Source organism: Mercurialis annua, linkage group LG2, assembly GCF_937616625.2.
Source record: "Mercurialis annua linkage group LG2, ddMerAnnu1.2, whole genome shotgun sequence".
Lineage (NCBI taxonomy): Eukaryota > Viridiplantae > Streptophyta > Magnoliopsida > Malpighiales > Euphorbiaceae > Mercurialis > Mercurialis annua.
In genome coordinates this window covers 2,265,593-2,380,391 of record NC_065571.1, presented here as the reverse complement: position 1 = coordinate 2,380,391, position 114,799 = coordinate 2,265,593, and the positions used below count along the sequence as shown (strand labels likewise).

The 114,799-nt window shown below is 33.0% G+C and overlaps 13 protein-coding genes, 1 long non-coding RNA gene and 1 other non-coding gene across 26 annotated transcripts in view; 7 read left to right on the top strand and 8 right to left on the bottom strand.

The window, feature by feature from the left end:
• LOC126669213 (transcriptional corepressor LEUNIG_HOMOLOG) overlaps positions 1 to 6,554 on the bottom strand; it is a 7,049-nt gene extending 495 nt beyond the window's left edge. Inside the window, exons 1-17 of one of the 3 annotated variants that reach the window (XM_050362622.1) lie at positions 6,362 to 6,554; positions 6,168 to 6,207; positions 5,968 to 6,065; positions 5,518 to 5,627; positions 5,150 to 5,427; positions 4,996 to 5,071; positions 4,800 to 4,911; positions 3,897 to 3,946; positions 3,553 to 3,822; positions 3,351 to 3,419; positions 2,927 to 3,151; positions 2,273 to 2,414; positions 2,071 to 2,180; positions 1,450 to 1,599; positions 1,108 to 1,263; positions 887 to 1,003; positions 577 to 774 (exon numbers count right to left, since the gene is read on the bottom strand). In XM_050362622.1, the coding sequence (XP_050218579.1) occupies positions 577 to 774; positions 887 to 1,003; positions 1,108 to 1,263; positions 1,450 to 1,599; positions 2,071 to 2,180; positions 2,273 to 2,414; positions 2,927 to 3,151; positions 3,351 to 3,419; positions 3,553 to 3,822; positions 3,897 to 3,946; positions 4,800 to 4,911; positions 4,996 to 5,071; positions 5,150 to 5,427; positions 5,518 to 5,627; positions 5,968 to 6,065; positions 6,168 to 6,199 (2,193 nt within the window). In that variant the 5' untranslated portion in view covers positions 6,200 to 6,207; positions 6,362 to 6,554. Of the gene's footprint in view, positions 1 to 576; positions 775 to 886; positions 1,004 to 1,107; positions 1,264 to 1,449; positions 1,600 to 2,070; positions 2,181 to 2,272; positions 2,415 to 2,926; positions 3,152 to 3,350; positions 3,420 to 3,552; positions 3,823 to 3,896; positions 3,947 to 4,799; positions 4,912 to 4,995; positions 5,072 to 5,149; positions 5,434 to 5,517; positions 5,628 to 5,967; positions 6,066 to 6,167; positions 6,208 to 6,361 lie in introns of all 3 variants that reach the window. The other 2 variants (XM_050362621.1, XM_050362623.1) reach the window with 2 other exon arrangements.
• An 8,564-nt stretch (positions 6,555 to 15,118) lies between these two features.
• LOC126667438 (uncharacterized) lies at positions 15,119 to 18,978 on the bottom strand. Its single transcript, XM_050360414.1, has 5 exons — positions 18,875 to 18,978; positions 18,710 to 18,756; positions 15,730 to 16,632; positions 15,344 to 15,418; positions 15,119 to 15,213 (listed from the first exon to the last, which is right to left on the bottom strand). The coding sequence occupies exons 1-5, from the start codon at positions 18,976 to 18,978 to the stop codon at positions 15,119 to 15,121; spliced, it is 1,224 nt and encodes a 407-aa protein (XP_050216371.1).
• A 473-nt stretch (positions 18,979 to 19,451) lies between these two features.
• On the top strand, positions 19,452 to 23,090 carry LOC126669778 (uncharacterized). Of its 10 annotated transcripts, none has more exons than XR_007638557.2 (12): positions 19,452 to 19,845; positions 20,077 to 20,422; positions 20,683 to 20,830; positions 21,064 to 21,094; positions 21,181 to 21,228; positions 21,467 to 21,515; positions 21,847 to 21,891; positions 22,026 to 22,150; positions 22,242 to 22,281; positions 22,358 to 22,411; positions 22,599 to 22,627; positions 22,770 to 23,090. It is a non-coding gene; the product is annotated as an uncharacterized LOC126669778 (long non-coding RNA). The 10 variants fall into 10 exon arrangements; XR_007638556.1 differs by lacking the exon at positions 21,064 to 21,094 and having other exon boundaries at positions 19,462 to 19,845; positions 20,077 to 20,177; positions 20,343 to 20,422; XR_007638553.2 differs by having other exon boundaries at positions 19,454 to 19,845; positions 21,064 to 21,228.
• Positions 23,091 to 36,168: 13,078 nt separating this feature from the next.
• Positions 36,169 to 40,291, top strand: LOC126669558 (uncharacterized). The gene is made up of 11 exons (XM_050363046.2): positions 36,169 to 36,373; positions 36,487 to 36,579; positions 36,667 to 36,756; positions 36,850 to 36,925; positions 37,254 to 37,343; positions 37,444 to 37,514; positions 37,627 to 37,734; positions 37,836 to 37,973; positions 38,228 to 38,330; positions 38,663 to 38,877; positions 39,772 to 40,291. Exons 1-11 carry the CDS (start codon positions 36,305 to 36,307, stop codon positions 39,838 to 39,840), a joined length of 1,122 nt encoding a protein of 373 aa, XP_050219003.1. The 5' UTR covers positions 36,169 to 36,304; the 3' UTR covers positions 39,841 to 40,291.
• Positions 40,292 to 41,455: 1,164 nt separating this feature from the next.
• LOC126669556 (protein disulfide isomerase pTAC5, chloroplastic) lies at positions 41,456 to 45,988 on the top strand. Its single transcript, XM_050363045.2, has 7 exons — positions 41,456 to 42,154; positions 42,839 to 42,934; positions 43,025 to 43,135; positions 43,735 to 43,981; positions 44,512 to 44,549; positions 44,645 to 44,740; positions 45,750 to 45,988. The coding sequence occupies exons 1-6, from the start codon at positions 41,549 to 41,551 to the stop codon at positions 44,738 to 44,740; spliced, it is 1,194 nt and encodes a 397-aa protein (XP_050219002.1). The 5' UTR covers positions 41,456 to 41,548; the 3' UTR covers positions 45,750 to 45,988.
• On the bottom strand, positions 45,393 to 54,926 carry LOC126669555 (glutathione reductase, cytosolic). The gene is made up of 17 exons (XM_050363044.2): positions 54,771 to 54,926; positions 54,353 to 54,505; positions 53,995 to 54,059; positions 53,706 to 53,775; positions 53,038 to 53,109; positions 51,392 to 51,595; positions 50,762 to 50,835; positions 50,588 to 50,671; positions 50,037 to 50,124; positions 49,795 to 49,876; positions 48,930 to 49,003; positions 48,176 to 48,283; positions 47,988 to 48,052; positions 46,843 to 46,956; positions 46,287 to 46,386; positions 45,929 to 45,982; positions 45,393 to 45,839 (listed from the first exon to the last, which is right to left on the bottom strand). The coding sequence occupies exons 2-17, from the start codon at positions 54,491 to 54,493 to the stop codon at positions 45,744 to 45,746; spliced, it is 1,491 nt and encodes a 496-aa protein (XP_050219001.1). The 5' UTR covers positions 54,494 to 54,505; positions 54,771 to 54,926; the 3' UTR covers positions 45,393 to 45,743.
• A 4,185-nt stretch (positions 54,927 to 59,111) lies between these two features.
• Positions 59,112 to 68,414, bottom strand: LOC126667660 (uncharacterized). Its single transcript, XM_050360690.2, has 18 exons — positions 67,835 to 68,414; positions 67,285 to 67,395; positions 67,085 to 67,141; positions 66,890 to 66,966; positions 66,702 to 66,801; positions 66,146 to 66,219; positions 65,884 to 65,984; positions 65,695 to 65,798; positions 65,212 to 65,265; positions 65,073 to 65,128; positions 64,950 to 64,988; positions 63,085 to 63,226; positions 62,479 to 62,663; positions 62,277 to 62,344; positions 62,023 to 62,095; positions 61,532 to 61,593; positions 60,093 to 61,344; positions 59,112 to 59,716 (listed from the first exon to the last, which is right to left on the bottom strand). The coding sequence occupies exons 1-18, from the start codon at positions 67,913 to 67,915 to the stop codon at positions 59,455 to 59,457; spliced, it is 2,898 nt and encodes a 965-aa protein (XP_050216647.1). The 5' UTR covers positions 67,916 to 68,414; the 3' UTR covers positions 59,112 to 59,454.
• Positions 68,415 to 78,242: 9,828 nt separating this feature from the next.
• LOC126667411 (E3 ubiquitin-protein ligase SINA-like 10) lies at positions 78,243 to 79,096 on the top strand. Its single transcript, XM_050360378.2, has 2 exons — positions 78,243 to 78,329; positions 78,416 to 79,096. The coding sequence occupies exons 1-2, from the start codon at positions 78,243 to 78,245 to the stop codon at positions 79,094 to 79,096; spliced, it is 768 nt and encodes a 255-aa protein (XP_050216335.1).
• A 415-nt stretch (positions 79,097 to 79,511) lies between these two features.
• On the bottom strand, positions 79,512 to 81,107 carry LOC126669848 (uncharacterized). Its single transcript, XM_056104567.1, has 2 exons — positions 80,462 to 81,107; positions 79,512 to 80,274 (listed from the first exon to the last, which is right to left on the bottom strand). Exons 1-2 carry the CDS (start codon positions 80,520 to 80,522, stop codon positions 79,694 to 79,696), a joined length of 642 nt encoding a protein of 213 aa, XP_055960542.1. The 5' UTR covers positions 80,523 to 81,107; the 3' UTR covers positions 79,512 to 79,693.
• Positions 81,108 to 83,226: 2,119 nt separating this feature from the next.
• Positions 83,227 to 83,311, top strand: TRNAM-CAU (transfer RNA methionine (anticodon CAU)). The gene is given in 2 exon segments: positions 83,227 to 83,264; positions 83,276 to 83,311. It is a non-coding gene; the product is annotated as a tRNA-Met (tRNA).
• A 678-nt stretch (positions 83,312 to 83,989) lies between these two features.
• On the bottom strand, positions 83,990 to 86,256 carry LOC126667006 (uncharacterized). The gene is made up of 5 exons (XM_050359950.2): positions 86,050 to 86,256; positions 85,800 to 85,920; positions 85,095 to 85,404; positions 84,416 to 84,535; positions 83,990 to 84,323 (listed from the first exon to the last, which is right to left on the bottom strand). Exons 1-5 carry the CDS (start codon positions 86,136 to 86,138, stop codon positions 84,202 to 84,204), a joined length of 762 nt encoding a protein of 253 aa, XP_050215907.1. The 5' UTR covers positions 86,139 to 86,256; the 3' UTR covers positions 83,990 to 84,201.
• A 1,479-nt stretch (positions 86,257 to 87,735) lies between these two features.
• LOC126667073 (cellulose synthase-like protein D1) lies at positions 87,736 to 92,793 on the top strand. Its single transcript, XM_050360039.2, has 6 exons — positions 87,736 to 88,450; positions 88,672 to 89,101; positions 89,460 to 89,840; positions 90,506 to 90,881; positions 91,098 to 91,494; positions 91,615 to 92,793. Exons 1-6 carry the CDS (start codon positions 87,816 to 87,818, stop codon positions 92,564 to 92,566), a joined length of 3,171 nt encoding a protein of 1,056 aa, XP_050215996.1. The 5' UTR covers positions 87,736 to 87,815; the 3' UTR covers positions 92,567 to 92,793.
• Positions 92,794 to 93,067: 274 nt separating this feature from the next.
• Positions 93,068 to 102,948, bottom strand: LOC126670137 (uncharacterized). Its single transcript, XM_050363805.2, has 23 exons — positions 102,295 to 102,948; positions 102,134 to 102,195; positions 101,332 to 101,469; positions 100,962 to 101,222; positions 100,195 to 100,281; positions 99,905 to 100,006; positions 99,760 to 99,825; positions 99,105 to 99,212; positions 98,939 to 99,000; positions 98,530 to 98,574; positions 98,339 to 98,412; positions 98,038 to 98,105; positions 97,769 to 97,837; positions 97,572 to 97,666; positions 97,412 to 97,493; positions 97,267 to 97,345; positions 97,078 to 97,165; positions 96,837 to 96,990; positions 96,175 to 96,366; positions 95,842 to 95,901; positions 94,753 to 95,057; positions 94,507 to 94,612; positions 93,068 to 93,438 (listed from the first exon to the last, which is right to left on the bottom strand). Exons 1-23 carry the CDS (start codon positions 102,812 to 102,814, stop codon positions 93,385 to 93,387), a joined length of 2,877 nt encoding a protein of 958 aa, XP_050219762.1. The 5' UTR covers positions 102,815 to 102,948; the 3' UTR covers positions 93,068 to 93,384.
• A 3,406-nt stretch (positions 102,949 to 106,354) lies between these two features.
• On the top strand, positions 106,355 to 108,833 carry LOC126669017 (vesicle-associated membrane protein 721). The gene is made up of 6 exons (XM_050362295.2): positions 106,355 to 106,459; positions 106,631 to 106,857; positions 107,674 to 107,815; positions 107,904 to 108,024; positions 108,200 to 108,262; positions 108,389 to 108,833. The coding sequence occupies exons 2-6, from the start codon at positions 106,668 to 106,670 to the stop codon at positions 108,530 to 108,532; spliced, it is 660 nt and encodes a 219-aa protein (XP_050218252.1). The 5' UTR covers positions 106,355 to 106,459; positions 106,631 to 106,667; the 3' UTR covers positions 108,533 to 108,833.
• Positions 108,834 to 109,409: 576 nt separating this feature from the next.
• LOC126669015 (protein SULFUR DEFICIENCY-INDUCED 2) lies at positions 109,410 to 112,177 on the bottom strand. The gene is made up of 4 exons (XM_050362292.2): positions 111,924 to 112,177; positions 110,698 to 110,910; positions 110,115 to 110,270; positions 109,410 to 109,949 (listed from the first exon to the last, which is right to left on the bottom strand). The coding sequence occupies exons 1-4, from the start codon at positions 112,020 to 112,022 to the stop codon at positions 109,542 to 109,544; spliced, it is 876 nt and encodes a 291-aa protein (XP_050218249.1). The 5' UTR covers positions 112,023 to 112,177; the 3' UTR covers positions 109,410 to 109,541.
• Positions 112,178 to 114,799: the final 2,622 nt, after the last annotated feature.

Below are 114,799 nucleotides of genomic sequence, written 5' to 3'. Positions count from 1 at the left end.
TCCTAACTAGGGTTGTGCATTCGGTTAATCAAAATTTTAAGGAACAATTTTTTTCAAACTAAACCCAGCCGGCTGGTTCAATCGGTTTTTTGGTTCGGTTTGTTTGGTTTGAGCTTAATTAAACTTTTAATGTCTAATATTGAATAAAAAACCAATTTTTTATAGGTTTGTTTCGATTTGGTTTTGGCACCCTAATCCTAACTTAGCTAATGTATTTATTACTGTAGCTAGGGGTGTGCAAAAACCAGACTAAACCGACAAATTCAGTTCGGTTCAGTTTGATATTATAAAAATGTTTCCATTCCCGGTTCATTTTATTTTGGACATAAAAAATAGTGCACGCCAAACTTAACTGACTAGGCTGATTTTCAGTTAAGTTTTAGTGCACACCAACCTGAAATAACCGAACTGAACCATAAAATCAATAGAACTGACTAGTTTGGTTCGGTTTGAAAAGTTTTAGTTCTTCGAAATTTTGGTTCAGTTCGGTTTTGAAAAAAGAAAATTGATTCAGTTTTGGTTCGGTTTCAACCAAATGTACCCTCTAACTATAGTCATGGAAAAGAAAATTATCACCTGGTAACCTCCAATGACCAACAGAGTGGAATAGCTTGGATGGAAAACACAGGAATGGAACTTGTTCCCGCTCGAGCTAAGTTCATGAATGCATTCTCCTGAGGCTAGTGACCACACACGAACAGACTCTTGACTGACCGATGCCAAGTAGTCTCCATTTGCATCCCAACAGACAGAGTGCACCTCGGTGGAGTGACCCTGAGAATAAAAAAGATTATCATCAGCTAGGACTCGTACAACCTCATGCTTTACAAAGTATTGAAAGCATAATTTTCTTGCTTCCTCATGCCTTTCGCAATTAAGACCATACCTGTAATGAGTGTGTCTGCCTGTCAGTCTCGACGTCAAAGATGGACACAACACTCTCTGCTGCTGCAGCTAGTAGATGTCCTATTCTCGGCTGAAATCTAACTTGTGCATTACCTCCCTGCTCCTCCAAGTGAATGGGTATTAGAAATTGAAAAGAAATCGAATTTCGGCATTCAAATTTCTAATAGTTAATGAAAGTTTGGAAAGAGTCTCGAGGGAAACCTTGGATATGCGAGTGCACGAATACTGATTGATGTTCCAGAACCGTATCTCGCTGTTTCCATCACAAGAGCAGAAAAGGTCATTCTTCTTGGGGTGGAAGTCAAGAGACATTACATGCGAGGTGTGCCCCGTATATGTCTGTAGCGAATATCTTGGCTGCAAAAATAAGCTGAATTTACTGCCTTTGTCATGTAGAGCAAAATAGTAAATTAATTTTGGTGCTTGAAAAGCACAAAATTATTTATGCCAGCTGCTGAGCATATTAACAACAATATGCCATCAAGACTTGAAACACAGATTGGAATTTATGTCAGGAGGAGAACATTAATGAAAGAGATTTACTTCTGCAGCATCCCATAATCGAACAGTTGTATCAAATGAAGATGTTGCCAACTGAGTGGTATTTGGTCTGAAACGAACATCAGTGATTATGTGGTTGTGTTCCTCAGGAATACTGTCTGCTTGCAGAGTGTCCATGTTCCAAAGAACAACCTACTGACATGAAAACACATGCATCCACAACATTATATACCAATCAGATCATAACTAACCATGACACGAAACAGTGAAATTGGACCATTGCTAAAGTACAATTACAAATTTGGGTGAATTTGTACCTACTTAAATGCATACATATGGTTGGCAGATGTAAATCAGATCAGATTTATTATCCATAACACAAAACAATGGGATTGGACCATTAATTATATTGTTCAATTACGCATCACTAGAAAGAGAGAGCGATCGAGGAGTGGTGGTTGAACATATGGCTGCCAATGAGTCACACATGCCATCAGCAAAGACGAGTATGGGCCTATGGGGTCAGGTTTTATTTTTTAATTTAACATAGCTTATTGATATGAACCACATAGTAGATGGTTCGATCAATATACAAGTCAGTTTTAAATTTACTATGATCTTCCGCACTTTTTATTAAATTAATTCTTTGTCAATGCATTGTACCTTTTTGTCATGCCCAGCACTAGCCAATAACTTCCCATCCGTAGAGAAATGACAACAAACAACTTTGCCGTTGCTTTTACATATAGAACCAACTTCACTGAAGGAAAAACCTAGCATGGAGAAAAATACGACATAACAATTTGAACAAGTATTATTAGGAGTTCAAAATAAATTATTAGAGAAAGATTGAAAACGTAATTACCCTTGGAAGTTTCTGCGGCATGTTCAGAAGGGTTCCTTTTCAATGTGCTAAACAAATCCCTTCCATCTCCATCATCATGTGAGAGAAAAGATTCAACATTATCATCCAAAGAGCCAACATCCCCAAAATGCTCAATGTCTTCCTGCAATAAAATATAAATTTGGATGCTCCCAGTAAAATTAGCTGATAAATGAGGTGATAATTCTGTGGGAATATTTTAATGCGGATAAAATGGTAGACACACATTGAGAATAGAAGCACTCCTACCAATCTGGGATGAAAGTCAAGTAACAATTAAGATTAAATACCAATCTGGGCTGAAAGTCAGGTGACAATTAAGATTAAATGGAGAATCAATGTTATTAGTGATTCCCATGTCACATAATATGATTGAAGGACCTCATCCCTTATAATGTGCCCTATTTACCTACACAGGCTGACTAAAAATTTAAAGCATGTCACACAGAATTTAATAGATAATTGTCCAGCTCCAATACTTAATAAAACCTATTGGTTCAGAAATCAGCAATATGATATCATCTCGCAGGCCCTCAAACTTCAAATATAAGCTGTATTCATAGACATAAGTCAACATTGTCAAGGGGTCTATGAACCTATAAGGATTTTACTAATAATATTATTAGGAGCCTGTACCAGTTGGTTTGTCGATGATGCAAGAGCTCCTGTTCCATCAGCACCATACATCATCATGCCTTTCGACATGTTACCGACGTGCTGCAAATTGCTAGCTGTAGAAATTCCCTCACCAGGAGTATGAGTTGAAGGAGTTGATGGTTGAGAATTAGGACCCACAGTATTTCCTGTACCAGTACTATTAGCAGGTCCAGAAGATGTGGCACCCTTCCTTTTCCGATTATTCTGTTACCGCAAAGAGGCAAGCATTATCCAACAATTTTCCAACATATCAAGAGATTCAAAAAGAGAGTTCATCTTGCTATTAATGTAGAACTTGATAGAACTTCTTATAACTATGCCTTTATGTAACTCGAAAGTTCTTTGAAGAGAAAAAATATAAGAAAAGAAATTTCATAAAATTTTATCAACTCAAGTACTCAACCTGCGGTTGCTGAAACTGCGAAGGATCTTGTTGTTGAGAGGATGACTGTTGATTCTGTGGCATATTCATCTGCTTAAGAAGAATGAGCAGAATGACCTTTGAAAGTTTAAACCCAATAATGAAACAACTAAAAATCTGAATCTGATAAAGGTATCATGACAGATTTATATTATGTTCAACAGTTTCAGGAAGGAAATATTACCTTTGATGATGTTGATTGCATTGGAGAACCAATAGAACCATCATTGGCATTTGGCTGGCCATCTCTGGCTTGCAAAGTGCCCCTAGGCAATCCTCTAAACTTTCGTGGATCCATATCTCCATAGATTGGTGAACTTCCAAGATTGCCTTGTGCTTGAATCTGTGCCAAAAGCTGTTGCTGTTGCTGTGGCAAAAGCTGAAATTGACTTGCACCGTGTAAAAGTGGCCTTTGAACTTGTGCACCCAAACTTGGTCGAATTTGATCAATCCCCTTATTAATAGAAAAATATGCTAGCTGTGAGCAGATGAGTCCCAGGAAGAAAATAAGATTCAGCATATACTTACTGATAAGGGCCATCCTTTTAATGGAAGACCGCCGACTCCAGAGTTCAATCCTGAAAATTTAAAATTAAACTGAATTAGGAAATGTTCAATGGAAAGATGCCGGGCATTAAAATTTTCAAGAAACCATCATAACTGCTCAAATATGTTTCGGAAAGAAACCAAGAGAAGAAAACTAGCTAGTACTACACTGTTCTCCAGCATAAAGATTAGAGCACCAGCACATAATCCGAAGAACGGTGAAATTGGAGACGTCATCTCTCATTTGGTTCTACCAATACAGTTGGAACTCAATAACATAAAGTTGAGAATGGATATTCTTAATTATTTAGAAGCCTTCGAATTTCAATTGATGAACTTAATTTTTTCTTTCTTGTGATTTAGGCAAACTAGTTCATTAATATCTTACTAGTTGAGATGCCAATTAGAACATGACAAAATTCAAACATTATGCATATGCATGTATAACATACTTGATGCTTTCTATCTTTTCCAAATCATCCTATATATGGTGTTTGAAACAATCATACCAGGAGCAAATTCACACGCAAGCATTCAATTTTCCCTTTCGCTTTATTAACTGGTATTCTCAATGTAAAGATAGAGGCCTTCTGAAATAACTAATTATCTAACATATATAGAGTTTTAGCTAGTTAAATAACAATTGATTGAGAGACAGTAAGGTAGAAGATAATATATGGTCTTGGAGTTTCAATCTTTTCTCTAATTTAAATTTAGAGAAACAATAAATTAGTTGAACGATTTTATTATTAGAAAAGATGCCAAAACACGATGAAATAGAAGAACAGCAATAAAAAGCAGAAATACTTTGTTGAAAGTTTTAAAGGCATGTTAGTACATTCTTGTCTAATATTCTCATTCTCCATTGGAAAACAAACAGAGTACCTGCATTCCCTATTCCAGGTTTTGATTGCATGATCCCTTGACCATATATTGAAGAAGGATCCATAGGCAACGATCTTTGAACAGCACCCAAATTCACTTCGCTTTTAATATCCTGCGAATACAAACCAATCATCACTCAAATAAACAGGACATGAGAGGTAGCACAAATGTCAGAACATCTTGTCCTAGTATTTACGGTAGCTTGTTGACTGCGTGCCTGAATTTGTTGCAGTGCCGCACTGATGCTACCAGAGTTCCCTTGAACTAATTGGCTGGGTCAAAAACAAAAAAGGTCAGCAAGCATGAAAGTATGAGAAAACTAATATAATTATGATAATGACTAAATTTACCCAGGATGATTTGTTGCCTGTTTTAATAGAGGCATCCTAGAGTCAAGGAGAGGTTGGGAAGTTTCTGGATCCAAGGAGTTAGAATGTTTCATCCGTTCTTCATACATTTTTGCAGCAATTGCACTAGCATTTGGTTGCCCAAGCATTCCTTCAGAACCAATACTATTTGCTGGACCACAAAGACTTGGATTATTAGGACCTCCACGTTGCAACTGGGCTTGACGCATCAGCTGCAACTGCTGTATTTGCATCTGCTGTTGCTCTTTAGCTTTGAATTGCTGTGCCTATGCATCAAGATCATAAATCAACACTTGATACATACTCCGCAATTTTTGAAAAAAAAAATACATCTAAAACTCAAAATCCACCTCTATATATGCTGCAGCAGCTTCCGAATGCTTCTCATTTGTCCTTGCAATAAAAATATCCCAGAAGACCGACCACCATTCGAAAAGGAACCCTCCAGGAGCATCAATTGCTGCACACAAAAAATTCACATATAACATACACGATCCACCTCAGAGATTCTAATTCATTCATGCACATTATCTTTAAGCAAGCAATTAAAAAGAAAAAACACCATTTTCACTTCTCATTTCACTCAAAGTTTCTTTCGTAACTCCCGGAAATTCTTCGTAGCTTCTTCGTTCCATGCCTCATTTCATAGGGAACCTCAAAGTGGCTCTATTTCATTATATTAGCAATTCTAGCCAAAGATAATTCTCAAGCATACAGCTCTACATTGCACAAGTAAAACGACTAAAATAAAATGGACTAAAAACCAAAAATTAAATTTACAGGTGCATAAAGATTTTTACCTACTGGATCTGGAGCTACTTTCCCTTCAGTCATAAAAGACTTTGCAGTAGCATGTAATTTTTTCTTCACTAAATAATCATATATGTATACGTCAAGCCTACACATACACCCAAAACAAAGAACCCGCAAAATTAACTTTAATTATTCAAATTTAATTAAACACCAAGTTAAAAAATCAAAAAAACAAAAGCACACTTACATTTTATCAGCTTCCCAATTACTCTGAGCCATGGTTTCACCTTCACAAAAGAAAAAAAAAAACAAAATCAAAGCTGATTCCAAATATAAAACAATAGAAGTCAAATTTTCAACTGAAACTCAAATTCCAACTGCCAATTCAATTTAATTACGAACTACATTCTTCAAATTAGGCAAAAAATTAAACAAACAGACCTTAGAGTATACTGTAATTCAAATGGATCAAAAATCCTGCATTACTTAAATCTTCGCAAAATAATAATTTTTTTTTCTGAAACTATCACCAAAAAACAGTTTAAACATTAGATGATCGTGAATTAATTAACGACGATCCATAACTATAAGCTCTGAATTTTTGTTTTTACTCACAATTTCTGTTTGTTTTCCGAGTAAAATTGAAAAACTGATAATTAAGCTACAAGAAAAAGTTTTTTTATTTAATAAAATGAAAAAAACATGAGAGTTTGGGCCGAGACCTGTACCTCAGGTTTGGATTATCCGAAGCTAAGGTTCGGAAATGGGAGCTGAAGGGTTTCTTACTTTCGAGTACTCTTAGCCGTTGGATTGTGGTAAATTAACGGAGTTGACGGCTTGCATGGGCTTGGTAACGTTAATGAAAATTAAAAATTAAATACGTGGGGATTTTGTGCCACGTCAGATGGGCTTACTGTGAATTGCAGGCACGCAAGTTAACCTGTGCGCAAATATTAAAAGTTTGCCATAAGTCCATTACTTCTGCTTTTGTTTTATTTTTTAAATGTTGAATTTGTATATTTTACTAGAAATTTAGGATATTTTGCAATAAAAGATGAAGTGTTAGAATTTTTCAAAATTGATTAACAAACAAGAATTGGAGAAGATAAAATATCAGTAGAATGAAAAGAATTGATTAGAGAATAGGAAACTTTATTATTAAATAAAAAAGAGAAAATAACAAAACTATACAAAAAGAGAAAGAAAATAACAACAATGCTAAATTTGCTGAAATATTACATGAGCACCTCAAAAAATTGAAACTTTACATTTAATACCTTCCCAATGAGAATGCAACACTTGTCACACACAAAACAAACAAAAAAAGGTCAAAAACGCGTCAGAATAGGTCAAAAACGCGTCTGACACGCGCGTCAGATGCGTGCGTCAGTCACGCGGCATTTTGTCGAACTATTCAAACATGTATCGTTTATGTATCTGTTATGTATCATATATGTATCAAGGACATATCTGATTATTATTTTTTCATATTTCTAAAATAAAAATAAATAAATAAATAAATTTATTATTAATATGTATTATTTATGTGTCTCTAAGGTGTATGTATAATATATTTTAAATTAAAAGATACATGTATCACGTGCTTTAATTAAAATTCACGCATCAAATAATATCAATAACATTTTGATATGTTACTATTCACAATAAATTGAAGCATACAAATAATAAGTTGTGATTTTTTTTAGCTCAACTTTTATCAAACTAAACATCCTCACTTGAATTACAAACACTTATCCACGATGTATTATAGATTTATCGATAATTTATCAGAGATATATCGATAATACTACATCTCAAAATACACACATAATACATATATTAAAATAAAAAATATACGTCGAAACTATTTCTGATATGTACAAAAAGTGTCAAATATGTATAGTATTTGTATTTGAGTTATATATTTAACGCATTAAATATATAACTTACGAGTAGTTAAAATTTATATGTAACATATATTAAAATAAAAAATATGTCAGATGCTCTGTAAATTGTATAAATTATTTGTCAATGATACGTATTAAAGATATATTTATCATGTTTTAATTGTATATGAAAGATGTATCTAAAAATACATCTAAACGACATATATATATATATATATGTATGTATATATATATATATATATATATATAGAATATATATTTAAATATTCTTTGAACTATTTCCGATATGTATTGATGATGTATTTGAGATGTATCGAAAATGTATATGAGATGTACCGAAAATGTATCTCGAAGGCATTGAGGTACCACCATTAACGAGAAAACGCATACCAAAGATATATTTATCATGTATAAATTATATATTACCAATTTGTCTAATAAATACATTTAAGAAACATGTCAAACACATTTGATGAATTAATATGTATTTCAAAATAAATGTAATTGAGATGTTTCTGACATGTATCTGAAATGTATAACATATGTATCTGATATGTATCTCGAAGATAGTCAAATAATATTAATGAAACGTATTGAAAAAATATATCTCAAATACATATATGAAACAAATCTAATACATAATCTTATAATTATTTAAAGAAGAAATATAAAAAATGATATACTCACATAAAAATATATAAATAATACATCTCAAATACATAAATCATACATATCAAATATAATTTTAATAATATATTTATTATGGGCAATTCAGACTGGAAATTTCCAAAATTATCCCCCTTTTGTTTGACTACAGCTCTTATAGTTCTCAATTAGCCTCTAATGCTATTAAATTAAGAACTCAAAATGAAGTCGATTCACCGACAAAATTTTGGGCTTTTTACAAAAATACTCAAGATGAAGTCGATTCAATTAAATGTTTACAAAAATACGTTCTAATTTTTTTTTTTGCAAAAAAAAAACGCATTTTGGTAGATTACTAATAGCTTATTAATAAAATGAGGTATTTTATAAAACTAATAATTAAAAAAGAGTATTTTTATAGCAGTTAAAGCGTATTCATATAAAAAAAAATTAAAAAGAAAGATGCATAGTGTAAGTTTTCTCAAAATTTTACCATAAAAAAAATCAAAAAAGGTCTTTTGGAAACTACATTTTTGTTGTTGATGGAAACAACTTATCGGAAGTTAATTAATCAACTTTATATTTCGGTGATAAATTAATATCTGATCTCAATTAGTAAAAAAAGGTATATATAACATAGAAATGTAAGCAAAAGCATTAGAGGGTCCAACACCTGTTAATAACCAATAGCAAATTCTATAATTAATAACAAAATTATGTGTTTGTTACAACAATATTAACACCACCACCTACTAATACTGCCATCCATCACCCTCTTTGGCTCATAACGTGCCTATGTTTACACACACACATCATTCCATCAAATTCTTTTATATAAACACCATTTCCGCAACTCTTTTTAATCACTCAATCTTCAATTCTCACCATTAAAACAACACAAAACTAAATTCTTTCAGGTTATTAGTCATGACAGGTGTTTATATAGAATAATAAAAAAATGAGGGTTTGATTTAAGGAATGAGGAATCAAAAAGAATAAAATAAATAAATAAATGGAGAACTAAAAAGAACAAAAAAAAATTGATGAAAAGGTTAACATGGCTGGAATAAATAAGAAAATATAAAGAGTAAAAAGAAAAAGGAAAAGAAAAGCAATATTTGTTGGTTTATGAAAAAAATGAACCAAAGATATAATAAGTGGAAGGCTAGGATTAACTATGTATGAAATGTAATAATTTACCGTGTTTAGCTCATAGATGTAAAGAAAAAGTTAGCATTGATTAAAGAATTTAAGAGGCTTAGCATTTTTATAATAAAAGCCCTTATTTAGTTCATATGTGTAATTTTCTCAATAAAAAAGGTTGGCAATCAGAATTGAATCCCACATTCTCTCATGAACTCAAGTTATTAGGATTTGGGGAGCTTTATCTTGGGCTATTGATTCAAAATAAACTGAAGCAATAAATAGTTATATTATCACTTCTATAAAGTGATTAAAGTCAATTCTATCAAAAAAAAAAGTGATTAAAGACTAGTATCATTCACAGCTAATTAAGGATAAGGCCCGGATGGTATCCGCGTTTAGAACATTCTGCTAAAATCGTGAATATAATATTTTCCGTAAATGCTCTCCCACTTTCAATAATTAAAAAAATAAGGCTACAAATACTTTTTGAATTTAAGGGGAGAATTATTCCAAATATCTTTACCATTATCACTTTAATGCACATGCCATTATTAATTTAAATTTGGAAAATTGATAAAAGAATATCTTATATAATCTGACTATTCTGTTTGAAAATCACTATCAATTTATTGAAAAATATATTTTGCTTTTGTTTTTATTTGCTAAATATTTAAATTTTATTTTTTTATATTGATTGTATTTTTTATTTCATAATTTTTAATGTTTAATGTTTAAATGTACTAAAATAAAATATTAATTTAAATCATATATGAGTACAAAAATATAAAAATTACATATGAAATAATCAAATCTATAGTGTTTGTGTAGTTACACTTTAATATTTCTGATATATAGGAAGGGGCCATCAGAATGAATATCAGCCGGCCCCTCATTGATGGCCCATTAATCCTGCTATGTTATTGGGCCCTGGCACACCCACCGAGTGTCCGTGCAGTATCTCTTGATAAGGGTTCGATTGATAATGAGAGACTGAAAGTTGTAGGCCAATTCAGAAGGCTAATTCAATTGATGGGTCACGCTGAATTCTATCCATAACACAATAGGCATAAATTTTCCTTTACAAATAATGATACCTTTAGATGGGTGCATTTTAATGTTAACTCAATGATTTTACACACAACTAAATAGATAATAATTAATCTATTATCAGTATTATTGGCTGAAATTTTTGTGAAAAACTCTCATCTCATGCTATTATTCTTAACAAATAGACTGAGTTTCAACAACTGATTACACTCTACAGATTATTACACCCAATTGGTACACTTGATTATGTGCTTGGATATTTGTTCGGCCCGTCCTTCTTGGGTCGGACTTTCTTAGTAAATTAATACTGGTACTGTTGTTATTAGAGAAAAATTGAGAAATACCTAATTTATACAACAATAATTAGACAATTACGGGGCTATCCTTCAAAATTGAAAATTATCATGTCCATCTTTTATTTTTCAAAATTAACTTTTCTAAATTAGCAAAATACGAAATTATTAAATAAGGTAAGTTTCACTTGATAATCAAATCTTCTCCTACAATCTCTACGAAAATCAAATTTTAAGATTACAATTAAAATCTTTCAAAAAGCTGAAGAATCCAGATTTTGCTGCCAAAGACGAATTTCTGCCGACGCACAAATCACCACCGGTTGAACAGATTTGTCTCCGTTTTTTGGAAGCCATCGTTGCCGCTGCCGCTGAGAGAAACACTATTAATGCTGAAGAAAAAAACCAGTGCCGCCATGAGTGAAATACAGAGCCGCCATTATTGGAGATCCTGATTTAATTTTATGTTGTCTGTATGGCTGCCAAAGATTTTAGATCTGAAGATGAATGAAACGATAGTGTTTTGGTAATGATTCTAATTTTCAAAGGCTCCATAATTGTCATGTACATCTTAAAAAGCATTCTTCCATAGAAAAATGAGTTACTGAGGTGTTTGAAGAAAGCATTGTCGATAGTGGTCTGATTTTGATATTGCACTCTTGGTGTTTGAAGAAATGCCTATGAGAATTTGTATTGTTTCTGGTGTTGGTCAACCAATGGTTAATATTGAGTAAACTGTTGGTTAACTTGTTGGTAAACTTGAATTGTGTATTGTGAATATATCGTTAGTAAATTGTTGGTAAACTTGAATTGTGTATTTAAAACAAATTGTACCTTTTAAAAAATTATTAATTTTACTTTTAATCACTAATAAATATATAGTCTATTAACTGGTTACCTAATGGTCGACCGAACGATGACCAATTATATACTGAATTAGTAGATTGTTAATAAACTTGAATTTTGTATTTTAAACATACCTTTTAAATAAATTATTAATTTTATTTTTTATTCCATTAATGAACTGTGAGTAAAACACTAATAAAATTATAGTCTACTAATTAGTTATCTAATGGTCAACCAATCGATGACCAACTATAAGCTGAATTAAACTAGTTCATTAGTGTTTTAAAAGTTAACCAAAAGCTGATCAAATGTTATACATGCTAACAAAACGATTTATTTATTGATTTACCAATATAATACCAATTGTACAATTAATAGTATATAAAATATTTAATTTAATAAAATATAATACAATAAAAAAACAAAATTCATCAACACTTTATTATACCAAACAATAACCAACTATGTGCTAAAATATTGTGAATTAATTAATTAACACACAATTTAACTAATTGAAATTTTCATTCTATCTATGATAAAGACGTATAGCTAATAAACCCATAATACATTACAATCTGAACTCAACACTATATTGCAAACTATGGTATAATGGTTAACTAGCAACAAAATAAATTCAGCATCAGTTTATAACGATTGTATTAATGATATATTCAAAATAAAATTTATTACAAGTTAACCAACAGTTTACCCAATGTTAACTATTAATTAAAGTTCTCATTTTATGCTAAAAATATATAGCTAACAAAATCAAAATATATTACAATCTGAAATCATACACTGTATTGCAATTATGGTATAATGGTTAACTAGTAACAAAAAAAAATTCAGCAACAGTTTACTAACCATTTTATTAATGATATACTTAAAATAAAATTTATTACAAGTTAACGAACGGTTTATCTAATATTAACCATTGGTTAACCAATATCTAATATATTGCAAACATAAATAGATATTCTCATAAACATTTCTTCAAACAGCAAAAGTGCAGGCTGTGCAACACGAAAAAATCGAACCACCACCACATCACCATCGTCGTTCACAAAAGAAAAATAGAAAATGACCGCAACACCAAAAAATGTATTACAAATTAACTAGTAGTTAACCTAATGTTAACCATTAGTTAACCAACACCTAAAAAATTACACATATATAACGTCCTATTCTCATAAGCATTTTTTTCATCTTGATTCAGTAAAAACTTTGCTGGTAATATACAAAGCACCTGCCCAAAAAATAATTATCTACATTAAATAAACACTAAATTTAACCTTGAAATCAGGACATACTGTTGCACAATAAGACAAAGATTAAGTTAGAGTTCAAAACTCAAGAACCCAACAAAACTCAAGACCACCATCAGAGAAAATTTAAATCGTTTTTTTCAAAAATTAAAATTATTGGTTAACCATTAGTAAACCATTGGTTAACCATTAGTAAACCATTGGTTAACCAACATCTCCCTTCGCATTGATTTCCAAGTACCAGGTCTTTCTCTTCCACTCGCAGCTACTTTTCCACCACTGCTGGAAATTCATCAGCTTCGGCGAAGCAATAGCCTACACAAAGCAAACAAATCAAACAATAAACATGCCATAATTTTCAACTAACTTGAAAATTAATATTTCAATACTTTAAAAGTAATGACACACACTATAAACTAGAGATGAAATGCATCAGATCTAGCATAATACAAATCAAAAACAGCAAACTACAAACCATAAGAACGGAGCTACGGAAAATCAAACAATAAGTAGGCATTAATATTAAAAATTAAAGATAAACTAAAAGAAAAATGATCGAACCTGAGCAATAAACAGAGAGAAGCCGCTGGATTATTGATGCAGGAAGACAAAGTGAGGCTCCGGCGAAGCAACGAAATATCGATTTCTTCATTTTTTGCAGGGGGATTTTAGGAGGCTGACCTAGTTGAAACCATTCTGAATTCAAATTATGAAAAACTACTGAAATGGGAAGTTTGAAAGAAATGGAAACTGGAATTTGAATGGAGAAAAGGAAGGTGAAAATCTCGCAAGAATCACGACATACAATCTCTCAGATTTTGGAACCGTATTTTTCTCATTTTGAAAGTATAAAAATTGAATTTAGAAAGGTTAAAAATCGATTAATAAGAGATGAAATGACAAATCTCAAATTTCAAACTTAGGGTGGTAATTATCTAATTAATTTGGGCTAATCCCGTAATCCCTCTAAAAAAGTCTTGTTATTATTTATAATAAAATATGGTAGTGTTGTAAATAAGTTATTTTTTCATGGTAAAAAAGTAAGTATTTAATTTTTTTTGGTATTTCTGTAAATTTTCCAAATATGTATTCAAGTGCGGTCCAAATTTAAATTGTAACAAATTGGTTGCTAATATACGTATTTAAACTTTTATTATGGTGTAATTTTTCATATAAATTTGAAAAGCCCTATCCGAGTTCGTATTAATATAATACACGGACAAACGTTTATATAAAATATGAGACTTTAAACGGACTCGGACATGACTTAAATTTCCACTAGAAATTGTCAAGTTCGATTAGACCCGGTCCGAGTAAAAAATTCATTTCTTGAATGACTATTATGCAAAATGGAAATTTATTAGCTAGCTAGCTATAGTAAAATTTATTTCTAAAAAAATATTGCTAAGTTTGATTTATATAGAAATTCATTCGATGACTCTACTTTTCAATTCTATATAATTAATAATTTATATGTTAAATGAATTACTTTCCATGTTTTCTTTATATAGTCAATTTTTAACAAAATACATATATTATCAAAAAAATCAAAATTGTATTAAAATGACAAATAACCTTAAATAGAATATTAAAAGTTTCATATTAATAAATACTATATCTACTCCGCTAATTGAACTAAAAAATAATGGATTTTTTTTAAAATTTGTAATAGACAATTGTTTTAAAATATATTTTTTGAAAGGACAATTAAAAATAGTGGAAGTATTAAATTAATTTATTTGCAAATAAAATTTGGAGTAAACCCAAAAAAGAATAGAATTATTAATATATTTTTCCCTCCCTCTTTCTTAAATGCTGTGCCTTACAACTCTCATGATATAATTGAAGATATACACGGTTTGAGAAAGGTGCAACAACATTCAATATTATTCAAATCATATTTTAATACTACCATCATAATTTCATTTCCCAAAACATATTGCTATATGTGGACTAACAATAACCTCAAGACAGATTGTGCAAGTTTATTATAAAAAATATCAAATTAATTATGCCTGCCATGCACGTATAGCTATCTCTAGCTATAGCTTAATTAGTTGATCCCATTAACAGTAATGGCAAAAGACGGGCACCATAAATGATACTCCCATTACTATTTAGCCTTTTTAGAGATTCAATCTCATCTGCAAAAATTAACCAACTCAGCTTAATTTTACATGCAAAGTTGACCCCATTTCTTGGATATATATAAAACAGTCAAAGAAAACCTAAAAAGTCAAAACCCTAATCTTATGCAATGAGCAATATTATTACATGTGATAGACAGAGCCATCATTTCGAAACTTGTATGTTGGACAAGGAGGACAGTTGGACCAATAAATTTCTTGTCTAGAGGTAGATGAAGATCATTTACTCATGCAAAATTTGACAGTTGAGTCTGTTATAAATATTTCTTATATACACTCTTGTTGCAACAGAAAAGTACAGTTCAATTAGCTTCTTGCTACAGGTGGCGATGGGTGTCAATGCCCGTTGTGCTGTGATTGCTGTGTTGTTATCTCATTTATTTTTGAGTGGTTTAGTATTTTGTGATGAGCATGCTAGTGTAGATGATAAAGATGATAAGCATTTGCTTTTTCATCGTCCTTTGTTGAGAGGAGGAGGGTTAGGTCATGGCATTTATAGGAAAGGGTTTAGACATGGCAGGTTTGGTGGTGGTGGTATAGGCGGAGGGGGAGGTGGGTTTGGTGGTGGCGGTGGTGCAGGTGGAGGTTTTGGAGGTGGAGCTGGTGGAGGTGGCGGTTTAGGCGGAGGTGGGGGTTTAGGAGGTGGTGCAGGTGGTGGCTTTGGTGGTGGAACTGGTGGTGGGTTAGGTGGAGGTGGTGGCCTTGGTGGTGGAGGAGGTGGAGGTCTAGGTGGCGGTGGTGGGCTTGGTGGTGGAGGGGGTGGAGGCCTAGGTGGCGGCGGTGGTTTAGGTGGTGGACATGGTGGGGGTTTAGGGGGTGGCATTGGACATGGAGGAGGCTTAGGAGGTGGTGGTGGTTTAGGTGGTGGGCATGGTGAAGGTCTAGGGGGTGGCATTGGACACGGTGGTGGTCTAGGTGGTGGCATTGGACATGGAGGAGGATTAGGAGGCGGTGGTGGTCTAGGTGGTGGACATGGTGGTGGTTTAGGGGGTGGTGGTGGATTAGGAGGAGGAGCTGGTGGAGGATTAGGAGGCGGACATGGTGGTGGATTAGGAGGAGGAGCTGGTGGAGGTTTAGGAGGCGGACATGGTGGAGGCCTAGGTGGCGGTGCAGGTGGTGGATTAGGTGGAGGAGGAGGACTTGGTGGAGGTGGTGGAGGAGGCTTAGGTGGGGGTGTAGGAGGCGGCTTTGGCGGTGGGGCAGGCGGTGGTGGAGGAGTAGGTGGTGGTGTTGGAGGCGGGGGAGGATTTGGAGGAGGCGGCGGTGCTGGAGGAGGCTTCGGAGCCGGTGGAGGTTTTGGCAAAGGTGGAGGTATTGGAGGTGGTGTTGGTGGTGGTGGAGGTGGTGGTGGTGGATTTGGAGGAGGTTTTGGTGGTGGTGGTGGTGCTGGGTTTGGTGCTGGCGGTGGTTTTGGAGCTGGGGGTGGTGGTGGTCACTAAAGTTAACAAGTGCATGAAGCTAGTTAGCTCTTGGCACCTAGCACCAGGAAATAAGGAAAAAAAAGAAGAAGATGGAGATAATATTTGCAATTACATATTTATGTGTATTTTAATGTTTCTTGTTAATTAGATTGTTGGCATCCGAAGCTTGTAATTGTTGTAAGATCCAATTATTAATGTTTGATCTTGTAGTTGTGTCTCAAAATGAGAACATTTTATACAACTTGGTGTATACATATGAATTAATGAATTTATCTTTGCTCTTGCTGTTGCTCGCTCGCTCGATCTCACGAGTGTAAATCTAATTTGTAGTTTATCAGTGATAAAATACTAGTATGATTTATATTAATTAAATTATTTTCTAAAATGTAACTTATTCTTAACAAACAAGCACTAAGATATTAAATATGTACGAAATTTTGAAGTCTTAATCTGATCATGGGTGAATAACTTTAATAGTACGTTATTTATTTCTTTATTGGCTTAAGGTCTGAAAAACTACCGACCTTTCAATTTTTTTTCAATAGCACCCTCACCTTGTAATTTTTTCAATAGCACCCTATTTTGTATTTTTGACTTTCAATAGCACTCTAAATTAAAAAAGTTAGATGATTTGATTATTATAAGGATGAAAATTTTCAAAAAAATTAAATTTAAAGGTGAAATCATACTTTTTTCTACTTGGACACTTTTAAACAAGTCCTTTAATTTAAAAAAATTCAAATAAGTTTTTGAAAAATGAGTTTAATTTGATGATTTAGGGTGCTATTGAAAGTCAAAAATACAAAATAGGGTAAAATTGATTGTTTTGCAAGGTCGGGGTGCTATTGAAAGTCAAAAATACGAAATAGGGTGTTATTGAAGAAATTACAAGGTGAGGGTGCAATTGAAAAAAAATTGAAAGGTCGGTAGTTTTTCAGACCTTAAGCCTTCTTTATTTGATCCTGGAGTTGAGGAAATTCAGAGGAGACAAGACTGTCCCGGAATGGAAGCTAAAATGGCTACAAAACATTGTCACATAAATATAAGCTCTCAGCAACTAATCTATCATCATCTATGGGAAAATTCTTGTAGTTTGTAGCGTTAGCCACTCATTGTGGCTTTAATAAAAAATTATATTTATAAAAAAAAATATATCACATTCATAGACAAGGGTTAGAGGGTATCGTCTCTTAACTATCGATTATTTTTAATAAATTTTTGTTCTTTAATTTTCTTATCTTATCTTTTATTTGGTCATTCATCTTTTCTAAATATACATTTCAGTCTTCACTTGATTTTATTCAAAAGTTTTGTCCAAGAAATAGTTAATACATTTACTTGATTTACTTATAGCTTCTAGAAAGAAGTTATATTTTATTTTTAATTCATTAGACGTTAAAAATAATAATATTTCTATTAACTATTTAAAATAATTAAATTATATACATAAATGTCCTTTGCATCCTTTAACTAAAGTAATTAATTATTTATAATTTTTTTGTCAAGAAGTCATTTTATATATTTAACCCTCAATTTTTCTATACATAGAATATAAAATAAACGAGATGAAAAATACATATCATTAATCAAATACTTTCTTAATACACAAATACATCACGAGTGATTCTGATTTCATACGTTGAAGACTCAACAATCCGTGTGAGTTATTTTATGAAGAATAGCTCATTTTATTTAAGATAAATGGATACGACGTAATGAAAATTCAAACTCGAAACTTTCATAATTTTCGCATTTACTCCCTTGTGTTCATGAATCATGAGTCAGCTTCTTTTAGTTGTTATCACGACATAATTTGGATTTTGGACTAATTATGCTATTTTCTTTTTTGGTTATGTGAATGAATTGTGATGGTGAGATAAAATTGAATAGATATATATGGTACGTCTATGCATTTAGATAGATGAGTGCGATTGAACAAAATGGGTGAGGCCCAATGATTGTCGTTTCTACTATTATGATTATCAAATCCTAATTTATGACTTTTTTGGTGTCAGCTTCCCTCGTGCTTTGTGTCTTTAACGACGCAAATGCAAACAATCTATTCAATATACTGCCATATACATAACACCAAATTGTACTATTCCCTTCTGTGTTCATCCTTTATGACACATCTAATTTCACATCAAATAAATATTCAATTCAATTTTTTTATTATTTTATTTTTATATATATTCTATGCATAAATAGTTATTAGTTTCAAAGTCTAAACAAGCAACCATTCATCTAGTCTCATGGCAAGATTAGGGGTTTGAACCCTAAACTCTGTGAGATTGAATTTCGATTTTCTAATATAGAGTTTGCATGCAGTTGTGCAATTCATTTTAATAATAAATTAATTTAAAATTTAAAATATACTATTGCTATATTAGATTCCAAGGACAATTTTATTACTACTATCTTTTAACACTCCATTCATATCCTTGGCTTTTTATGCTATCTATACTAAATCGACATCTCTCACAGTAGGCTCATTAATCAGCTCAAGCTACAGCGTGACTAGACTTTATTCTAAAATTCAAAATAAATAAAAAATATTTTTTAAAACACATTAATTGATTTGTTTGCTACTATTATGGACATATTTGTTGTAATTGGCATTCAAACACGATATCAACATCTCTAAAAATAAATGGTATCTACATCTCCAAAATCAAATTCAGTATTAATTAAATTATATTGTACTAACGAGTTATACTCAATGACATAAACATTAGGCAGCCTTGGATCGTAGGTTCAATTTTTTACACAAACGCTCTCTCACTACACCAAAATAGTGTTTTACCGGCAATTTCTTAAAGATGGTTTTAAATAGTGTCATTAAATTATAAAAGTAGAAGTTAACGACGTTATCTAGAGACGTGTTTTTATTTCGTAGGTATGTAACGGCGGTTTAAACCGTCTCTATGTATAATTAAAGGTGAAAAGGGAAATCTTTAAATCTTTTTCACGATGCTCTCACGTTCAGTTTATCATTTTCACAGCTTTCTCTTCCATGCTTTCTCTTTGATGCTTTCTCTTCATGGATGAAGAAGTTTAAATAGATTCATCGAGTAATTGATTCAACGATGCTTACTCTTAATGCACAATCTTCTTCCTTACTGATTTTTTCATCGATTCAGAAACTTATACAGAGTTATTCTTCATGGTGCTCAAAGTTCAGATTACTGCCTCGAGAATCGATTGTGAGGTTAGTAGCGAGATTAAAATTGATTTTGATTTCGTTTTAGGTATTAATCCATTAAGTTTGATTTTGTTTTAGGTTTTAATCCATTGAATTTGATTTTGTTTAGTTTTTTATCCGTTAATTTTTGATTTTGTTTTAGGTTTGAATCCATTGATTTTGATTATGTTTTAGGTTTTGGTCCATTAATTCTGATTCTGTTTACGTTTTAATCCATTGATTTTGATTTTGTTTTAGGTTTCTATCAGGGAGTGTTAGCTCACTTGCTAGTGCTTACTCTCCTCCTCCATTTGCAGATCTCATTTTCTTTCTTAGTCTTGAATCATTATTTCATTAAGGTATTATACTCTTTTTAGTTTATTTATTGTTAGTCTTCTGTGTTACAATGAGCTTGCTTTCAAAGGGAATGAACAAATTTAGAAAAGGGACTGTTATGTGGACTTTTTAGCTAGAATTTGTGCATTTTGTTTCCATCTACTTTATCATTTACCTGTAAGTGACAGATTGCTGTAATTTTCAACTCTCTAGAGGCCAATGGGAATTTACTGGTTACTTTGATATATTCTCACAAGTTGAACCAGTGGTAAGTTATTGAGTTCTGTTTGATGAATGTGCTAGTTAGGTGTCTATATGAAGGTGATATGTTTCTGGTTAGTCAATTGATAGAGGAAAATGATGAAAATAGATTCCCAGCCTGGTAATTTAGTACTTTATTTGATAGCACATGATCTATGTTACATGGAAACTTTTGCCTCTTTCCATCAAATTGTTTTGAAGCTATGCCATGTCATAGACTTAAAAGCCGTTTAAATATTTTAATATTCTGGCTGATTTTCTAATTAGGCAAGCATGAGGACAACACCTTGATCTGCATGATTCTCCTCTCTTAGCTCTAGCAGCTACTGAGTGTCAGTTACTCGAAGCAGAATATGAGGAATATGCAATTGCTAATAGTAGTAGTATCGCTTGTCTTCGATCGGTTGTCCTAATTGTAAGCAGCCATCTTGAAACATTTTTCTTAAGCTTATTACCACTCATTAATATAATTTTGTGCTTCATATTATCACTCATTAATATAATTTAGTGCAGCCGTTCTTATGCCATTGCTAATAGTAGTAATTTTATTTGGAGCGTAAAGTTTGAACATCACTTGCGCGACTGTTGGTTCTTATGATAATTTATCAATGTTTCACTCATCACTGCTGCTTTGTGTTTTGGTCGCAGGAAACCAAAAATATGCACAGGGTTTAGAAACGTACTATGAACGGATTATGTCTAGCCCTAATTTGGTGCTTCACATGGAGCTTCTCTGCTAATATCTATTGTATCCTACTTTTTCAGGACTGAAACTTGCGGCTGAGATTGGAACTCCAAATATTGCTAAATCAGGTACTTCGTTTTGGCGCGGAGAGTAGTAGTTTTACATTTGAAATGATATTGATGAGAGATACTTCTAACTCTAATTGGTTATTTGGATTTGTTTTGTGTTTGTTTTGGATATTTATTACTCTCATGGTCATGCTGAAATTTCATTTAACTCTGCTTTGATTTGCACAAAAAAAAGAATTGGATTTCTTGCTGAGTTTGAGCTATCAGTTTCATAAGGTATATCTATTTTCTTTTTCAGGGGATACAAAATAAACGTACAAATAAAAAAGCTTCATCGGTTTCAGAAGGTATATCTATTTTAATACGCCTTTTCTTGTTTCCTTCTTCTTTTCTTTGTTGTTTTCTCTCTTCTCGCTTCTCCTCCTCTGATCACTGACCACCACTCTTCGCCGTTAGTAACCTTTTCTTTCATTTGACTATTTTTGTTCTTTATCTAAATTCTACTTTGGTTGCAGTAATGCCACCCTTAACTTTTCAAGTAATCTGTTATTATTTTTCTTTTCTTTAGTTGTTCGGTTATTAATTTATAGATAAGAGATAAATATTTTCTTGTTAAATTAAAAAAATATAGGTGCGTTGACATTGTGCTGACCTGACTTTTCTTTTATATAATGTCAGGTCAAAAGAATGAGGGAAACATTATATTCTGCTCTTCTTCTCCAGGTTCTCTTTTTTGATAAATTATGCATTTACTTGAATTTTATGTCTTGAAATCAAGTAGTCTGTGATCCTATTATTTTTAAATGCATTACTGCTGGTATTATGTTGTTTACCTTCTGTTCATGTTTTTTTTCTAGGATTCTGCCATTTGTACCAGCTGATGAGAAAGTGATTATTTTTAAGTTGCTTGCCTCGTTAGGGAACAAAGGTGCTGTTTGGACTTGGCTTATCTAGCCATGGATGCTATCGGATTGTAATATAAGTATGGTTTCAAGTTAACTTTGCCCTTTTGTTCTTCTAGTTAATTATTTGTTAGTACCTTATTAATATATATTTCCTTGCATAAAATGCAGTTGTGAGACGCACTACTCCCATCAGCTAATTTATAGCATGGTAATAGCAATATTAGTTCCGTAAACTAGATGTGGATATTGTATTCATAGATTTAAATATTCTGTATTGATTTCAGGATGTCTTACCCAAGTGTTGATGCTATAAATGATCCCGTCATGGGAAAATCAAGGTAAATAAAACTCACTAAGTTGTTCATTTCATGTTCTGGATAGGCTCCAAGTGGTCTCATCTGTTTTGCATAATGGCTAAGTTAATATAACCATAGATTGAAAAGCTTGTATGCATATACCATGCAATTTTTATTAATGTGTTTGTTTGTTTCCTCATTTATTATTATCGTTGTTTTATTTTTGCAGTGCGAGGCTCAAGTTGTTAGTGCCAGAAGGTATGTTCTTAATATCCTAATCTATTGCCAAATAATTTTTATCATTTAATTTTCCTAGATTTGTATGATAATTTTGCAGCTTTGATGTAGTACTCTTTTGTTATGATTTTGGGATACTAATTTTAACATCTGATTTTGCCAGTGTTTTTATTCGCAGGAACCGCTGTCTGATAAAAAAATTCCATACATGGCTCACAAAAACAGAAGACTTGCCAAATCAAAGGAAGAAACATTAAGAGAGCAAGGGGAACAAAATAGTTTGGCAGGGGAAAGAATGCAAAAGATTCAGCTAATAAATATACAAGTGGGATTGCAAGATCATCTTTCAAAGACTTAATTTTTTCTTGAATTCAATATGAATTTTTTTTGTTGAAGTCACAAATTCAAAATGAATCAACAGAATCTAATGTATCAATTTTTGACCATAAACATTATTATTTATTAGTATTATAACTTCAGAAAACTGTATTTGGAATAATAATAATGTTGAAATTGAAAATTTTGTGAATTCAAAAGGTTCTAAAATTTAGTATCAAAACTAGCGGTAGAGACGGTTTTAAATGTCTCTAGAAGAAAAATTAAGATATCAAAGCCAATGGTAGAGACGGTTTAAAACGTCTCTAGAAAAAAATTGTGTTTCTAAAATATGCAATAGGGGCGGTTAAAACCGCCCCTACAATCCGCCGTACTTACCCCGGCGGTTGTTCTTACCGCCTCTATTTTGTAGCGACGGCTAAAAAGCCGGCGTATTTGAGATGGTTTGTTAAACCGTCGCTGAATCTTGTAGGGGCGGTTTTAACCGCCCCTACACCTGATAAAAACCGCCCCTATAGAGCAGATTTGTTGTAGTGTCTCTTTCCAATTATAAAAAAGAAAAATTAAATTATACCGTGTATATGACTTTTTCAATATATAGTTAATGCAACTTTGCAGCTAAAATCCTATTTATGCTAAAGCACTGCAAAAGTAAAAGGAAAAGTAAAAAAGAAAACTTATAGATATTGTAATTAACTTTAGTACTTTTTATCATAATTATATTAATATCGGCTGCATGTGTTATGTACAATAAAAACTTGGTCTTAATTTGAAAATGTGATGCACATAAATGGGCATCAAGATTCAAATAAACATACAGTATAATTTGGTATTCACATGCATGATATGATAGAGAGTAATGATATTTGTAATTAATTAATTAATTATCATGACATTGGCCAGAAAAATGGCTATGATAATGACAATTATAATAAGCTAAATAAACCCCTTGAATTTTCTTGCTTACTTGTTGGATTCAGGATTTGGACCGCTGGGTACTTCATGTGCAGCTGATTTAAACTCTTGTCCCGAACCAGAACCAGAAACCGTAGTGGTACTGCTAACCGAAACAGCTTCAGAATAAGAAGAAGAAGAGGTTTTAATCTGCTGTGGACGCAATTCTGCAGTGGAAGCCATGGTTTTCTTGGGGAAATCAAGAGGAACAACCAATAAGATTATCATAAGGCAAAACAACAGCAAAATAGCTTGTGATCTTGCTGATGATGATGATGCTGCCATGAAATCTGAACCGTTTATTTTCATAAACCACCCCCCCAGTTATCCAGAAGGGATCAAAATCCATGAACCGGTTCAAACACCAAATAATTTAACCAAATGGGGCTAGGCTAACTAGAAAGTTAAAGAAGAAATTAATTGCAAAGAAAATAAAGTAAAATCTAGCAGATATGGTACGACTTTACAAAGAAGTTTTAAAATTGAAGGCTTCTTCATTTATGCATTAAGATGTTATATAATAGGGTAAGAATTTGGAGAGTATACCATTCCTGCAATGTGAATGCATTGTTCAACCGTGGGATTGAAAATTGTATTTAAATCCAACGGCTGGAGAGTGTGTTTTGCACGACTTTTATTGTAGGAGCGTATTTTCTAAGGTTGGTACTTGGTAATTGACCAATTGGTATAATGTGCTGTCATTTTCTTTTGTGATTCCATTTTTGCCCCTTTTCAGCAAGTAAATTTCAAGGGAACTATACCTTAGATTCATTAATGAGAAAATTAGGATAAATACTCTATTTTTAAAAATAATTTGATTTTCTACCTCAACAAGGAAAAGATATAGAAAATACCTCACCATTTTAATATTTTTATTTTTTTACTCTAAAACATATTTATATTATAATTATACCTACTATTTATTAAGTTTTTACTCCAAGTATATTTTTCCTACTCCCATCATGTTACAATTGGCTTTTTTTTTATATTTGTCTTTCTTTTTCTCTCTCCTCGTCCTTTTTTTTTTCTTCTTCTTCTTCTTCTTCTTTTTATTCTCTGGTTCTTTTTTCTTCTTTTTTATTTCTTCTTTCTTTCTTTATTTTTTTCTTTGCTCTACCGCCGTCCTTCATCGCTCCGCCGCCGTTCCTTCATCGCTCCACCGCCGTTCCTTCATCGCTCCGCCGCCGTTCTTTCATTGCTCCGCCGTTTTTTATATTTAATTTTGGAAATTTTTTCTCAACTCGTGGTGATTAATACGATTTATTTTAATTTTCATATCTAAAAGAATTACTCTTGAATTTTCTCATTTTTAGATCTAAACATTTGCATTAAAAACGATTTTATACACAAAAATTGATTTTCTACAAAAAAAAAAAACAACTTCTGATTATCATATGAGTATCATCATTGCATTATTATGTAAGTATCATAACACTGCAGAAAAAATTAATTTTTTTTATTAAAAACAACCTCTGATTATCATGTTATTATCAATATATTATCATTTCGTTATCATAACACTGCAGGAAAAAACCTCTGGTTATCATGTTATTATCATAATATTATCATATAACACTGCAATATGATAACTAGATGATAATGAAATATGATAAGATTATGATAATTGGATGATAATGTACGTGAAATATAATTATAAAAAGATTCATGATACCAGTGATAACCAGATGATAATTAAATAATAAAATAATGATAATAGTATAATAATATGATACCTATATAGAAAACAATGCATAAAAATTATGATAACGAGATGATAATGTGAAGATAGAGTAGTATGATAATTGGATGATAATGTACGTGAAAATATAATTACAAAAAAATTCATGATACCAGTGATAACCAGATGATAATTAAATAATAAAGTTATGATAATAGTATGATAATATGATAATATAGTGATAATATAGTGATAATAACATGATTATCATGTTATTATCACTATATTATCATTTTGTTATCATAACACTGCATGAAAAAAACAACATCTGATTGTTATTATCATAATATTATCATATAACACTGCAGTATGATAACTAGATGATAATGAAATATGATAATTGGATGATAATATACGTGAAAATAAAATTACTAAAAGATTCATGATACCAGTGATAACCAGATGATAATTAAATAATAAAGTTATGATAATAGTATGATAATATGATACCTATATGGAAAACAATGCATATAAATTATGATAACGAGATGATAATGTGAAGATAGAGTAGTATGATAAGGTTCTTATTGATAATAAAATGATAATGGTATGATAATACGATACCTAACAAATAACAGAAAAATTATGATAACGAGATGATAGTAATCTGCTATATGCGATACTAATAATGACATGATAATAAAATAACAATGCAATATGATATATTGATAATTATATGATAAGGTGAACCTGTGATAATCATATGATAATGTAATATTGTGATAATCATATGATAATATGATTTTGTCTAATATTATCCAGCAGTATCATCACATTATCATATAATAATCTGTTACATACGATAGTGATAATAATATGATAATAAGATGACAATACAATAGGATACACTGATAATTACATGCTAAGATGAAACTGTGATAATCATATGATAAAGCGATACAGTGATAATCATATGATAATGTGATACTGTGAATTTTTATATAATTCAAATAATTTTTTAATATGCTATTAATATAATAAAATATTTAAATAGTAGTATATATTTATAAATCATAAAATATCTGATAATACTGAAATAAATGAAAAGAAAATATTTTATTTATTGGTAATTTATAATAGCAAATTTGTTAATTTAAAGTATGAAAAAATAAAAAATACCTAATTTAAAAAAGTTTCAAAAAAGTTTGAAACAAGAAAACAAGATAAAAGTTTGAAAAAAAGAAAGAAAGAGACGTCAGGTATGGAAAAAGAGAGAGAGAAAGAAAGAGAAAGAAAAAGAGAGAGAAAGAGAGAGAGAGTGTGTCAGAACAGCCTATTATATAGGCAGAGTAAAATTCTAATAAGTTAGACATGGAGAGTAAAAACATAAAAGTGGCCATATCATGGAGTATTTTTGTTGACTTTTCCGTGTTGAGGTAAAGATTCAAATTATTTTCTTTTTTTAGGTAAATTCATAATGTTCAAGAGAAAATTAGGATAAATACTCTATTTTTAAAAATAATTTGATTTTCTACCTCAACAAGGAAAAGATATAGAAAATACCTCACCATTTTAATATTTTTATTTTTTTACTCTAAAACATATTTATATTATAATTATACCTACTATTTATTAAGTTTTTACTCCAAGTATATTTTTCCTACTCCCATCATGTTACAATTGGCTTTTTTTTTATATTTGTCTTTCTTTTTCTCTCTCCTCGTCCTTTTTTTTCTTCTTCTTCTTCTTCTTCTTCTTTTTATTCTCTGGTTCTTTTTTCTTCTTTTTTATTTCTTCTTTCTTTCTTTATTTTTTTCTTTGCTCTACCGCCGTCCTTCATCGCTCCGCCGCCGTTCCTTCATCGCTCCACCGCCGTTCCTTCATCGCTCCGCCGCCGTTCTTTCATTGCTCCGCCGTTTTTTATATTTAATTTTGGAAATTTTTTCTCAACTCGTGGTGATTAATACGATTTATTTTAATTTTCATATCTAAAAGAATTACTCTTGAATTTTCTCATTTTTAGATCTAAACATTTGCATTAAAAACGATTTTATACACAAAAATTGATTTTCTACAAAAAAAAAAACAACTTCTGATTATCATATGAGTATCATCATTGCATTATTATGTAAGTATCATAACACTGCAGAAAAAATTAATTTTTTTTATTAAAAACAACCTCTGATTATCATGTTATTATCAATATATTATCATTTCGTTATCATAACACTGCAGGAAAAAACCTCTGGTTATCATGTTATTATCATAATATTATCATATAACACTGCAATATGATAACTAGATGATAATGAAATATGATAAGATTATGATAATTGGATGATAATGTACGTGAAATATAATTATAAAAAGATTCATGATACCAGTGATAACCAGATGATAATTAAATAATAAAATAATGATAATAGTATAATAATATGATACCTATATAGAAAACAATGCATAAAAATTATGATAACGAGATGATAATGTGAAGATAGAGTAGTATGATAATTGGATGATAATGTACGTGAAAATATAATTACAAAAAAATTCATGATACCAGTGATAACCAGATGATAATTAAATAATAAAGTTATGATAATAGTATGATAATATGATAATATAGTGATAATATAGTGATAATAACATGATTATCATGTTATTATCACTATATTATCATTTTGTTATCATAACACTGCATGAAAAAAACAACATCTGATTGTTATTATCATAATATTATCATATAACACTGCAGTATGATAACTAGATGATAATGAAATATGATAATTGGATGATAATATACGTGAAAATAAAATTACTAAAAGATTCATGATACCAGTGATAACCAGATGATAATTAAATAATAAAGTTATGATAATAGTATGATAATATGATACCTATATGGAAAACAATGCATATAAATTATGATAACGAGATGATAATGTGAAGATAGAGTAGTATGATAAGGTTCTTATTGATAATAAAATGATAATGGTATGATAATACGATACCTAACAAATAACAGAAAAATTATGATAACGAGATGATAGTAATCTGCTATATGCGATACTAATAATGACATGATAATAAAATAACAATGCAATATGATATATTGATAATTATATGATAAGGTGAACCTGTGATAATCATATGATAATGTAATATTGTGATAATCATATGATAATATGATTTTGTCTAATATTATCCAGCAGTATCATCACATTATCATATAATAATCTGTTACATACGATAGTGATAATAATATGATAATAAGATGACAATACAATAGGATACACTGATAATTACATGCTAAGATGAAACTGTGATAATCATATGATAAAGCGATACAGTGATAATCATATGATAATGTGATACTGTGAATTTTTATATAATTCAAATAATTTTTTAATATGCTATTAATATAATAAAATATTTAAATAGTAGTATATATTTATAAATCATAAAATATCTGATAATACTGAAATAAATGAAAAGAAAATATTTTATTTATTGGTAATTTATAATAGCAAATTTGTTAATTTAAAGTATGAAAAAATAAAAAATACCTAATTTAAAAAAGTTTCAAAAAAGTTTGAAACAAGAAAACAAGATAAAAGTTTGAAAAAAAGAAAGAAAGAGACGTCAGGTATGGAAAGAGAGAGAGAGAAAGAAAGAGAAAGAAAAAGAGAGAGAAAGAGAGAGAGAGTGTGTCAGAACAGCCTATTATATAGGCAGAGTAAAATTCTAATAAGTTAGACATGGAGAGTAAAAACATAAAAGTGGCCATATCATGGAGTATTTTTGTTGACTTTTCCGTGTTGAGGTAAAGATTCAAATTATTTTCTTTTTTTAGGTAAATTCATAAATCTCTCTTCATTAATTAGTCAATCATGGATAGGCCTATATAAAATAGAATTTATGTTAATTTTCATATTTTTAATCATTTAATAGCTCAACCTTTTAAAATCATTAATTTGCATTTTAATTATTAAAAAAATTAATTTTTATAAAAAAATCAAACCCTATCTATTTTTTGTGTATAACCAATATAATTTTGAGATTAGTTTGAAATTGACGTTTTTAAAAAATCAGTTATGAATAAAAATAGATATTTTTGAGTTATTCGGCCTACAATATGTTATAGATAATTGTCCACTATAAAATCTAAATGATATCATTAATTTAAAATTTGATAAATTACTCTTATTGAAAATATTAAAAGGAAAAAATATTATTACAACAAATAAGAATAAGCATACTTTTTTAATAAATTAATTAATTTAGATATTTTTATTGTTTTTAGACTATCAATCAAATTAGAATTAGAATGAAGGGAGTAATAACCAAGTAACTTCAAAAGGCTTATGGGTTCTAAAAATGCCATTTTTAGAACCATTAGATTATTCACATTTTTAGAACCATTAGATTATGAATATTAATTCTATTTATAGCTACGCCTAACTAAGAAAATAAGGAAACTGGTGGACAAATAAAAGATTTACTGCTTGAAATTGGATGAGTCAAAGGCAGCTTTATCAACTTTTTCTTACATTAATTAAAGAAGGCCATTACGTTCATAGTAAAGAAAAATAAAATTTGAATCTGTTAAATTGGGAATTGGGCTTAAAAAAATAAAGTAGTTAGGTTGCCTTTCCATTTTTGACTTGTAGGAACAATTAAAGAATTACAGGTGTGGTGATATGTCTATTTTGCTTTTTTATTAATCTTTTTCTCTCTTTTTTTAATTATCAAATTTCAAATAATTAATTACAATCATAAAGAAAAGCAAATTAAAGCATCACATCTTTACCACCAGTACTGCTTTTCTTGTGAAAAAATCCAGGGCTTGTCTCCATGATCTGATTCATGGGTCCCTTAAATTATTAAATAATTCATTTGTAACCTCAATTTAGGTTGTTTTTGGTTATTTAATCTAATTGTTTCCCCTTCTTTTGGCTACTAATTAGGCAGTTTATTTGTTTTGATATACGGGGAACATATTGGATTTGGATGGTATTGTAAAGAATGTGCACCATTTCCTCAAGTATCAAACTCAGTCTTATTAAAAGTTGGATAATTGAAAGAGAAATCATAAATTTAAAAGCGTTTACAATTTTAATAAAAAAAGCTTATTAATTCGCATAAAAATTCATGTATTATGTATTTTTTAATTTGCTGATCTCTATATCTTACTTGGCTAATCCTCTGAAAAACCCCCCACCTTTTACCCCCTTTTCATTTGCACCCTGACGTTGTAAAATCGCCAATTTTACCCAAATTCGCACCTTTCATTGTCAATTCCACCCTAACTTATTTGGGCACGCGTTTTTTGCCACTCTGGCATACACATCAGCGTTTTCTTGCAATTACCTTACTACCCTTATGCTGATTAGGACTAATTTTTACCACATTTTAACTGATGTAATTAAAAGAACCTAACCCTAGTTACTCATTACAGCTGAGAATAAACCTACGATTTTAATTTCAAAATCATCTTTTCTCGCTAGAAACCCTAAAATCACAGCGGTTTGTTGAAGTGAAGCAAAAAATGTCGACAATGACTGAGTCGTTTAGGGCCCTGCAAAATGTGACTGACGAGCTCTTCAATCTTCCTCCAACAAGGGAATGCGGTAGGTGCAACCATGGAAGGTTGCTTCTGTACACATCATGGACAAAAACGAACCCTGGGAGAAGATTCTGGAGATGCTCGAAGTCAAGGGTAAGTTTTTTAATTTACATTCAAAAAGGTAATCCTGTTCAATTTAAAAAGTAGGGTTTGTTCAGTTATTAAAAAAAATTCAATGTTAAAATTTCGTTTTTTTAAGCTAGATTAACAGAGGTTATATTGAATAGAAGTTTAAGCTACATTAAATGTCAATAGAAGTTTAAGCTTAACAGAGGTTATTGAAAGAGAATCAGGAACTGCAAATGAAAACAGACGGGTCACAAACTTGTTCCTGGTTTTGCAAGAAAGCTTTGATGGTGTTATTGTGCATTTATGTTTTGTTTTGTTATGTGATGTGATCGTGAAGGAGTAGGAATGTATTCTGTGTGGTTGTAGGTCTTGAAGAAATGGAGGTACTGGCAGCCGAAGTTAGGGTGATGGCAGCCGATGTTCTACTTCGACAATGTACTGATGTTGATTTTGTAATGCATCCGGTTACTGCTAATCTAGTTAGTATAGTATGAAATAGGTTTTTGAATGTAGCCGGTTGTTGTGTTAGGATGATGTACTAATATTATTAATCTATGTAATAGTGTATCAAAACTTCGTTCGTGTAATGTTATGGACAAGTAACTATGTATTGTTAGGTTTTTTGTAAGTATGTCGTTCCACCTTTAGGTGAATCTGTACTGACATTGCAAGTATAAGTGATTTGAAAGTGTACGTATGTTGGAGAAATTTGCAAGTACACGTAATTTTAACTTATTTGAATTTAACTTGCAAGTAGACGTAATTTGAAAGTACACGTTTGTTATTGTTCTGATTTCAAAATATAAGTAAAGTTAGCAAAACAGACATACTTTATCATTATACGTTTGTTATCGTTGCATTATTCAAATAAACGTTATATTATGTAATAGCAATGTTAGTATAAGCAAATACACGAAAATGACATTCAAAAGAGGCAAATAATATAAGCAAGGTTTTTGTACAAACACCTTTGCTATACCTATAGCTTTTCATCCAACAAAAGCTCAAAAATGCAAGGTTTATCACCTATGCTATACCCAAAGCTTTGTATCATACTAAAGCTCAAAAAAGCAAGGTTTTCAGTTTACCTATGCTATATATGATGTACTCTGACATCTATACCCAAAAACTTTACATCAACCAACTTCCAAAAAAGCAAGGTTTTTACTTCACCTATGCTATACACAATGACGTACACTGATTTGTATAAAAAAAAAATGAAACCAAAAAAAATGAAACCATTAACAAAAAAGCATAAAAAAAAAAACAAATCCAAACAAATCCTAACAAACTCAACATTAACAAATCCTTGCATTATTATACTGCAATCATAAACCGTAAACTACAAATCCTAACAAACTCAACATTAACACTAGACATAGACATATTTTAACAACACCCAGTAACAAACTCAGTTTAACAACTCAAGTCACTTGAACCTGCAATTACATAACCCTAAAATCCCTAATTTGTCGAAATAGGAATTGAACAAGACACAAACAAAATTTAACTATCTCAAAATTTGTTCACATTTAACCATGATACTCACTGCCAAACACAAATTAACAAACCCTAACAAACACAATACTAACAGCTATAGGACTGTTATTGTCTCCTTCACTTCTAATTTTGAAACCCCAAAACCATAATAATCAATAACGCTTGGTAAATAAAACTGAAACTTTAATTGAAAACCTTAAAACCCAACCCGAAACCCTTAAAATCACTGCAACTTGTTAACCAAAATCGAAACTTTTATTTAAAGCGTCAAAATCCAAAATTTAAACATGTAACTGCCATTAATAATCAATTTTTATAAGTACTAACATTAGCACCATATTAAGCTGGAAAAGATAGAGAAGATGAACTCTTACCTGTAGTTTTTCGGCCATCCTCCCTTATCGACTCCCCCCGATGCTGGTTCTTTTCCTTTTGATTTAACCATTATGATTTGCTCACTGTCTTCAACACGCAGAAAGATGGTGGACTGCTAGCATCATCTTCGAGGAGTAGTGAGTAGCTAACTGGACGAAGTAAAATGAACGAAGAAAATGGAAGGATGAAAAAACGAGGGAAATGAAAGGATGCAGAAAAGAGAGAAATGACGAAAGCGGCGGACTAAGAAAAAAGATGGTAAAAATTCAAAAAAATGGTAAAAGGGTTTAATTTTAGGGCAATTTTTAAAACTCACCGTTTTGCAATAATCAATACACCAACCATGGTTAGACGTAGCCACCAGTCCTAATCAGCAAGGGTACTAAGGTAATTGCAAGAAAAACGCTGATGTGTATGCCAGAGTGGCAAAAAACGCGTGCCCAAATAAGTTAGGGTGGAATTGACAATGAAAGGTGCGAATTTGGGTAAAATTGGCGATTTTACAACGTCAGGGTGCAAATGAAAAGGGGGTAAAAGGTGGGGGGTTTTCCAGAGGATTAGCCCATCTTACTTTTGCCACTTAGAATTCCTAAACTTACTAATTTCCTTTAGCGCTTCTTTTTTTAACAGATTCAAATGAACGTGTGATAAAATTATAAAACACGTTAAAATTCATAATTTTTAAGCAATAAAGTTATATTATAACCTAAGTTGAATTGTAGCTCAATGTGATTGCGATTGCCAAAATGCTCGATGATTTCTCCTTCATGGTGGCGGATTGTGACATAATAAGAAAAGCATATATATCTATTTTTATTGACTGTGATATACAATGACTGCCGACTTGCCACGATTACCTCCACTTTTGAATTGCATGGCCAAAAGCAGCAGATTTTTCACGTAAAGCATTCATATCATCAACAATATGGTTACATACCGTTTGCCTGACTTGTTAATTAGACCATTAAATTTTCATTAGCCCAAAAAAGGGCCAATTAAATTCTTAAATTTATAACAATATATATTTTAACTTTTTGACTAATTAATATAAATGTTTTATTTAAAAACTAATTAAATCGAATATTGATAACTGTTTTTTCTTATAAATTTAGCTTCAAGAAATATCAATTATTATATGTTTTCACAAAACTCAATATTTATCTTTTTTGGGATTTTTTGCTACCCAAAAAGAGATGAAAATAAATATAGAATAGTTTGCTTGATTAAGTATATATGATACGAAGTTTCTCAGAAAAGGACATATATAAAAATTAAGCATGTGAAAATGGTAGGGCAAAAAATGGGTCGATGCATCTGGAGGATCTTATAATGTTTTTCATACCCTTTTTGATATCTCTATGAGATGCATTTTTAACTTTCTTTTGTCCATATAATGCTTGTCAATTTATATTATTTGTCTATTTTGTGCACAAAATATGTGGTTCCTTAGCACTAATTGTATATGCATGACATCACATTAACTTTATTAAAGCCACTAATTGAATTCCCAATTATCATTATAAGACAAGTTACTTTAGAAAATGATTTTGGTTGATTAAACATATCTTGACGGGTTTAAATGTACAAAAAGTTAATATTTTTTTTTATATATTTTGAAATCAACCAAAATCATTTTGAAACTAATATTTTGAAATTTAATAATACTTTGATCTCTAAAAAGAAGTTTTATTGGTTTCAAATTCGGATTCAAATAAAAAGTACACTATGTTAATATTTATTGATGATCTATATCTAATGATTAAGAATTCGAGCTAACAAAGTTGTGATGATGAGTTATTTTAGGTCTAAACGAGTAAACGGTGTCAAAAAGTCAAACTTTTCAATTTTTAAAATATATTCAAACATTTCAAAAGTTATAATCCAAATTTTATAAATTCGTTGTAAATCTATCCATTTTATTAAAATTGATTTAATTATGTCTATAATAGCAATTGAATATGTAAAGTTTTTTCAAAATTGAACATAAAAGAATTGTCAATTATGAGGCCACATGATTCCGATAAATCAATTTTAAAAATTATCAAAATGATTGGATAGATTTTCAACGAATTATCTAAATTGGAATAGATTTACGAAAGGTTTTGATTATTAGACCATTATTTTATTAATATGTCGTTACAGGAAAACAATGAATTTATACAAGTAACATGACTATATATGTACGATACTTATAGGAGTAGATTTCATTTATGTTTTAGTGTGGTTTTATTATATATTTCTACTGTATTTATGGTTGATTGCAATTGTTATTATGCTAATGTGTATCAAATGTTTCAGGTACCGAGTGAGTGTGTTTTGAACTTTAATTATCTACTTTAAAGCACAAAGGTTCAGATTTGGAGAAAAATAAAAAGTCGTTAAAAATTATGAATTTTTATATTGGAAAGAGTGTTTTCGGTGTTACTCGAGACCCACTCGTTGAGTAGGGTCTCGAGTAGAGAAGCAATGCCTTAAGGCACATTTGCCGAGTAGACGCCTTACTCGGCAAGTAGAGTGGTTTTCCAACATAGTATAAATCAATTCGAGGTTTGATTTTGACGAGTCGGGTTCGCACCGATGACAAATTAATTTCGAAAAAACCGGCCTAAATCAGAAAGTACACATACAAACCTAGTCAATTATAAAAAAGAAACAAAAACATATATTAGGATAAACACTTTTAATGAAAAAAGGTTAAATTTTTGCAAAGTCTTTTTTACAATAAAAATATTACTCAGTGTTATCGAGAATATTTTAATACACATGAGTGTTTATTATTAAAATGCCTAAAAATAAGTGTCCAAATTCGTCCAAGACAGGCGGGCTTGGATGGGCCGGGCTGATATCCAGCCTATGATCACGTCTAATAGCAGCACAGTAGCACGACACCGTTTGAGATGAGGAGAAAACCGATACGGCGTCGGATTTACTCTCACAAAAAGATTGCAATTGAACCGGGTTGGTTGGATCATTGGGGTTGAAGTTTCTTGCATCAGATTCGATTAAGACTCGGTTGGGATGGGATGGATTTTTCTGAGTCGGGTCGGTTGAAAATTTGCAAATCTCTACTCAGGACTAACGAAACTTCGACCCGTCCCCTCCCCCTATCATCCCTGTCCAGAAAACAATAGATCTCCCTCTTCTGTATCTGTGGAGACAAATGGATTTCCAAATACGCAGCGTTTTCAATCTTCTCCTCATATCTTCTCTACTCTGTTCACTATCCGCGGTAAAAAAAATTAATATCTGTTAATTCAACTTCATAAATTTCTTTTGATCGTACAATAACTGTTATATGTTTATTTGATTTTGATTTCGATTTAACTTAATTACATTCCTCAGGCTAATGAAAGCACCGGATCAGTTCTCTTCATCGATGGCAGTTCTCACAAATATCTTCGTTCTCAATCAACGAACCACAACGACGTCGTTCCGGTTCGTTTGATTTGAATCGTTTTTGAGTGATTTTAGTGGCCTAATAATTAATTTTATGTTCTATTTTTCCTTTATTGTTAATTTCAGTCTATGAGTCCTTTGGAAGTTGGTGCTGCTGTGTCTGTCTTGCTCGGTTTCGCACCGCCTGCAACACTATCAGCTGCTGGTTCATCTAAGGTATAATTTATGTGTTGAATTGAAAAATGTTTTAGTTCTTTTAGGTTTTAGTTTGTGGAGAATTTTGATTTTTTGTGTATTGTGTTTTTGCAGTTAAATGAGGTTCTTATGCCCAATCCGTTTGATAGACCTCGCGCTGTTTTCTTGCTCGAAATCGCTGGAGTCAATGGTCATTGCTCTAAAGCTTTTTAAATGAATTGCAGTTTCTATTCTTTTGTGGTACTTTTGGTGCACTATAGTATTTGAAATTCAACATGATTCTCGATTTCTTTATGACTTTCGTGCATTTGGACATTTTGAATTTTATAGTACAAATAGTGTAATATATAAATTCTGAGAGTATTATCGAGTTTCATATTAATTATCCCCAAAACAGAATTCCTTGAATCTAGTAATCCGTATCCATTCCCATCTGCATTCTCATTTCTTTTTCGGTGTGCCAAATGCATCCTTTTTGTTTCGTGCACTTTGTATTTATGCATTTCTTTTTTATGCAGATCTGGGTTCTTCAGAAAATGCTATGTTCATTAATGCCATTAAACAAAAAAGAACTCTTGGTTCTGAGAAAGCTCAAATTGAACTTCAAGGTACCCGAACTTCTGCAGACTTGAGTCATAGTTCATTGGAAGCTTGTATACGAGTGTGATTTCTCAAAATGGTAATTTGTTCAAATAAATATTGTTATAGGTGAAGAAGTTTCCGTGGTTTCTTTGGATGAAAAAGTAGCAGATATTACTGACAAGGAGATTAGTGATTTGGTTAGTCTCACTAGTAATACCTTATGTTGTTATAGCTCATTTTGGCGGTCCTAGTTTCTTCTAAGTCATTTACCATCTTCTCCATTTGTGTGACTTTGCTATTTATGTATAGGCATCTTGGGTGGGTGGATCATACATTGTCAGCGGCTTGAAATCACTAAATGGAGAGTTGGTTGTCCCATTGGCTAGTGGTGCTGATTTGAAGCTTTATATGTCAAGGGTATTTCTTTTGTTATTAATCATTGTATATTTATATTTAACCCTTGGATTTTTAGCTGTGTGAATTTTATATTAGAAGAACCATATCTGTATTGTTTGCAGGAAGCAGACCGAGAATTTGTTGCAAGTCTCATTGCTTTGTTCCACAATAGTAGAAGAGCAATTGAAATGCATGAAGATCTTTCACAGGCTTCTAAAGGACCTGCAGAATTAATTAGGGGTCATTTTCATGGCATTAAGGTGATTATCTCCCTTCTTTCTATATTAAATGTTTTTGTCGGATCATATTGGATTTCAAGATGGAAAAACATTTCTATGATCTTTTTGTATAGCATGTTATAGCTCATATGTACAGTTTGATATTTTAGACCCGTGTCAGTAATGCTCTTTTGTTTTTTTAGTTTGGAAATGGAAACCTGTTACCTGGCCAACTTTAAATATATTATTCATTTGCCTAGCTTTAGTTTCTTTACCTACCATCTCTAGTACTACAGGCTTTGCAAGAGCAGTATGGACATGAAGTTGTGCAGCAAGGACTGGAGCTATTACTTTCTACACTGTCTAAAACGCTTGAGTCTTTCCAAGTGGCATACAAAGGTTGGTTATCTTGCTTTCAGGAACGACCAAAGGATTTGATTCTTAAATTCAAGATCTTAAACATCACTATACCCTAATTTCACTGATCAGTTTTTGTAGTTGTTAAATTCACGATAGACTCTTTCTCTCTTTCTGCTTGAAGTTATGAAGTCTTTGGTTGATGCATATGTATAAATATAACTAGCCTTGTGACGGCTGACCTATTGTGATATGTTTTCAGATTAATATTAATACTTATACGCAGACTGCAATTATTTGCAAGTAAGCATTGTTACTCATCTTACTTCCTGTGCTTAAATTTTTATTGCTGTTTGTCAACTCTCTATTGCCAGGTCAAATTGTTGGAGTTATTATCTCTAGTGAAATATCTTCTCCAGAATCAGAGAAAATGTTGGATGTGGTTTTGACTGCCCGTCCATCTGCACGCTGGTTGGCAGAGACAGAAGGATCAAGTGTAACTAATGCATCCCTTCTGGAAGTTGTGTTGGTGAGAACGATCCTTGCTTGGCTGACAGGAATTATTCTTATCATTGCTACTCTACTTGGGGTAAGATTATGTAATTTTAAATATGTGCTACACTTTTGCCTTCATTTCTCCACTTATTCCACTCCCCCAACACACCAAACCCCAACCCAAGAAAGAAGAAAATATTTACCTGTAGTTAGCTTGCAAAGATAGCATATACCAAAGGTTCTAATTCTATACATCTACTACTTGTGACCACACATGGGATGATTTATTTTTTTCTCCCAAGTGAATGATTAGTTGTTTCTTAAAGCAAATATGGATCTAGCTAGACTGATGTAATTTTCATGTCTAAAAATAACATGCTATGAAAGATGGACAAGAAATTGCTGGGAGGGAATAGGGAGGCAACCATGTAGCTATATGTAGCTTATTGCTTGTTAGAACGGTGTTACAAACTCTAGTCTACTCGATAGAGCAAATGATCTTGCTATACCAGTTTTATTTCCCCTTACAAATAGATATGTAGTTTCCAACAAAGTAGGCAATTAATTTTTTTTGTATCTTTATTGTTAACACCCTATGCTGTGTGATGAGGGAATATTCCGTTAATATAAGATCTGTATCACACTGCACCGCACTCATAATGCTTCTGGATGGAAAGTGCAGATTCCTGTCCTGTGATATTTTTATAAATTATACCTCTTCCTGGGTTAGATAAGGGAATTAGTGGAAGATAGGATTCATGTTAGCGATAGATTCAACATAAATCGCCAAATGATTTTAAATGTATTGCTTCTGGGAGCACATTTTATGTTGGTTAGATTTTTGAAATTATAGCACAGATCTATAATTTTCAAATCATATCTACTTTATAGTTTTCAAATTCCTCGTATCTGTTTTTTAGTCCCAGATGAATTCATAGTGCCCTGGAGAAATAATTACCATTACTTATTTTCTCCTACTCTCCTACAGATTTACTCGCTGCTCTACATGCCAATCACGAAGGACACCCTTCTCTACTCTAACGTGAAGCTTGATTAAAGCTGAGTCGATGAATCTTTCTGCTGCCAGAAGCAGTGGGGGGATGCCAGGGTTTTTGTGCATGGATTTTTTTTGTTTTTATAAAAAAAAAATAGTACCAATGGCAGTTTACGTTGTTGTGAAGCCTGTTCCTTGCTATTGTGTGATATTGAGTAGGTTGCTTCGGGTGCGCTCTATTTAAGCATAACCAAAGAGAAAATGAGAAAATTACTTATCGACATGGGGCAATCAAATGTGGAAGAAATGAGTTATTGTGCAAGAATTCCATGGTTGGCAGTTTAGTAGATTGTCAAAATGCGCATTTGTTAAATAATATACTCCATCTCATTATGTATTTGTACTTGCTATTCAAATTCTTGTTAATTAGTGTAGTTTGAATAAGGAACTTGCTGGAATTCCAGTGTTGAATTTTTAACTGATGTTTGAATGTATAATTATCAACTTTTTTGAACTTCAAGTGCAGACAGAGACGGCCTAGCTAGTTCTCGAATTGGCACTGAAATTGCCAGTTCTCTGAGTCTACATGATATGAGCCAAAGCATATTGAATAGCGATATCCTAATGACAATTCCATTACTATGTGTGTTTTTAAGTCTAAATCATATTTTGTAATTTTAGTTAAATTATCTTAATTATAATATTTTATTACAATTATATGCCATTGTTTAAAAAAATTTAAACTTATGTAACTATTGATCGAATTACGATATTATATTAGAGAAAATTAAATATAGTTATATATTATTTCTTTGACAAAAAGAATATGATTCACGCATAGCACTAAAATTATGTTTGGTTCATGGAATAGGTGCGGAATGAAATAACTTTTCCGTATAAAAGAACAATTCTTTATTTTGGTTTATGGAATTGCTATTGCATGATTTTGTGGAATAAGAACTCCTCTCCAAAACTAAAAAATGACTATTCCATTCCTTATAAAATAGCTATTCTATTGCATATTATTCCATTCCATGAAACAAACATGGCCTGATTTACGTAGGACTCTATATGATTAACAGCTAAAAAAAGAAATTGTGAAAAACATATCAAATCTATTATGAACAAAGGGTCAATCTGACCCTCGAGCTTATATCTCGAGATTAAATAAATCACTATTAACTTTTTCTAGTCAATTATATTTTCAAATTTGTGTTTCGGGATCAAATAAACCATTTTAGTTAATTATATCCTCATACTTGTGTCTCGGCGTCAAATAAATCACACGTTTGAGATACGCAAATTAGGGGTTAAATTTAGAAAAGTTTGGAATCTAGTTGACTAAAAGTGTTAAAAATTATTTAATTTAATCTGAATGATTTTAGAAAGTTAAAAATAATTTATTTGATCTTGAAATATTAGTTCAAAAGCTGAATTGATTCTTTGGTCAAATTGTTATCCTCGATTAAAGTTGAATACTAATCTGTTTTTTTTTTTTTGATAATTGGGGGAAGGGAGAGCGTTTGTGGGAGGAATTGAACTCACGACCTTGACAGTTTGCAATCTAGCGTTTATACCATTTGAGCTATAGCTCATTGGTTGAATACTAATCTGTTTATTTTTGAATTTGTATTGACATTTTCGCAGAAAAAAATATATTCCCGCGGTTTAATTAAATTTTTCTTAATTCAGCCAGAGAAAAAAAAAATATCTTCTCTATCCTTCTTCCTCTCCATTTCTCATAATTTCGTTTCTCTCAACTAAAATAAAAATGTTGTCGTCTTTATTTCCTCTCCGTTTAAATCCTCCTCCTCGACTCTCTATCCGCAAATCCAAACAACATTCTCTCTCTCCTAATTTACATTCCTCACTCTCTCTCTCTAACTCACATCTCTGCCGCTTCTCTTCCTCACTCCCAAACACTCCTCCAAACGCCGACGACGAGTTTCTCTGGCGTCGCGAAGAGCAGCGGTGGATCCGAGAGGAGCAGCGGTGGCTCCGAGAAGAGCAGCGCTGGTTACGCGAGCGCGAGGCTCTGATTAACGAGATTGAGTCGCTAAAGCTACAAAATCAAGCGTTAGAGCAACGGATTTCAGTTCAGGACGTCGAGTTAGTACCTGAGACGGTTTCGAAGAACGTTTTGGCTTTGTTGCAGGTTTTGAATGAGAAAAATATGATTGCGGATAGCGTATCGAGTCCGAATCAGAGTCCGAGTCCGAGTGCGAATCCGAATCCGACTCCGACTCCGACTCCGAGTTCGACAGTGTTAGAGGATGAGGTTGAGGATGTGAAGGAAGTGATTAATGTTTCAGAGAGAAAAAAGAATAGGACAACGTTGAGAATAGGAAGCGAAGGAGATGATGTGCGAGAGTTGCAGGTATTATATACTATAGCATATAATATTAATTTACATTACTTTTAAATATTTCCTGTTTCAATTTAATATGTGTAGAATTCATTTATAACAAACAGAAAATAATTATGAAAAGAATGAAATTATATATAAAATGATATGATCTTATGTTAAATCAATTGAATTGAATTATTACATGCGATTTATTTCAAACTGTGACTGAGGACTGTTGTAGGAGATTTGTTTATATATATACGATTAACAAAAAAAAGCTTGCATAAATGCCATAACTAATTCCTGAAGGTCATTTTATTTTCAACTGTCTTGAATAAAATTTATTTTGAATTTTCAGTTATGATAAGTATGAATATGTGCTTGGAGAGCCCAAAAATGTCACAAAAGTCTAATTAACTAATTTATGCAGAGCAATTTTAGTTGACAGAACGAAACCTTGACTGCGATTTTTGGATTTCGGCCAATGCAGCTTCTATTTCATTTTAAGACTTCTACAGCTTCTGCTCTAATTGTAGAGAAATTCTTAGGGAGACTATGGTCACCACATTATCTTTTTAATGATGTGATATAATATGATTGGCTCCTTGGACAGCTGACGTGGTGGACAAAGTCTGCCTAATTTTTTTTGCCTAAATCTGATGTTGTAATTGTCAACTATATTTGCACGTTTTGAAACATGTATGACTTTTCCAGGAAGCATTATTAAAATTGGGGTTTTACTCAGGCGAGGAAGACATGGAATTTTCCAGCTTCGCAGGCGGAACAGAGCGTGCTGTGAAGACGTGGCAAGTAAATGTCCTTAACATGGACATAATTTTTTAGATTATGTGCATTTGAACTTTGGTCAGACTTTTTTTATGGCTTTTGCTTTCTTGATAGGCGAGCATAGGTGCCTCAGAAGATGGGATAATGACTATACAACTCCTTAAGAGGTTATTTATGGAGCAGGAAACTGAGGATACCGGAACAAATTTTGGTATAGCAAAGATGGTAAGCACTGTTACTATTTTACAAAAGGTGTGCTCAATTTTTTTTTCTCCCCCATTGGAATACTCGTGTTGTAGATTATCTACATCATTGTAATCATCTGTGGTTATCAAATATTTTGAATAGAAAAGATTAAAGCACATCACAATCTACGCTCAGTTTTTTTTCTCCCATTGGAATACCCTTTTAGTGGATTGTATCAAACATCACCGTAATCATATGGGATCAGCAACCATTTTCAATCTGTGGATTCACAGCTTTATTTAACCAGATGTTGCATAACAATAAGAATCTGACAATGTTATATTAGACCCTCCAATGATCAGAATAGGAATTGTATCTTTGATTGACCAATTTAATCTCACTTTTCCATTGTCATGTTTCAAACTTGGCTAATTTTGCTATCTCGCGACAACATTGTAATAATCCTTTTCAAGTAATACTATGTTTTTTGCCTTTGGATGCAACACTTTTTTTCTTACTTTATTTTGTAGTTGGCATGTCTTAGAGGGGCAGATAAATTGTTGATAGTATGACCAGTCTAATATTTCAAATAAATTCATAAAATATTGTCTGTTTACCTTATATCTGCTGTTTCTTAGGAAGGTGCCAATGGAGCTGCAGTTGCTTCTGTGACAAATTTATCAGAGATACCACAGAAAATTGTGAGAAAAGAAGGTCTAACTGAATCTAAGGCATCTGAACACCGAGTATTTCTCCTAGGGGAGAATCGGTGGGAGGATCCCTCTAGACTCATTGGCAAAGACAAAAAGCTTGGTGCAAGTAAACAGAAGGATTTTGTGACAAGGTGCCTTTCTTGCAACGGGGCGGGCCGTCTAATGTGCACAGGTAGTTGTTACTAGCTAGTTTGGCAGTTCAAAAGTATAATGAGTGAATCCTGTTGAACTTGTTCTGAAAGTTTATGTTTTCATTAAGCTTCCATCCTGCACGACGAACCAAAGTGGAGTTCTATTGATTGTTTCTTTTCCATCATTGAGAATGATAAAATCTAATTCTCATTTTCATTACCTCATCTTGTGTTCAGAATTTGTATCAGCTCAGAAATATTAATTACTATTTTGAGTTACAAATTTTCTGGAGCCGCCAGAAATGATATAAAATGGATTCGCATCTGTAAGATAGTGATGCTATTGCCCTCAACCTAATAGTTAATACATACATGGTCTAGAGTCTCTATTATGATTGTTTTGAGGAGTTCGACTTTCGTAGATGCCAAATTTTGAAGTTTTCTCGTACTGGTTTCGAGATCCTTTAATGAATAATGATCATCTACCATGTTTGCATATCTGATTCGTATGAGCTATTGGCACTCGCCTCTAATAGTATGTAAATTGCTTATTATTTTTCATTTGTTGCAGAATGTGATGGCTCAGGCGAACCAAATGTTGAACCTCAGGTATGTGGACCTGCAGTTTCTATGTATGCATCCACTTTTACAGATGTAATATTCCAAATATTGACGTCACTCACAAGTGAGTTCTGTAATTGCAGTTTTTGGAATGGGTAGGTGAGGAAACAAAGTGTCCATACTGTGAAGGCCTTGGATACACAATTTGCGATCTATGTGAAGGGAAAACTGTCGTCTAGGTATGATGTAATTTATTATTTACACGTCATTTTTGTAAACAAAGTATCTTATACCCATGTCCATAGCATTTAGTATAATCTATAATTTCAAGAATCACTATAATAGAGTTTTTTCACAAATTTGAAAATAGAGTCCAGCTGGTTTCAACGAGAAAAAAAATGTGCGAACTGGTGAACCAACGAATTGGCTGAACCATAAAAATCAGTAGGTTTTCATAAATTTAATTATGATATTTGTTCAAAATTTATTAAATTCAGTACACAAGTTATAATCATGTTTGTTTTACCCATTTTTCAAAATTCTTACCCATTTTTTAATTTTTTTTGTATGTTACCCTTAATTAAAATTCATTAATGAGTTAAAATAAAATAAGAATATATTAGGAAAAATAGTGAAATAATTGTAAAAATTTATAACATTATGAAAAAGTGGACAACTCATTTGAGAACATATATATGTTAGTAAATGATAGTAAATATATTTGTTTTTTATAAAAGCAGTTTAATCGGCAATTAAACTGGCCACAACTGTACGACTTTTAAAACACTGGTCAAAATGTAAAATTTAAGAGAGAAAAAGGCAATCCACTCTATTGCCTAAATTTTTTCAGAGAAAGGAAACATCATCGGTCAGATTACATTACACAACCCAAAAAATCAATCCGAACTATATATTTATGATGCAACTCATGACAATTCATTTTAGCGATACAAGTATCCCCACGAGTTTAATTTTTCTTGAACATACAAGTCCACACTAGATAGCACAAATGCACAAGTGAAGAGAACTCTCAGAACCACAAACTGGTAGAGCTAACAGGCTGCCAATCCAATAATGTAATCATTAATTAAGAAACAAATCTGTCTGTTCATATCAGCATTCTAAATTCTGCCGATGAATAGAATATTAAGACGACCTTTTTATTCCAGGGAAAATGACTGCGCATCAGCTATCTTGAAATTCCGGCTTTCTTTTCTTCCGGTTGCAATTTTTTTTGGTATCTTACAGATTTGTCTTTGGTTTACTGGCGGCATTAACACGCCTCGTGAGTGACCGCATGGTCACAAATTCCTCAGCAGCAGAAGGATGAATACCCACCTGTTGCAAAAGAGAACACTTTTCATGTAATTCACGAGAGCTTTACTCATGCTTTGTTCATTACAGAGCTCTGTAGAAGAAATGCTTACTGTGTTGTCGAACTGAGCCTTTGTTGCTCCACATTTTAATGCAATAGCCATTCCCTGCAATGTATAGAAAAATCAGGTATCGAAACAGAATCGGAAAGCAGGAGACAAAATTAAGAGAAAAGGACAACTTAAAATAGAGGTTCTACTAGACCATTTTGACAAATCCAACAAGTTTTTGAGTTAACCAAGAAAATTTAAACAAGTTATTCGTCAAAATTGACAGACAAGGTTCACCCTCAGCTAGCTACTTCAACCAAAATGGAAAATGCCCAAAAGAAAGTTGCATACTAAATGCACAAGATAATATAATTTCTATCCGAAATAAGCATCCACATAAATTAAGAGAGTAAACAGTTACCTGTACAATTTCAGGAGCATCTGGTCCACACATGGAAATTCCAAGAACTTTATCCGTCTCAGCATCAACCATAAGCTTCATTACTGTCTTTTCTTGACGTCTACAGGCAAATACAGTACAACAAGAAATGGAGCCTCAAAATATCAAATTTTCTATATCAATCACAGCAGCTCGTCACAATATAGTCGTCAATTAAGAAACAAATTATAAGATGATTAAAAAAATGATTACCAGACCTATTTTTTTCACGCTTATCTGGTGTGCAACAGAGAAACTCTTAGATGAATCATTCCACCATATAGAATTATGAACCATCCATTTAAAATGCAACACGTGACATGGTTAAATTATAACTACCAATTAATGAAAGCTACATCATTCTAAATAGAACTTATTAATTAATGTGACTTTCATTAATTGATGTTGTAAATAATCACGCCACGTTTCACAATTCTACGTGGCAGACTTGATTCATCTAATCGTATGCAACATTATAAAGTTGCATATCAACAATTCCCGTTCCTTCGATATTATAAAATACTATTGCAGAACATACCCAGAGATAGTGTTCCTCATAGGATTAAAGGATGATGAATAGACCAAAACATCACCATTTGCTTGCTCTATTGCCTGCTCTTCACTGAGGCCTACTACGGACATAGGTGGAATGCTGTAATGCAACAAATTACAGGTCATCATTCCTGAGTAAATATATCAATAACCAACTGAAGCACTAATACTTGCTATGGTCTTCCAATTTCATATAAGAGTACGTTTAGTTGGAGGTAACAAATTAGTAGTAGCTATTAAATAACAGTGAATAAGGGGCTATAGAAAGTTCTCCAGATGACCCAAACACGGAAGCTCATAGTTAGCAAAAGACCACGTCATGCAACATACAATAACATATTCTGAAGCAATCAAATAGGCAGATTTTCTTCATCATGTGAATTATCCTCCTAGTAGTAGTCAGCACTGTAATCAAAATCGTACATTCACAATTTGAATTGGACGATTCTATGCGATTCACCCCAAAATAGATTCGGATCTGAAAGTGAATCGCAAATCAAACCGAATCGGAATTGGTGCCAAATCTATAGTGAATTCTAATGAATCGGTGAATCATGCAATTCACCTGATTCATGAAACAAAAAAAAATAAAAAACTAGGAAAGAATAAAAAATAACAGTTCAAAAATGTCTTTTCATATACCATAAATCAAAAGAGGAAAAAAAGAATTAATAGAAGAGAAAAAAAGAGCATAACAAAATAGAAAGAATTTGAAAGTGACTAATCTTCTTAATATTATTTTTAATTTAATAATTCTGCTTTAAGAATGTTATACACGAAACAATAGTTCGTTTATTTAGCATTTTTGCTAAAAAGTACTCTATTTTTATATGTTAAGACTTTTTTTTATGTTAAATAATTAAATAATTCACATTTTAAAAATATATTAAATTTTGCGTATAACTTATGCGGGTATGTATTTTTAAATAATATAAAAAATATAAATCGAATCCATGATTCGATTTGATTCCTGAGTCTCAATTCACTAATCAAGTATTTTGATTCTCAAATTGACAACTATGGTAGTCAGTCAATATAGCACTTAATCAGTTTCAAAATAAACCTTAGCCAATATAAGCTTCAAGAACAAAAATAGAAAATCGTCTGCTCAAAAAGAATAGAAAAAATTACCAAAATACAGCACACGGTACGTTGCTATAGTCTGGTTTGGAAGGTTGCCCACCAAAAACAGTATTCTGCAGGCAATAGAAAGTTAAATCAAACATCACACTAATTACTCTGGAGATGGCAGCATGGACAAAATAAACTCAATGGACATTTTTCAAGGAAATGAAACAAGTTTTTCAGGAAACACTTACGGCAAAGCATGTTCCCTCCATCAAAGCCACAGGGGTAAGGTTCATACGGTTTGTGACATCACCAATAGCCCATATACTAGGTACATTGGTGCATGAATACTCATCAACCTGAACAAGAAATCAAATAAGATAAAAAAAGTGATGCAACCTTAACAAATAAGCAGTGCAGCTGCAAGGCTTCGATGCCACAGTGGTACACAAAAAATTGACGTAGATGAAAGTTAAATTCCATAAAAACTAACAACAGTAATAAACAGTCATTGGCATATTAAGTGCTCATGGTCATTATGCAACTTGACAGCGTGATTTGTTTCACCACTACTGGTACTCAGAACTGAATGACTTTTCCTACAGCTGTTGAGACCAACACCTCAATCAATGGCATTGACGAAATTGTCCCCATATGAAGCCAAACTAACATCATTTATTGCCTATGGCATTAAGAGAACTTTTAAAATTTGCATCTTGTTTGCTTACACAATTATTAAGTTATAACAATAAAAAAAAATACAAAGAAGCGACAGCTAACGCAGAATTGAAATCTTACACTCTTATCAAGTGATATCAGAGGAAGTAGATTTTGATATTTGGAGGGATTTAATTAAACTAGAATAGATCTGATTTTCCAAGTTAAAATAGAGGTGGGCTAACACTAAATATTCTTATAGTTCATAGCTAAAATGATAATTTTAAATATTTTTTGGGGCCCCAGTTCCACCCCGAGCGACATATAACAGAAGAAAAAGCAATTGACCTTGATAGCACCTGCACGATCAAGCTCCACACCCACTGCTTCCAAATTTAACCTCTTTGTAACAGGTGCCCTACCTGCAACAATTTTGAAAACACTGCCATAAGAAAACAGTAATAAAATAATATGGATTAAAAAGTATGTTGACTATGTTTTGTAGTAAATCAACACATTACTCCATAAAATGTTTTCTCGGGAATTGAAATTTTGCAGGCCTGTAAAATTTTGGTTGCAATAACCATATTGAAAGAAAAATTACTGTCCAAAAAGACAAGAAGAGGGAGAAGGGTATGAGCTTGGCAGGGGGTAGGGTCACTTTGTATTCCTCTTTCTTGATCAACAGTGAGAAAGCCAACGTCATTATAAAGAGATCCAAGATATAAAAATGTAATGAGCAAAAAAGAGTAGAAGGAAAGACTCGTAAATCAAGAGTGAAGAAAAATTATTACAGAGACGCATAGAGGAGAATACAACAAGGTAAAGGGACAGTTAGAGAAAAGAAAATAACAATAAATGATGAGGTAAATCCTCAAAAGCTATTGCCATCAACAGATCTAACTAATGTTTTATCATTTAGTTTGCTTTTGTGTCCATTCCCTTGGTTATCTTTTTACTCTCTTTTAAATCCCTAAATATTTAAATCACTTGGCCCTCCAAAGCCATCATTACCTATTTGCCATGCTTTAAAGTTATAACTGTTAAACATGATTTCATAGCCACAACAGAAAATTTTGTCAACTTTGCAAGAAAAGCAAACTGTAAAACATGATTTCATAGCCACAACGGAAAATTTTGTCAACTTTGCAATAAACGCAAGTACTCATATTGACCTTGGATATCAATGGAATTGTATAGCAACTATAATTACCAGTGGCAAAGAGCACAACATCTGCCAAGAACTCTTCCCCATGATCCGTAAGAACTTTTATGCCATTCTCAGTTTTGGTCAACTGTATTAATAGAATAACAGGTACCATCATTAGCACAAAGGTTGATTAGAAACTAAAAGAAAGGATCAAACAATTCAAATAAATAACGTAGCAACATACAGCAAAAGGCATAACAATCAAAGAAAATGATGCCTAACAAACTCTAAAAAACTAAATTTACCTGTGTCAGAGTGGTCCCGGGATGCAAATTTATTCCCCTACCTTCCATATTTCTGGCAACCACTGCCCTCATTTCATCATCAAAACCTCTGCAGTTATAATTGGACATAGATTGACATAAGAAATCAAATCGAGTAGGATTTTGAAGTTAAAAAGCGCCAGAAAACATTCCTTTCAAGAAATGGCAAAATTAGATAAGCAACATATGCATGAGCACATAATATGACGGGGGAAAAAGGAAATTAAGGGATAAATCGACAGAAATGCATAATATATGTATCGTCAGTTGATGTTACAGACAGTATATTTGTGCGGGCTACTGTCCATGACAAAAATGCAGAGTATACCCACAGTTACCGAATGTCCATCATCTTTCACTATCCATTTCCCTTTCATTGTTAAAGTAAAAAAAAATCTCTAAAAAGAATTAACAAAGAGGATCCCTTTCTGTTTTATTAAAATTTGTAAGATTTAACAAAGAGGAGCCATTCTTTATCAAGCCCATGGGACACAGTAGCTATTAGCAAAACAACATCAAGTCACAATAATAACCTTAGAGGAAGCTCCTTTCTGAAAAATAAGTCCACAGTAGCACCCATGCCGCGCCATATTGAAGCAAACTCCACAGCGATATATCTGTACAAGAAGGTGGAAAATTACCCAATGTCTGACTATGCAACATGATCAAAACTTAGCATACATAACGACTGAAAACGAAGATCTTACCCTCCTCCAAGCACCACGACACGCTTGGGCATCTCTTCCAGACTCAATGCTTCATCAGAGGTTATAGCCAGCTCCTTCATTATAGAGCAAGTCAACAAGTCAAGTTAGAAAGAAAAATACTCCCTACGTCTGCAGATTATTTAAAAAAAATCAATAATTTTACTTTTATATCCTCATATTACATTAAATACATCACATGTGCCTAATATTATTTTCCAAAGACACTAATTGAAGAAGAATTTTTTTTTAAAAGTAAATAACATTCAATAAATGAAATTTGTTAATTAAAACAGGACATTCAAAAAAGAAATTTGCTCAATTAGAATGAGATGGAGAAGATAAATTAATAGAAACTAAAAAAATGTTGCATATGAGAGACAAATAGAATACAGCTTTAGTTTTGCACACACTTTAAAGGAAAGTATTAATTGCCATCCTTCAAATATTTTCTGAAGTTCAAGTCTCAAAAAATATTAACAATACCAGAAGATACTCCTTTAAATGATAAACTAGATCACAACAAAAAAACAGAGGCAAAACCTTTAGATGATAAACTAGTTGCAATATGCATGCATAAGACCTTATTATGCATCAAGTACAATCACACATAAAGAGAACCAGGATACCAACATGCCCAGGAATAGGAGGACGTTGAGCTCTACTTCCAGTGGCAATCAGTATGTGCTTTGCCGAGTAGCTCAATTTGGTACCATCCAGTTGTATCACCTCAACTTCATTAGGACCAATGATCCTTCCTTCTCCTTCAAAAAATTTAACGCCAGAGTTTGACAACAACCGCTTATAAATTCCATTTAATCTGGAAATTTCATCAGTCTGCATTTTAAATGAAAAGAATTGACAATCAGAATCCATCAAAATACTAGAACATTCAACTATTCATTATAGTTCACTGCCAGAACCTGGCTGAAAAAGAAACTACACGTGCCAAGCCCAACTCCTTAACAATTAGCAATTGATTTGGATTAAGAACATAACAGATTAAATGAAAAAAAAAAATACTTTTTGCTTCTAGTTTTTACGCAAGAATGAGGAATGAAGACAAACTTATTGGATGCTAAGGGAGCAAAATACCCTCCGCAGGAACTTGCGTCTTTCCCAGAAAGATAAGTAGACCATAATAATGCTAGAGAACAAACAAACTAAATTTTCTTTATCAAGATACTTATGCTATCTTCCTTTAAAACTAATTGAATCATGAAAAAGATGAGTGTGCACATAGATTTATTTTTTATTATAATTATGTTTTTGTGATCTATAAGTCCATTTCATTTGGATTTATATTCTAACTCTTGCTCATTGTTGCGATTGTGAATCTTGTGATATTGTGTTAATTATGATGTTTTCAGGTGGATTTCAGGGTTTTTGAGAACTTCAACATACTAAAGAATGAATTTGGAAGCTTTGAGGAACGAAGAGTAGACACAGCCGAGCATGAATCATGTGCATGCCCATGCTTGAATGCACCTGAAAGAGACTGAAAAAGGAGGACACAGGCACACCCATGTGCAACCCGGCACTTGCCCATGCTTGCCTTCTCCAGAAGCTGAATATCGTTTGCCACATGCATGTTTAAGGACAAGTACAGGCATGCACTGGAGAGTCAGAGACATTCCAGTCACTCATTATGTTACAAGCTTGTTAAAAAATGCTTTAAAAGCACCTAAAAACAATACAGACCTAACCCAACCCGTCTCTAAGCCTAAAAACTGAGAAGAAAAGGAGCTATTAAGAATTTTTTTAAAGAGCTTTCAAGTGGCATTTTGAAGAATTGGTAGAGCCTTGAAGATTCAAGAACATGAAGACCAATTCATAGAGGTTTGCTCTCTAACTTTTGTTATCTTTACTGTATTTATTCTTTCAATTATGAACTCTTTTGTGAATCTTTCTTTTAGTTGTTTCTTCGATACTATGAGAGGCTAGAATCATTCTCTAGAGTTGGATTTGAACATTCAATGTTGCAATTTTTAAATTGATTTCTCAATTTGTGAATGGATTGAAATTTTTGTTTGATAAATGATTCCATGTTTATTTACTTTTGAATGAATAGCTATCATTTGCTTGAATTTTATATGTGAAAGAGATGAAAGGAAAATTAAAGCTTAACATTGGATGATCAATCAATAATTTAGTTGTTGTATCTAGAAATAGAACCAAAGCTACAACAAAAATTTAAGAATTATCACAGAGCTTAATTGCTGATTGGGAATCAGCAATTATAAAGGGGTCACACAAAAGTATTTAAAAAGTTAACCCACCTTCTTCTGCATAAGTTTTTTCCAGTTAAAATCCACATTCTCATTAATTTCCCAACCAAAATTTCTGGCATCCTGCAAATGAACAACATATATCCATTAAACTATTCAACGTCACAGTCATTCTATCAAATTAAAATTAACAAAATAACATGAAATTAAATAGAGACAGAGTACAGAAAATAACAAATAAAAGCACAAAATAATATACGAGTAATTAACCAATCTACTAAAGAAGGAAAGGTTCCCAACCCGTATATGACTTTCAGTTATTCCCTAAAAACTGTTTATGCAAGGAGTATCTTATTTCATAGATGGCAGCAGCACAAGAAAGCTTTGAACAGGTCGACTGGTTAAATAATTTATTCTTAATCATGAAAATGTTTCCATAATCTGGGAGTAGTATAATCTAGCATTTGATAACGAATTTAACATTTATGCAATATCATTTGCAACCAGCTTAAATTTCAACCAGAATGCAAACTAATGACTATATATAGCTCTTTCGAGTGCAAACTGGGACCTAATACGCAATGACATCAAAACACATGTTAATGTCTGCAAGCACTCAGATAATGACAACAAACTCCCTCAAAAAGAAGGAAAAGATTAACGATCATGTGAGACCAACAAACTCAAACATGTGGGTGTACTAAACTTGGTATTCTTACATCTATTTCCCCTCCATAGGATGCTCCATACACTAAAATCTTCTTAGGAACACATCCACGAAGAACACATCTACAGAAACAAAAGGCAAAAAATCAATGATTAAGAGAAGATAACTCAATTACATTAAAGATTGAAATACTATATAGTTATGAACTAATAACCATGACTATTAGATATATAAGTAACAACATGATTAGCAAAGTAGCAAGCTGACTCGTTTCCTGCTCTAAGAAAACTGTAGTAGCAAATAAAATAAATAAAATCAAAGCACAAGTTCATTGAACTTACGTTCCACCAACTCCTCCTTCTGTATCTGAGCTGATTGGATTAAAAGGAAGTTCACAAATCGCAACCTTGAAGCAAAACATAATAGGAATTAGATGAGATAAGTATCCATCAAAATAGACACACAACACTAAAAACACAACATAAGCCAATATCACAAAGAGACCACACAGGCAACTGAGGCTCTACAATCACTTCCAAGAGTATCATTTTACAGTTTTACTTAACATCATTATACTTCAGCAAATGATTCAAAACTGTTCTTACCCTGCCAAAACAAGTACCTAAACTAAAACTACGGAAAATCTCCTTATTCCTTTAGTTCCGAACGCAGAGAAAAGTAATAAGATTAAAACAATACCTTAGCTCCATGATTAGCAGAAAACCTAGAAGCACGAACACCGCCACTTCCAGCTCCAATAACGAACAAATCAAAATCAAACTTCACCTCTTGTTCATTAGGCTGGTTCACATCTCCATCAATTAGCATCTTCCTCGCCATGATTCGAGTTTTCTGAAAAACAAAAAAAAACTCAGTCTCGTTCAAAACCGAAAAATCCAGAAACTGAAACAAAATAACCGCCACACACCTTAACAATATAAAAATGACTAATATCATCATTGAAATGGCAGCAAAATTAAATAAAAGCATTAGTGTAGCATTAATTTACAGATAAAACTCAAACAAACAAGCATTTCAGATTCATTTCCAAGAAAATCACAAATAAAAGAAACACAGACCGAAGCTGATTCTAAAGAGAGTTTGAATCGGATCGTACCTTAGGAGTAAATAATTTTTCTACTGACTTTAATCTGTGCTTGTTTGTGGATCAAATAGCTAGAGAGGATTTCTTGTACTATTGTGAGAGTAAAATAAGAAAATATTATAGTGGTAAGAAAGTAATAAGATTGTCGACTGAAGTGGGAATGGTCCGATTTGATTCTCAAATTGATATATCTTGACACGTGTACCGGTATTTTTAGAGCATGTGTTCCCACTCCCACATAATATTATAGAATGATCTAAAAATGAATTAGTAAAACGCTTTCTGACTTAAGTGAGATCGGTACTTATAGATGCAATTGTTTAAAATTTAAAGTAGAGTTCGTAAGGGATCTATATACGGTTTGAACGCAGATCAATTTGAATATTGATTTAAAAATGTTGTCTCATAGTTAAAATTTATTTAGGACACCTAATGTACTATTTTTTTATATTGTAACTCTTAAAATAAATGATAATCTAAAAATTAAGATGAAAATATTAAATATGATCATACAAGAATTTAAAAATATATTAAATGCGTTTTTTAACCATTTTTTATGGCTGTATATCTCTAAGTACAAAAGTATTTCATATTTATTTAAATTCCATTATTGTATGAAATAAAAAGAATAGCGTTTTGAGTGATATTTTTATCTATATTTAAAGTTACAAATCATTATCGGTAAATTTAAAATTTATTTTTGATCTTATTATTAGTTTTTTTTTAACAAAGGTTAAAACTTTCATTAATAATAACGAAAATCACATGAACGGTTTCTCAACATATTGAGTCAACTATTCTAAAAAGGATGATGAGAGCTGTAAAGATACAGTCATCGACTAGGGCTAAACTAACCACCAAGGGTTATCCAAATATGTAGACTAAAACTAGATCTAATAATAATAATAGAATGACTAAAACACTTGTTTGATACACTTATAAAAAAAAAAACTAAATTACTAATTTTTGAAAGATTAACGTTGATGTACTAAAATAACAGACTATTAAGAAGTTCTAACACTACTGGTGTAGTTTTTTTCAATCCTTCAACTATATTTTATACATATTAGTATATCTTTTAGTTTCAATTAGGCTAATCACCTCAAAAACTACCGACCTTTCATTCTTTTTTCAATAACACCCCGACCTTATAATTTCGTCAATTGTACTCTATTTTGTGTTTTTATGTTTCAATAACACCCTAAAATATTAAATTGAACTCTTTTCGTTTGGATAAAGTTCAAAACAAATTCTTCATATTTTTAAAAAACTCTAAATGTCAAATGATGTTTTAAATTATACATATAAACCCTCTTCTCTATAACAAAAAATATATAGATAAATAAATTAAATAAAAAATCACCGCCTCCCTTCGAACCCGCCGCCGCTTTCCGTCACCCCGTCCGTTTAAACTCTGTCACCGATCTTCCATGGAAGACGAGCACCGGTCATCCATGGAAGACCAGATCTGCTGGTCTTCCCATGGAAGACCAGCAACAGATTCGCTGGTCTTCCATGGGGAAGACCATCTCGTCTTCCCATGGAAGACGAGCAGATCTCGTCTTCCATGGGGAAGACCAGCCGTCTTCCCCATGGAAGACGAGATCTGCTCGTCTTAGATCTCGTCTTCCATGGGAAAGACGAGATCGTCTTCCTTCAGGAAGACGATCTGGTCTTCCCGGTCTTCCATGGAAGACCAGCAAATCTGGTGTCGTCTTCCATGGAAGACGACCAGCTCGTCTCCGGTAGAGACCGGAGAGCGGCGGGTGGCGGCCGGCGGGGATGGCGGATTTTGTTTTTAATATTTATTTAATTTTGAAGTAAATAATTAATTATATATGTATTTAATTAATTTTTTTATTTAGGATTTATTTGAAAGTTTTTTAAGTTAAGGAATTTATTAGAATTTGTCCAAGTAGAAAAAGGTATAAAATGACCCTTAAATTTGTTTGTTTTATAAAATTTAATCCTTATAATAGTAAAATCATCTATTTTTTTTAAATTAGGGTGCTATTGAAACGTAAAAATACGAAATAGGGTGCAATTGACGAAATTGCAAGGTCAGGGTGTTATTGAAAAAAAAAATGAAAGGTCGGTAGTTTTTAAGGTGATTAGCTTTTCAATTAAAAGATACACATGTTTATGAAGAAAAAAAATCATACAAGATCCAAAATTGTTAGTGTAAGTTCAATTAAATAATTTTTTTTGATAATAATTCAATTAAAGAATTACTATACTATAATAGGACTATATGTGATCTAAAAATTATAAATAACTGTGGCCATAAGACGATAATAATTTCAAATATTAACATTGAAGTAATGCAGAAAAAATGACAACTCAACGGCTCAATTAACTTAGATCTCATTTTCTTTTTAAATTTAGCATCACTTTTGTTCACACTGACAATAAGATAAAATAATGTTATCATGCAATTCAGATGTAACTCAGATTCAAGTCTTTAAATATTATTTGCCTTTTGCCAATATTGATTTAGGCATCCATCAAATAAAAAATTACTTCCTTCAAACGCTAGTGAGTTTATAAAGCGTTCTTATGACTTAAATGAGGTCACCGATTTCAATTATATTTATATTTGCAGCCTTTTAAAATTCGAAGTTATAGTTTTTTCGCAAAAGACCTATCCATCTTGAATAGAGATTTGTCTGAATATAAAAAATTTATAAATATCGTCTTATAATTGGAATCCGTTCCGGCAATTCATATATCATGTACCAATTTTTTTTTTTTTGAATGTCACCTTACAATAAGTGTAAAAAATGACTTCTATTAAATTATTCGGTCTACAAGTCTACTTAAAGTAATACTTCTTAAATAGACTCAATCTATCACGTCATCCGTGAACTAAACCAATCATATCATAACACCTCATTAAAATGAGGGTATTTTTATAATTTCGTTTGTTAGTTGCATACACTTTTAAATAATGATATTACAAGAATATCCTCATTTTAATGAGGTGTTATAATATGATTGGTTTAATTTACGAATGACGTGTTATACCGATTCTACCTAAAAAATTCTTGTTGTTTGGGTGGTCATAAATTAGAACACATTTAGCCGGAGTCTAGTTGTTATTTATGGGGCCTGGGACTCCATTTATGCACTTTTTTTCTTTCTACGATATTCTTATTCCGGTCTCTAAATAACATGTTGCTCAGCCTCAGCACAATATTTTCTAAATTTCTCACAAATATAACCGCTTTAGAGATCTAATAAAAATTTATTCCACCCTAAAAAAAGTACATTATTATAGCACTAATAGCTGCACTTATGAAAAATATTATTTTAATTTTTTTTCTTCCAAGAGTTACATAGTTGTGATAATTTTCTTTGATTATTCAAATAAATATACTCATATTAATTTTTTTATAATATACAACTTTTATTAATTATTCAAATAAATATAATCTTTAAAGTTAGACATTATTTCATATTAACATAGCTTTAGTTATTTTTTATTAAGTATAATTTATTTATAATATTACGAATATTAAAAAAAATTCTATCAATTAAAATTATTAAAGGGTTAATGTCATAAAAATTCACGAACTTTACACGTTTTCTCATTTTAATCACGTAGTTTAACTTTTCTCATTTTCATGCACGAACTATCACTTTTTCTTAAATTCATACACGGTGCTGAGGCGTCACGGCTCCATTAGTGTAATTCGCTGAGGTGGAGGTCATTTTACACCAATGAATGAGTGCCACCTCAACACCGTGTATGAATTTGAGAAAAAGTAGTAGTCCGTGCATGAAAATGAAAAAATTTAAACTGCGTGATTAAAATGAAAAAACATGTAAAGTTCGTGATTTTTTTTGACATTAACCCTTATTTAAAATATGAAGAACAGCTGTTAATCGATCTCGTCAAATACATACGATTATTTATCAAACAGAACCTATAATTTTTCAAGACCATTAACGGTCATCTTATTCACATAGATGCTATTTTCTTCCAATCATTTTCCATTACGTCGTCACCCTTTTTCACAACATGCCAATGGAAAAAGATAGAAAAGACAGCGATAAAGTGGGACATAAATGATATCTGAAAAATCCCATTTTGATACTTTTAAATAAAATAACCCAGAACAACTGATTCTAAATCATCTCCACTTTAGTTAATAGGCCCCCCAAATATATGATTAAAGCTAGGTGACCCACCTAATAATTAAGCTCCATTTAGATGCTGATCTTCTTTTATACTCACTTTACTCCTCAACTGTGGAAATGAATAATATCCTCTAAAAATAGTTATGCCAGCTGATGTTATAATAGGCTTCGACTGACCAAAAAAATCAAGAAAATCATCGAAAGGCACCATAATTAAAACAAATTTTCATGTTATTCGGTTGTGTCCACAACAAAATTTCATAAAGTACATAATTTACAAATGATCTCATTCTCTGACAAGGAATCCATGATTACGACTCTAATATTCGGTCTGTGGTGACAGGATGATCGTGCGGAGACGAAGAATCGTCCAACAAATAGCATTAAAGAACCAAAAAAAAACATCTACATCAAGTGACTAATTGACTACTAAGTTACAGCCTGGCGTTTATCGCCTGCCTCTAGAAAGAGACTTTTTCCAGCATTTTATTCTGGAAGAGTACTGGGAAAGCTATAAAAGATTTTGCTTTACAAAAGTGATGAAACTTACATTTGATCATGAGCATGAACAGTTGAACACAGAATCTCCAAAGCACTTGGTTTTGGTGGCAATCTTTCTGACTCCGGTTTCATGAAGAGCAAATCTTGTGCTAGGAGACAAGAGAAGTCTGTCCATGATATTGATTTTTGGAGCATCAAGAATAGCTTTAGGTAGCGATAACGCCCATTGCATGCCCCAAATTGCAAGCGGCCTCATATAAATAAGGGAGCGGAAATGCCCATCAGTCGTCCATCCTTCAGGCGTCTGGAACCAGTATCTGTAACAGCCAGAGAAGGATAATTAACTAGAGTCATTTGTTCAGAAATTAATGAAATTACCCTAAATTACAAGCAGATAAAAGATGTGTTCGAAAATACTGGGACATCCTCATTCCGAGAGGAGCAGAGGGCTACATATTTCAAGGACGTACTGTCCATTCAACAGTGTTATTTTCATGCTTCTGTTGCTCTTAATTGCAATCAGAAGAAAAGTGTAGGGTAACTACATAAGCCTCGGTAACTTTTACATCATAAAGATGAAACAAAATGAATGTCCAACGCAGAATTACTAAGCATATCAAAATATGATGTAACAATAATGATAGAATTTGTAGTATACTCTATAAGCTCTTGTGGAAGATTGGAAATACTTACCCATAGCCCTCTTCTGACCAGCCTGCGAGGAATATGCCTTCAGCAGTTGTGAATGCCTTGTCCTCCATTCCCGAAAGAATCATTGTAGCTGCCACACCATAGGTCACACCGGTCCATATTTCTCGTGACTGCATACAAGTTTCATCCACCTTTCCATTGGGATGCATACCATTTACAGCACCCATCCTACCTCCTCGAACTTTCATTACGTTGAAGTCGTATATTTTTTGCAATGTGCTCTTGATTTTGGACTCATCAAAAAGTGGAGGCAGGCCTGAAGATGCAACATACCATTGCCCAGCCAACTGATCTGCTTGTATAGATTTACTGTTATTACTTGATCCACTGTCATAATTGAAATATGAACCATTCCAAAGCTTCGCTTCAAATGCTGATTTTGCCTTGACAAATTTGCTTTTGCATAATTCAGCAAAATAATTATCGCCTAATTGAAGGGCCATTGCAGCAGCAGCTTCAAGCGCTGCAAGCCATAGGCAACCACAGTAAGCACTTACACCATGAACTGTCCAGGCATCATAAGTCTGATCTGGGAATCCATCATTTTCAATTAAAGCATCCCCGTCCCGATCAAATTGTTCCATATACTCCATAGCAGAGCGAACAGCAGGCCAGACATCAACTCCAAAAGACATGTCTTGTGTTGCAGCGAAGTCTCTATACACCTGGAGCACAAATTTTGGATTCAGATCCTTCCACTTGCTTGTATCATGTATATTGTATGCATTCATTTCATTCCATGGATCATGTGTCCCAAGATCATGTGGGATAGCTCCTCTGACCTTACGGATTCCGACATTACCCTCTGCTAGGAACTTCACTTTTCTTCCATCCTCGGATAGCAAAGCTTTAGCAAAATCTCTTTGAATATTGAGTTCGATTTTAGGAAACAATTCCAAAAGAGCAAATGAAGCATAGAAGTGAACATCATAGGTGCACCACATAATATATTCAACTCCTTCCAAGTAAAGAAACCGACCAACATCGTCGTTGTTATTTTGCCAGTCTAGCAAAGGCGAGGGTTTTGAAGAACGGTTGAAATTTCCTTTCTCCAGAGACACAGATAATTCATCTTCGCTTGAATAATTTCCATTTGACACTCCATTTTCCTCAAATGCAGCCGTAGCTTCAAATGCATGGCTCACTTGGACTGCAGTTGAGTTCAAATTCACAGTTTCCTTTTCTTTTGACCGATTATAACTCTTTATTGAATCTTCAGCCAGTAAAGAAGAGTCTGCAGAAAAAGAGCAAAGGAAGCAGAAATTTGTTAATGTCTAGTTTGTGCTCATGACTTGTACACTTGTATGATGACAGCATGAACTGTTATATAAAATCCGTGCTTGTATAAAGAATCCAGTTTTTATCGCCCCATTGTCTTATCAGTGTTAGGAGAAAACTTATAATGAGACAAGAATAAGTACCAATCCAGACAGTTCCACCAGCAACAAGAAAGTAGAGCTCATTAAACAATGTGAACTTGTACCTGCAAATATCAAGCCAGACAATCAGACAGACTACATCCCAATTGAAATTACGTTCCTCAAAATAAATAAAACTACATTGTTACTTAGTATTTAAGCAAAAGAAAATAAATAGCCATTTCAGCCATCCATGTGTTTTATATTGATAGAGTTTATATTTTCTATTTTGGCAAATGGCAAATTTGGTTCTCATCATTAAAAAACTAATGCGCATGTTAAAGTTATAATTGCAACTATATTTTGTTTGTACGCATAAAAGCCTTCTGTAGGATAATCTTTGAGCACTATAAAAGTTCTCTGAGATATACACAGCACTAAGGCATGAACAATTTTTTTATCTTATCCATAAAAAATTTACCATGCAGCACACCCATTTACAGTTGTAGGCAAAATGTTGGTTATGAATGGGCCATAATTGCCAAAAGAATTACCATTCTGGTAGCCTATCATCCGTCAGGATAGGAATTTGCCACTTCTCAATTTCTTCCTCCCACCACTTGTAATCTGAATAAGATCAGGTTTATCATTTAAAATAAGAACTGTGATAAACTAACCAAAACAATGGCAGCATATTAAGAATAACATTCAGTCAATGTTTTTTTTTTCAGAAATGATTTAATGCTCAATACAGTGCGGTATCTAAGTGTTCGCAAACAATATACAAACCAAAAACATAAAAACTTACTCTTTAGGGCATCATGGACCAAATTCTGAGACGCTCTTTCAGAAGTTCCATAAAATTTTGTGTACCGCCTGCATGTTAATATTTTTATATTCCAGAATTGCAACATCTTATCTGTTAATTTATCAATTTAAAATAAAAATGAAAATTGAAGTTTTCCGGCTAGTAAAATAAAAAGAGAATAAGCAGTTCTTCGTAGATTTACCTATGGTATGAGCTTCCCTTAGAAAATTTGATCTTTGGCGATGACCATGCAAGAGCAAATGCAACAGTACACTTCCCATGAGGTTCCACCCACGCAGAAGCAGAGACTGCAGCACAGAGCGTCTCTCCAGGTAATGAAGGCATTGTTGGTCCAGAATCAAAATTTTCACGATCAAATTGTCCATCCTTAAGATATGAGTAGTAAAAAGTCAAAAGAACCATCCTTGAGATGAAAGAAACAACTTATTCTGATTCTTTTACAGGTAGTAGTCCGTCCTTATGATGCTAACATACGTTAAAATCAAAAAGAACCATGCTTGAGATGGACTTTGAAAGAAACAGCATCTGAATTCTTTAAAGGCAGTAGCTAGTACCCATGGTGATGGAATTTAAAATTACAGTAGAATGCTGAAAAAAATAATACTATTGTAAACAAATTTCAGGTATTCCTAGATCATCACAGACATTTAAAAGAGTATAGATAAGAGAGGTTTGCGTTGTTTAAACTCTGCTTGGCATCTTTGACAACCAACTCGCACTCAACTCAATCTCGACTATTTAGAATAACAATTGTTATCTTTATCTATAAAATAGAAGATACAATTACCTGCACCATTTTTCCCCACATATCTTTAGCTGTGGTACTACTTTCCCCCGAGAGTCCAAAAGATGGCAAAACAGTCACGCTTACATTCTGAGTGTCACATGCAGCAATTGCAAAAGTAACTGGAGGGTGACCCTTTGCAGTCCTGAAATGTCATAGTAATTGTTAGAAATGCTTCAAATCTAGTTTCACAGTTAACATCCTGGAATTAGTGCTGCAATATCAATAATGGTGGATAACACATGCAAAGTAGAACTATGTGTTCAGTAGAGACAGAGAGGGAAAGGATAACTGTTTGCACACAGATCCGTTATCTATGCCAAATATGATGATTGAGTCAAAACTATCACGTAGGTTTAAGAAAAAGGACAACTACTAGAGCAATCATGCACCAAAACCTTTACGGCACATTTGAAGAGTGGGAGCTGGCAAATATAATATTTCATCAAGGCCAGGAACCATTGAAACCAACTATTATTTACCAACAAAATTACAATCCTTCAAGAACATTTCCAAGTTCCATACACATTATGATGAAGCGTAAAGAGGAAAGGTCAGAATTAGCTTCTGAAAAGGAGTAAGAATCCATAGGAAAACACATGTAAAACAGGCCAAGATCGCCCAGCTTCAGAAAATTATAAAGAAAATGTAGGACAAACGGGTTTAGCAAACTAAATGGACTGACTAATCTAATGGCATTTATTTTGATCATGATGGGTAACAATTCGTTTTCCTCAAGAGTGAAGTCAATACTGCAGTATTCACATGTAGAAGATGACCAATTCAAATATTTCACCTTGAGATCACCTATTCTCTAATGCACTTCTTTTATTGATTTCAGATAACAAGCCAAATTTCTTTTACAAAAATGAAAGGAAAGGACCTTGCATTTCAAGAATGTAAATAGTGAAGATGTCATGAGATGGTTGACAAATAATCTTACAGTCCAAAGATTTCACCTTGAGATCACCTATTCTCTAATGCACTTCTTTTATTGATTTGAGATAACACACCAAATTTCTTTTACAAAAATGAAAGAAAATGACCTTGCATTTCAAGAATGTAAATAGTGAAGATGTCATGAGATGGTTGACTAATTATCTTACATCCAAAAGTTAATATTGCATGTTAGGCATACTTGGTGAATGTAATAAGATGAGCAGTAAAAGAATCAGATATTCTGTACAAAACCATTTTAATATTTCTTATCAAACAATTACCCTAAACCAATCATGTCCGATAACATAGGCCCCCATAAATCTCACTTTTAGGTTAAGTGCCATTACCACACCGACTTAGCTTTCTAGAGATCTACTTTCTCCCTGATAACAGTATCGAAGTGCATCAAGTGGTTGCAGCATAAAGTCCTTTTCATGATATGAGATGTTATAGCTCCCATTCCCTAATACTATTATGCTCTCAATTATCAGTATGCAAAGTGTAAGCTTATTGGATAACGAATTTCACAAGAAACAACACCCAATATTTCCCACTCCCAAAAAATCCTAAAAACAGAAGAAAGAAATTTCATTTATCTCAATCTTATTCCAACCAAGAAAACAGATAAAATCACTTGAGGCTGTTTTCATTTTTAAGCATTTCTCTCGAAATCAACCCCCTTATTTCCTATGGAGTCAGATATTTAATTATTAATCTTATTCTCAATTTTCCTTCTAGTAACTGAAGTCACACTCTTAACTAGTTATTATGCCTTGCTTCCATATTTTCTTTTAAAATTCTCTTTAGCTTTGAAATATAAAATGGAGGAGAAGGACTTCACTTCAGGTTCACCCTCTAAAACATCGAACAACCAAGAGATATATGCAAACCAACCATCATTATAAAGCTATTAAGGTTTGATCACTTGCTTGTGATGTAGTAGTACCCCAGAGACTCCATCTTCGCCTCTGTTAAAGAGAATATAACTCCTCAAAATATGTTTGTGAATACACATAATATAAGAAAAAAAGAACAGGATGGAAAACACTAACATGAATGGTTCATTCACATGATCTCCTGACAAGTGTGAGACTCCCCCAATTGAATTCTACACAAACAGTAAAAATATCTGACACCTAAGATTTGAGAAAACAGATTAAACGTAATACAGTTAAATGAAAAAATTCTTACCACCCAAGTAAAGAGGAGGCTGACGTTCACTCTCTCCTTCCCAGTGTTTACCAACTATAAAAGAAAGAAAAAGGCCATGATGTGAAACAACCAAACCAAAACTGTACGATAAATTCATATGGTTCTTTCCTCAAAAAATAATAATTTCATATGGTTCTTAATATGATAAATCAACCACTATTATCTTAATTATATGATGCAACATGATGATATAGTTTAGCGCCCCACAATTGAATCTCTCAGTTGCACAGTGGAGAATCCTGACCAAAATTCTTAACAGGACAACAAAATCAAAATGGAATGCTTGATAGGTGAGCTGAGTGATCAATGTAAAATCTCTTCTAGGATGATTAAGTATTGAAGTGATACCGATTTACAGCACTTTAACATGACCGAAAAAGAATTCTAGTATCATAAGATAGTATTACGACTTATGTTCTAAGATAGTGTCAAAACATGATACCAGAAGTTAAATGAATATACCGTATAGACAAAAACAGCAGTAGGAAGACTGCTATCTCTATAATTATGGGGTATGAACGGTGAGATCTGTCTGCAAGAAATTTTCAGTTCAGGGTCTGGTTCACCTGAAAAGCAGGAGTACTGTCATTAAAACAAAGCTTCATGGAGAGATATTGTTCTAAGAACAGAAAATATAGACTGGAATGTTACCATCATATATCGTCCATGCCCTTGGGAATAAAGCATGATATGTAGAATGCTGACCGTTTAAGTTCCAGCCCCATGATGATATACCCTCATCGTCAGCTTTCCTGCAAAAACATCAAGCACAAATTGAGGTAAGAATCTTATATGCCCAATTCTACAGATTTCAATTTCAAAAAATATAATAGCACAAACATCCTGGAAGATTACAATTCTAATTCATGACTCTTCATAAAGACAGTTACAGAGCTTCGAATTTTTGTCTTACCCTAATCCTTCATGTTGGCCAGGAGCCAAAACTGATGCATACTTTTTAGTTCCTCCATCTCGAGAAATAAAAACCTACAGTGACGGAAAACCATGAATCAGATTATTATATGTTATTGCGTGTTTGGTGAAGACTGAATACTACACCAGCAGTAAAACATGGTAATCCTTCATAAGCAAGATATACTGAAATAACTGTGTAGTGAATAATTAAATAGGTATCACAAATTATGTATTAACAAAGATCCTATACTGTGAGAAATAACTATATTTTTCTGATAAAATTCTAGAAATTGTATAGTCACCAGTTATTTTCCACATGTAGGAAAAAGGGGCAAATAGATATTTTATTCGCCCTTGCTATGAAAACAAGGAATTTCACATAATTCATGCTAAAATGATTTAATATACACAAAGCAGTATAAACAACTTTAATAAGAACAATCAATTATTAATACAACACTCATAAATAAAGCTACAGGAGACACAGATATAATCATATCAATAAACAGAAAAGCATACAGCGATCAGATAGTAGGTTCAAGTGCACAGCTTACAGAGAACTGATTGGCCATCACAGGTGAAGCTTCGCATATGCTAGGTACAATTTGCCACTGCCTAAACTCGCCTCTGAAGCCTCTAGATATGCTTCCGCTTCTGTATTTCAAAGAAAGAATGACAACATCTGAGGCAGATAAATTAAATAAAGAGTAGAAAAACTTAAAGCATGACCCCCTATACATACCCCATTCCTCCAAGCGGAACACCTTGTGAAGCTGATGGCTTGCAACTTAACCTTGTGAAGGGATCTATTGGGGCTTTCTGCAGATCAAGGGAAAGCGAAATGGGCAAGTGAAGTTCTAATTGTGCATCAACTAGATACACCTTATAAGGATGGGAAAATAAACAATAGTCACAATAACAAAAATGATATAATTACCCTTCCATGAGACGCCTCCTCCCTGACATATGACCATAATCGTATGCCCAACCGAACCTACTCGTTCAAACCCAAAATTATAGTGTGAGTAAAAGCAAGGCAAGAAACAATTTAAAAGGAAAACTACACATAAGGAATCTCGAAAAACCAAACTCGTCTCTCAAACCAATTGAAACAGCATGCTGGCAAAACTCTCTCACCATTTTTATTGCTTCTGTAAATGTAACACTGAATTCTTTAAGAATATTGGCATGGCTGTTTAATCTTCTTCTCCATGCATGTTTAGGTGGAGCAGCACTATCAAAATCCAACTATAAGAGAAGACAATAGAAAAAATTAATTTAAACAAATAGAACTAAATGTCTTATGAAGCCAAGAAGCCACAAAATATAAATTGTTTATAAAGCCAAGAAGCCACAAAATATAAATTGTTTAGCTAACACTAAATCACAGTTTAACAGTTCAATAAGAAACTTACAAATGAGATACAATAAATTCTTAATTATCTTCCTATATTACTTTGATTACAATTGCAGTTCAAAACAAACACCTCAGCCTTTCATAAAATAATCTCCATAATCAATACAAGTAATCTACCATTAGCATTTGTGTTAAAAAACAAACAAATTAAAAGCATGTATAAATTATACTAGTAATTTTTTATAAACCTGATTTCCCCGCCAACACGCGCATACAAAAACCAACAATAAAAGAGAAATAATAATAATAAAATATGTAAATGAAGCTTACTAATTGCAAACTGTGCTTGCTGATGTACTCTTCAGGAGGCCACGAATTCTTTCTACAGTGAAACAAATTACTAGTAACCATTTTTCTCTGTTACTAATTTTTCTTTTCGTAAATTCTTCTTCAAATTCCAAAAACTAATCAATAATTATTAACAAAACCAAACACTTCACTAAATTGTGTGAACCAAAAGTCTAGTCCAAATCTAACTTTGCATCAAAGATTTATCTCTTTCTCAACACGATCAATCAATGGAGATATAGAGATAAAACGGCACCGAATCAACAGAATAGGATCCGAATTTTCGGAAATTGCATCATAAAAATTGTAATGAGGGAAAACAAAATCAGGATTTGGATTGGATGAGAAATTCAAATAAAATTGGGGGAGGAGATTGTGGTCGTGGCGAGCAGAGGATCAGCCGCCTGACCTTTGCTTGCCAGCAACACCGTCTCTGCAATTGACAGGTGGTGCTCAATATGAATGCTCAATTTCAGTTATTAAAAGAAGGAAAAAGAACTCTGGTTTAAAAAAACTAAAAATACATGAACAAAAACAAAATTGTAGTAATAGCGTTTCAGAAAGAAATGAGAGAGATGGGATAATACGGTTAATTGTAATTTAGTTGTCTTTTTTTAACGATGATGATGCTTTTTTTTTTTTAAAAAAAATAATAATTAATTGATATTATTTGATATAAATATGATTAATGTATACTTTTTAAAATCAATTTTAAAATAAATTAAATAAAAATGCCGAAGAAGGCATGTGGTGCATGCGCGTGGATTAGAATTCTCGCACTCTTAACAAGATCACAGTAAAGAATCGGTATATAATTTATAAATAAATTCATATAATTTTATAAAATTTATTGAAATCAAATACAATATTATTAATGTGTATTAGTTGTATAACATGTTTTATTATAATTTTAAATTTAAAAAAAAATTATATCAAATTTATTAAATGTTTTTTTTCAAATAAATTTATTAAATGATTGATATATAATAATTAAGTTGCATATTTAACAAAAAAAAATACGTTAAATATTCATATTTTAAAAAATAATCTATAATACTTGAATTTACTATTTTAATATTTAAATACATATATCTTTTAAATTAACATTTTAATTCGTTTAAAATTATTCAAAATAAGACTTTTAAATTATTTTTCGATCGGCGACTATTGGAAATATTGAATAAATTTATTTACATCAATTTGTATTTTATTCTTATTATCATTATTAAATAAGTATTATTTGTTTCTATTATCATATTTATTTTATCTATATGTATTAAAATTCAAGCAGACATAAATTATTTTAGTTTTTTTGGCACACTAACTGAATATTGATTTATATATTTTAAAAGTTTAAACATGAAATTAAAAAATTTGAACATTGAAAGAGTCTATATAATTATTTTTTGGTCTAATGGTGTTAAACAATTGACCTTTTTAACCTTTTGAAAATTTACTCAAATCTTACAAAAATTGTAAATTCATCAAAATTTTATTAATTCGATTGAAGTATATTTAATTTTTAAAATTTGATGTAAATATACTTACGTGGAAATTGAATGTGTAATTTAAATAAAAAAAGGGATAATAACCGATTGTAATGTCACATAGTCGGCTAAATCAATTTAAAAAAATTGAATAAATTTCTAGCGAATTTTTTAAATTTAGATATATTTAACCACTATTAAATCATATAGTTAAATATTTTTCTAAAAGGAAATTGATGTCTAGATATGAAAAGTCTTTTAATTATAAAAAAAACATTCTTTATATTTATTAAAATGGCTGTTATTGTTGTGGATGGTTCTATTTTGGTCGATTGACTTCATCTTTATTTTTGAGTTAAACAGATTGTCAAAAAAAACAGTTAAAAATTAAAATAGATTTTGATGAAGAGCATCTAAATTTAATACTTATATGCTTCATAATTGAGTATCAATATCCAACAAAAGAAAGCAATGTATCTCACAGAAGTATTAAGCAAGCATGGAATGATTTAGCTGCCGTGTAAAAAGAGTATCAAATCATTTATTAAGAATCAAAAAGCATCTACCACATTATTTTTGGGATGTCATCAATAAATGTAAAATTACCATCTTCATTATGATTAATTTGACCGTAAGATTAAACTACACCGTAGTAAGAATCAAGTGGCGTTAACGTATGGAGGGAAAGTTAAATGAATAAAAGGTCAATACGGCCCTTAAAGTTGTATTTCATTTTTTTGGGTCAAATAGGTCTCAAACTTGTTTTTTCGAGATCAGATATGTTATTTTCGAGATCAAATATGTCATTTTCAATTTTAGCGATCAATTAGATCTCCAAATTTACTTAGGTCAAGTAACCTCAAAATGTATACTTCAAATGTGGATTTATCTGGCTTCGAGACATAAATTTGTGGATATAATTGTTTGAAGTAATCTATTTCAATCTAAAAAATACAGGTTCCAGATTTAATTAACACACAAAAATTAAAATATATATATTTAATCACAAATTATAAATTTAAAAACTAAATCGATCTTTTTTATGATAATTGGAAAGGGGGGAGCGCTTGTAGAAAGAATCGAACTCACGACCTAACAGTTTGTTGTCTAGCGTTGTACCATTTGAAATACAACTCATTGATTCAACCACATTGATCTTTTGTTCAACGTTAAATCAGTAGTGTTTATAAATTTTAAACAAATACATTTACATTTGGTAAAATTGGATTATCCTGCTATTTGCTGCTATAAATTGAAAATGAACTGATTATACTACACAATCATGACAAAACAATAAAATAATTCATCTTTATTTTATTTAATGGTACTGTGAAGAAAAATAATGCATGGGATGAAAGGGTCAAAAGAAATAATATTGAATAAGAAGTTAGTTTAATTTTCACCGGGACCGGCCCACCGCCACCCAAGTTGGACTCTTCCTAACAGCCAACAGCGACTCAACGAAAGAGGAAGGTAAGAGTGCATAAGCTGTTTTCTTTTGTGGCCAAAAAGACATCAAGTACAGTGCGCAATATATAATACTGCTCTCTTTAGCAAAGCACTACAATCTTTGGATGGCTCCAAACTTTGGACCCAATTCTAAAAGCAAAGTTAGATTTTTGACCCTCAGCTCAGTTTTTAAATATGTATTTTAATAATTCTTGTATTTTTAAATGGTAGGCAATGTTGTTAAAAATGATCCAATATATCATTCTTTAAAGATTTTTTATTTTATTTTTACTTGTGCTAATGTGAAAATAGTAACAATTTTAGTTTTTTTTTATAATTGGGGAGGGGGGAGCGCTTGTGGGAGGAAATGAATCCACGACCTAGCAGTTTGCTGCCGAGCGCTTATACCACTTGAGCTATAGCTCATTGGTAGTAACAATTTTAGTTAATTGAACTAAAATTGCATATAAATAATTGATGCAACTTTATTACTATTATTTCATCTCTTTAATTTTATGCTAAGGTAGGATGGTTGTGAGTTGGATTATTTTAAATTCACGTGGACTTGAATCTACCACTATGAGGAATAATCAATGTCAAATTTTTTACGACCAATAGGAAACATAAAACTGCTTATGCTCCATGTCCATTAATTATCATGGAATTATCTATCAGATTAAGTGGGCTAATAATCACCCATGGCACCTCAACTTTGGGGGTGCGGGCGCTAAACCCCCCGAAGTAAAAAAACGGGCAGTAAACTCCCTGAACTTTGAGGCGGCGCTCACAAAACCCCCTAAGACCAAATATCGCCGTTTTTTTCGTTTTCTGTCGACGTGGCATCCAATTTCTCGTCCGGACACCAAATGGCGGCGCCTGTCCCCCCTGCATGCATGTCTGACACCTGCTGCTTGTGTAAGAATGCGTCAGTTGACTTTTTATTAAAAAAAAAAAAAAAAAAAAAAAACTGAAAAGTAACCGCGGTAATTTATTTTTTTCTCTCTCCTACTTTTCCTTTTCCCCACTCGCTCCCCTCTCTTCCGTTTCACTATTTTCGTTTCAAATATTTTCGCCACGCTTCGTCTTCTTCCCCTCGTTTTTTCGTTTCTTCGCTGACACTGACCTAGGGTTTGCTCCTTTCCCATTTTTCGTTCAATCTTTCTCATTTTCCTCGCATTCTTCCCCATTCTTCCTCCATTGTTCAACATTGTCTTTCATTTACCGAAAAACCTATCTAAAAGAGAGTGATTAAAAGAGAACATTACTTCTGCAACAAAGAACAAGAAAGTGATTAAAGGTTAGAAATTTAAAGTTACTCGTTATTTGATTTTTTGTGGGTTGGTTAGAAATGTTAACTCCACTATCATGTTGGCAGGTTTTTAGTTTGTGTGGCTGCAAAAATGAAGAGAAAAGGATTCAGTAGACGAAAACGAAAAGAAAAGAGTGATTACAGAAGCGGGCCTCCTGGAACTGCTGGGTATGGCTTGATGGATAATTCCAGCAGCGATGATGTTGTTGAAGGTATGCTTGTAGTCTATTTTATAGGACATTTTTCCTAAGAAATTGGCGGGGGTTGATGACTGTAAAAGTTGATAAATTTGTAGGACCACTTAATTACTAAACATGTCAAATTGTTTTTTTTAGAGATAAATTGGTTGATTGGTTTGGGACCATTTCTTTTTGGCTGTATATGCTTTTTCAATAATAGAATATGCTTGCTATGCTTGGTGATTGTGATAGTTGAGTTTTTAATATGTCTTTATGTGTTGGAACTGCTGTTTTAGACAATTAAGTATTATTGTTTGTGTACTTAATGATGGTTGGTTGGTTTGTTGGTTGAATTTAGTGTTGCTTTTTTTTTTTCTGTTTTTCAGTTTCCCCTGCAGAATTAAATTGTTTTACCATCAACTTACACATTGGTGGGGAACTTGGGGAGTGGGGATATCATAACGGGGAAGTGAAGAGTAGGGTATATAACCTTGATGTCATTACAATGGGTAAGTTTGATAAATGGGTGGCAAAACTGTTACCCAAGAAGCTTGTTGACTACCATTGGAAAGAGACAGCCGTAGAATATAACGTTGGGATAAAACCAATCAGCCATGAGGATGATTTTATGGAAATGGCTAGGGCTGGGTCAAAGGCGGGGAGTGTTGAGGTGTACGTTAGGGAGTACTCCGTTGGGGATGTTAGGAAATTACAGCCTAAGAGAAGTCCTAGTCCTCCCCCTCCATCAGCAGTTGTCTTAGAGGAAATTGAAGAACCGAAGGACAGTTTCAGTTATCCTAGTCTGGGCCTCGTGTTGAGTCAGGAAAATTGGGAGAAGCATGGGGATCGTGGCTTCAGAAAAAAGGCGCCAGGTGCCATCAGAATGGTGCAAAGTCAGGGGCCAGGGGTGAAAACGCAAGGGAGCCAGGGGCCATGGTTGAGAAGTAGGTCAGCAAGTCAAGGACCACTAATGATTGAAGGCCAATGGGAACCTGAACCCCCCCCTCCGTACACAGCCGTTGGTGAATCAGAGGTTCGCCAGTGGATGAAAAAAACTATGGAAGATCTGATGAGGGCGGGGCCTAGTGAGGGGCAAAATCTAGCTGAGAGGTTTGAGGAGGTGCAAAAGGAGGGGCTGAACGAGGGGCTAAATGAGGGAGAAAATCAAAATCTGAATGAGGGGCTAAAGGAGGGGCTAAATGAGGAGCTGAACGAGGGGCAGAAAGATGGGGTGAGTGAGGGCCAAATGGAGGGGCCAAACGACGACGAGCATGGGCAGATGGGAATAGATGAGGTTAGTGAGGGGCTTTATGATGGGTTACCTGCTAGTGATGGGATGTGGAACGAAGGGGACCTTGGCGAGGTCAATCAAGAAGCTAATCAGAGGGGCCCTGCTGCTGATCTGCAATGGGAACCTGAGAGGCCAAGTCAGGTTGAGGACCAGTGGCAAAAATGGGGGAACTTCGATGAGTTGTTAGATGGCCTTTCAGCTGAGCTTCGGGTGCTATTCGACATGCCCAGTGAAAGAGAGAAGGATGTTCCTGAGGGAGTTGTAAATGAAGAACAGAATGTGCAAGAGGAAGGGGGGCATGTGGATGCAGAGCAGAATGTGGAAGAGGAGGTGGGGCATGGGGATGCAGAGCAGAATGAGGAAGAGGAGGTGGGGCATGGGGATGCAGAGCAGAATGTGGAAGAGGAGGGAGGGCATGGGGATGAAGAGCATATTGATGATTACATAGTTGACCCCGACTACGATATATGGGATGATGACGACGATCTCTTGACAGAGCTGAGATCAACAGGCCAACTACACGGAGAGTCATCAGTTCCAGTTCAAGATGGGGATGAACACGATGTTCAATCAACACAGAGGTCTGGTGGCAGACCAAGGGGTAGTTCACAGCCAGAATTTGGGCCAGGTGGTGTAGAAAGAACCATAAATCCGGATTTGAATGAAGCTGAGTCGGACTATATTGCATCGGATGACAACAACACAGCCTCTGATTCTGATGGTCAAACGGGTGCGCGGTTTAACAGGTTCGATGAGGAGGCTGCGAGAGCCAATCCCTCGTTCACCGAAGGAATGTTGTTTGATAATAGGCACCAGTTCAAGAAGGCCTGCAGGGAGTGGGGAATAGTCAACAGGTATCAAGTTTGGTTCCCCACTAATGAGAAGACGCGGGTTAGGTGCAAGTGCTATGCCAAGTGTGGTTTTTTCGTCTTCGCTTCAAAACTAGATATGGCAAATCCGGAAGACGAGACATTCCAAGTGAAGACCTTTTTCTTGGAACACACTTGTCCTAAGAGGACAACCAACTTCCACGTCACAAGTTCGTATCTGGCAGATAGTTTTTTGGAGGAGTTCAGAAACAATCCCGACTATACCCCTGAGCAGTTTAAGGGCAAGATCCAAAGAGAGCTGAAACAGAACATCCCAATCCAGAAAGCAAGAAGAGCTAAGAGGAAGGCTTTGGATAAGTTGGAGGGGGATGAAGATGGACAGTATGAGAAGATGTATGACTACAGGAGGGAGGTCCTTAGAACAAATCCTGGCAGCACTGTCGAGTTTAAAGAGCCGAGAGGGAAATTTCAAGGCATGTATGTCTGTTTTGATGCGATGAAGCAGGCTTTCAGGAATGGCCTTAGGGAGATTGTGTGCCTTGACGGTTGTTGGCTCAAGGGAAAGTATGGGGGTCAGTTGCTTTCTGCAACCGGTATTGACCCGAATGATTGCATGTACCCCCTTGCAATGGCGTGGGTGAAGGTGGAGAACACAGATTCTTGGATGTGGTTTATGGAGCTGCTGAAGGCGGATCTGCACTTGGGCAACAGCACAGTTTTTATGTCTGATAAACAGAAGGTAATTTCTTTAATCCAGAAGCTTGTTTTGTTTCTTGCTCTCTTTGGTGTATAATGTGCAGTTGATGTTAGGATAAACTCTAGGGATATTTGTAGATGACATATTCATAGTTAAAGGTCCACACTGAATGAGTTTAAAATGTTTAGTGTCCACTGCTGATTTGAAATTTGTAATCCAGGGTCCATAGTTGATCATTCTGTTATGATGGTTCACATGCAGGGGTTGGTCAACGCCGTGAAGGAGCTGTTTCCCTATTCTGAGCATAGGTTCTGCTGGAGGCATCTATGGTCAAATTATAGGTCCACATTTCACCATCAACACTTGAAGCCTCTGATATGGAACATTGGGATAGCTTCTTACAAATCCAAATTTGTTGCGGCAATGAAGGTTTTGGAAGACAGCCATGCAGAGGCATACGCGTGGATTAGTGCTAGACCAAGAGAGCATTGGTCTAGGTACTATTTTGGTACAGAAGTGAAGTGTGACATTCTCCTCAACAATCTGGCCGAGGCGTTCAACAAGTACATCCTGGCTGCCAGAGTGAAACCAATTTTGACCATGTTCGAAATGATCAGAACCCAGCTCATGAAGCGGATATATGACAAGCAACTTTTGGGGAGTAAATTTCAGACTGATGTGTGCCCTAAAATTTTAAAGAAGCTTGACAAGATCATCGATGAGGGATGGAAGTACACCGCAACCCCTACCGGCGGCCCACAAGTTCAAGTTAGTGGTCCCGGGGGGCAGTTTGTGGTGAATTTGCCTGAAAGAACTTGCACCTGTAGAAGATGGGACCTGACTGGGATTCCATGCGTCCATGCCTGTGCTGCTATTCATGAGAACAATGAACACCCACGGCGGTACATTGATGACTGTTATAGCAAAGCGGTGTACGAGCGAGTTTATAGCTTTGTTATCAATCCCATGAATGGGGCTGATATGTGGGAAACAGACCCAAACCCCTTCAATATCATACTCCCACCCTCACCAGTGCAACAAAAGAAGAGAGGGAGAAAGGCAACGGTAAGGCGACTGGAGGCTGAGGAGCTTGAAAAGCAGGCTGCCGAGAAAGCAAGCGACGCACAAGCGACGAGGGCCAAGTTATCACGAAAGGGGCGTCTGCGAATTAAGTGTAGCGAATGTGGACAGTTTGGGCACAATATCAGGAAACATTTAAAGGAAAGAGGTCAAGCTTCGGGTGGAGGTGAACAGCAGGCATCTGTAAATGAAGGTGAAGGACCAATGGCAGAGAGTCAAGTAAGTAAATTTCTGAAATTTCGGTTGCCTGTGTAAGTACAATCTCCCTTCTAATTGTGTTTTTGTTGTAGGCTACTACTGAAGTGCCGCATGCGTCCCCAGCACACCAGACATTGCCATCTGAAACAGAAGCTGCTTGTAATCTTGACAGCCAAACGAGTGCAGTTGATGATGGTGCTCCACCCAAAAGACAGCGCAAGAAGAAGAGTAGTACAGAAGCGTCTGAAAGATACAAGGAACATCTGAGGAAAAGACCTAGGCAGGGCTAGATTTATTTTGTGCCTCGATAATGTTTATTTTGGACCTTATATTTTGTGCCCAGATACTGTAACTGAATCTGTCCTCAACATGTGGGTTATATTTATGTAGATTATATTTCTTGTCTATTTATGTAAAGATACAAGGAACATCTGTGAATTTCTTGTCTATTTATGTAAATTATATTTCTGTCTATTAATTTGCCGTTTTGTGATATATGATGATGTCAGTGAGTAGATAGGAATACTGCCATTCAAGTGCAGATTCTAAACAAATATCACTAATCAATCATGGACCCTGAGATTTGATAAATTGTTATCCATGGCCCTCATAGTATATAACTTATCCACCGTGGACCTGTATATTATACGTTTCATCACGCGTGGACCCTAATGTTTAGATATACGATCATCTATGGCCCTTTAGTTATTAATTGATATCAGCATGGCCTACTTTTGAATTTTAACAGCGCCCCACATAAATAGTCAATAAGTAGCTGGTTTTCTTATTTCGTTCTTCGTTTCCATCTCTCACCCATCGCTTACTACTTAGACTTCTAGGGTTGCAAAATTCCGATCTGTATTTTAACACGTCCGCAAATGGAACGGGTATCTCCACCAGTGGTTTGCGAGTGCGGCATCCCATGTCGTTTACAAATTTCGTCAACGGATAGAAACCCAACTAGAAGATTTTACACTTGTTCAACTGTAAGTAATTGATGTGCTTTACTGCATGTACTTAGCCTTTATTTCTTTGTTCAAATTGTTGCATGTCTGAAGCCTTTATTTTTTCGACCTAAATTTGCCAGGATCAGTGTAATTTTTTTGCCTGGCTAGAGAATGACATGCCTTACCAAATGTCGGTGGTCCGAAACTTGAAACTTGACCTCCATGTCATGACTGTTGAACTGGAGGAGGCCAAAAGTTTGCTTGCTGCTAAAAAGGACGAGTTCCAGGGATTGAAGGAGTCCCATGAAATGTACATAGACGAAAATCAGGGATTGAAGGAGTCCATTGAGATGTATCGCGATGAAAATGGAATCTTGTTTGAGGAAAGCGGTCTACTTTTTATGGAGATAGACATAATGAAGGGCCAGATCAAGGACATGGAGGTCAAGTATGCAGACTTGGAGAGGTCAACCAGGATCATGAAGTTTGGTTTTTGTGCTGCTTGTGCAGTTGCAGGATGCAGTGTAGGCTTGCATTGCATGAGGAAAAATTGAATAATTATTAACAGATGTAATGTTGTTTCGTTTAATGTAATGTTGCGTATTATTAATGAAAAAAACTTGACTTGTCTTATCATTAATTTTGTACAGTAATTATTAATTTACTACAGTAATTATTATAACTACTGACTTGTCTCATCATTAATTATGTTTACGAAACCCAACAAACCCATCCGTTGGTCATTAAGTATATACCCTTTGATTACCCCCATTAAGTACATCCACTGACTTGGGAAACAACACGATGGTTAGGTTGAATATGAAAAGACAAGTATCCAACTTATTTAAACAAGTTATCATGCTTAATTACAACCGACTTGCTTCTTACAAAGATCATTCTTCATATTAAAAGAAAACAAAGCTATGTCTGATAATATAGTTCGTTCATTTAATCTTGAAGTTATGGATTGCCCCATCTGCTGCGAACCGTTAATTCCTCCAATTATTCAGGTTTTTTACATTTCATTTATATGTTTTCATTTTTTGAATTTTTTGGTTAGTTTATTGTGTATCATATAACATTTTATTTTCTTCAGTGTGAGAATGGCCACACAACTTGCAGCACATGCTCTGTGAAGGTTAAAAATTGCCATTCTTGCACTTTGCCCATAGGATCAATGAGAAATCGGGCGATGGAAGCGGTCGTGGAGGCTGTTACAGTGTTTTGCCAGAACAAAATTTATGGATGCACTGAAAGCTTCAGTTACGACGGAAAGACAAAACACGAGAAGTACTGTTCCTTCGTACCGTGTTCATGCCCGCTTCCAGACTGCACCGTCAAAGGGTCGTCCAAAATGATTTATGGTCACTGCAAAGAGATGCATGCAGATTCTTTTATACCATTTCATTTTGGACGTAGATTTGGTGTTTCTCTGAACTTGGATGATAGGGGCTTACTTCTCCAAGAGGACACATCAGACACTGTGTTTGTTCTGAACAACACAACGTCTTCTTATGGGAATATTATAACTGTCTTTTGTCTGGGACCAATGTCAAACGGACGCTGCCCTTATGACATCGAAATAAAATTTACTGAATCCTCCGTTGACAGGTTTCATTCTTCTACGAAGAATTTTCAAGACACCAACAGTTACTACCGTTCGTTGACAGGGTTACTTATTGATAGCAGTGATCGTGATTTTTTTCCTGACGGGTTGGTAAAGATGGAGCTTTGTGTATGTCGATCATGGGAGCTTGGTTTGGAGGATGACATTTAATGACAAGGATGCTGCCCGAAGTCAAATTCTAGGTCTTGATGATGTATTAAGTTTTTGTGTCGTAACTTTGTTTAGAAAACTGAGAATATATAAGTTAGTTTTTTTGTAGTAACCTTTTCTCTTTGTTTAATATGTAAGACTTTTGATCAGTATGTGTTTTAACATCGTAATATACTAATTATTGTATGTTTCTTAACATATTATTTTTAGGGTCTTTACTTGATTACATAATACACGATCAAGGTCCTTGGTTGAACAAATAAATAAAGTTTAAGGTCCACAACTGAACACGGTCCTAAAGTCCAGGGTCCACGTATGATCGTTAAGTTTAGCTTCCTAAAAACCAAACCAACCAACACGTACAAACACAAATAATAAACGGGAATATCATAAGCAAACAAACAATAACGACCAATTCACAATAATAAACGGGAATATCATAAGCAAACAAACAATACTTCTCCAACATTTAATCAACCAGTGCAAAAATATAAATTCTCAGTATTAATACTAATTGCAAAATAAATATTAACCTAAAAGGTTACAACTGTTGAAGCATAACTTTGCACAAACAAGGTAACTCAAGTGTGTCAATCTTCAGTCTGAACCACCAGACTGCTGCTTCTCCAGGGGTTCATCAACAACTTCAGGTTCATCAACAACTTCACTTTGCAGCACCTCCACTGGTTCACCAGGACTTTCAATCTGCAGCACCTCCACTGGTTCACCGGGACCTTCAATCTGCAGCACCTGCACTGGTTCAGCCTCAGCAACAGCCTGCAGCTCCAATGCATCATCCCCATCTTCAAGTTCTTTCAACTCAAATAATGTTTGTCCAAATACAGGCCTTAGGTTGCACACGTCATCACAGCTTAACTTCCTAACATACACATCAACACTACCATCTTGTGCCCCAGCCAGTGCCATGTCCATGACATGGTCATCGTTTTCCATAGGAATTAATTCTTCAGTATACATGCCAGCCCGCCTCCAATAATACATTAGCAATCCCTGAACCTTCAATTCAAGTAACCACTTATCTAGACTATTTAATCCTATATCCTCAATATGAAATTTTCTGACAGCCACATCCTCATTAAAATAACCAAACCATTCAAAGTCTCCATTGTAGTTAAGAATAATTTCAAAGACCTCAAAAAAACGTTCTTCACTAGTAGCTGCGCAAACCAACAAATTTAAAAACAAACAAACAATTTTCAATTACTGAACAAGTAAAACCCAAACTGAAACAACATCAAATGACAAACTAGAAACAAAATACCCGCAAAAAACAACATCCCATAAAAAATCAACCCCAAAATTCAAAATAATAAAAAAAAATAACAGAGACCAGAAAAATCATACCTTTTCGTTTCTTCCCTTCTCTTTCTTCTTTTCCCAATTTCGTCGTTTTTTTGGATCCCATTTTCTGAAAATTAACAGAGACAGACAAGACAAAAATTTAAAAACACTTCGGTAAATGAAAGACAATGTTGAACAATGGAGGAAGAGTGGGGAAGAATGCGAGAAAAATGAGAAAGATTGAACGAAAAATGGGAAAGGAACTAACCCTAGGTCAGTGTCAGCGAAGAAACGAAAAAGCGGCAGTGAGGGGAAGAAGACGAAGCGTGGCGAAAATATTTGAAACGAAAATAGTGAAACGGAAGTGAGGGGAGCGAGTGGGGAAAAGGAAAAGTAGGAGAGAGAAAAAAATAAATTACCGCGGTTACTTTTCAGTTTTTTTTTTTTTTTTTTTTTTTAATAAAAAGTCAACTGACGCATTCTTACACAAGCAGCAGGTGTCAGACATGCATGCAGGGGGGACAGGCGCCGCCATTTGGTGTCCGGACGAGAAATTGGATGCCACGTCGACAGAAAACGAAAAAAACGGCGATATTTGGTCTTAGGGGGTTTTGTGAGCGCCGCCTCAAAGTTCAGGGAGTTTACTGCCCGTTTTTTTACTTCGGGGGGTTTAGCGCCCGCACCCCCAAAGTTGAGGTGCCATGGGTGATTATTAGCCGATTAAGTGTGTGAGAGTTATAGACCATTTCATGTCTTTATTTTGTGAAATGTGACAACAAAAGTACTTGAGAGTCTTAATCAAACCTTCGAGCATCTCTGATGATGAGCTAAGAAGCACGGAAACTTCGACAAAGTTGCGTTTCCCGTTTTGGAAACGTTTCGGAAACCGGAAACTCTTGAACGCCCGTACGAAACGTTTCGGACCGTTTCCGTAAATAATAAAAATTAAAAATTTATAAAAAAATTAAAATTATTACCCACAAATAAAAAAAATCCAACTAGTTACCTATAAATTTTACATTCGCATTGCCCACAATACATCAACTATACTTATTTGTGTTGAATTATATTATATTTTTTATATAGTTATAAAATTTTAAATATTTAGTATATTAAAATGAATTATTTTGTTAATTATCATAAATATTTAGATAATATTTTTATAAATATATCCCTATATTTTTATTATTTGCACGTTTTCCCCACGTTTCGTGTCCTTCAATTTGAAAAACTTTCGTTTCCCCGTGTCCGTTTCGTATCGTTTCCGTTTCCCGTTTCCGTTTCCGTGCTACCTAGATGATGAGTCTTAATCAAAACTTAGAGAATCTATAATGATACTCTCTTTTTTCATAAAATAAAGAGTATTTTAATTATAAAAATAAAATTTTGAATTTCAGTTTAACAGACTTTCTATGATATGTAAATATTAAATTTTTGAAGTTAGATATGCAAATACCATCAAATCAGAGCTGAAAATAGCATTAAATCAGATCTAGAAATAGCAATTTTTTTTCCAGTTTACAAATTTGTGAAGTTAATTTATTGTTTTTTTCTTCGAAAGGCCAAAAATTCCATTAATAATACTCCCTCCGTCCCGTAAAGATAGAAAAAGTACCACCTTTTTTTGTCCCATAAAAATAGAAAAAGTGGAGTTAGTTAAGTCAAAAATTATCAAAATACCCCTACATGTTTATCATAAAACATTAAATGCATATTTTGGAAAGATAAATGAATGAGTTGTAAGTGCTATAATTAGTAAAGTGGCTTTGGAAAATGTACATAACAAATTGATTATAAAGGGTAATTTAGACAAATTATTACAAATTACCTATAAATAACTACTTTCTTAATTCTTGTAAAATGGGTGCTTTTTCTATCTTTACGGGACGGAGGGAGTAATAAAAATTATAAGGATGAACGATTCTTAATCATCAGTCGTTCTTTTTTACTAGTATTTATGTAAACAACTTTTTTTATTACTCCTTGCGGTTCATAATATTTATCGCATTTAAAAATTATTTTGATCCATACTCCCTCCGGTCCATAATATTTGTCGCATTTGAAAAAAAATTTTGGTCCATAATATTTGTCATGTTATAATATCAAAAGAGCATTAATTACTATTTTTCTATGTTTACCCCCAATTAATTTATTGAAAGGATACAACAAACAAATGAAAATGGTAGTAATAAATGTAACCAAGTTTCAATGTAGGGTTAATTTAGTAAAAATGTTTATAAATTAAAACATATTAATTGTTTTCTTAGTTCTTGTGCCAAAGCCAAATGCGACAAATATTATGGACCGGAGGGAGTAATATTTATCACTTTAGAATGCCAAAAGAGCATTTATTGTTATTTTTTCAAATTTATCCCTAACCATAAATACCTTAGTAAGATTAGAAAAGACTAGTCAAACATAAAAATAGTGTAATTAATATAGATAATTACATAAAAGTACATACAAATCGAGACATATTTATTGCTTTTTTAATCCATATAAAATGACCAAATACGACAAATATTATGAACCGGAGGGATTATTAAACTCTCTAAATTAAAGAGTTTAACTATTCAAATAGTATATTGAAAATACTCTATAAATCAAGAGTTCCAATGCTTCAAACAATGAATCTCATTCATTAAAGCACATTTTCTTTTTCTTAGGAATTTTTGTTACACAAAATTAAAAGTTCCAATTTTGATATAAACATAGTGAGAATTCCTACAACGCTGGATTTAGAGTATCATTATTCAAATAAATCCATATTCCACTTAGATAAAAAGTTTGTGGTTTCAACATGCATCCAATTACACTTTTAACATCAAGGGGTGGTGGCGCAGTTGGCTAGCGCGTAGGTCTCATAGCTTCTGAGTTATCCTGAGGTCGAGAGTTCGAGCCTCTCTCACCCCATCAATATTTTTTTGATTTTTAGCTAAATACAGGGTTCGTTCAGTTCAAGCTATGTTCGAGCCTCTCTCACCACATCAACCTTTTTTTTAGCTAAATCAATTTCCTTAGCTCTAACAAAATTCCCCACAGAAATACTAATATTTTTAGGGCAGTAAACAAACTGAGACAAGCTTTTTGACATGTTAATTTCGCTATATGAATAAGGAATTTGTTCTGCTCAAGCTATGTTCGAGTTCCTAATGCTGAGGCCAAACTTGGTCCATTTAAATTTGATAATATTTATATTTACTTGTACAACTCGTGTTCACTCGTCTAGACACTAAACATGCCGTGCTCAAGCTTGTTTATTTAGATGTCAAACAACTCAACATCAAGTTCGTTCATTTGAGTGTTGAATGAGTCAAGCACAAGTTCAACTCGTTTAGCACTTATATGAACAATATGAACCATCTTGTTTAACATCTAATTAAACAAACACGAACTAATCTCGTTTAATCAACTAAAAACTTAATTTTAATTAAAATTGTATTGTTTCACTTATACAAATTAATTTACAAACTGTTAATCGAATATATATACGAGCCAACTCACAAGCTTGAGCTTGTTCGCGAGCAATGAATATAAACAAACAGACGCCACTAAGCTTAATCTCAATTTGCCTAAATAAATGAATACAGATTAGAACCCAAATTCATTCATTTAAACTAACGAACAAGCTCGAGCCGAGCACAGGGTCGTGAGATGAGAGTTTCAGCATATTGGTTCACTCATTGCCATAGATGACACTTAACAGAACAAATTGCTTGATAGTCAAGAAACCCTAAAAGAGTAAATTTTCTAAGAAGCAACATAGACTAGATACGTAAAACATACTGTCAAAGCAAGTAAAATTAATGCCAATCTATGACTCCAAATGTTGTAGAGCCCACTCCTTCCCAGACATCACCCAAGCCTACTTCTTCATCGTCAACACCTTCCATGTCACAATCCCACCAGCCGCTACCATTTCCATCTGCCAGCATCAAACAATAAGCAAGGTGTCTAATTAAAGATAAAGAAATGTCTACTTAAAAGAACTTCAATAGAAAATTCTAACATACTTACAGTGATTAAATGAGGGCCTTTGTTTTTTGTTGCCAACGAACCCCTCTCTCCTTCCTTTTCGCTTGACTTTTGAATCATCTCCTAGAACTAGTAAACGCCTTCCCGTATTGCCATTACAATCTAGGAAAATATAACATGCAAAGTTCATAAACCACTAGCATAAGAAGTTTTCGATAAATGATGCTAAAATCAAATAAACAAAGGGTCATCACGGTCTTGTGCATGTTAACTCACATTTAGTTATTTTAATCAACTAAAGACAATACTCTCTATTTTTAGGTCAATTAACCTCCAAATTTGGTTATAGGTGTCCCTGACTTCATTCATTTGGTAGAGTTAATAGACCTAAAAATACAAAGTAGTGTCTTTAATTGATTAAAATGGTCAAGTGAGTTAATTGACCTCACACACAAGTTCAAAGACCGCAATGACCCTTCGCTCAAAATCAAATAAACCATGATTACTTCTACTTTCGAAAAAACTGCATCAGTTTAAACAAAATAATAGTTTCAATGCCAAGCTTATAGTTCAGGCCATTATAGAGAAAATATCAGCTTACTCTATGCTTAAGTCCAAAAGAAGTGGTAAAATATCAATTAGAAGGAAGTGGAAGCATTCAATCCCTAAGCTAAAACTGTTAAAACAAACTTGCTAATTATTTGTACAGAATTTAAGATACCTTCAAATCGTTCCACCCTTTCGCTTGTTCTTACTTGCTCATTGTTTGAGTGTGGAGTTCCTATGTCACTAGCAGCAAACGAAATTGTACCCACTATTGTGTTAGAAGTTCCAGTTTCATCACCAGCACCGCCACCATTATCTATAACATGTCCTATTTCTGCACTAATTGGCTTGAATTTCTCAAATACCACTTGATCAACAACAGATTTTTTTCCTCTCTCTACTTTAGAATTCCCAATATGATTATCAATTGATCTTTCAGAGTCATCTTTACTACCCAAAGGTGACTTAAAAGGTGTTGACTTACCCTGTCAAGAATTATACCCTTCAACTTCAAAAGCCCCACATTGTAAATTACAACAAATCAAATCAAATACTTCAGGCCAAAAGAAAAAAAAATCAAATCCTTGCTGTTTTACAGGCTTTTAAATTTATTTTTATTTAAAAAAAAAAACATATACATGTGTGTAAATATAGAAAATTTTCCTTGCAATTCTCGTTATTCTTCCTAATTTTATATAAATTAGTGTGCAACCAAACAGAGGAAATCGTTAGAGTATCACTAATAAATAATTATTAAGGTTTCCATACAATTATCTTTAGATAAAATGAATAGGAAATGACTCTACTCTACTCTGCAGATATTTTCTTTCTCAAAATTTTCTAAGCAACCAAACAGAGAGTAACAAGGAACAAATGATACCTTAACAATTTTTTTAAGTACTGGATTCGTATGCAGCTTCTGATCAAGGAAATCAGACAGCGAAATGCTTGAATTCTTGTTTATTCCTTTATTTTCTGCCTCGTTCTTTGAATCTTTAGCCCTAATTTCTCACAAAAAATTAAACATAGTGAACAAAAAATTAACTGTAAGCATCGACTATTCAGTTAATTTTTTGTGGAAAAATTGCAAATAAACAACGAGAGTAAAATTTAAAAGTTAAATGGCTTACATAATTGACGGTGATTTAGAAAAGAAAGAGGAAGAAATTGAGCGTTGTCCAAAAACCCTAATTTCATTTTGCACTTGCTTCGATTTCATTTTCTTCTGCTATCTTCTATTAAGCGTCCATTTTAGCCCTTAATTTTTAAGCTTTTCGCGGCATAATTTTTTTAAAATTTTCCGTTTTCGTGTGTTTTTAAGGAAATTGTGAGAATTGATAAATAATTTGTCAATATTGTTCATTTCACCCCTTCAGTTTGATACACGAGATCAATGCTATTTAAATTTTGTGTTTTATGACAAAATAACCTACATTTTGTTAATTTTGGATCAATTGATTTACTAATACTAGTTACGCATTACGTGCTATGCACGTGGCTCGTAACGTAACTCCTCAATGAACATATTAATAAATTTATTATAATTATATCAATTTTTTATTTATAATTAATAGTAAAAGTAAATATAATATATTCGGTTATTAAATTTTTTTCCATGCTGAATTTATTCTTCTTTTGGTTTTATAATAACCATAATTAAATAATTAACTTAATTTTATTAATAATATCTTTAAAAATATAAGATGGAAATTTAATTTTATAGTTCAATCAAACTAAAAGATAGGTATTCCTATTAATTTGGAGGTTGGAGATAATTTAGCTACCTATTCTAATTAGAACTTTAATTACAATAATGATTAATTAAATAACTAATTAGTTAATGACTATAATACCTTTATTTAGTAGTAAACTGAAAATGATTATTCAGTAAATTTGCCTGTCCCCCCCTCCATCCGTGCTTTTATATATAGTATAGATGAGATTGATTTTGATTGTCAAGGGTGTAAACTGATCGAATATTCACAACGTGTGGTTTTTTATTGGTCAAACCATTTTCAAATCTAAATTTTATATTTTCTATCAATTACGATCAAATTTTTTAATTTTTATAATCATGTCTAATTTACAATTTTTTTTTGTAATTGTGACTAAAATTTTGAATTTTATTTCTTAAATTTAAACTTTTGCATTTTTTATCAATTACGACCAATTTTAATTTTTTTGTCTAACTTTTAAAAAGAGTTAATATAAACATTACCGCAACTGATAAAAAAACCAACGGTTTGAACTTAAAAAATGAAATTTAAAATTTTAGTCTAATTGCAAAAAAAAATCAACATAATAGTAAAAATTTAAATTTGGTCTTAATTAATAAAATACTCAAAAATTTAGACTTAAAAAATACCTAGGTCTTTTTTTTTTTTATCAAAAAACAGAAATTTGGACATTTTTAACATCTTGTGCTAGTTGGAGGGGCTAAATGGCCCTTTGTTGAATAATTTGTTTACTGAATTTTTTTTCTAATGAGAACTGATCTATAAAAAAATTGCATTAAGACAAAAATTAATGAAAAAAATGTATACAATATTAATTGATGGAGTGATTTTTTTTTTTGTATAGAGTATTTAAGAGACATTTTAATCAGTTTTTTTTGGTTTAATTAAGGCATCTGCATTCCGCCGTTTATAATTTTGACATCAAAAATCAAAGCCACCTAATCAATAATATAGAGAAGGGCTATGCTTAAAATAAGGGACTAAAATTAGGTGCAGCAGTAAAACTAAAAATAGTAACAATTTTTCACACCATTGAACCTATGAAACTCATTTCTGTTTCTCTTCTTCATGATACACAAAAATAATTCATAGCCATGATTTCTTCATTACAAGAAAATAATTTATTTTCTTGAACACAATACATAACATTTTTATTTAGCATGGCAACTTCGTCAAGGCCTAAAGAAAAATCTTTATCAACACAATCATCAACTGCAAGCAGACCACCGCAGGCCGTAAAATTCGCCCGTCGAACATCTAGTGGCCGGATTATGAGCTTGTCCCGCGACGACGATATAGACATGTCGAATGAATTTTCAAGTCAGAATGACTACATTAATTACACTGTTATGATGCCTCCTACTCCTGATAACCAGCCTGCAGGAACCTCGTCAGAAAATAAACCTGACGGGGCTACCTCGTATGGAGGAACGAGTCGGTTTGGCTCGGAGACGCCTTCTCAACGAATGAGTAGGAGGATCGGAGAGGACGAGGATAATTACGGAGGTGGTGGTAGTGATGCTGGTGGTGGTACGGGCTCGAAATTGGAGCGGAGAATGTCGATAATGAAATCGAATAACAAATCAATGTTGTTGAGGAGCCAAACGCAGGATTTTGATCATAATAGATGGTTGTTCGAGACGAAAGGAAAATACGGTGTCGGAAATGCGTATTGGTCGGAAGAAGATACTTACGGTCCTGACACAGGATTGAGCATGTCAGATTTTTTGGATAAGCCTTGGAAGCCACTTACAAGAAAGGTGAAGGTTTCTGCAGCTATTCTTAGCCCCTACAGGTACATAAACATAAATTCATACACTAAGTTGGATACATTAATAGAATTTTATCACTTCAATACTCGATTATATCGCACGGAATCTTCTTTTACTACTCCGAAACTTAATCTAGTCCTGAAATATTATCGTTTTCGTTTTTAGTGCAAAGTACAATAACCGTCAGAATCGAATACCGTAAAATTGAATGTTTTTTAATCTAACATAAGCTTTCAATGAACAGGATACTTGTGGCCATCCGTTTGGTAATTCTATGTCTTTTCTTGGCATGGCGAATTCAGAATCCTAACAGAGATGCAATGTGGCTATGGGGAATATCTCTAGTTTGTGAGATTTGGTTTGCATTTTCATGGTTACTTGATATCATGCCCAAGCTTAATCCCATCAACCGAGCAACTGATCTAGCTGCCCTCCATGACAAATTTGACAAGCCATCTCCAGCCAATCCAACAGCCAGGTCGGATCTTCCCGGCGTTGACGTCTTCGTTTCCACCGCTGACCCGGAAAAGGAACCGCCGCTGGTCACTGCTAACACCATTTTATCAATTCTTGCAGTTGATTTTCCGGTCGAAAAGGTGTCGGGTTATATTTCTGATGATGGTGGGGCTATACTTACTTTTGAGGCCATGGCTGAGGCTGTCAAATTCGCTGAGGTTTGCATACATTCTCCATTATTGACAAGTGCACACATATATAATCCTGACATGAAAATAATATAAACTTTTGCCATTTTTGTTAAGACTAAAACTTTTTAATTCTGTCAATTATAAAGTTTTAATCAGTGACTGTCATAGAAATAAAATTAATCAAAAGTACAAAGACAGAATATATTCTATTTGTACTGGAAGGCATCAAAGTCGAATTGAAAATAGAGCAATACTTAATTTATTAGATGAGGAAATCTTAACTATTATTGAAATAAAATGTTTCAAATCAGGCTAAATTAAAAGAAAAATGAATCATTAGAGGCTTATAATTCAAAGATTGTGTAACAAATGCATTTGTGGTCAGGTGTGGGTACCATTTTGTCGAAAACACAACATTGAGCCAAGGAATCCTGACAGTTACTTCAACCTGAAAACCGATCCTACCAAGAACAAGAAACGGCCTGATTTCGTCAAGGACCGCCGTTGGATCAAGAGAGAGTACGACGAGTTCAAGGTTAGGATCAATGGCCTCCCGGAAACTATTCGCAGGCGAAGTGACTCGTATAACAAAATGGAGGAGAGAAAAGAAAAATCAGTTGCTCGGGAGAAAAACGGAGGCACATTGCCGGTGGAAGGGGTTAATGTTCCGAAGGCTACTTGGATGGCTGACGGCACCCACTGGCCTGGAACATGGCTAAATCCTACGGCTGATCACTCAAAGGGAGATCATGCTGGCATCTTGCAGGTAGTTTTTAATATTGGCATGAGATATTTTTTGGTCTCTGCACTTGTTCTGTTTTTAGCTTTAAATTCCTTCACATTTATTAAGTCCTTAGTGACCAAAAAATGTTTGCAACATCAAGACTAAATTTTTGTAAAGTTAAAATAAAAAACGAATAAAAGACTTATTATAGTCGCACTAACATTGCATGAAATATGCGCACTTTATTTTTGTGACAGAGATACTTAATGTTTATAAAAATGTAAAAATTCAACGTTGACAAATAAAAATATAGGGATTTAGTATCAAATGTGGATAAATATAAGGACCAAAATATATGTTTTGCCTTTAGTTTTTATGCATTTGTGGTTATCGGATGATGATTCAGTATTTCAGTGCATGTGCTTGGGTTTTCTTCTATGTAGCGCGCAAACGAAAACATTGAAAAGAACACTAGAATGAATTTTTTTACAATAATAGGTAATATATAGAGAGAGAGAGTGTGTTTTGAGTTTCTGAAGTAGTTTTGAGAACGGAAATAAAATGCGAAAATGTAGAACTCGAGAAGTTTTCGTGCAGTATATGATTAGTTTTAACTCTGTGTGCACTGGATACTTTCTGATGTCTATACTATGCAACTTGTCAGATTCTGTTAACAACTCATGAAACCTGAAGCTATTACTATGCAGATAATGAGTAAAGTTCCAGAAAGTGATCCAGTTTTGGGTCAACCTAACGAGAAGACACTGGATTTCACAGGGATTGATACCAGAATACCAATGTTTGCATACGTGTCGCGAGAAAAGAGGCCAGGTTATGACCATAACAAGAAAGCTGGAGCCATGAATGCCATGGTTAGAGCTTCAGCAATATTGTCAAATGGACCATTTATACTCAATTTGGATTGTGATCATTACATCTATAATTGTCTTGCTTTGAGAGAAGGAATGTGTTTTATGATGGATCGAGGTGGTGATCGTATTTGCTACATTCAATTTCCGCAAAGATTTGAAGGGATTGATCCTTCTGATAGATATGCTAATCATAACTTTGTTTTCTTTGATGGTATTGCGAGCTTTAATCCTTTTCTTAAGTTTCTCTTCGACCTTTTACAGAGCTATATACTTTTTTTTTTAAAAAAAAAATTAATGTCGTTTTATTTGTTAGTATATTTTATAATAACAGAATTTTTATTTTATATGAACGGGAAGTTACTATAGCGATTCATGTAGAAAATTGCTTGTGTTCGCTGACCACGACTTTTTCGTTGCTGTGAAACAGGAAGTATGCGAGCACTTGATGGTCTTCAAGGTCCAGTATATGTCGGAACTGGGTGCATGTTTAGGAGATATGCACTCTACGGGTTCCTTCCTCCGAGGGCAAACGAGTATTCAGGAATGTTTGGACAAGAAAAGGCCAAAGCTCCACACATTCTGGCTCAATCAGACGATGACTCAGAAACGCAGCCCCTGACAATGCATCCTGACTTAAACCTGCCAAAGAAATTTGGGAGTTCAGTTATGTTCAACGAGTCCATAGCGGTAGCTGAGTACCAAGGACGGCCACTTGCTGATCATGTTTCTGTTAAGAACGGAAGGCCTCCTGGTGCATTGCTCATTCCCCGTCCTCCGCTTGATGCTCCCACCGTTGCAGACGCAGTTGCTGTTATCTCGTGCTGGTAATTGTGTCTCAAAACTTACATGACGTATTCTTGAAATGACTCGAATGTACAGATTATTTTCAGAAACTCCTTGAAAATATTTCTGACTTCGTCCCTTCTTTCTTGTATGGAGCACAGGTACGAGGACAAGACAGAGTGGGGGGAGAAGATAGGTTGGATTTACGGGTCAGTGACAGAAGATGTGGTGACAGGATACAGGATGCATAACCGAGGATGGCGGTCTGTATACTGCATAACCAAGAGAGACGCCTTCCGCGGAACAGCACCCATCAATCTCACAGATCGTCTTCACCAGGTTCTTAGATGGGCTACCGGTTCAGTTGAAATCTTTTTCTCTAAAAATAATGCATTTCTCGCAAGCAGGCGTCTCAAGTTCTTGCAGCGAATCGCTTATCTCAATGTCGGAATCTACCCTTTTACTTCCTTTTTCTTGGTGACTTACTGTTTCCTTCCAGCGCTTTCCCTCATCTCAGGACACTTCATTGTGTCAACACTAAATGTCGCTTTTCTTTCGTACCTACTCATCATTACGATAACGCTCATGCTCTTGTCGCTTCTCGAAGTAAAATGGTCCGGAATAGAGCTAGAAGCATGGTGGAGAAATGAGCAGTTTTGGGTAATTGGAGGGACTAGTGCTCACTTTGTTGCTGTGCTACAAGGGCTTCTAAAAGTAGTAGCTGGCATTGAAATTTCTTTCAAGTTAACCTCCAAGTCTGTAGGAGAAGACGTCGATGATGCTTACGCTGATCTCTTCATGGTTAAATGGACAAGTTTGTTTATAATGCCGCTAGCTATCATACTCTGCAATCTCATCGCCATTATTATCGGATTGTCGAGGACGATATATAGTGTTATACCGCAATGGAGTAAGCTAATCGGAGGATGCTTTTTTAGCTTCTGGGTATTGGCTCATATGTATCCTTTTGTTAAAGGGTTATTGGGGAGGAGAGGAAAAGTGCCAACAATTATATATGTTTGGTCAGGACTTCTGTCAATTACAGTATCTTTGCTCATGATATCAATTGATCCTCCTACTGGATCCTCAGTTTCTGCAGGTGGAAATCTTTAGATATAGTTTGCAATAACTAGGAACTCATGTTTATGTACTTCTAGATTTTTCTTTCTTTTAGGTTTTTGTTGTTTGGCTCCCAAAATATAAATAGCGAAACACTTGTCTATTAATTTAATTGTGATACCTTTACAAATATACTGCATAATCCTTCATGTAATCTTCAATAGAGAATATATGTAACACCAGATAACCTAAATGATGAGATTTTTCAATTATTGAACTAATTGATGAGCTTTGTGGTTAAATTTTCCAATATGTTTCATATTAATTGATACTCCGTCCAATTTAGGAAGTTACATTATCATATTCATAATGTTCCACTTAAAAAGTCTCTTTAATGCACTTATTTTTTTATCTATATTTTATGTTAATAGTTAAACACAATTTGTAGACATGTTCATGACCATATTTTTTTTTTCATTCTTCACGTCATTAATTGGCAATAGTGAAAATTATTATTAATTATTAAAAGTTACATGATTAACAAGGGAAAACAAGAACAAAATGTTCTTTTGAAAATATATGTAAACTAAAAGTACATCCTTAATTGGACAGGAGGAGTGTAATAATATCATATGCCTATATTATTTTAAAACTGGAGGACAAAATTAATAATTAATATCACCTTCATTTACCGAGAACTACAAGGCTAGATTTTTCCTCATTTGAATCATATCAAATTAATTTACAAAGTTTTTGCTTCAGCGACTTAGGATAGAAAGAACTGCTAATAGTAAATCTTGATAATAAATATATGAACCTTTATGCCGCAATGTACAAATGGCCGAGCCACATTGTTCCGATCACTGAAATAATCATAGCAGAAACTCGCGCATTCGGACAGGCCTTTTTACAGCATTTGTAAAACCCTGAATGTTTATATAGCAAAGAGAGTGGCATCAGTAAACACAACTGTAGATCTGTAAAAATCCTATGGTTAATTAAAATCACTTGCTGAAACAAAATTTGTAATGAATTTCATAGTATTAGCTTCAAACAATTGCCTATGACATCAAACAACAATGTTTGTACTTATTAAAAGCATCTCCAATAAACTCTCAAGTCAAATTCAGTTTATTCAAAGAGTTCAGTAACAAAATTAAGAGTCAAACTCTTCGCACACTTTATTTTTCTTTTACGATATAAGAAAATTAAGAAAAAGAGACATAGAAAAATATATTGATTCTCCCTTCGTCTCAGTTACGAAGTCAAATTTTAGTTTACGCAGTTTAAGAATTACTTTATCCTTATTAATTGCTTTGGAATTCTACTTGGTCACTAATTATCTTATGAATTATGAATTGTATTGTATTCAGCCATTATGATAAGAAAATTGGTAAAGAGAAGTACTAAAAATTCTTAAGTGAGACATTCTAAAAATAATAGTGACTTCTTAAACAGGATGGAGGGAGAATTATTTAACATTTATGAAAATTATTTAAGAGTTATAAATTTAAAAAGTGTATTGGACTTGAATATATAAAAAATCTATTATTTATATAGAAAATGCTCTTTATTTTATCAAAGATACTCTCTAACAACTTCCCAGGGAAGCACAATGCTAAGTATCCTTCTTAAGATAGCTAGAAGTTCCAACCTATTATCTATAAGTTCAGATGCAGCAGGTAAGTTTTTTGATTATGGCAGGGCAAGCTTACAAATATGACTAAATTAGACCTATGCAAGGGTAAGAACACTAAAGTATGGTTGAACGATTTATTTCCTCCCTAAAGTTCATAATTCCATCTGTAGAAACTAGCACGCTTTTAGCAAAATTGCACATGATACTAAAAATAAACAGGTTGGACTTGTTATAGCCGCACTTCCTACATTATGTTAGAAGATATCTGCTCAAATATTATCTAATGGTCATGAACAAAATTACAGCTATCAATGTGCTGACAGTATTGCATTTACATAAATGACAATAAGCTTACCTCATTATATTTAAATAGCACAGGACGTGAATCTCTTTCTAAGGTGGTCATCCTCTGTATATCAACGTCTGTATTCTGAGAGCTTTTACTGCTTGCTTTTCTAAACCTGACTCAACAGTGAAAGTATGCAGATCAAAATCTAAAGGGAAAAAGCTTTAACATGTAAATTATTGCCTAGTAAACAGGCATGTTACGAGTCTGTAACTAATCCCAAAGTGAACAATGGACAAATAAGCAGATTTTTACCTGTCAAAGAAGCTGATAGCGCCAGAAAGAGGCTTCTTTGGATTTCCTGAGGATTTTAGTTTCATGTTGGATGTGGAACCTTTACTACAATTCAAGTTTGATGAATTTGTTGCAACACCGGGTTTACATTGCTGTCGATTTAATAGGTTATCTTTGTTTGCCATTTTAGAAGCTGATGAAGAAGCAACATCATTAGCAAAGTGAGACTGGCTATGTTTTCCATCTGCCAAGTTGAGGTTTTCATTACTGCGGTCATCTGTTAAATGTACAGATCTGCTTACTTCCAAAATCTTTTCCTTTTCATCCTGAAAATTCGATATATATATATATATATATATTAAAAAAATCAGTACATAAAGGAACTAAGAAGCATAGAAAATCATGATTTGTACAGGGGTGTAGAAAATGCAATATATAAGACCCATAAAGAAAGGTGTTGAAAAATATAAATACCAAGCCGCTACAATAAACAACAGAAAACCCTGATGAAATTTGAGTGGATAGAATCGACTATCAAAAAAAAGCTTTATCTTTTTCATTACAGAAGATCAAAAAGAGCTATATGATCTGACTATGAAAGGAGGCTAGAGGAGCATATTAAAAAGATATCTGATGAAGATGTTCAAGGAATTCCACATTATGAACAAACTCACTAGCATGAGTATTTAGATAGGAAGCTTGTGACTGTTATAAAAAATAGTGTGTTCGAAGTAAAAGTACTTTGAATCTAATTGCTGTGTTGTGCGTGCTTCATGCTTGACAGGGAATATTCTTATTCTCCCAAACTATGGGGAGTAAGACTCCTCCCTTTTATCTTCCATTGAATTGTAAACCTAAGGAGATGCTACATATTTTACTTTTTAGAATTTGAATCTTACTTGTAGCTCTCCCTACAAGAAAAATAAGGATTAAATCTTGCTGTTAATATCACTGATTTTTCTAGTGATACCAAGAAAAATAAGATGCATGACTTAGTCCATAATCACAATCCAGAGAAAATACATTGGCTGCTTGGGCCTTTTTACTGCGATTTTATATAGTGACAATATTATTAAAGAAATTAAATATAAGGGATTACAAGATACATACCTCATGAACCAGAAATTGTTTTACTGCCATGGGAAGTATATAATGACCAGCAATATATTCCTGATTATTACATGACACAAGCAAAAAAGTGAGATAGCAAAATAATTAGGGGTGAGCATAATTCCAGTTTTTAGTATTCTCAAAGGTTATCAGTTCCCTAACTGAAAAAATGTAAATTAAACAGCTAAAAATAAGTGACTACTGATAAAAACAAAAAAAATGCTTTTCATCAAATTCCATTTAATTTCAGTTGATATCAATTTATTTAATTTGCCAATGTGCTGTGCTATAGATGGACATAAATTGTCACGAAAGGCTAAGAACAGTGCAAACCTTAAAGTTAATAAAGTCAGATATGGGAGGATCAAATGAAAGTGTGGAGGTATCAAAAGCTGCTTCATGTTCCTGGGAAGGAGAAAGAGGATTGGACTTTATGTTCTTATATGTTACAGAATATGATACCATTGTGCTCACTAACTGAGCCAGATAATTCTTCTCTTTTTCTGATAGTAAGTGCAATGCCACCTGAAAATCAAAATCAAACAGTATGAGATCACTGAAATAAGCAAAAACAAAAAGTGTTTCTTTCTTGGGGGTGGGTGGGAAGGGGATTTACAGAGAAAACACACATACATAGCAAATTTGGAACTTAAAATGTCTCGTTAATCATGACAGTGATGAGTGAAATAAGACATCATCACAATCACTCAGCACGACCCACAGTTCTAACAGTTAATTTAAATTAAATTCCCCAAATAACTTATATTAAGTAAATGCTGGTGAACCTAGGCCTGCTCGACTCTTCTACACTTTAGAAGTATGCAAAATTTCTTCATCTCCTAAAAAAATAGGACTATTTTCCAGGAACATACCTTGAAATACTATACTATTTATCACATTTTTCAACTTTGACAAATCACATTAAGTACAAGATGAAAATACACAAATTTGCATACCAAACTAAAAGAAGATGCAAACAATTGCAAGCAAATTACCGGCTTTAAAGTTGAAGGTGACAGAATATGTAATAAAGGTGAAATTGAATCTTCCACAAGGGATTTAATTGACAAATGCCTTGAAATAAATGGTGGAATTTTGTTTTGCCAAGACCTCAAAATGTCCGTCTTTTCCATCAATGTTATTCGATATCTGAAAGTTTACACAATACGTGATTAAATAAATAAAAAAATTCCATATTTGTCATTCATCCTAGCTCAAAGGTTAGATTAAAAATACCTTTGATAAGACTTTGGCCACTCAATATTTGGCTTTTGAACTTGGGCTACAAGTTGATGCACAGTAATTGCAAGAAAAGGCTGATAAGCTGCACAAAAGAAAAATGATGAAAAAGGTCCAGGCATATTACTTGGATACTTTCCAACATTCAGAAAGTTTCCAAAAGAGAAGACTATTGCACGTATTTACCGTAAAGAGACATCTGCTGAGAGCGCATAATATATTGGTGTGTTAGATCAGAAACTCCAAGACTGTTGACGCACTCCACCTGCAAATGGAGTAAATTAAGCATATTCCTGTGATGACATTCTCATACAAGTGTATCAAAGCTTACTGTTTTTTGCAACAGTGGATCATGATAATGGAGCTGCAAGATGTTCTCATGAATGCCGTCAAAAATCACATCATAGTCACCACTGCAAATTTGTTGGCCATTTAAGCTGGAAAGCTGACTAAACAAAAACATATGTTCTTCACAAGAAGTAAACACTTACCGGTTAGAAACGATGGCGTGCAAGACGTTAAATTCATTACACAAGCTGCCAATGCTAGATTTTCTCTCCTGTTTCATTTTTCTCTTATGGAATATCTGCAGAAAGAAAAGCAAAGGAGCAAACTCACATCAAGATGCCGGAAATCGATTACACTCAAGAAAAACTTCTAATTGAAGAATCTAATCTTTTTACATCACCTCTTTCCAGACATCAAAAGCATTTTTAGACATGTCCTTTCGACCAACCACTTGAGAACTAATCTCCAGCTGAGGGGAGAAAATAGGTTGGTTAGTCAAGCACAAGTCTAAATTGCAGTTCATGCATGCAAACACTGACTGGCATGGTAGGAAATGACTGCTACAAGTGTGTTTAAGAGGATTAAACCTCCCTGAAGAAGTCCTTGGGAGACTAAAGAATGTTCCACTTATATATAAATTGCATCAAATATATCACATCAAAGGCTTACCGCATGAAGAGTTTGCTTCTTCTTGTTGAGAAACTGGAGGGTGTTCAAGCATGAACGTATATCACATTCTGAAAGTTGAATCAAAATAGATGTGCGTGTTAACAAGTAACTAAAAATATTATCGGACGTGAACAAATTTTATCATTTTAAATCTAAGGCATTCAGAACTAACAAGCCAAAACTGGAGCTGCAAAACTTAACTCGGATAAACAGAAGAAGCATATCTGATATACATAGTAAAAAGATATCTAAGATCCATAATTTATTAAAACTCTCAGAAAATGAGATATAACTAACTCACCTGTGTACTCTGCCAGTGCAGTGAGGGCTATGGAACTCACTTTCATTCCCTCCATGTTACATATAAATTTGAGCCTATACTGACACATTTCCAGATATAAGATAAAAGGTAAGGCTTTAGAGCACTGGTAGAATCCAATGAGCAAAATTGACAGTGTTGATGCATGAAAATATCATGCAAAACAGATGCACCTGTTTACAACACGATTAGCTGTTGGTTGGACAAATATATGAACCCTGACAAAAGAGATATTCCTTGTCAACGCAATAAGCTTCAGCACGTTAAATAAACAATAAAAAATCAAGAAACATGCAGTAAATACTTTGAAGTTTGAACATTAAGTGATCATCTGTTGCATAGTACCAGGCATATCTATACTATATCTATGTGAAGTCACCTTACACCACACTATACATACTTCCCCGACTTGATTTTGACCAAAACCTTGATTTTAAAGTATGTAATATAAAGTTCACTGTCGACCAAGATGTTAAGTTTAATGCTGAATTTGTTGCATACATATCAGAAAAGCACATTTCAAGTTTTTATGTATTCCTAAGAAAGTGAGTGAATAATGTCAAAGTTATAATTAAGACTTACTTTGCTATCTGGCGTAATGGTCGCAAGACAGGTGCATACAGATCATTACATATGCAAATGACCTGAAGAGATACCCAACTTATTTTAATATCTCAGTGAAGGGGAATAAAAGGAAGACAGAGATATTACCAAGTAAATCATGTACGATGTACCGACACAAACTTACAGGTCTTGAAAGTGAGGTCGCTTTATGCCTCTTCTTAGTAGATGCACTTCCTGATTGATCTCCTTTAGCAACATTTTCCTTGCCAGTTGATTTTCTTTCAGCAGAAACCTGCATTAACATGACTGATACTGTTGGATGGTAAAAATTATGGAGCTAAATCCATGCGGTCTTTATAGATACTATGTGTCAAACTGATAAAAAAAGTCAGAAGTAAGAATCATGTTGAATATCTTTCAAAGAACAGAGAGGTAAAGCAGATAAAATGGATAATTGAACAGACAAAACTGATCCAACGGATGCTTCATCCAGAATTTTCATAGAAGTGAATGAGTTGACTGTTGCACCCAACAAAGGAAAAAAGTCTGAAAAATATAAGCTGGATGACAGAAATTACAAGGAATGGCATACACTTGATTAAGAGCCACAGGTAAAAAAAAAAAACAATACCATGGGCTGGTACAATCAATTTAAGGAGCGACTCTTGAAATAATAAATAGTGCAAATAAGTCATGAGAGGATTAAAAGATTATTCCAAAGGGCATGAAAGTTTTGGAATCATGTTAAGAGATGCAATTAAATGACAGAATAGAAAAAGGAAGCAGAGGAGAAAAAAATCAGAGCTCCGAATACTCTGCATAAGACATCCTGAATGTACCATCTTCAGAATAACCTCCACGGCACCTTTTCCATCGCCAAGAGCCCCATCTATTTCATCAATCACCTAATAAACATTCATTACTTAATTATTCTATGTCCAACATTAGGAGTTAAAAGGTGCAAACTTAAAAATCATAACTAACCAAGCACTTGGGCCTTGCGTCAGCCATCACAGAATTCATCTGAATTACATCAAGTATTTTAGCTTCAATTGTAGATGAAGACCTATCATCACTAGCATTAATCTACAAGGATTCATACTCATAGTGAGAACATAAAATAAATTTTGGACCAAGATAAAGGACCTTATATTCTAGGAAATAAGGCAAAGAAATTTGCATAACATTTGAAAACAAAAAAAAAACACAAGTCATTGAGACTGTGCACGCACTCTTCTATGTACAAGTGCAATTTAAAAAGTAAGAAACAAAACCTCTACAACTCGATATCCACAATGCTTAGCAGCTACATGAGCAAGAGTGGTCTTTCCAAGCCCTGGAGGACCACAAAGTAAAAGGATCTGCAATTAATAAGACTCTATCAGCGATATTTGACTTTTGGAAGCTGAATAAGCGATTATATTACATGACTTTAGTTATTCAGAAGAAAGCTTCCAAATGTTCATCAGTTATTGCAAATTCAGATCAGTGAGCAGATTGTGAGGCTCATTTATCAGGAATTTAATGCCTTATTTCAAAACTTCGCAAAAATAATGATAGTTATTCTGTTGAGTTTTGTTACTTGATGAGGGGTTTGGTCCTAATGCAAATTGAGCAGATGAATCATGGACATTTTGAAAAATTGTGACATCAGTAGAAATAAGAAACCGACAGTTACACTGTGTCGCGTCACAACAAATACAATAGGCATCGAGAGCAACTCTCATTTTAACTACGTTAAAAACCTTACTGGTTAGCGCATGCACACCGTTTTATAACAGATTCACGATAGATGGTGATGAAGTAACAGACAATAACCTTGGCAACAATGGACAGTCAAAAGGATACTTGTGTCAAATTCTTAACAATTCCCAAATTTGAAATCAAAACTTGCATATTGATGTGCACTGTTGATGAACGAGATCATGAGAACTGAAAAGTGGACATATCTAGTGATTATGAACTTAAACATGTTCTGGCAGCTCCACCTAATCTATTTTGGATTAAATTTAGAAGGAAAATTATTAACCCTTCTGCTGACCTTCTGTTCTGGTGGACCACTAAGCCTGGACTTTTTGCCCAATAAGTCCTGAACTCCTTTCACATTAGTATTTTCGGGATCTGGAATGTTAGAATGCCTAAAGTTTCCACCTCTTATCTTTCTTTGGAAAGTCGAATCAGAAAGCTTTTGATGCTGAGTGGCAGAAGAATGACGCCTCAAAGCGGATAAAACATCATCTGTCGTACTCCTAATTTCAGATCCAAAAACACATGAATCCCATTGTTTCAACCATAGGAGAACCTGCAATAAAAACATTTATCTGTTATGTAAGACCAGAATTCTATGGAACTTCCAGCTCACAGTGGTTGCACTCTAAGAAGGCTAGCTTTTTGGAGATTAATATGCCTACCTCACGATTTGTCTGTTCATCGCTAAGGAGCTCGGTAAAAGAATTTGGAGCATATTTATCCACCCAAAGTTGTTCGTGTATCACTTCTGGTTCTGTCTGAACCACATCGCTCTGATCTTCAGAACTGGCTTGCAAGGCCTTCAGCACAACAAAAGTAACTCATCAGAAATTTTGACTCTGAATACTACCCTTGTTAAGGATTTTACATAATACATGCCTGAGTCCCAACCCAAATCCTATTGCTTGTCATTGAAGAAAAATCCCAAAAAAATCAGTAGCAAATTCCATATAGAGTCCGCATTGTAAACTTGAGGGCAGGTGAGAGTCAATAATCACAAGTAAATTTCATCACAGTCCACATAATAAACTGAAGAGCATGGGACGAGTCATATAATATCACACATCTTCAAAATAAATTTATTGAATCATGAGAATAATTTATCAAACAGCAATTTTCTGACCTATATTAATCACTGAATTTGTGCATACATTAAGACCATAATGCGACGTCTCATCTTCAAAAGTTCCTATAACATTTTATATACTTTATTATGCAGTCTATTCCTTCTTAAATTGATATTTCAAGAAAGAGTCATAGCACGTTCAGAGAAACACGTAAAATTACATCTACTCACCTATAAAATAAACATACACATAAAACAGTACAACCCATTGATCAGCATAAGTTTAGTACATACTAATATGACTAATTTGACGGGAAAACTATAGATTTAAATTTCGACACTCTAATTTTTATAAAATGAATGCACACCTAATTTTTAACAAGATAAAATGAGTGTACCTTAGTGAAAGCCTCTTGCTCCACTTTTTGCAAAAGAACATTAAAAGGCTCTAATAAAAGACCTGTAAAATTAATGATAGATATATATTACAATGCCTATTAATCAAAATCCAATCAACAAAAAAAAATAGATAAACGCATATGATTGGAATTTAGAATACCATTTAATTGCGATTTCAAGTCCAACTTCTTCGCGTTCACTTCACTCTCAGCTCTACATATCTTAGCATAAACCCTATCGCCGCCACTCGGCGCCGTCACAGGTATAAAATCACCGTCAATATCGGACACGTATCTCGATATAATTTTATTTTCCTCCTTAGTCTCCTCCTCCGCAGCAGCTTCCGATCTCTCGACATCCCTCCGCGGCGAGTACCGTAGCCAATCCTCTTCATCTTTATCATCGTCGATTTTGCTTCTTTTCTCTTCAGATATAATAATATCAATGTCTTCTTCGTGGTTAGGTGAATCAGGACCGTCGGATCGGAGACGCTTCCGGTTATCGAGAGGAGAAGCAGGTGGTGGTGGTAGTGGTGATTGTAATGGTGATTGAGGGCGAGGTGGTGATTGGGGCTGTGGTTCTAGGTCTTCCGGTGACTGGTCGTATTCTTCGTAGAAATTAGAGTTGGATTCTAGCCATTCGAGCTCGTCTTGGTTAGGGATGTCTATGTCCATGTCCATTTTTGGTGTTTTGATTATTAGTTTGTTGGAATCGTGTGAAGTGAAACGGAAGAGGAAGACGAAGAGTGGCGAGAGTTAGCGTTTTGGCGGGAAAATATAGGAAATGGCGGCAAAAAGTAACCTTCCTCTTCCAACATTGCCGTGTGTAGACCCGGGTTCGGGCCGGGCTGGACTTTTTAAAAGGCAAGTCCAAACCTAGTTCGAGCGCGATTCAAATATTCTAGAGGAAATTAGATGAGACACCACCGAACACATATTTATTCTCACAAATACAAACGCGCGTATTTTCCTTTAAAAATACATCAATCTCATTTTTCTTCTTTTCTTTACAATTTCTCTTGATTTTTTTACCTCAAAATATTAAAAAATACGGAATCCTCATCACCGGCGAGTGGCGTTGATGGACAGTGAAAGAAAGGTTTGGGTCTTCCTTTCGTTTTTCTCTCTGTGTTGTAGAGCTGCGGCGATGAGTTTCTGATCCATGAGTTTGCTGACGATGGGTTGTCGATTGATGGATTTAATGGCGACAGTGCTAGGCTGGTGATGTGTTCGTTGGATTTGGTAGCGGAGATAATGACAACGGTGAGATTGTTGACAGCAAGATCAGCGACTACCACAATAATGGCGTTGGATCCGGATGGGATTATGATTAAGGTTGGTCGGAACATATTTGTGGGTTAAAAAGCTGAGTGGTACCAAAACTTTATCTATGTTTCAATTTGAAATTCCAAATTTCAATTAACAAACGTTTACCTATATTTCAATTTGGTTTCAATTTTTGATAACAAAGTACTGTACAAAATGACATTCTGTTTATCATATTCTTAAATTTATATATTATTTTTTATTCATGAATTTTAGAAGTCTGATTTATTTTTTAGTAAACTGTTAGTAAATGGTTAGCAAACTTACGTGTTTTTTAGTAAACTGACTTTTTTTAATAAACTATTAGTACACTAACTTATTTTTAATTAAAAAATAGTACACTAAATAAATTTTTTTTCTATTATAAATAAAAATGATAAAATTGAAACTAATTTAGTACATGTTTTATAATATTTCTAATAAATTGATAGTAGACCATTATTAAACTGTTAATGGAAACAGATATTTTAGTAAACTGTTAGTAGACTGAATCATATTTCTGCAAAAGAAAAAAATATTTTTGTAAAAAAATTTGGTCAAACCGTAAATTTCAACAAGTTTTGGTCAAAAGATATTTGTGAGAATAAGTATGCGTTTGATAATATTTGTCTAAAAATTCCAATATTCTATCTAAATTCGGCCTTTATGGATTATTTTTGCTGGCTTGAGATAGATTTAGACGAATCTACATTTATTTTTTTATAATATTGAAAGTCCAAATTCGCTTATAATATGTGGGGGGTTTTCGGGTTAAGTCTTATAACAGATTTAAGACCATAAATCATTGTTGAAGCCCTACACAATGTGAATGGGCCTAGGCGGGGCGGGCGAATACTTAGACTCATGAACAGGTCTAGCTCTTAGTAATTGGATGAGATTATGGTGTGAATGAAGAGTGTTTATCTCATGCAACAGTTGTAGCATTACAACAAGTCAAAGAGCATTTGTGATAGGAAAATTTTAATTATTGTTTATTTTTTATCATTAAATATCGCACATGACTAACGCTTTATTAGTTTGTTACACGAATAACTGTCACAACCGTTGTATTGTATACTTATCCGTAAATGAAGGCGAAACGAGTTACTCGAAATGGATTTGAAAAGGAAAATCAATTTCAAATATTCGAGTCGACTCGTCGAATTCGAGTATCAGTTATAATACTTTGAGAGACTCGCAAAGATAAATAGAATAATATGAATCTAAAGATTCTAAACAATTTACTACAAATTTTTTTTTTTATTGGTTTTTTGTTTTAAATATATTTTAATTTATTAAGTTTTATGTATTATATAGTATATTAAATATGATAACTTTGTGATAACTATTTTTTTATTGAATTTAAGTTGATCTTAAATTCAAATTCCGATTGTTTAAATATCATTCAAACTTGAACTTGAGGCTATAGTTTATATTCATCTGAGCTCAAACTTAAAATCGAATTTTTATAACACATTTGAATTTAAATTTGAGTTTTTGCTTTATTTGGCCATGGATAGACCGTTTATATTCTCATACATTAAAAATGTGATTACTTTCTATTTTTATCCTCATACACTAAAAGGTGATATACATAAAATACTTATACTGCTGTAGACTTATGTACTTAATAAATAATTAGATAAAATAATCACTTTTTGTAACTAATATTCGTTGATCGATACCTACCTAACACAAGCTCTAACATCAATATCAAGGGAGTTTAACTACTATATAGAAATACTTATAAAAAGAAGGGAAAAATTGCACAAACAACGTCTGAATCTTTTAAAATATTATATTTTAATATATTAACTTTTATATTTCTATATTAATATTTTAATTGTTGTGTTTACTGTTATAAAGGGAGAGCATTTATGTAAAAAAATTGAACATAAAAACTAACAAAATGTTGTTTGCCCTTTATACGATTTGAGATATAACTACTTGTCAAAAGCATATCAAATCAATATTTTTAATCATTGTTCGGTTCCCTGACTATTAATAAAATTAAAAATAATTTTAAAATTTATCGACATACTTTGTCATTTTAATTACACACGTACAAATATGTTATTGCACACATTATTATTAATATTATTATTATTATTGTTTACTAATGTGACAATTTATTTAAATAAAAGGAGACTTATTTTATGTTTTAATGCAACGGTGATAGAAAATGGCTAAAAATACTTATTTGAAACACTTTCAAACTGTTGAACCACTAGTATAGACGAATTAAAAATTTAGGCGCCAAAATATTTTTTGAGAATATAACAATAAAAAAAATACTAATAAATACAATTTAATTGATGATAGAAAAAATAATGTCTATTTTAATAAAAATATAAAATAATATGAATAAAGTATAATATTATTTGTAGAATATTAAAATTTAATTGGTGTAATATGTAAAGCTTTAAAATATTTAGAATAATTTTTTAAAATAAACAACTTCATATTTTTTATGACAGTTTACAATTCTATTATTCTATTATTTAATATGTTTTTTTTTGATAAATGTTATTTAATACGTTTGCTTAGCATACAAAAATTATTTGGATTCACTATTATATATAAAAATATTCAATTAATTATATCAATGAGTTTTGTAGTATTTGTATAACCTTATAAATCTTATTTATTTTTGTTAAAAATTTATGTTAGTTAAATTAATTTAATTTTAATTATTCAATAATCAATAATATTTTATTTATTATTAATAAATTAAATGTATTATAAATAAAAAAATATATTACTATATGAGGTAAGTAAGTAAATCAATATTAGAAACTTCTTTCTAAAACTCTACCAATCCAAAAAAAAATTCAAACCAAAATACCGCCGTGTGAGAGCAGCCGCATTTCTTTTGTTTGTCAAATTTTTAAAAATATTAATTAATTATAGTACTTTTTTTTTTCAAATTAAACATTTTTCTCTCCATTTCTCTCTCTCAAATTTTCTTATTATTTACACCATCTCTCTCTTTCATCTATTCTACATTTCTGCTTTTTCCAGGTAACTCTCTCTTCCCATAAATCTCCTCCATTGTTTATACCTCAATAAATTAACCAACAAGAAAACTTAACTAACGAACAAACATTAAAAAGAATAGAAATTATCGTTTAATTGATTTATCTTCTTTACTGTTCCGATCTCATCGTGAAATTTTCTTTTGATTTTGTTTAGGGTTAGGGTTTTGTAACGTAAAAGAAGAGGGAAATCGATGGGACAACAATCGCTGATCTACAGCTTTGTGGCAAGAGGAACGGTTATTCTTGCTGAGTATACAGAATTTACCGGTAATTTTACCAGCATCGCGTCTCAATGTCTCCAGAAATTACCTGCTTCTAACAACAAGTTTACTTATAACTGCGATGGCCATACCTTCAATTACCTCGTTGAAAACGGATTCAGTAAGTTTTTTCTTTGTTTTTTTGATTTTTAATTCATGATCTGGATCAGCGCTTGATGTTTTGCTTCATATTGTTGATTTATGTTATGAGTTTTTTGTAATCTTTGATTTAGATCTGTTGACTTTTTTTTATGGATCTGTGTGTAGTATTAGAAATGTATGTTAGCAGTTGTTATGGTTATGAAATTGCGTTGGAGGTTAATTTTGTTTTTCTTGTTTTTTAGATTAAATTTTAGGTGTTGATTGGGTTATTAAATCTGATTTGCTGAATTGATATCTCATGGTTGAATGTTTTGTAATAATGTGTTATTTTAGATACTATTAGTAATGCTCTATTTGATGTTGTTTTGATGGATCGTGATCCAACGGTTTTGGTTTTTGTGTATTATTTGTTTTTGTTTTACTGGTGTATAATTAGTGTTAAAATAATTAGATTTGGAGGATTCATGTTTTGCATAGCGAGTCTATAACTGTAGCATTTAATGGTTTGATTGACTGTTGCTCTAAATTTTCATGTTTGTATAATTTTTCAAGGACCGATGCATGTTTCTTAGCTGATCAGGAATGTGGCATTTTATAGTTGCCATTTTCATTACATCAGCTTTGATTAGAGATTTTAATTGAATCACAATCCATCAAATGGAGCATTACTATAGTTGCTATTGAATCACAATCCATCAAAACAGCATCAAATTAGTTGTTTTCAAAAAAGGAAGTGGGGAAATCATAGTTCAATAATTATGTCTTATTGTTGCTTTAACCAGATTTAGTGTATGGATTTTATGCTAATTTTGCCGGCTTGTATTGGATTGTGCAGCCTTCTGTGTGGTCGCAGTTGAATCTGCTGGCAGACAAATTCCAATTGCCTTTCTGGAGCGTGTTAAGGAAGATTTCAATAAGAGATATGCTGGAGGAAAAGCGGCAACTGCTCAAGCCAATGGCTTGAATAGAGAGTTTGGGTAGGTTTTAGCTTGTGCTATTTTTTTTTCACACTGATGAATTTGCATTTCTTTTTAAATATTCATTATTTATATGTCTATATTTTAGGCCTAAATTGAAGGAGCACATGCAGTACTGCGTTGATCATCCAGAGGAGATCAGCAAGCTTGCAAAAGTGAAGGCTCAGGTTTCTGAAGTTAAAGGTGTCATGATGGAAAATATTGAGAAGGTATAGAATTATTACCTATATTCTGGATCCAGTAAATATTGTTTGGAACCTGGGTAAGGTTGTTGTGGCATACATGTTTTGAACTCATGTATCAGAAATGTGTTAGCATTGTGAAACATCAGTATTAAGTACAAGTATATTTGGAAATTCGCCGACAAGATTTTCTTTTATGCAGGTTCTTGATCGTGGTGAAAAGATTGAGCTGCTGGTGGATAAAACTGAGAATCTTCGTTCACAGGTTAGTCCAGATTTTTTTTTATCACTGAAATTGAATAATTATTATTCTGGTTTGGTGATCATCTGTTTGTCTCTCCCGAGTGCAATGTCTTCTCTAGTACTGATATTGTTTGTGGGAATATAATAGGCACAAGATTTCAGACAACAGGGAACCAAGATGAGAAGGAAAATGTGGCTTCAGAACATGAAGATAAAATTGATTGTCTTGGGTATCGTCATTGCCTTGATTCTTATCATAGTACTGTCCGTTTGCCACGGCTTCAAATGTTAATTTCTCTTGACCATTGAACTGAGCTTGTCCTCGCTTCCAAGCTTATTCGATTTCTTGCCTTGATGATCCAACTTGCAGAGCCTTTTAGGTTACACCTTTCCCCCTTTATGTTAGCCTTTTAGGATGTGAGAAGGTTTGTATTTTGGAACAGTTTGTATAGGTTTATATATGTTGAACTTTTCTTGGTAGATATTTTTCATTGTGCTTATGATATTTGTTCAAGATGTAATGGGAGGAATACTTGACGCCTGCAGTTTAGATCATCTTTTTGGAATGCTATTCATGTATTTTCCCCCTTTTATCTTAGCCTTTTGCAGGCTCTCGTCTTGTATGTCTGAAATTCTAATTTTTTGGTGGTCTTTACTTTAAAAAAAATGAATTTTATGTAGCAAATTGCTTCCGACTGTTTGTCTTGATCAGTTATGATCTATGATCGGAATTCATATGTCCTCCTTCACCTCTTACCAAGTGTGATTGGTGTGAGTATGGTAACTCGTAAATATCAGTCTGCGCCTGATATTTTATATCTGAATGATTGCCTGCTATTCGGAATTTGCCAGTTGAATTCAAAGTCATCATGATTATGATGGTGCATCTCATCTAAAAATGGAAACTCCAGCAGTATTGTTTTGTATAAAGTTGATTGTTTATAGAGAGATCATAGAGTTACAATTATTGTGCCGTATTTGATGTATTCGTCTCGGTATTTAGTCTAATCGTGGATACATATTCTATATATTAGATTCAAAACTAGTTAAATGTTGTACAACTACGAAGATGTGGATGTCTTTTGATTAGCATAGTTTACAAAACCCTAAAACATCTGTTGCTGCACACAGATATTGGTAATATTCTAACTAGAGAACACAAGAAGACATACACACTATACAATTCCTTTCAAGTGCTCATTTGTTACAGACAGTGAAAGGAACTGTGAACTAATTATCTCACTTCTGGTAGCGTCCACACCGTGTATAACAAAAATTACAAGTGATACTTTACAATGTGGTCAACAGGCTAACTGATTTCTATGAGGGGTGATTTCTTCAAAGATGGGAAGTCTTCTTGTTCTATATGGAGTCCATTGGCTCATTAACTGATCAATCCCTTCAACAAAAGCATCTTCTAAACTTAACACTGATGGTTTGGAATTTAACTGCGAGGATTGGCATTTCTGTAATTTATCAAGTAGCTCTTTCACGCGGATTTTTAATTTTGGGTCATCGGACCCTGAAAGTTTACCCTGCAATACATCGTCAAGGACCGAATGTGCCTCAGCGTATTGAGTCTGCTTCATAAGGCACAAGCACAAGTTGCAAGCTTTGTTGGCATCAGGATCGATGGACTGAGCCTTTCGGTAGACAGCCTCTGCGGCCGAATAGCTTTTTTGCTGCATGTATGCCCAACCTAAGTTTCCCTGTTGAATGCTTCTGAAATCAGCTAACTATTACAGCATGGAGATAAATAATACTACAAAAAAAAAGGCGCATCGACTAACTACTAGAGGAAAAATGGCTTCATTATAGAAATTGATCACTTGCAGTTAAAGCGTAAATAAAAAAGAGGAAAATAAATTTAGTACCAATATCCTAGAAGTCTCCTGCTTGATTGTAACTTGAAATTTCCTCCCATGTGATCGAGCGGTTTTAGTAGGCTTCCCATTGAAGGCTTCGCCATCATAAATCATATGAAGCTTCTGCTTCAACAACTCTATCTGTTCATCTATTTTCCCACATTTCTGTCAAAATTATTCACAATTAATACCAAAAAATATAGCAGGACAATACATTTTTTGTAGAAGGTTTCATGTTTGTCCAATATTTGCCAATGTTACTCCAAGACAAATTACCAGAAAAGTTTAAAAGATATATATATTCTGAATTCAAGAAAAGTTCATTTCGCCCCTCCAACTTGAGAGGAAAAATCAAAAGAGTCCAAATTCGTGGTTCTTGGAAAAAAATCTACAGCTTGTCAATTTTCGATCAAATTACACCCCAATCTGACATCATTCTTGACGATCAAATGTGTAAAATGACCCAAAATTGACAAAATGCGGGTGTTCTTGTCCTAAACCACGGACTTGGATTCTTTTAATCTTTTTTCCCAAGTTGGAAGGGCGAAATGAACCTTAGTTAATTCTAACTTTTACTCTATTATATAGGCACCTTGTATAAGTCAATGAGAACATTGTCTAAGGATTCTTGGGCTTGCTTGGAGCAGTGGTCCCTAAAAGCTATTATAGCTTCAATTGCTTCCTCTGCTCTATCCTGCTGTTTCATAACTACCGCCATATCCTTGAGAGCGCTATCGACTCTATCTCCGGCATTTATCGCCTTCCAAAACAAAACTATGGCCGCTTCTGGATCCTTCAGAACTAGCTGTATACCATTGAGACAACACAAACTTCAACTAAAGTAAAAAAAATAAAAATCCAGCAATAAGTAAAGAAGCTTTATTTTCAAGCTAACAATACAAACAATCATCTACTCCATGTACTGATAGTGACATAGCATGTAATCACACACACCAAGAAAATTACCCTTAATGCACATTCTATCTAAAATTTAATAAACCTCATTCCCCTAAAGAAGAACCAACTAACCAAGTTGTTATGCCACCTCGGTTTTTTTCATCGAAAGATAAAATTTCATTAGATGAACTAAACCGACTTCAAAGAGTCTTAATTCTAATCACGATATTTGGACTAGACATTACAACAACCTTACAATTATGCCACCTCATTTGATATAACAAATTCTATAAGCTTCATGGAATTTAAAAGCAACCAATGGTAGGGTATGCACATAAATACAAAAATTATTGCTATAAGTACATAATAAGTTTCATGTCATCAAAAGGTTTCCAAATTAAGAAAAACAGAAAACCCAGAAAAATAAATGCATTTGTACATTTTCTTTATTTGTAGAGAGCATGTGAAATCCAACAAAATATCTTAAGCAACCCTAAAAAAAATCAAGCACATATTTGAAAACAAATAACAAATTGAGAATGTTTATTTGCAAGTTAAGTACTGTTTGTTTCCTGAGAATCTATCCCCATGTAAAATTTTCTAATCAAAGCTAATGAAAGTCTCCTGCCTCACTAATCACACTAATCACAGTGTTAAACATAACACTAATTAATGTATGCTATGCGTAGAAAATTAGAAATTAAACAAAACTAGAGAACATAATATGGATCAAGTGAGTAACAACCTAATTCAACACAAACAAAATATCATACAAAAACCAAAAGAAAATACTAAATTATACATAGCCAAGCTAAATAAAAATGAACATTTTGTAAAAAAACGCTCTTTGGAAAAAATCGAACCCACGACCTAACAGATTAGCGGTTATGTAATTCATTAGAAAAAAAGATATATATTTACCTGAACATGTTTGGCTCTGACATAAGGACTATCACCAGGAGGAAGTTTATGAACAACATGAAATGGAGCTTCTTGAGCAATATAATTAGTCCTCATCATCTAATTCTTCTTAAAATATTTAACTTATTAAACCTCTAAATAAACCCTCTGCTCAAAAACTTTTTAACACTAAAAAACAACTGAGATGACAAAGAAGTGGGGATTTTGTGGGTTTTTTTAGTTTGTTTTCATAGCTTTGGTGATTTGTGAGGAGAGTTTGTTATATATAAATGGATCATGGATGAAGAATGGGAATAAATGGATGAACTTAGACGTGATGTATGTCTAAGTTCGTTAAGTCAGTTGTTCTAGGACATGTTGGTCTGAAGTGTTGCCACCTGTATGCGATATATCTAGTCATCATTTTATTTACTATTTTCTTCGGGATTTGAAACTGAATTACCTGCTGTAGCCGCTGTTTCTTCTGCTCTGGCGGAAAAACTCACCCGGTTATTCGACCGATTCAAGTTTTATTTTTTAAACAATAAATGATTTAAAAGAAAGAAACATATAAAAATTAATAGTTAAATAAGATAAACATTGATATTTTTGATATGAAAACATAAATTATATATTTTTTTTTTGCCAAACGATAGATATTATAGATAGAATTAACTGATTACATCCTAAAACTGAAGTACATTGTAGATCGAAAAAATAAAAAAAAAATCACTGAAATTTATAATCAATATAAGACAAGAAGCGAAACAATAATAGAAATTTAAAAATACAAATTTTACAGGTGACTAAAACAGAATAAATTCAAGTGTTAAGAATTTCCTGGCACCAATCACACCCTCGTAACTTCTATTAATCACATGTTCCGCTGCTATAATACTTTAAACGAGGATAAAAAACCTTGAATCATCAAGAACTTTAATTTAAAGTTTGAACAATCGCTAAAAAATCTTGAACAATCTAAGGATCTACAGAAACCATGAACAAAACATACCGAAACTCCAAAAAACGAAATAATTTATTCAAACAGACAACAAAATGTTGAAAGAAACGAGTTAAGAGACGATGATATCAGGCTAAAAGCCGAAAATCACCGTTCCATGCGCTCGAAAACGGAGAAAATTGAGCATTCTCTCTCTAGATGATTTCTCTCTCTAAGGTAATGTTGCACCGCTTCACGGCTCTATGAAGTTAGATAGAAAATTTCTTCATCTTTAAAAACCGTGAATTATATAGTTTAATGTTAATAAAATAAAGAAAACTATGATGTATAAAAAATAAAAGAATATTATGAAATTATTTTTACCTTTTCTCTAAGAGTGCTTCACATATTTTTTTTTCATTTTTTCTCAAATATGTCTTACTTGTAAGTTTTTGATCGAGTGTATATTTATTATTTTATTGAGACTTATTGAATATTTATTATTTTAATAATTTAGACATTTTTAATTTGGATGATCAAAAAATATATTTTTTGTTTAAAATATAAATTCAAATTTGAAATTGAATGTAATTAAATGGATTCTACTAGCTAAGGTGGGATTTCATTAATGGTTTTTTTAACTATTTAATTTGATTTGATCATATTTATCGGTCTCTTAAAATTTTAAATAGTTAATTATATTTTTATGCTCCGATATTGTCTAGTGGCTTTTGTCCCAAAAAATTTATCCATTAATATTATTTTTTAATTATATTTTTATGTTGTCTTTATTTAAAACCTACTAAAATACTTACAATTTGTCAATATATAGTAGTTTATGGAAAAAAGAGAGCTCACAGTTTGGACCATGCCAGCTTAATCCTGGACCTAAAATGACTAGGCCCAATTGTCTGGTCTTGATAGGGCCTATCGTAAGCCTAGACCCATCAAAAGAAATCTCCACGTTTGTCACTGAAATTTAGTAATTTTCTTTGGGACGATGACAAAAGTACCTAATTTTTTTTAAATATTTATAAAAGTATCTGTAAATTTTTTTTATTTACAAAAATACGAATGATTTAAAATTAATTACAAAAGTACCAAAAAATGAAAATTAATTACAAAAGTACGATTTGTATAATGTCGGTATAATTATGGTATAATTTTCGAATATTAAAACTATAAATCAGATAATTTAAAAATAATATTTGATTTATTATTGGTATAATTTCAGTATATTTTCGGTATATCGATTATAAATTTTTATATATATTTTTTAGTTGATAACATGTATTTTTTTATATGTATTTTTCACTATAGTTGGTAATGAACTAGAGAATTTGTATATTGTTGGTATAATTTTAGTATATTGTTAGGTTAATATTTAGTATGCGATGTGGTGTAATATTGATGTAATAATAAAATTTCAGTATATTTTGATGTGTACACTCTTGGTATACTCTTTGTATAATTTGGTATATTATTAATTTAGTTTTAGTATACGATTTGATGTAATTTTGGTAAACTTTTATTTAATATTAATAAAATCTCAATATGTATAATGTTGGTATAATTTTGGTATAATGTTGATATAATGTTAGTTTATTAGTATACTGACATTATATCCACAGTATACACCGTATGTTTGATACTTGTTTTTATTTTTTTGTACTTTTGTAAATATTATTAAGATTTTTATAAATGAAAAAAGTCAATATGTAGTTTTGTAATTTTTTTTATTTTTGTTTGTAAATGGTGTAATTTCCTCATTTTCTTTCACAATCCCTCACATTTCATCAATCTTTCATCAAATCATTCTATCTCATTTTTATAACTAAAATGTTCCCAGTATTTAAAGGAATATAATAAAAAAGTTTTTACCACATATACTGATTAAAAAGCTCCCATTAAAAAACGGATCGTAATAGCATTAAAATGTTACCTAATCCAGAAGGTT

What these genes read in the sequence shown, in the direction of transcription:
- LOC126669015 (XM_050362292.2), bottom strand. Translation starts at nt 112,022, where the DNA reads ATGATGAGGACTAATTATATTGCTCAAGAAGCTCCATTTCATGTTGTT. An exon ending in TCAGAGCCAAACATGTTCAG is followed by an intron (nt 110,911 to 111,923) that starts GTAAATATATAT and finishes AATGGTATACAG; the next exon opens with CTAGTTCTGAAGGATCCAGA. An exon ending in TTCTCATTGACTTATACAAG is followed by an intron (nt 110,271 to 110,697) that starts GTGCCTATATAA and finishes TAATTTTGACAG; the next exon opens with AAATGTGGGAAAATAGATGA.
- LOC126669558 (XM_050363046.2), top strand. Translation starts at nt 36,305, where the DNA reads ATGGATTTCCAAATACGCAGCGTTTTCAATCTTCTCCTCATATCTTCT. An exon ending in CAGCTGCTGGTTCATCTAAG is followed by an intron (nt 36,757 to 36,849) that starts GTATAATTTATG and finishes GTGTTTTTGCAG; the next exon opens with TTAAATGAGGTTCTTATGCC. An exon ending in TGAAGCTTTATATGTCAAGG is followed by an intron (nt 37,735 to 37,835) that starts GTATTTCTTTTG and finishes TATTGTTTGCAG; the next exon opens with GAAGCAGACCGAGAATTTGT.
- LOC126669556 (XM_050363045.2), top strand. Translation starts at nt 41,549, where the DNA reads ATGTTGTCGTCTTTATTTCCTCTCCGTTTAAATCCTCCTCCTCGACTC. An exon ending in ATGATGTGCGAGAGTTGCAG is followed by an intron (nt 42,155 to 42,838) that starts GTATTATATACT and finishes TGACTTTTCCAG; the next exon opens with GAAGCATTATTAAAATTGGG. An exon ending in GGGCCGTCTAATGTGCACAG is followed by an intron (nt 43,982 to 44,511) that starts GTAGTTGTTACT and finishes CATTTGTTGCAG; the next exon opens with AATGTGATGGCTCAGGCGAA.
- LOC126667438 (XM_050360414.1), bottom strand. Translation starts at nt 18,978, where the DNA reads ATGAATTGCACAACTGCATGCAAACTCTATATTAGAAAATCGAAATTC. An exon ending in GCCATGAGACTAGATGAATG is followed by an intron (nt 18,757 to 18,874) that starts GTTGCTTGTTTA and finishes TGTGTCATAAAG; the next exon opens with GATGAACACAGAAGGGAATA. An exon ending in TTGGTGTTATGTATATGGCA is followed by an intron (nt 16,633 to 18,709) that starts GTATATTGAATA and finishes CACCACCCCCAG; the next exon opens with CTCCAAAACCACCGCCAGCA.
- LOC126670137 (XM_050363805.2), bottom strand. Translation starts at nt 102,814, where the DNA reads ATGGACATGGACATAGACATCCCTAACCAAGACGAGCTCGAATGGCTA. An exon ending in ATCCACTGTTGCAAAAAACA is followed by an intron (nt 97,346 to 97,411) that starts GTAAGCTTTGAT and finishes CTCCATTTGCAG; the next exon opens with GTGGAGTGCGTCAACAGTCT. An exon ending in TGCTATTTAAATATAATGAG is followed by an intron (nt 93,439 to 94,506) that starts GTAAGCTTATTG and finishes ATAAACATTCAG; the next exon opens with GGTTTTACAAATGCTGTAAA.
- LOC126667660 (XM_050360690.2), bottom strand. Translation starts at nt 67,915, where the DNA reads ATGGTTACTAGTAATTTGTTTCACTGTAGAAAGAATTCGTGGCCTCCT. An exon ending in CATGTGAATGAACCATTCAT is followed by an intron (nt 64,989 to 65,072) that starts GTTAGTGTTTTC and finishes TCTCTTTAACAG; the next exon opens with AGGCGAAGATGGAGTCTCTG. An exon ending in TGTGGGGAAAAATGGTGCAG is followed by an intron (nt 62,664 to 63,084) that starts GTAATTGTATCT and finishes TCATATCTTAAG; the next exon opens with GATGGACAATTTGATCGTGA.
- LOC126669848 (XM_056104567.1), bottom strand. Translation starts at nt 80,522, where the DNA reads ATGGGATCCAAAAAAACGACGAAATTGGGAAAAGAAGAAAGAGAAGGG. An exon ending in AGAAGGGAAGAAACGAAAAG is followed by an intron (nt 80,275 to 80,461) that starts GTATGATTTTTC and finishes TGGTTTGCGCAG; the next exon opens with CTACTAGTGAAGAACGTTTT.
- LOC126667411 (XM_050360378.2), top strand. Translation starts at nt 78,243, where the DNA reads ATGTCTGATAATATAGTTCGTTCATTTAATCTTGAAGTTATGGATTGC. An exon ending in TAATTCCTCCAATTATTCAG is followed by an intron (nt 78,330 to 78,415) that starts GTTTTTTACATT and finishes TATTTTCTTCAG; the next exon opens with TGTGAGAATGGCCACACAAC.
- LOC126669555 (XM_050363044.2), bottom strand. Translation starts at nt 54,493, where the DNA reads ATGGCGAGGAAGATGCTAATTGATGGAGATGTGAACCAGCCTAATGAA. An exon ending in ATCGTGCAGGTGCTATCAAG is followed by an intron (nt 48,284 to 48,929) that starts GTCAATTGCTTT and finishes TTTCTTGTTCAG; the next exon opens with GTTGATGAGTATTCATGCAC. An exon ending in AGGCTCAGTTCGACAACACA is followed by an intron (nt 45,840 to 45,928) that starts GTAAGCATTTCT and finishes CTTTTGCAACAG; the next exon opens with GTGGGTATTCATCCTTCTGC.
- LOC126667006 (XM_050359950.2), bottom strand. Translation starts at nt 86,138, where the DNA reads ATGAAATCGAAGCAAGTGCAAAATGAAATTAGGGTTTTTGGACAACGC. An exon ending in TCTAAATCACCGTCAATTAT is followed by an intron (nt 85,921 to 86,049) that starts GTAAGCCATTTA and finishes GTGAGAAATTAG; the next exon opens with GGCTAAAGATTCAAAGAACG. An exon ending in TACTTAAAAAAATTGTTAAG is followed by an intron (nt 85,405 to 85,799) that starts GTATCATTTGTT and finishes AATTCTTGACAG; the next exon opens with GGTAAGTCAACACCTTTTAA.
- LOC126667073 (XM_050360039.2), top strand. Translation starts at nt 87,816, where the DNA reads ATGGCAACTTCGTCAAGGCCTAAAGAAAAATCTTTATCAACACAATCA. An exon ending in AGGCTGTCAAATTCGCTGAG is followed by an intron (nt 89,102 to 89,459) that starts GTTTGCATACAT and finishes ATTTGTGGTCAG; the next exon opens with GTGTGGGTACCATTTTGTCG. An exon ending in GTTGCTGTTATCTCGTGCTG is followed by an intron (nt 91,495 to 91,614) that starts GTAATTGTGTCT and finishes TATGGAGCACAG; the next exon opens with GTACGAGGACAAGACAGAGT.
- LOC126669017 (XM_050362295.2), top strand. Translation starts at nt 106,668, where the DNA reads ATGGGACAACAATCGCTGATCTACAGCTTTGTGGCAAGAGGAACGGTT. An exon ending in CCTCGTTGAAAACGGATTCA is followed by an intron (nt 106,858 to 107,673) that starts GTAAGTTTTTTC and finishes TGGATTGTGCAG; the next exon opens with CCTTCTGTGTGGTCGCAGTT. An exon ending in CTGAGAATCTTCGTTCACAG is followed by an intron (nt 108,263 to 108,388) that starts GTTAGTCCAGAT and finishes GGAATATAATAG; the next exon opens with GCACAAGATTTCAGACAACA.